Here is a 142,334-nt window from a genome sequence, read left to right on the forward strand (position 1 = left end):
GTCACCTGCTGGTTTACGCAGGCAGTTGAGGGTGGGGGAGAGGGGGCCCCTCCCTCAGTTCCTTCGAGGGGACCTCGAGACAAGCTGGCTGGGCCTGGGCAAAGGGGGCTGAGGGCTCTTTGTTCACCAGTCCTTCAAGGGTTCATAATCCCCAAGTCGGTCAGGGAATCCTTCCCTCCCTTGGGGAGGGAAGGCTCCAGAAATCATGGTGAGGTCTCCATTGGAGGAACTATGTGCTTCCTTCCCAGAGTAGCAGCCTGGCGGCTTCTCCTGAGGGGCTGAGCTGGCCAGAGGGGGAGCTGAAGGGGTTTAAAGATGTTGGGTCTGGCTGATTACTGTATTTCCACACTTTTGTCATTTTCTCAAGAGACATTAAAAAAAAAAAAAAGGAAATTAAAAGGAGCTTGCTCCTTGGAAGAAAAGGTGCGACAAACCTAGACAGCATATTAAAAAGCAGAGACATCGCTTTGCCGACAAGTGTCCATATAGTCAAAGCTATGGGTTTTTTTCCCCCCAGTAGTCATATATGGATGTGAGAGTTTGATCATAAAGAAGGCTGAGCACTGAAGAACTGATGCTTTTGAACTATGGTGTTGGAGAAGAGTCTTGAGAGTCCCTTGGACTGCAAAGAGATCCAACCAGTCCATCCTAAAGGAAATCAGTCCTGAATGTTCATTGGAAGGACTGATGCTGAAGCTGAAACTCCAATACTTTATCCACCTGATGCAAAGAACTGACTCATTGGAAAAGACCCTGATGCTGGGAAAGATTGAGGGCAGGAGGAGAAGGGGACGACAGAGGATGAGATGGTTGGATGGCATCACTGACTCGATGGACATGAGTTTGAGCAAACTCTGGGACATGAAGAATGTGAAGGACAGGGAAGGCTGGAGGGCTGCAGTCCATGGGTCACAAAGACTCAGACATGGCTTAGCGACTGAACAATAAGAGAGGGCAGTAAAGCCTTCAAGTGGCCTTTGGGCGATTTCTGGGTATAAGACTGATGTTGCTTTGGCTTGTAACTCATGCTGAGATTGACTCAGAGGAACCGGGATGGCCTGGCTTGAAGAGAGTTACACTTGATTCCTTCATTTGCTCAGACAACAAATATTTTTTAAACTCCCAGGAAGCATCAGGCCTTGTGCTGGGAATGGGATTCAGCAGTGAGGACAGAATAGAAGCAGTCCTTGCCCTCCTGGGGAGAACAGACACGACTCCAATAGTTATGAATGGAAGGAAATGACAGATCGAAGCACTGCTCCGCCAAGTAGGGTCGGCTAAGAAAACACAAAACTCGGAATGAGGAGTGGTTTTGGGAGCTGGGGCTCTTTGAGGGTGATTATCATTATTTTACACATGGGGAAACTGAGGTACAGAAAGTAAATTGTCCAATGTATACAGTTAGTAAGTAGCAGGGTAGAGATTTGAAACCAGGCTCCCTGGCTTTGGAATCCAGTGTCTTAGTCACTTTTCTCCGTTTGTTTCTGGTGGACTAGGGGCTTTAACGAGGCAGTGATGGGGCGGGCAGACGGAACAGAGCTACGTGGAAAGTGCCTGGCGGTCTGAGGGGTACAGAGCATCCCAGGAGCTGGCTGAGGTCACGTGCAGCTGGCATGAGGGACCATGGCAGGGGAGACACGGGCAGCACCGGATTGCTCAGGGCCTGGTGGGCATGCTAGGGTTTAGATCAGGACCCTGGTAGAATGAGCCCCCCCAGGGCAGGCGCTGTGCCTGTTTTCGTCACCCATGAGCACACAGCTCTGAGCACACTGCCTGGCACGGAGTGGGTGGTGGTGAAAGAATGAACAGCCCCGCCCTGCTTGGCTTCCTCGTCTCACTGTCCATCAGAATCCCCAGGGATCTTATTAAAAATATAAATGCTGCGGCTCCAGCCTGAAAAACCCAGTTTAGCAATTCTTGCTTGGGCCTTTGGATCTGTATTTTCAACAAGTTCCCCGGGTGATTCTGACTTCGCTTGGCAGTCCCCTGGGTACCCCCAGAAGCCAACAGTTCAGCCTGTAATGGGTGGCGTGCAGGGCGCTGCTGACCTGCAGAGACTTGCCGGGGCGCCTGCCTGGAACTCACTGCCTCACACCACAGTCTTCATCTACAGCACTGTGGAGAGGAACCCTCTTGGGAGAGGGTCTTCCAAGGGCCAGCAGTCCTCTCTTCCTTTGGTGATGAAGATCTTAGTTTCCAGACAGAGCCTGGCCAGCGGACCCCCCGAGAACATTGACTTGATCCTTGTTGTATTTCTGGTTTATAAACTCCTACAACCCTCCTGGAAGTCTGCTGAAAATTGGGAGAGTGCGCATGCAAGAGAACAATCAATCAACTAACCAACAATTGGTTAACTCAGAAAAAAGGAACAAGAGAGAAGGGTGGAGACAAGGGGATGTGTGTGTGTGTGTGTGTGTTGCTCAGTTGTGTCCAATTCGTTGTGACCCTACAGACTGTAGCCCACCAGGCTCCTCTGTCCATGGGATTCTCCAGGCAAGAATACTGGAGTGGGTTGCCATTTCCTTCTCCAGGGGATCTCCCTGACCCAGGGACTGAACCCAGGTCTCCTGCATTGCAGGCAGACTCTTTACCATCTGAGCTAGGAGGAAGGTGCAATAGGAGAAGAGTTGGAGACAGATTGAGGATGGAGATGAGAGTGAGGGGAGAGAGGGGGAGGGTCCAGAGAGACCCAGAGAGGGGGAGGGTCCAGACGGGGAGAGGCTGGGGGTGGCGGGTAGAGAACACAGCGGACGGGGATGGGGGTCCTGGGAGGACTGTCTGAGCAGCAGCAGCTCTGGGCCCCTGACAGCCAGGCCGTTATTGGTGGGACTCTGCGGAGGTCGCCAAGCTGAGCGCAGCTCACAGGTGTTGAGGGAGGTTGTGGGAAACCTTCTCCTCACCCCAGCTCACCCCGCCTGCCTCCTGGGGTTCAGGGCTTCAGCTGCTGAGGAAGGGTCCCTTCCCTTCAGCTTCACAGACCTCAGCCAATTCAGGGTGAATTCTCTGCCTAATTGAGCAGGCTTGGCTGGTCCCAAGGGCTCATCTGGATGCAAGGGCCACCGCTTCCTGGTGTCCATCACTCTTTGGCTTCCCTGGTGGCTCAGACGGTAAAGCGTGTGCCTGCAATGCTGGAGACCTGGGTTTGATCCCTGGGTTGGGAAAATCCCCTGGAGAAGGGAATGGCGCCCCACTCTAATATTCTGGCCTGGAGAATTTCAGGGACAGAGGAGCCTGGCAGGCTGCCATCCCTGGGGTTGCAAAGAGTCAGACACGACTGAGCAACCAACAGTGTTAAAAGTGCATGAAACAGGTGAGGCTGGAGGTGACTGGGAAGGGTGCTCACCCCAGGGCCCCCCTTTATTTTATTCAGAACTCAAGACCTGATGTTTGGTGGCCCAGAGGCCCTCTGCGTCAGGACAGACCACTAGGCTATGAGCAGATGGACTGGCAGTCACTGAGGCCAGAGAGAGCCCCCATAGGCGAATGGTGAGGCCTGTCTCCCCAGTTACTAAATGAGGGCGTGGAACCAGAGATCTTATAGCTACTGACATGGAGCACCCACCATGTGTCCAGCTCCTTTTGCACACATTCCAGGGCCCCACCCTGACCTGGCTATACTTACCACCTCAACCAATCCCTGTCTTCACCCACACCAGCCTCATAGACAACAAGCCTGTTGCTTCCTCAGGGCCTTTGCACATGCTGTCCCCTCTGCAGAATGTCTCTGCAGGTCTTGGCATGACCAGCTCCTTCTTGTCATTCGTCCCTTCAGAGAAGCCTTGCATGTCACCCTGCCTCAAGCAGCTTCCCAGTCACATGCCATCACGTCAGCCAGCTTCATTTGTCACCACTGTGTTCTCCCCACCCCCCAGCATGTGCTGACCATTAAGGAGGGGACCTTGTTCTTTTTGGACTCCGGGGTATTCCAACCCCACCCCATGTCTACCTCAGTGCCTGGAGCACATAGACCCTGTGTATCTTCTGAATAAAATGCATGAACGCACGCAGCTCGAGTAGTTGGTATTTGATTTGTGAGATTTTATGTAGGTATCAGGAATACCTACTTTCATCAGCTGTTGCAGGCACGCTAAGTGGACTCACTCGTGTCTGACTTTGTGTGACCCCATGGACTGTTGCCCGCCAGGCTCCTCTGTCCATGGAATTCTCCAGGCAAGAATACTGCAGTGGGTTGCCATGCCCTCCTCCAGGGGATCTTCCCAGCCCAGGGATTGGACCCGCATCTCTTATGCCTTTCGCATTGGTAGGTGGGTTCTTTACCGAAGCGAGATGTTATTGTTAGCGGTCTACACCTGAGGACACTGAGGTTCTGAGTGGTGAGGTCCCACAGCTGAGGCCCGGACCCAGGATTCTGCCTCTAAAGCTCTTAGTCTTTCCTCATCCAAGGCCCTCTTTTGCTGAGCCAGAAGGCGACACCAGCAGTGGGAGGTGGGGGTTATGATTTGTGTTGAGAAGTGGGGAGGTGGTGGCTCAGGCTTAAGTCGGGGCCTCCTGGCCGGTGGCAGTCAGCACCTCCAGGCCTTTGGTGGAGTGAGCTTCCACCTGTTCCCTGTTGTTCAGTCTCGAAGTTGTGTCCCATTCTTTTTGACCCCATGGACTGCAACACACCAGACTCCCTGTCTTTCATTCTCTCCTGGAGTTGGTTCAAACTCATGTCCATTAAATTGATGATGCCATCCAACCATCTCATCCTCTGTCATCCCCTTCTTCTCCTGCCTTCAATCTTTCCCAGCATCAGAGTCTTTTCCAATGAGTCAGCTCTTCACATCTGGTGGCCAAAGTATTGGAGCTTCAGCTTCAGCATATTCAGGGTTGAATCCTTTAGGATGGACTGCTTTGACCTCTTTGCTTTCCAAGGGACTCTCAAGAGTCTTCCCCAACACCACAGTCCGAAAGCATCAATTCTTCAGTGCTTAGCCTTCTTTATGGCCTGTTCCTAGTTCTCACCTTTGGCAACTCTGTGATTCCGGGAGGCTCAGGGCAGGGTTGAGGGGAAGCAGCTGCTGCCTCCTCCTGCTCCTCACTCCTGGAGGTGTCAGGGAGGATGCCCAGCCTGAAGGGGGTGAAAGTGCTTAGGATAGGGCACTGCCCTTCAAAGCCATTTGGGCTTACCTTCCAGCCAGACCCTGCTCCATGTTCCAAATGGGGAGATCTGCTTTCTCCCCAGTGGTTGAAGGTGGCAGGAGGGCTCCTGCCTGCAGGGCACAGGCTCCTTACCTCTGTGGACAGCAGAAAAGTACCATGTGTGCCCCAAGGCTGCAGAAGCGGGCTTCACCAGTCACCCGATGGCTGTCACTGGCACCTTTGAGAACTACTGAGCTGAGGTTTATCATGGTCAAGAGGCACAGTCATGGCCTTCTGAACCACCCAGGTCTGAATTCAAGTCCCAGCTCTACCATTCACTGGCTGTGTGATGTTAAGCAAGTCCCACGACTCTTTGAGCCTCAGTTTCCCCATTGCACAAGGGGCAGTGCTTACCGACATGCCCAGCCAGCAGGAAGTAACTCGAGCGGCATCATTTCCTCGCCATGAGGCCACACTCTCACGTCTGGCCACGCCCGGGCAGTTCCTCCTCTGTGCCTTTGCACAGGCTGTTCTCTGCCCGGGTGCCTTGCCCTGGCTTGCCCGCTGGCAGAGGCCTCATGGCTCTCCACGACGGGCACCTCCTCAGGGAAGCCTTCCCAGACACATTGGTCCAGGCTTTTCTGCTGCCGCCCTCCCCGGTGCTCTGGAGTGGTGGGGTTGTTGGGCTCCGTGTCCTTCAGGACCTGGGCTCTGTTTGGTTGATCTGTGTCCCCAGCGCCCAGCAACAGGACTCAGCACGGAGCAGGAGCAGAAGGAATGTCCTTTTAACAGACAGAGGGAAGAGGAGTGAAAGTAGGGATGAGTCCAGGGAGCTCTGCTCAATGTGATGTGGCAGCCTGGATGGGAGGGGAGTTTAGGGAGAGTGGGCACACGTGTATGTGCGGCTGAGTCCCTTTGCTGTCCACCTGAAACCATCACAACATAATCAGCTATGCTCCAATGTAAAATAAAAAGTTTAAAAAAAATAAAAATAGGAATGAGTGAATGAGCAAAAGAAGGGATGAAGGAAAGAAAGAAGGAGGAAAAGAGGGAAGGGGAAGGGAAGGAAAAGGAGAAGGAAAGACGGGAGGGAAGAAAACAGAAGGAGAAAAGAAGGAGTGAAAGGGGGGAAAGGCAGGTGGGGAGGATGGGTTTCAGGCTCATGTCCCTCGGGGACCCCTTCTTCCCCACCCCGCAGCGCCGACACGTCTCCCCAGCCTGCTCCTGTCTGCCATCAGCAGAGATCTTCAGTCGCCTCCGGCTCCCACAAAATATTCACTGTTCTCTTGCCTGCTCTGCTCTGTCTCTCCCTGCCTCATAGGTGCCAAAAAGCGGTGGAATTATCAGAGGTAAAACACGTCTGTCACCAGGCATGGTGGGTGGGGTGCTGCTCCCGGCTGGTTCATCGGAAGATGCTTATCTGCCCCGGCTCGGGGTGACTCAGGCCCGACTGTGTCTTCCCCAGAGGCCCTGGAGAAAGCGCCAAAGGCTATGAGAAGAGTCCCCAGGGCTGGAGAATTTCTCTGGAGCAGCTGGGTTGGGGAATCCTTGGCCAGGCGGCAGACCCCAGCCCACCAGGCTGGAGACGGCTGGGGAGTGGTCTGGCGGGCAGCAGGAGGCTGGGGGAGTGTTGGACTCAGCTGGGCATCCTGGAGGAACCCTTAGAGCAGCTCCTTGAGCAGGATCTGGGGTGGCTGGCATCTTGGAATGGCCTTGAGCCAGGGGGCAGGGGCAGAATCTCCAAATGGGGCCAGAGATGGAGCCAGGAGAGCATGAGCAAATCCAGACAGCAGCCTGAGCGGCAGAGGCCAAGATTCAGAACGGCCGCGAGGCCTCAGCCAGCCTGGGTCTGGGGCGACGGCCACACGGCACCCAGCTATTTTCCTGTGCACTCACTGCGTGTCCAGTCCCGCGCTAGGTGCCCTAGGGGGTGCTGTCTCATCCCAGCTTCACGCTGGGTGTCATCCCCGTGCATAGAGGTCAAGGAAGTCACTGCTGGAGGGTGTCAGAGTTAGGGTGTGAACCAAGAGCTGTCAAACCCTGTTGTCTCTCGGTCAAGGCCCATTTAAACATGATTTATGGATCTTTCTAGAACATAATAATGCATGCTAGCTGTAGAGATTTGGAAGTAGCGTTCAAGAAATAAAATTTACCCTAAACCAATTTTTTTTTTCTATGCCCTTAAAGAAAATCATACAACACACTCTGCTGGCATCTTATTTTTTCTGCTTAACATTAGAGAGAAAGCAATTTCCTGTGAGTGAAAACTCTCAGTAAGAGTAATTGCCAGTGATAGTCACAATATTCCGGTTGGGGATACGTACCCTAATTTTCTTCACCATTCCCTTCTGCTGTCGTGCGTTAGTTGCTCAGTCATGTCTGACTCTTTGCAACCCCATGGACTGTAGCCCGCCAGGCTCCTCTGTCCATGGAATTCTCCAGGCAAGAATACGGGAGTGGGTTGCCATGCCTTCCTCCAGGGGATCTTCCCAACTCAGAGATTGAACCCACATCTCCTGCATTGCAGGCAGATTCTTTACCATCTAAGCCTCCAGGGAAGTCATTCTCTTACATTTGGACATTTGAATAGACTCTAAGTTTTCTCTGTAGCAAGCATCAGAGTGATGCATTTCTTTGTGTTCAAGCTTTTTTTTCCTATACTTTAAGTGATTTTCTGAGCATAGATTTCTGGAAGAGGGGTTACTGACTCAAAGGATGGACTGCTTTTAGGGCTGGGTTGATGGGAAGAGGACCAAAGCTTCCTAGCAACAGCAGGGAGGTGGTTGTTTTCTGAGAGAGACCAACTCATGAGGGTCGTTGGCTTCCTTTGGACTAATACTATCCTGATCTCTAGTTGAGGAAATTAGAATAGAAACAGGGCTTTAAAATTATTATTATTTTTTGGCCACACTTTGGGGCAGTTGGGACCATAGTTCACCAACCAGGGATGAAACCTGTGTCCCCTGCATTGAAAGGCAGAATATTAACCCCTGGGTCACCTGGGGAATCCCCAAATCAGAGCTTTTGATAATATACTTTGGACTGTTTTTTCACCCTCTCCTGGGAACTGGTCATGCAGTCACTTAGCTATAGGAGGCAGCCAGCAGTTTTATCCAGCTTGGGGATCATCTCACCCAACCCTCCCCACATGCACACAGATAGGCATTTGACAGGTGGGCATCCGAGTCCCGGCCAGGACAGGGAACTCGTCAGAGTCACTTTGCTTGGTGATGACTTTGCTCCTGCCAGAGGTGGGCTTCCTGACTCCCAGTCCATGGCTCTTTCCGCAACGTTAGCTGCTTCTCATCTTAAATTCCAGGTCATATAATTCTATAAGCTGAGCATAGTGAGCACCAATTGCTGGTACCATGGTTACCATGGCAACATTGGCCCTGAATTTCCTCCCAGAGGTGCCCTGGGCTGCAAGAGGCCTAAGACTGGGTGGGGGCTGACCTGGACGGGGCTGGAGTCCACCCCATGCCTTCGAGGATGCTCCAGGGCTGGGCCCTGAGCAGGGACTGTCACCAATAATGCTCCAATTTGGTGCTGATGCTCCGGGTGAGAAGAGAAACAGGATCCGTGTTTTGGGTTTTTTTTTAAGATCGGAAAATGAGCAGCACAGCTGAGTCCTGGAGCCAGCTGAGCCACCTTAGCAGGGAAGAGCTGCTGGAGAGAAAGCATGCCAGGCCCTTTTGAAGTTCCAGGGGGACAGCAAGGGAGCGGCGGTTCCTGGTGGTGGTGGGTGACAGGCAGGCTGGTTTGCTCTGGGGAAACTGTGCAGAAAGTGCCTGGAGAGAGGACTGGGCCCAGAATGGGGCTGGGGGAATGGAGGGGTTCCCAAGACACAGTGCTGAGGTCCGCAGGCTGGGCTAGCCCCAGATCCTGCTTCCCAGGTGCCCGGAAAGGGGGGCTCACCTGGGCTGTGGAGAAGGGAGGTGCTCTCACGGGAGAGCATGGGGGAGAGTGACGGCCTTGGAGGGAGTGGTGGGGGACACCGCACTGGAGCCGAGGGGAGGAGGTCTTTTTCTGCTCCCCTCTTTTCGCCCTTCCATCTCCCTCTAGTCCTCGGTGTGCTCTCTTCCTTCTCTCTCACCCCCGTTCTGTCTCTACTTTCCCCCTCTTTCCTTCTCCTTCACTTCCTCTCTTCTCTTTTTCTTTTTCCTCCAGCCACTCTCCCCATCTCTCCTTTCCCCTACCACTGTTTGCTCAGGCAATCAAAACGTCAGCCCAAAGCCAGCAAAATTGAAAAGGAAACTCTATTGCTAAAATTTTCCAAAGCTAATAGACACGCGCTTCCCAAACTGTGGCCTGTGAACTCCAGGTCCTCAAGATGGGAGATGCCATTCAGAGATGTGGTTAAAGCACCGGCACTGGGGCCTGTCTGCCTCGGTGCCAAACCCTGCTTGGCAGCACACGAGCCATGACCTTGGATAAGTATTTGATCCCTTTGTGCCTGGGTTTCCCTTTCTGGAAAATGGTAACAACAATAACATCTGCTCAATAGGTTGTTGTGAAGAATAAATGCCTTAGAATGCAAAGGTCTTAGAGCAGTGCCTAGCACATAATAAGTGCTGAATGACTCTTAGCTATTCCTATAGGCATTCCATGAGAGAAAGTCTGAGAAACACTGAGCTCCTCTGTAATAACCCATCATCTTGGAAGTCACCAACACACAACAGCACAGGAGAGGCCCCTGGAGCCCTACAGCGAGATCTGTTGGCTTTTGCTTACCTTTGGACTTCTCAGAGTACTCCCCCTTCCTTTTTCGTAAGCACAGAACACCTGTCTCTTAGAACACACCCACTTTTGAAGGTCATAGTCTGAGACATACTAATTTGAGATTAGTCACTGTTTTGAGACCATGGTGACTGAGATAGAGGGAGAAAACACTATCTGAGTCATCCGAGAGATCTGAGGTCACCCCCAGCTTTACCCTGCCAGCCACAGGGCTCAATAAATGTCACAGTGAGGCTCAGAGAGGACAAGTGGGCTGCCCAAGGCCATACAGTTGGCTGGAGGGAGACCCGAGGCTCACACGCAGGACTCCCAGCCCAGGACTCCTCCACTTCTCCCCTCCCTTATTCCTGACTGTCAAGCAGAAGTGTGAGATCCTTTCTAGGGGGAAGAGTGAGTGTTCCTCATCTCTGAGACTGACGTGGTCCCCTCTGCCCCACTTCCATTCTTTTTTCATGCTCTGCAAGTGGCCATAAAGAATACATGCTTTCCTCCCCCCGCCAAGGGAGAGGGAGGAGGTGAGAAATTCCCACTCTTCTCCCTGCTACCAAAGAAAGTATAAGAGCTAAACTTACCACCACCCCGCCCACCCCCAACAGGCAGGGTGACCGGGAACTTCTGGGAGAGCCAATGCGTGTGTCACTGTCCCTGGTGCTGAAATACGGCTGGCACCTGGGTGGGGGTCCTCAACTCCAGACCTGGCTGGAGAATGGCTGTTGCAAAATCCCCCGGGGAGAATCCATCATTATTGTGATTCCCAGGCCTTGCCTCTCACTCACTGAATCAGAATCTCCCGGGGTCAGTGCTCAGCTTCTGTACATTTGAGAATCTTCCATGAGTGTGGTTTCGTACCCCACTTCTTTGGGGAATGTTTGCGTATCCCAATCCTAGCCCACCTCCCCCATGGATCATTGCTTTTCAGTTATATTATCTTCCGATTTTTCTTAATAAATTTGTAATTTTAATGCTCTCAGAGAAAAGCAAATCGTTTTTATATGTTTCATATTAATAGAGCAGATTTTATGGGTATTGGCCATTCAATTACTTTTATAGCAGTGGCAACCATTTTCTACTCTGGAAGTTTGAGGGTGCACACTTCTTCCAGATCCAATACTTGCAGTCCTCTGAACTCCACTCCACTCTTTCCCTCTGCCTCTAGGCCTGGAGATTCAGGGAGCTGGAGTGGCTTTAATTATGTTCGTGTGCTCTCCATCCCCACACTGAACTGCTCCAGGCAGAGATGAGATGCCTTTATTGTGGTATTTACTCTTCTAGATACTTCTCTTTCCCTGTGAGACCCTGAAGAGAAAATTGTCGGTGGAGGAATAGTCACAATGGACATTCTACCAAAACGGATGCCAGCAGGATGGGGCCAGAGAGCTTCACTAGCCTCTGACTGCCCCCTTGGGGAGGAGAGTGGGTTGGACCCTTGTGAGCTGCATTACCCTCTTATTTGATTTCCAGATTCCAGAGCAGCTGGCTTTGAGGTTGTCAGGAGGTACAGAATAGTGATTGCAAGCACAGGCTTTGGTGTCACGTCCAGATTCAAAAGTTGGTTCTGCTTTTTGCTAGCTGTGCCATCTTGGACAAGCTGCTCCTACTTCCTGACCCTCATCTGCCTGGTGTGTGAAATATGGACAGTGCTATCCATGCCTCGACAGGGCTGATGGAGAGATCACATGAGAAAATGGACATCAAAGTGTCATCCTGTAAGTCACCATGGAAAGTCAGAGTTTCAGTCACTCAGTCGTGTCCAACTTTTTGCGACCCTATGGACTATAGCCCGCCAGGCTCCTCTTTCCATGAATTTCTCCAGGCAAGAATACTGGAGTGAGTTGCTATTCCCTTCTTCAGGGGGTCTTCCTGACCCGAGAATCAAACCTGTATCTCCTGCATTGCAGGCAGATTCTTTACCATCTGAGCCCCCAGGGAAGCCCCCCATAAGTTATTATAATCATACAGAGGAATCTGAACCCAGATGATGGCTGAAAACTTAAGGGGGGCATTTATTTGCATTTTATTATGATATTCTTCATGTCTTGCTAACTTCCATTTCTCTCCCCTTTCTCTGGAGACAAAAGTCTAAAGATGAAGTTGAAGGTAGATGTTTGGGGTAGTGGAAGGGCAAGGTTGTGTGTCCAGAGCAGTGTTGCTCATTGTCCCTTCTCAGGCATCTTCTTGAGTTGCCTCCAAAGGGTAATTCAACCCAGAGGAGGAAAGGGAACTGTCCCAGGTATTGGAGGAAGTCGCTGAGTCTTCCCAGGCACCTGGTGTGGAAGCCTTGTGCAAGTGGGGGCCTGGAGCTGCTCAGGTCTTAGGGTTGACCTGGAGGAGCAGAATCAAATCAGCAGTGGGGGGCCCATCCCCACATTGTGCACGTGGCAAAATGACCTGACCCATACAGGCCAGCTGACCTGTCCCAGGCCTCAGTCAGTGGGCCGCAGAACCAATGGAAAGAATCAAGTTTCCTTTCAGTGTGCCACACGGCCTCCTGGGCACAGTGCCACAAGTCCAGCCGCTGCTTCAGTCCAGAGTGAAAAAAGGAAAGATTTGAAGGGCTGTGGGTTAGCTTCTGGGAAGATGGGTTGGTTCTGTGTTGTTCCCGGGGGGAGCAGTAAAAGTTAGGTGTTAGGAACATAGATTTTGGCATCAGACAGGCTGAAATACGAGTTCTGACTCTGCTATTCACCGTTGCTAAGAGCTTGGCCTCCAAGAGGCTGGATTTCTTCACCTGCACAGTGGGGCTAATAGGGAACGCTGCCTCAGTGATGTTGTGAGTCAATTAGCTAGGAGCGATATGGACTTCGCTCCTTTTGCAATTAGTTCTTCTGTTCTTTGTCTCTGCACATGCTAAGATGTTGAATGAGAAAGTGAAGAGCCAGGAACAGCCAAAACTGTATGCAAAATGAAGGTGCAGGCCTCCAGTGATGAAGCTACCTGTGCGACAGTGGGCTCCCCATCACCAGAGGGGAGCAAGCTCCTGCGGTGGGTGCCCCCAAGAGGATTCAGGCATCTGCTGGAGAAACGGACCAGCGCCTCTGTGGTTCCATGATGCCCACTCTCCCCCTTCCCACGTCTCTGGCTCCAGCTCACCGGGGGCCTCTGTTTTCCAAAGCAGCAAGCAGCCTGCATGGTAATTACTTTTGGACTTATTAAGCATAATTATCCCCTAATCGCATACAACCAGTAATTACTGTGGCTGTTACCAGGGGCCTACCCATGCAGTACCGCCCGAAACCCTGGGGTCCAACACCCAGCTGGGGCTTGAGGTGGGGCTGGTGCTGCCTGCCACGGGGCTGGGGGCTCAGCAAAGATGGGGCCGCCGTGTCCCCCACCGGTGCTTCTCCAGCCGAAGATCAGGCTGGTGAGGAAGCCGCTCAGATGTAGCAGCCCCAGGGCTTTCCGTCCAAGTGTCTCCCCAGGCTGCAGTGCCTGCCCAGGCCACCCGGCCTTCACAGGCAGCGCTCCCTCCTCCCGGGACTGTCTCTCCTCTTTTATTCCCCTTCCTTCCCTCCCACCAACTCTACACGGTTCTTGCTTTCCTTCAAATATTTTTGAGTCTCTTTTAGGTACCTGGCCCTTTGCAAGATACTGGAGACATAGCAGTGGGGGAGGGGAAAGGGCCGAATCCATGCTTTCGTGAAGCTGACTTTCTACCTGGGAGGGAGAGAGAGGCCAAGAACAAGATAATTCAGTTACATGGCACATTAGAAGGGGCTGAGTGCTCTGGAGGAATCAAGCAGAGTGTTGAGGACGGGGAGCTGTTCTTTGTGGTGGGGGAGAGAGAAATTCACAGTTCTAATGGAATGGCTGGCCTCATGCAGAATGGGAGATTTGAACAAAGACTTGAAGGCTAAAGCCTTGAAGACCTGCAGGTGATGGCTAATCTCTGATGGTGTGTGGGGAAAGAATTTTCCAGGACGAGGGAAGAGGTAGTGCAAAGATCCTAAGGTAGGAACAAGTTTGGTGTGTCCCAGATACAGAGAGGAGGCCGGGCCGCTAGTGCAGAGGGAGTGAGTGGGGAGAAGTCAGGGAAGAGGTCAGTGCCAGGATGGGGAGTTGGAGGGTTTGAGGTGCTTAGGCCTGGTGTGCCCATGTTAAGGATGTTGACTTTTCCTCCGAATGAAACATTCAAGCAGAGGAGGGGCTTAATTTGACACACACACTCATATACATATTTTAAAAATTTTATTAATTTTTTGATAGCAGCCATTCTGACTGGCGTGAGATGGTACCTCATTGTGGTTTTGATTTGTATTTCTCTAATGAGTGATGTTGAGCATCTTTTCATGTATTTGTTAGTCATATATATGTCTTCTTTGGAGAAATGTCTGTTTAGTTCTTTGGAGGGTGGGATGATCTGAGAGAATAGCATTGAAACATGTATATTACCATATGTGAAATAGATCACCAGTCCAAGTTCGATGCATGAAACAGGGCACTCAAAGCCGGTACCTTGGGACGACCCTGAGGGGTGGGATGGGGAGGGAGGTGGGGGGGGGTTCAGGATGGGGGACACATGTACACCCATGGCTGATTCATGTCAATGTATGGCAAAAACCACCACAATATTATAAAGTAGTTAGCCTCCAATTAAAATAAATTAATAAAAAATTTATTTATTTGGCTGCACTGGGTCTTCGCTGTGGCACGTGAGATCTTTAATTGTGGCAAGCGAACTCTCATTGCAGCTTGTGGAATCTAGCTCCCTGACCAGAGACCCAACCTGGACCCCTGCACTGGGAGCGCGGAATCTTAGCCATTGGACCACTAAGTAAATCCTGTACGTTTATTTTAAAATCTCCATTCTGTCTGCAGAGAGGCTGTTGGGGTTGAGGGAGCCCCACAAGGAGAGATTGTTACAGCAATTGGGTGAGAAACGTTGGGAGTTTGGGCTACAGGGCACCGGGAGCTGGGCGGTGTGGAAAGATTTCAGAACCCTTTTCAAGGTAGAGAGGACAGGATTCCCTGATGGGCTAGATCGGAGGTGGGAGGGAGAGGCAGCCAGAATGACTGCAAGGTTTTTGTCCCAGCAACAGGGAAAGAGGGAGCTGCCCCCACCCACCTGGGGAGAATTTGAGGGCAAAGGGGAGGGAGGGCAGTTTGCCGGACCGGCCATGTGAAGGTCTGGACATCTAAGAGGCAGGTGAGCCAGGGGCTCGGAGGAGACAGGTCTGGCTGGAGTGTGTCCGTGGGAGGCCTTCACCCAGGATGGCAGTTAGCGAGCAAGTGAGGGAGGGTAAGAGGCCCTGGAATTGAGCGCTGGGGGGCCCCAAGGTTGAGCCGTTTGCGGCCAGCAGAGGACTGAGGAGGAGCCATCAGAGGGAGGAGGAGAATCCAAGGGGAGAAGGCGCTCACCTTTCTATCCTGGGGCGCTCGACCCTGCCTGTGACTTCTGTCCTCACTGCCCTTTGCCTGGTTTTTGTCCTTTCCCTCTCCCCGCCCTGCTCAGCCTCTGGGGCGCGGGCGTCCCCTCGCAGCCGCCGGCACGTGCCAATCTCCCCGCGTCTCGTCTGGGAACCGCTCGTGGGCCCCCGCGCCGCGCCTCCTGCCGGCGTAATGCGCTCTAATATTTATTTACATGCCTTTCAGACTATTATTTATTAAGGTATCGCTGCCAACTGTGCGCGGGCTAATTGCTCTTAATGTGCCCCCTCCTGGTTCCCACGGCGACGCCTTTGTGGCGGCGGCGGAGTCAGCGCCGCAGCAGCGGGGAAACAGAGGACCGGCGCGCGGAGGGGGCGGCGGGTGGGCCCCGCGCGGGCGCGGGCGAGGCGCAGAGGGTGCTTAGGGGGCGCGCGTTTGAAGGGCTGGGGACCTGGGGAGCGCGGGGTGGGGGTCCCCGAGCCAGAGCGAGAAAGGCCTGCCTGAGCGCAGTTTGGAGTCTTGGGAGTGCGGTGGGGGTTGCGGGGGACCCAGATGGGGGTTCTTGGAGCAGGTGGGGGATCATGGGATGGAGGCACGGTGCAGAGGGCCCCAGCTGGGGGGTCTTGGAGCAGGTGGGTACTCTGAGCACGAGGCTGGATGGGACTAAGGTTTGGACCGGCTGCGCTTGGACCTTGGAGGCTCACCTGGCTGTGGGCTGACTGACAGACGGCGGGGGCCGCGGGGGCGGCATCGCCTCCCCGCGCCCCACCCGCGTAGGCGGCCGCCTCGCCTCGCCTGGTTCTCCCGACGTCAGCAGCAGCCGCCGAAGCCGGAGGGAGCGGTTTAATTGGCAGGATTTTGGGTTAAGGACAGATGTGGCTTCCCTGGGTCTGGAGGCTGGGCGCGCGGGGGCGGGGGCGGGAGCTGGTCGGAGTGGGGAAGGGGAGCGGGCAGAACGGACTGGGAGAGACCCCGGCTGGGCGCCCCTGGAGAGAGGAGATAAGACAAGGGGAGGCGACGACTGGGAGACAGAGGCAGAGGAAGGGGACAGAAGATACAGCTGGGCCCAAACTGGCGAGCTGGAGGCTGGAGAGGCAGCCAGGAGAGGGGGCTGCCGGCAGCCGGCTTCTGCCCGGGACCACCCCCTCCCTGATCAGCCCAGCTCCACCCCAGGCAGCAGACTTAATGCGGAGGCCAGCTACTTTGAGGACCTTTATTCGTTTAATTTTATTACCGGTACTGTGGGTACTGTGCTTAATCGGGCTTCCCTGGTAGCTTAGCTGGTAAAGAATCTACTTGCAAGGCAGGAGACCTCCGGGTGGATTCCTGGGTCGGGAAGATCCCCTGCAGAAGGGATAGGCTACCCACTCCAGTATTCATGGGCTTCCCTGGTGGCTCAGACAGTGAAGAATCCACCTACAATGCCAGAGACCTGGGTTCGATCTCTGGGTTGGGAAGATCCCCTGAAGGAGGGAGTGGCAACCCACTCCAGTATGCGTGCCTGGAGAGTTCCATGGACAGAGGAGCCGGGCAGGCTACAGTCCATGGGGGTGGTAATATGGTGTTTGCCAACTCTCAGGCCTGATTGGTGTCACCCTGAAACTGTGTCTGCTGGGTGGGAACTGCAGTTTAATAAAGCCCAGGATACTGTGCCCCACCCCCACCCGACCCCAAAGACTGATTTAAAGGGGCGGTGCAGGGATCTCGGGTCCCTCTTCTGAGCTGCAGCGAGCCAAGTGCATTTCCCTCTGTGAACACCGCACAGGTAGGCGTGATGGTTTTCCAGAAGTACACACAGCGTCTCTGAGAGGTGATGTGACTCCCACAGCTAGTGACAAGCAGAGGCTGGATGGAGCGGCCAGCCCAGAAGCTCACGTTTTTTTCCACTACCCAGGGCCAAACCTCTGATTGATGGTGGCTGTAATTTCATCAGGCTTCTGGCCTTGAGGGATGTTGGGGTGGCCGCAGAGCCTTCTGGAACCGAAGCTGGTCGATCTGCCTGGTTGGTGGTTGCGGGAGGCTCTGGGGGGTGCTGTGTACACTGGACATTCCCCAGGTCCCCAGAGCGCGTTTCTCCACGCCTGGACCAGACACGGCCATGCTGGGTGCTGCTGCCTGAATGCTGGGGGCCTTGTGGTCCATGGGGAGGAATCCTCATCCCCAGGAGAGCTGACCCAACCTCACGGGGGCTGAGAGTCCAGGGCGGGGCGGAGGGGGGTGGAATATCCGTACCATCCTTTCATCCTGGAAAGTTCTGGAGTCTGGGATCAGGATGTTAAACTAAGGCCTCAGAGGTGAAGGGAACCTTGGAGCATATCCAGTCCTCTGTCACTGAATGATTGCTGGGAGGTGCAGATGGCCCTGGGGCTTCCCCAGTGACTCAGTGGTTAAAAAATCCACCCGCAGTGCAGGAGATTTAAGAGATGGGAGTTCGATCCCTGGTTTGGGAAGATCCCCTGGAGGAGGGCATGGCAACCTACTCTAGTATTATTTCCTGTGGAGCCTGGCAGGCTATAGTCCATGGGGTCACAGAGGGTCTGACACAACTGAGCTCACACGTGGATGGCCCCTCCCCCATCTTATTTCAGCCTGAGGGATCTGGGTTTTACTACAGAATGGGGCAGGCCGCAAGATTTCTTTCCTGTATTTCCCAGTCTTCTTTCCAGCCCTTGCTCCCCTTCACCCAGTCCTCTCAGCTGCCTAGGACCCGTCCTCACTGGCCTAGGTTTCTAGCTTGCGGGTACTGCCCCTCTGAAATCACCTGTCTCTAGCTCTGACCTACACATACATGTTTTCCCACACCCAACAGGGGCAGATTTTGCAGGATCTGAGTGACTTTAGTCCAGGCTCTGTCCCTCTCTGGGCCTCAGTGTGTCCGTCTGTAAAGTGGGGGTGCTGTGGACATTTGGGGGTTCGTAAGCACCCTTTGCAGCTCTTCCTTCTCAGGACTGACCACCGGAGGAGCAGCTGGGATCTGGGTCCCAGGCCCGGGCCCATCTGCTGCTTCCCGTCCTGGGGTGTAGACAGTGGAGAAAAAATAAGGGCCTCTGAGCCCCAGGAAGCAGCATGAAGAGCAGGGAGAGGCAGGAGCTGTTACCCATCCTGCTCTTGTGTCTTGAGCTTCCTGGCTCCTGGCTGCCTCCTGGTAACAGACAGCAAGAGCTGGGCTATGGTGGCCTTCTAGGGATGGTGTGGGCAAGAGAGGACTCAGTGGTCAAAGGGGTAGTGAGCCTGCAGTCCTGGGACCTGAACTTGGAAGGGCAGTTCTTCATCTAATGCGGAGGAAGTGAAGCACTCTCAAACACTTCCCTCTCCTACTTGGCTGGGTTAGCCTGGCCTTGGGGTAGCCAGCACTCAGTAGACATGGTGGAGTGAATGAATGAATGAATGAGTGTCTTAGAGTAAAGAGACCTGGCCCTAGAGTTGGGCAGACTTGGGTTTGGTCCAGAAACTGGTGGGTGACCTTGAGCAGATTCCTTCGTGTCTCTGAGCCTCGGTTTCCTTATCTATAACATGGAAATGGTACTTCCTAGGGTTGTGAGGAGCGAACAAGATGAGTCAATGGGAAGGTCTTAGAATCAGGTCTTAGAATCCTTCTGACATTTAGGATTCCCCAAATCAGAGCTTCTATTTATTTTCACTAAAGAGAGAATGACTGGGTCGCCCTCTAACCTTGCACTTCAGTCTGCAGTTACTGAGCCTGTAAGATGTTCCAGGCACTGCAGAGGATCTAGGCGTGGCTGAGGCCCCATCTCTGCTCTCAGATTGCTTATAGTCTGCGAAAGGAGACATCTGAACACACAGTCTGGAAATATCCCCTGAGAAGTGCACATAATAGCTGCTACCTGGAGTTCAGAGGGCTGTGGGAGAGGCTGAGTCTGCTCTGGGGTGGGGGAGTGCAGGTCAGGGAAGGCTTCCTGGAGGAGCTGTGCTCCGCACTGAGCTCAGAAGGACTTTGCTTTTGGTAAACCTCCATCATAGGCAGAGAAAACGTGGCGGACATGAATGGCTTGCTTGGGGGACACTCAGAATCCAGCCTTCGCTCTTATGCCACTTTCCCAGGAGGATTCTCTAATTGCGCTTGAATACACAGCACCCTCCCTTCCCTGTTATTCCCTTCCCCCATACGGCTTCATTTTTCTGCCTTACCTTTTGCTCCAGCCTATATTTATTTGATTTTGTGTTTCTTGTGTCTCTTGGCACTAGGACATCAACCCCATGAGCACAGTGCTATGGATTTAATTGAGTCTCCTCCCACCAAAAACATTTTCAGATATTGAATTCCTAACCCCTACTACCTAAAAAATGTGACCATATTTGGAGACGGGCTCTTTACGGAGGTAATCAGGTTAACATGAGGTCATCGTGGTGGGCCCTGATCCGGTATGATGGGTGTCCTTATTCAAAGGGGAAATTTGGAGGCAGGCATGTACACAGGGAGGATGCCGTTTGAGGATGGGGGTCATGCTGCCCCAAGCCGAGGAACTGCCAGATGCCGGGAGAGGGGCCTGGAAGAGATCCTTCCCTCAGCCCTGAGAAGGAGTCAGTGCTGCAGACACCTTGATGTTGGACTTATAGCCTGCGGAGCTGTGGGACAACACTTCTGTTATTTAAGGTCCTTGTCTATACTGCCTTTAGGACAGCCTGAGTTCTTCCCCGACTGTATCCCCAGTCTAGAGTGCTGCTGTTCAGTTGCTCGTTTGTGTCTGACTCTGCAACCCTGTGAACTGCAGCACGCCAGGCCTCCCTGTCCATCACCATCTCCTGGAGCTTACCCAAACTCATGTCCGTTGAGTCGGTGATGCCATCCAACCATCTCATCCTCTGTCGTCCCTTTCTCCTCCTGCCCTCAATCTTTCCCAGCATCAGGGTCTTTTCCAATGAGTCTGCTCTTCACATTGGGGGCTTCCCTAGTGGCTCAGATGGTAGAGAGTCTGCCTGAAGTGTGGGAGACCTGGGTTCGATCCCTGGGTCGGAAAGATCCCCTGGAGAAGGAAATGGCAACTCATTCCAGTATTCTTGCCTGGAAAATCCCATGAATGGTGGAGCCTGGCAGGCTACAGTCCATGGGGTCGCAGAGTCTGACACGACTGAGCGACTTCACTTTCTCCACATCAGGTGGCCAAAGTATTGGTTTTCCAGTTTCAGCCTCAGTCCTCCCAGTGAAATTTGGGATTGATTTCCTTTAGGATTGACTGGTTGATCTCTTTGCAGTCCAAGAGTCTCAAGAGTCTTCTCCAGCACCGCAGCTCAAAAGCACCAGTTCTAGTCCAGAATGGGCTCAGCATTTAGTAACACATAGTTGCTTGTGGCTCTCGAATGAACGAACCTTGCTGGTGACATGCAGTGAGGAGGACCAGGTCCCGGATGACCATGTAGCTGGAGGAGAGGACCTTCAGGACAGGACAGAGGTGCTGGGCAGACCAGGGGCTGGTGGCTCCATCCCTTACAAAGCCCGTCTGCCCGCCTTCTGTTCTGCTTTCCAAAGAGGTGAGCTCTTACCGATCAGATTCCATCTGTCTCTTGCCCAGTGTGCCAAGCTCATGGGACTTGAGGGCAGCTCGGATGCCCCCACCTTGGGGGCGTGGGGGAAGAGAACTGGCCCCGGTCTGCTCACTGTCTGTGAACAGAGTCCCGAAACAGGGGCCATGGGCTACACAGGAGTTGGCTCAGAGAGTGCACCATCCAAGGGCGGAGACAGAGCCCTGTTTGGGCAACACCCTGGTCTGATGGAGGAAATGAGATCTGTGCCCTTGGAGAGCCTCCCACCTGATGTGGGTGCACAGCCCCTGCCCCAGGGGAAGAGATTTTCAAGGACGATGGGGGAGACATACACGCATAGGTGCACTAATAAAGTAGCCCATTAGAAGCTGCTCCCGGGAGGCCTGGAAAGGCGTCCTGAAGGAAGTGGGTTTGCACAGAGTTGGGGTGGACAGGAGGGGGTTCTCCGTGGTGGGGAGGGGGAGGCGTGGGCAGGGCAGGGAGGGACCAGGTTGTCACCTCTCCTTTGCAGTCCCAGGTGAGCTGGTCTGGTGTCTGGACACACGGGTGAATACGTGGCCTGCACAGCCTTTCAGTGGGCTTCTTGGCCATCACGAATCACCCATTTTTAGGAGAGAAAAAAAGACTGTTGGCAGGGGACAGGAATAGCTTCTAAAGCCTCCCTTCATCCCTGCTGCTCCTCTTTTCCCAGATGTCTCCGCAGGCCTGGGGTCTGGAAGGCAGTGCATGCCCACAGCACCCTCTGCTGGACAGCCAGCCTCCTGGTTTCCGGCTCTGGGGGAGAAATTCTGAAGTCAGGTAGGAAGGACAGACAGGCCCTGGGTCCATGTCTGGGAGGATCTTGGGGGCTTGAGAGTAGTGAAGGGAGAGGCTAGTTTGGCTTGGGATGACTGCAGGAGCCATCGGGGTACCTTGTCCCCCAGATCTCGGAGGGGGGCGTTCAGGATCTGGGGTGGCCACCACCCTGGGTATCCAGGACTCCTTCTCCACCCCAGATCATGAGAGAAGATCCCCTCCCAGCAGATCCCCTATGTCTCGTTATATCCCAGGGGACGTGTGTCCCCTTCTTCCTCCAACCTGGCATCTGGGGTGGGTGGACTTTGGGTGGGTGGTCGGGGTGCTTCCAGGAGGGACTGATGGTAGGGGGACTCAGACGGGAATGAGAGCAAGTGTGCTGGATGGAAGAGCAAGAGAGCTTGGCAGAGCCAGGCTGGGACTCAGTGTTTTCTCTCCGTTTCAGGAGAATGGAGCCTAGAGGAGCTCAGGTGGTTTCCCTGGTGGGAACCCCTTGGGGTTTCCCAGGTGGCGCTAGTGGTAAAGAACCCTCTTGCCAATGCAGGAGACATCAGAGACATGGGTTCAATGCTGGGGTTGGGAAGATCCCCTGGAGGAGTGCATGGCAACCCACTGCAGTATTCTTGCCTGGAGAATCCCATGGACAGAGGAGGCCGGCGGGCTACCGTCCATGGGGGCGCAGAGTCAGACACGACTGAAGCAACTTAGCACACAGCACAAGGGAGCTCAGTGCCTTGGAGTGGGACGGAGGGCTTCAGAGGATCAGAGACCACAGGTTCACTTCATTCTCTCCTTCTACAGAGCTCCTGGGGAGACCTTGAGTCCCTGCTTCCCTGCACATGTCTTTCCCTGTGCGAGGGACCAGGAGACCCGTACAGCCATCCCAGAAGGACGCGCGTGTTCACACACACACCTGGCTTTTGCAGGGTGAAGAGGACCAAGCAGCCAACTGCAAGTTTCCTACAAAGGTAGATGGTGCCTGGCTCGTGTTAAGTCAGTGAGGTCTGAAAGGACTGTGCGTCCTCCAGCAGCGTGGAGCTGTGGTGGTGATCAGAGAAAAGGGCTGGTCTGTCTCAGTGAAAGCCATTAACCTGGTTGAGAAATCACCCATGGGGGCTGCCCGTGAACAGTGTTTCGGCTGACCGTTTAAGCTCAGCCTCTTGGCTCCTGGAATTGTTTCCACGAGGGGCTGTTGGCATGCTGCTTCTGGCCCATTGGGAGTTCCTGTTTTAATCAACTGTTCTCCCTGGACTCTGCCAAGCGATGACTGATTTTGAAGAAACGAGGCCAGCTGCTAGAGGACTTCCAAAGGAGCCTCAGTGTCCTGACTTGGGGGTCAGTGTGGGTGGCTTCCCAGGCAACACGGTGGCCCTCTAAGGACCATATTTTGTGGGATCACTGGTGACCGCTGCAAAAAAGCAGAGATGGAAGCAGCTCGGCAGAGAGGCCACAGCAGGTGTCACCAGCACCTCTCAGGGCCAGCACCCTCTCAGCTCCGTTCAGCTCGGCGCACCAGGGCTGAAGCCCTGCCGGCACCTGCCCTTTGCCAGGTGGCTTTCTCTAGCTGCAGAAGTCAGCTCGGCCAGTGCACCCGTGGCTGGCCATGGATGCCGAGGGGTGAAGGTCCCTGGGAGGGACCCTCAAGCAGTGGCCGAGTGGAGCTGGTGCGCCGCCCCCCATTCCATCCCTGTGAGCGCTGAGATGGGCATCCACTCTCCTTCCTAGAGAGTTTGAAACTCAAAGTCCCACATCCTGGGAAGATTCCCACCCCATGCCCAAGTTCCAGGCAACCTAGGGGACAGTTGGTCATCCGAGAGAGAGAACCCAGATCAAGACAAATGTAACTGTACTAAGTGAGGCAGAAAGGTCACTGAACCTAGTTTGAAAGCCAAGCATGAGCTCTGAGAACAAAAGAGGGTCCACACCCAGAGTCATAAGCTGGTTAGTACCAATCCTTCTATGGGTGTCCTCTGTGTTATTATTTTAATTCTTCACGTGCCTAGGAAGTGAAGTGCTTCACGTTCCTGGAAGCACATGAATACACTATTTACAATGAATCCTCATCTCAGACTCTGCATCTGGGGGAACTACAGTGACCAACTTGTCCTGATTTTCCTGGGATTGTCACAGTTTTGAAACTCAAAGTCCCACATCCTGGGAGCCCCGCCCCCCCCGCCCCCCACCAACTCCTAAGTTCCAGGCAACCTGGAGGGACAGTTGGTCACCCAAGAGAGAACCCACATCAAGAGTGATGCAAGCACACTGAGGCGGAAAGACCACTCGATTCTAGTTTGAAAGCCAAGTGTGAGCTTCGAGAACAAAAGAGCAGACTCGAGTATAATTTTTGTCACATCGTCAACAGTTTTTATGAGCTAAAAGCCTTTAAGAGAACAGTAGCCACTGTGTAATATACAAAGAAGCCATTCTGCTGGGAACAGGCACAGGCATACAGCTCCAGGGTGGGATGCACTAACTGTTGGTGGACGTTAGACGCTGGTGTCCAGGATTCCACAGTGTCTACAGAACTGGCTACCAGGCAGAAAGGTGAGACGTGGTCCAAGATCGAGAAGTGTGGGGATATTACAGGTGAGCAGGCAGGGGTGGGGTGGTGCGCGGTAGGCACTTGAGGCTCTGGGGTCGGGGGGACAAGCACCGGCCATGCCACTTGAGCTGAAGCCGTCTGGGCGATTAGTGACTGGACTGCAGTGCACCTGTGTTCAGCCGCAGTGAGACGAGGCGCTTGGCCTTGGGAAGCGGCTGTAGGCTCCAGACAGCTGGCTCCTAGCCAGGGAGATTTGCAGCATGAACAGGAGAAATCCCACTTTGTCAGGTCACCTGGAAGGCAGTGCTGTGGAGAGGCTGGGGGCTGGGTGAACACGTGGGTCAGGGAGCTCCATTGTGGGGGCTGGAGGCCTGGCCGGGAGATGCTGCCAAGTTCCTGACCTTGGGATGGATCTCTGTAGATCAGACTATCCAGCTGCAAAGTGCCGCACCCGCCCCTGCCCTGGTTATTTTTACGCTGGCTCCGCAGAGCGTGGCACAGCTGAGCCATGTGCCCATTTTTTTGTTTTCTCTAGTCCCTGCTAGGTTGGTGGGGGGGGGTGGTAAAAAAAGATCTTCCAAATGCCATAGCAGTGAACACACAACCTACTTCCTGGGGTAGCGGCTGCCTTCTCTTTCCCTCCCCAGGGCACCATAAGGGCGAAGAATGCATTTGTGTCTGGGGACCACCTACATTCCAATATGCAAATATCTTGAGGCTGTATTTGGACCCCACAGTGGAAGTTGCCAGAGTGTCACGAAGGTTCCAGCTAGGCAGGTGAGCTGGGTGGCCGGTCCCCTGGGGTAGGCTGCACTCAGATCTCAGGAGACCCCTCCAAATAAGGGTAGGGACAAAACCTGGGGCAAGTCAGGATTTAGAGGAAACTTCCAGAGGACTTTCCGAAAGCAGGAAGAAAGGAGGAGGAACCTGGCTTTCTCAAACATCTGAGAAGCGGAAGAAAACCCACCAGCAGCTAGTTTGGGAATCAACTCCTCTTTTCATCAGTCACAGTAGCAGAGCACAGTCGGTGACATTGGTTTGGTCCACAGGTAAGGGACAGGTTGGGAAGCATGAGTGCTGGCTGGAAACCGATGCTACTTATCTCCAAGTCCAGAGTAAGTCTGCCTACGTGAGGCGCCCAGTTTTCCTGGGATCTGGAGTTGGTTTCCTCGGATGAGGGGTTCTCAGAGAGAGGGCTCTGCCTCTGTGTGTAGCAGCAGGTTGGGCCCTTGAGGCCGGGACAAGGAGGCCCCAGCTGTTACAGCTGGGGGCTGTTACAGTCAGTTTTACCCACACACACACACACCAATGAAAAAGCAAGTTTAGGGCCGTCTTCAGGGCCGATGGGGCCTGAGGCCACACCCACAGGTGGCAGGACCACAGGGAGGGGGCGTGGCCCGTCAAGACACACCCACCTGGATTGCCAGGAAGTGAGGAAATGTGTGCAGAGGAGACACCCTTCAAATGCTTCTCCCCAACCTCCAAAAAGAACAGGAACACCACACCGCCCCAGTGTGTCTGGCAAACAGCAGGCTCTCAATAAAGGCTTTTTATGGTGACTGCAGCCATGAAATTAAAAGACGCTTGCTCCTTGGAAAAAAAGTTATGATCAACTTAGACAGAATATTAAAAATAGAGACATTACTTTGCCAACAAAGGTCCATCTAGTCAGAACTATGGTTTTTCCAGTAGTCATGTATGGATGTGAGAGTTGGACTATAAAGAAAGCTGAGTGCCGAAGAATTGATGCTTTTGAACTGTGGTGTTGGAGAAGACTCTTGAGAGTCCCATGGACTGCAAGGAGATCCAACCAGTCCATCCTAAAGGAAATCAGTCCTGAATATTCATTGGAAGGACTGATGCTGAAGCTGAAATTCCAATACTTTGGCCACCTGATGCGAAGAACTGACTCATTTGAAAAGACCCTGATGCTGGGAAAGATTGAAGGCGGGAGAAGAAGGGGTCGACAGAGGATGAGATGGTTGGATGGCATCACCGACTTGATGGACATGAGTATGAGCAAGCTCTGGAAGTTGGTGATGGACAGGAAGGCCTGGCATGCTGCAGTCCATGGGGTCGCAAAGAGTCAGACAAGACTGAGCGACTGAACTGAACTGAAAGGCTTTTTGAATGTCAGCGCCTGAAGAACCTGAATGGAGATCTAGCAGCATGTTCCCAACTGAATAACCTGGGGAGAGAGACTCACATCACCTCCTGGAGACGGACGATGCGTATGTATGCATTCATGGGACTGGTTGTCCTGACTTCAGGAAATCTGTTTCCTTAGTGTTTCCCCAGCATATTTGCCTGCTGGACAGATTCTCATGAATGGCTGACTCACCTGTCCACCAAGAAACAGTGCTGGAAATGCTGAGCTAGCGTCACCTCCTCCTCCTGCAAAAGATGAAATGGGGCCCAGAGGAGGTGGGCGACTTGCCGGAAGTCACACAGCACACTACCGGCGGAGTTTAGAATGGCACTTAAATTCCCCGGCTTTCAACTCTGCATTCTTTTGAGCGGTGCCATTAAGCATTTGTATCCTCCTGATTCTTGAGCCAGGCAGGACATAAACGACCTTCTGCATGACCTAGAAAGCAGGGGCCAGGTTAACAAAGAATCCAGATGAGTCCACATCAATCCTGATTACAGGGGCAGTGGTTCATCTACACAAGACCTTTTGTACTATTTACCTAGGGTGCTTCCCTCTTCCTTAGAACTAGTCCCTCTGGTCCTTTGCTTGGCAACCCTGGGGGCAGATTTCTGAGACCCGTGTCCTGTCAATACCACCAGAGTTCTTTAAACAAAGTCTCTTATCCAGATGTCCCCCAAAGCCCTTGGGTTATCTGAAGTCAAGGAGGATCTGTTCCTCTGCACCTTTGGGTGCTGGGTAGGGGAACCGCTCCCTGGAGAAGGGGGTGGTATGCCCACCACCCTGCTGGGCTTCTCAGTTCCTCCTTCGAGGAGTCTTACAGCACTGGTTTCGTACTGGGCAGGTACTGGACCGCCTGAGCCCAGGTCATTGTCTGCACTGAGCTTAGAGACCCAGAAGCAGCCGAACACAGGAAGTTGGACAGCCCAGTCCCAAGCTGGTCATGGTAGAGGGGGAGAGAGGCCTAGAAAGCATGTGGGACTTGTTCAAGGTCACACAGACAAGCACGCCGCGGTCACCATCTCAGAGATGGAGGATCCGGGACTGTTGGAGCAGGAGAAAGCCCCCGCTTCTCAGCTCCGGGGCACCCCGAGAGGGGAAGCCACTTGCCCAAACTAGTGCCAGGCGTTTCAGCTCTCAGCCTGACAGTAGGTCCATTCATGGGGATGGCACGCCCCATCCTGAGCGGACTGCCTTTTCTCCATGTGTGATGGGCGTCCTGCTGACCCTGCCCTCTCTCTCACCCCTTGAAGACCGGGCACTGAGTCTTCTTGGGGCTTCATGAAGGCGTTTGATCCGTGGGGTCCCCCTGAAGGGGACATCTGGCAGAGGCAGGCTTCATGCCAGGGTCCTGGGCCAGAAGGGACCACCTGGTGAGGAGAGATTAAGGCCTTGGGGAGCGGGGTGGGCAAGGGTGTGGACTCAGCCTGGGGTCCCAAGCTGGTGGGCTTCCCAGGTGAGGTCCAGACCCACCCCAAGGGAGTCTGCAGGGCAGAGGTGACCGGGCACCGGCCATGAGGGAATCCTAGGCTGGGACACACCTGTCCCCAACACGGCGGGCCTGAGAGAGGGAAGTCCCCAGGGGCTCTCTGCTTTGACGCTTCAAGAGTCTTTCACTTCATTGACTAAATCACAGCCCCCAGCTGAAGCCACCATCCCCAAATGCACTGCAGCCAAGCATGGGGCTCTGTTGCCAAGAAGGCCCCTTTCTTTCTCTCACCGTGTGCTATGGCAAGAGAAGGCCTCCACTATCCCAGAGTGCAGCCAACACCGGGAGCCTCTCTAGCCCCTCAAGACAAGTGGATAGAGCTTGCATTACATAATTCTGGAAAGTGTATATCAATTACTTAAGGAGTCCTCTCATTTCTCCACTGACTTCTGTGACCATGGCTCTTCTTTTGGGACTGGTTTTGCACAGAATGTGGCTTTATGCTAAACCTCACCTTGCAGGGAGTCTTCCCTAGTCCTCTTTTTGAATAGGAAATCACAATCTGCAAACCAACACTGAAATATAGGAAGGGCTTCCAAGCCAAAATAAAAGTTCCCCAGGTGACTGTCGTAAAGTGCTGGGGAGGATGGTTCTCCAGGCAGTTTGTGGGTGGGATTTAGGGTCCTGGACTGTCACCGTGGAGTCAAGGGCCTGTCCCAGAATGCAACTGGCGGAGGTGGTCTCCCCCTGCCTAGATGCAAGCTTGCAGGTCTGGTTACTTTCAGCTTTGGGGTCTGTTCATCCATCCTTTATCTGGGTCGGGGTGGGGGGTGGTCTGCCCATGTGCTCCTCCTCCAGAGAGAACTGAGATTTAAACTGTATATTTCTCCAACCCCCAGTGGCAGTCAGTTCCGTGGCTCCCCAGAAGTCCAGGCAGAAAGGAATCTGGACATTCTCGAGACCTAGTCCAACTCTCTCACCTCACACATTTCTTTTACGGGTGGGGACACTGAGGCCCAGAAAGGAGGCAGGGGCTGGCCTAAACTCGCACAGGTAGGTGGTAGCAAAGTTGGTGTTGAATTCAGGCCTCTCGATTGCCAGTCTAGGACTCTTTCTAGCAACAGTATATTGGCTATAGTTTTCAAGAGTGCCGCTTACAAGGCCCACAGGGTTCCCCTCACTCTCCCACGCCTCCCCAGCCTCCCCACCGCCCTCCTACACGTAATTCGGGTTATAGCAGAGCATATTGAACTCCAGGTTCTCGTCCCAGTGCCGCAGGAGTACGAACAGCTGGCGGGCGGCAGCCTTGAGTGTGCCCTGCGTGCGGCCCTCAGGTACTTCCTGCTGTTCCAGCCATGAGCTGGCCTTGGCAGCCACCAGCTCCCACTCGACGAAGTAGGAGGCAGAGCTGTGCTCCAGCCACGCCAGTGCCACCACGGTGGCCCACATCTTCCCCATGTGCTCCACCACGGCCCTGGGCTCCTGGCCCGGCCTGCCCTCGGCCAGCGGCTCCTGGGAAAGGCCGTCGCGGGAGGGGTGCAGGGGCGCGGGGCTGGTGCACGGCTGGGGACTGGGGGGCTGGCGGGTGGTGAGTGACACCCGGTGGCAGGTGAAGGGCGAGGTCCACTTGAGCTTCTCCATGGGGACGCGGATGGCCTCACAGAAGGCTTGGTTGAGCAGGAAGGCCCCGGAAGCCAGCTGCAGAGACACCTGTGTGTGTGTGAGGGGAAGCCCCTCAGTGGGCATCACGCTTTTCAGCCCACAGAGCCCCAGGCCACGGCCAAGCCTGGGCACACAAGCACACCCGTTCACCTCTCCCAGCCAGCTCGCCCTGCCCACCCGTGGGATTTGTGGGACCCCCAGACCAGCTGAGCATCGCTGCACCTTATCCCACTGGTGCTCACACTGATGGCTCTTCCAAGTGCAGCTCAACGTCTTCACTCTAAACCTGCCTCTTCTCCTGGGCAGCTGGACCCACCTCAGCCCCTGGGACCATCCACTGTGGTCCAGGCAGCTCACCACCTGCTTCCTCCCTCTGCCTCCACTGGTTTCTGAGTCCCAGTGAGCCCACTCTCTAGTCAGCTCTGCAATCCGCCATCTGCCACTTCACATTATCCCTAACCCTCCTTACCTTCCCTGTCCCCCCACCTCCCCCCATCCTTTCCGTGTCCTGAGGGGTCTCTGCAAGGCATAGGGCACGTCACTCTTTGGAGGCCATCCACTCAGTAGTTTCAATTTTCTTCTGGGATAAATCCAAGCTATAATCCCCAGAGCTCTGGTTTGTGCTTGACTCTTTCCCCTCCCCGCTGTTCTCTAGCCCCCAGGTGCTCTCTCGCCTCTGTAAACTGTCGCCACAACTCCTCGCCCTTTAGGTCTTGGCTTAACCATTCGCATCCTTCCAGAAGCCATGCCTCATGTCTCCCCATCCTCAAGCCTGGAGTTGGTGTCTCCTCCTTCCCTCATTAGTGAGTGAAGTCGCTCAGTCGTGTCCGACTCTTTGCGACCCCATAGACTGTAGCCTACCAGGCTCCTCTGTCCATGGGATTTTTCAGGCAATAGTACTGGAGTGGATTGCCATTTCCTTCTCCAGGGGATCTTCCCAACCCTTCCCTCATTCTCCCCCACCAAACCTGGTGTCTCCCATCACAGCACCTGGCGATCAGAGCTGCCTGGTTCCTTTGAGGTGTCCCCACTGGACACTGAGCGACTGGAGCTCAGAGACAACACTCACCTGGTCCAAGGTCATCTCCCAGGGTCTAGCACCGTGCCTGACTCAACAGACCCTTGTGACTACATGACTCCTGCTCTGTTGTCCGGGGTGTTTGGAGACTCCAAGTGACCGTAAGCACTTGGGTGTTCAGGGGCTGGGACAGGGCAGGGAAGCTCCCACCCTGTCCATCCTTCCAGCACCTTCTTTCCCCAACTTTTCTGAGCCCCAGATGTGGCAAGATCAGGCCCCCTTGCTCCTCAGTTCAGAGACACTCATTCCTGGCTGGGGCTCCTCACCCTGCCCCGCAGGCTGGCGTGTCTGCAGAGCCACTTGCTAAACACAGTACACGTCCCCAGGGTGTTCTTTTCACTTGCTGGTGACTCATTTCAAGGCTTTGTTTTTATGTATTGAAAAACAGACACACACATGGCACCAGTGTGGCCCCTCTGCTGCGTGTGGGACTGAGGCCTGGGGTCTAGGCCACTCACCAGCGGGATGTAGTCGGAGCTCTGGTTCCCCTGGGCTGAGTCTGGAGTCTTGGTCAGCGGTTTGCCCAGGAAGCCCTTGGCTGCTCTTGTCAACAGCCTAGACTTGTTGAGGCTCAGCCTGTGTGGGCAGAACCGAGGAGGAGTGACCACCGCCATCCCGGGGGTGTCCCTGGTCCACCCCCCCCTTCCCAGAGGCCCCTCGACAGCCTCTGAAAGTCCCGGCCAGAAGGGGTCTGACAGATGATCTCCTCCTTGGACAGCGGGGGAAACTGAGGCCCAGGGAGTGTGTCTCCCCAAGGCACTCACTCGAGCAGCAGCTCGAGTGAGGGGCGAGGTAGTACTCTTTTTAGGACCCTCTTTATTTAAAAAAAAAAAAGTTTTTAATTGGAGGATAATTGCTCTACAATGCTGTGCTTGTTTCTGCCACAGGTCAACATGAATTAGCCACAGGTATCCATCTGTCCCCTCCCACGAGAGGGCTTCCCACCTGGTAGCACAAGTGGTAGAGAACCTGCCTGCCAATGCAGGATCGTGAGATGTGGGTTTGATCCCTGGGTGGGGAAGATCCTTTACTGGAGGAAATGGCAACCCACTCCAGTGTTCCTGCCTGGAGAATCCTCATGGACAGGGGAGCCTGGTGGGCGTCAGCTCATGGGGTCGCAAAGAGTCAGACACGACAGAGCGCACGCACACCTCTCTCTTGACCCTCCATCCCATCCCGGGACCCTCTTTTGACACCATGTTCTTGGTCAGCCCAGTGTCAGACAGTCATGTGCCAGCCCTCCCGGGGGGACCTGCACTTGTAAAGAGACCGTGGAGGTGTGGGAAGGGGATGTGGGGCGGGGGAAGGTTTCCGCAGTGTGACACCTGAAGACGATGCTGTCTCTGGGCAAGGGTCCTTCCTGCCACCTTCAAAGTGTTCACATTTGTGCAGCTGTCAGGCTGGGCCTACCTCTGGCCCCCAAGCCAGGGGCAGTGCCCTGAAAATGGATGGCAGTAGAGGGATCCCCCAGTGGAAATCCCCACGTACCTGGATCCAAAGAGAGTGTCTGAGGCCTTCAAGGAAGAAACGGTGTTGGTGGCCAAACCTCGCAGGGGACCTGGAGAGCCATAGAGTGCAAGTTAGGACCTGAGAGATGACCTTGTCCCACTGCTCACCACCCCGCTGGGGAAACAGTCCCAGAGAGGGGCAGGGGGCTTGCCTGTATGCCTACGGATCCAAGCTAATGATGAGGCTGTTTCTGAGCCAGTGGGTGTGGGGAGGGGTGAAAGATGTGGGTTCCTGGGGAAAGAAGCAGCCCTCCAAGTCCCCTTGGCTGGCAGCCCTTGCATTTTCTGGAAGTTTCCCTGTGGGGACAGTGACAGCTGCAGCCCAATCCCCCTCAGCCCCAAGCAGGGACACTGACTTTCTTCTGTGGGCACACTGATAGAAGATTCTGGGCAAAGGGAGGTGGGAGATTGGTCCTTCAGCTGGGAATTGGGATGCCTGATTCCTGGCCTAGCTCTGTCACCAACTTGCCGTGTGACCTTGGGCAAGTCATTTCACCTGCTCTGAATCTCAGTCTCCTTCCTTTAAAGCTTTAATTCCAAATAGGAACAGGAGTCCATCAAGGCTGTATATTGTCACCCTGTTTATTTAATTTATATGCAGAGTACATCATGAGAAACGCTGGACTGGAAGAAGCACAAGCTGGAATCAAGATTGCCTGGAGAAATATCAATAACCTCAGATATGCAGATGACACCACCCTTAGGGCAGAAAGTGAAGAGGAACTAAAAAGCCTCTTGATGAAAGTGAAAGTGGAAAGTGTAAAAGTTGGCTTAAAGCTCAACATTCAGAAAACAAAGATCATGGCATCTGGTTCTATCACTTCATGGTTAATAGATGGGGAAACAGTGTCAGACTTTATTTTTTTGGGCTCCAAAATCACTGCAGATGGTGATTGCAGCCATGAAATTAAAAGACGCTTACTCCTTGGAAGGAAAGTTATGACCAACCTAGATAGCATATTCAAAAGCAGAGACATTACTTTGCCAACAAAGGGTCATCTAGTCAAGGTTATGGTTTTTCCTGTGGTCATGTATGGATGTGAGAGTTGGACTGTGAAGAAAGCTGAGCGCCAAAGAATTGATGCTTTTGAACTGTGGTGTTGGAGAAGACTCTTGAGAGTCCCTTGGACTGCAAGGAGATCCAACCAGTCCATTCTGAAGGAGATCAGCCCTGGGATTTCTTTGGAAGGAATGATGCTAAAGCTGAAACTCCAGTACTTTGGCCACCTCATGCGAAGAGTTGACTCATTGGAAAAGACTCTGATGCTGGGAGGGATTGGGGGCAGGAGGAGAAGGGGACGACAGAGGATGAGATGGCTGGATGGCATCACTGACTCGATGGACGTGAGTCTAAGTGAACTGCGGGAGTTGGTGATGGACAGGGAGGCCTGGTGTGCTGCGGTTCATGGGGTTGCAAAGAGTCAGACACGACTGAGCGACTGATCTGATCTGGTCTGATTATGCATGGAGCTGTTTGGAGACTAAAAGAACCACCAAGGACTTTGTTGGGTTAAGACACTCTCTCGGCCCAAAGATCAATTACTATTTTAACTCAAGGGAGAGCTGGCAGGGACTTTGCTGGTGGTCCAGTGGCTAAGACTCTGCACTCCCAATGCAAGGGGCCCTGGGTTCCATCCTTGGTCGGGGAACTAGATCCCATGGGCCGCAACTAAGTGTTCACATGCTGTGACGATTGAAGATTCCAGGTCCTGCAGCTAAGACCTGGCACAGCCAAATAAGTAAAAAAAATATCAAAATGAAAAACAGGAGCACTGGCAGACTGCGCTCACCTTCAAGAGTAGCGTACTTCTCACGGGCCATGCTCTCACTGAAGGGCGTCAGGGTGCTTTCCTCCACGTCTACAACAGAGGGAGCCAGTGAGGCCTGAGCTACCCGGCCCTCCCCTTCGCACCTCCCAGACCCCCCAGGAGGATGCTGGTCTGAATTCACGGTACCTAGGGGGGCAGGGGGAGAGCAATGTCCAGGTTCCTGTCCCTGCTTGGATGGGTCTTCACCTCCCAGAGACACCACCACGGCTCCACCACAAGAGTTGGACACGTCTGGGTTCAAATCCCAGCCATCCCAATGGATAGCTGTGTGACCCCAGGGAAAGTTACTTCCTTTATAAGCTTCGATTGCAAACCAGGGCTAATAGTACTGCTTGGTGGTGTTGTAAGGATTAGATGAGATAATACACAGATAGTGCTCAGTGCCTGGCCTGTGGTATGTAATCTGCAAAGCTCCGAGCTATGCACTCAGCAGGGTAGTGGGAGCATGTTAGAGGCCTGAACGTGGTGGTTGGAGGTGGTGGTGGGGGGGGGGGGTTGGTTCATGTCAGTTCTCCAGGAGGCACCAGAACGTGGCACTGACTTGTCAGAGGGCTCTGAGCCTCAGTTTCCCCATCTGTAAAATGGGGATAATAATTACACATATGTGTACTGTGGTGATTATTCTTATGATTATTATTTAACAGCTGGAGAGTGATGGGCAATGTACTGTTCAGGAATGATCGAAATTATGGGAAAAACTTCACACACAGAAATGTTATGCTGAGCCTCTGTCTCCCCTCTGAGACTGTTAGCAGCTCTTTGAGGGCAAGAAGCTCTGTCTACTGCTGGGTGCCTGTGTGGGGTGGGGTAAGGTGAGCACAAAAGTGAACCAGTGGCTGAATGACTGAAGCAACCAGAACATGGTGGTTAATCAATCTCATGGGCTCTGGAGCCGACAGGGCTTGTTCGCATCTTGGCTCTACTGTGCCTCTGCTGCGTGCCCTCGTGTAAGCCACTTATCCCCTCTGAGCCTCACTTTCCTCATGTCTTAATGTGGAAAATGAAAGAAACTCTCTCAGATGGGGGTGAAGAGTCATGGATAATGAGAGTAGTGCTGAGCACCTAGAAAACCCTCTGTGAGTGTTAGGCATTCCCTCCTTGGGGAAGGAAAGGGAGGGAAGGGCCTGGGGTACACAAAGAGTTTAGCAGTCATGCACACCGGGTATGAATTAGGAGACAGTTAGAAAAGGAGGGATTTGTGATTTTGATGGGAGTCACGGGCCACCAAGAGCTGAGCTACAGAGGATGGAAAGGGTAGACCAGAAGTTTCTTCTAGACTGGGAGCCCAGCTTGACTCAGGGGTAGAGCAGGTTCCCCTTGGAGGCTCTGAGGAACCAAGGAGTGGGCAAAACTCCTTAATCTCTGAGGAAATGCTCGGATTTTCACCCCCTCTCACACTATTCCTTTTTGAACCCATCAGTGTCCGTGAGTACTTTCTAATCCCTCAGGTACAACAGGGCTGTTGTCTGGGTGTTGGGGCTGGCAGCCAGGTGGGACTCTGATGCCCTTTCCACACGCAGAGGAAGGCAGGAGATGCTCAGGGTACATGAGGGCACGGACGAAGGGGCTGGGATGGGTGCAGCGGTCAGGCTGTCTGTAGCAGGACAGAAAGACACGCAGACTTCCAGGACACAGGCTGTCCTGTGAATGTGAGCAAGGTCGCCAAATGACCAAATCATGGATCTTCAGGGACCCAAGCTTCAGGCACAATGGAATTTGGTGACGGTTGAGACGAAGCTTTGGGGAATCCTAGAGTAAGCAGATGGTGGGACCCGAACAGATGGAGCTGCCTTTTCCCTGGACTTTTAGGTTTCCTGACATTCAGTGCCTGGGAGGACTCGGACGTTGGAAGCAGGGAACAGCCTGGGGTCACTGGACCTTGAAAAGGGAGAGCTGGGGTGTGGTGTGGGCACGTGGGCAGGGAGGCCAGTCTGCTCTCTGGTCCTGGCGGCATACCTGGGCCATGCTCAGCCCCTCTGCCTGTCTCAGGCCTCAGAGAATTCAGGAAGCCTGACCTTGCTCTGGCTCTGGCTCTGTAAGGCCCGGACTGGAGATTCAGAGAGAATCCGTCATGGCTTCGGACATGAGGGTGCAGGAACCCAGAGGCCCAGACTCCAGAACACACTGAGGCAGTTCTTACTTAGATTCTGATATTTGCTGTCCCCTGCAGCTGAGTCTTCTCCGAGCATGGTCTGGGACCGCCCGAATCCAGAAGTGCCCTTCCACTGTCGAGTCAGGACCCGAGAGCTGACCATCCGCAACGCAGCACCTTCACGAGGACGAGGAGAAGGTGGTCAGGTGGGTACAACTGTGCTAGGCTTTTGCCTTGTCCCCAGGGTCTCCCTGGTGGGCCAGATGGGAAAGAATCTGCCTGCAATGTAGGAGACCTGGGCTTGGTCCCTGGGTCGGGAAGATCCCCTGGAGGAGGAAATGGCAACCCTTTCCAGTATTCTTGCCTGGAAAATCCCATGGACAGAGCCTGGCGGGCTACAGTCCACGGGGGTCTCAAAAAGTCAGACATGACTGAGCGACCGACACGTTCAAGGCTGGCAGGAATGGTTCTAGCTTCAGCCTGTCAATTATCTAAAAGGAGGAAGGCATTGCAGAAGGCAAGACTGAGATTTGGAGCCAGAATGACCTCAGCTTGAACCCCAGCCCCATCTCTTACTAGCTGGGTGGAGTGCTGACCACTCTGAGCCTCAGTGTCTTTACCTGGAAAATGGGGATAATAATACTCACCTTGCCAGGTAAGTAGTATTGCTGAGATAATGTTCAGAAAGCACAGTGTTAGTTAGAAAAGGTTGGTTTTCTCAGAAGCACCCCATTTCCCTTCCTCCCAGTCTGCCACCTCAGAAACTGAGGTCCCAGTTTCCGCCTCCCCAGAGCATCACCAGAACGTCCCAGAGCATCACCATCAGAGATGAAGCTACAACACCCAACAGTGCGTTCTGGGGAACTCCGTTCTTGGAGAAAACTAATTTGTAAGTTGTTCCTAAAAGTGAAGAGTTCTACTGAAGAATAAATTTTGAAGATGTTTCATACTGTTAATTGCTCAGTTGTGTCTGACTCTTTGCAACCCCATGGATTGCAGCCCACCATGCTCCTCTGTCCATGGGATTTTCCAGGCAAGAGTATCGGGGTGGGTTGCCATTCCCTTCTCCAGGGGATCTTCCCAACCCAGGGATCAAACTGAGGTCTCCCACATTGGAGGCAGACTTTTCACCATCAGAGCCACTAGGGAAGCTTTATTGACTATGGCAAAGCCTTTGACTGTGTGGATCACAACAAGCTGTGGAAAATTCTTAAAGAGATGGGAATACCAGACCACCTGACCTGCCTCCTGAGAAATCTGTATGCAGGTCAAGAAGCAACAGTTAGTATTGGACATGGAACAATGGACTGGTTCCAAATTGGGAAAGGAGTACGACAAGGCTGCATATTATTACTCTGCTTATTTAACTTCTATGCAAAATGCGAGGCTGGATGAAGCACAAGCTGGAATCAAGATTGAGGGGAGAAATATCAATAACCTCAGATATGCAGATGACACCAACCTTATGGCAGAAAGCAAAAAGGAACAAAAGAGTGTTTTGATGAAAGTGAAAGAGGAGTGAAAAAGCTGGCTTAAAACTCAATATTCAAAAAATGAAGATCATGACATCCAGTCCCATCACTTCATGGCAAATAGAAGGGGAAACAGTGAGAGACTTAATTTTCTTAGGCTCCAAAATCACTGCAGATGGGGATTGCAGCCATGAAATTAAAGGACACTTGCTCCTTGGAAGAAAAGCTATGACCAACCTAGACAGCATATTAAAAAGCAGAGACATTACTTTGCCAACAAAGATCTGTCTAGTCAAAGCTGTGGTTTTTCCAGTAGTCATGTATGAATGTGAGAGTTGGACTATAAAGAAAGCTGAGTGCCAAAGAATTGATGCTTTTAAAGTGTGGTGTTGGAGAAGACTCTTGAGAGTCCTTTGGACTGCAAGAAGATCCAATCAGTCCATCCTAAAGGAAATCAGTCCTGAATATTCATTGGAAGGACTGATGCTGAAGCTGAAGCTCCAATCCTTTGGCCACCTGATGTGAAGAACTGATTCCTTAGAAAAGACTCTGATGCTGGGAAAGATTGAAGGCAGGAGGAGAAGGGGACACTAGAGGATGAGATGGTTGGATGGCATCATCGACTCAATGGACATGAGTTTGAGCAGGCTCTGGGAGTTGGTGATGGACAGGGAAGCCTGGCGTGCTGCAGTCCATGGGAAAGAGTTGGACATGACCGAGTGACTGAACTGAACTCGTCCTGTAGTCCATTCTCTGGGCCTCTTGATGTATACTAGCACCCTAAAGGCTCTGAGAAGTCCTACAGTAAAGAAAGCTTTTGAGCTTTATTTAATCCAGTGGTTGGGAAATGTTTTCCCCCAATCTGGTATTTCCTGTTTTTTTTTTGTGCTGAATGGCCATTAACAGGACATGAAACTGGGGTTCCAGTCTGCTAGAACACACTTTGGGAAGTGTTGATCCAGACCTCAGGGGGCTATGAGACTTCGGTTAAGACACAGGCCTGGTCCCTAAAACTCCCAGACTGTTTTTTCAGCTACAGGGGCTAAAATGATCAGAGACGAGTGGGAGGGGGTGAGCATCATTCAGGGTGACAGTGCCCAGTGGGTGAGAAGGCCAGTGGAGTGACAGCTTGGGCAGCTGGTCAGAATCTGAAATCAGAGGAGGTGAGGCAGAGAGAGGGAGTGGAATAATGAAAATTTTGGTGCCGTAGATTTTTAGAAAGTAGGGCAGAGGGGCAAGAGGAATGAGAAAAGGCGTATTTTATTTCCAAATACAATTCTGTCAAGAGGTCTGCTTTAAAAAGAAAAAGCTGCTGCAAGGGACAGAAAATGAAATTTAGGAAAGAAAAAGTACATAGAGTTTATAAACCTATGAAAAGTTTTCAACAAAGAAGCTAAAGAAATTCCCCAAAGATACTTTCTTCCCCTCTCAGATTGTAGGTTTAGAAAGATAAACAATTTTCAGTGTTGGCGAGAGTGGATAACACAGGATAACCTCTGAAGGCAGGGCTAGTTTGATAGCTTACGTTACAACAATTTAAGATGAGTCAGGACTTCCCTGGTGGTTCAGTGGTTAATCCATGCTTCCACTGTAGGGGGCATGGGTTTGATCCCTGGTTGATGGGCCAAAAGATTTTGTTTTTTTTAAAGGGCCAATCTTTTGATATGCAATCTTAATTCTGAATGTCAATTAACCCTGAGGAGATAACCAGACCATGTACAAAGATGTCCTTTGCAGCATAATTTACAATAATCAAAAGGGGGAACAAACAGACGGTTTAATAATAATAGTGTTAGTCGCGCAGTCGTGTCTGACTGTTTGTGACCCCATGGATGGTAGCCCACCAGGCTCCTCTGTCCATGGAATTCTCCAGGCCAGAATACTGGAGTGGGTTGCCATTCCCTTCTCCAGGGGATCTTCCTGACCCAGGGATCAAACCTGGGGGCTGGTTAAATAGGTTGAGATAAACCTTAAGAGGCAGTGGAGTGGGATCGCAGAGGGTGCAGACTCTGAAACCGGGTCGCTGCGAATTAAAGCCTGACTGCCCTTTGTGCTGCGTGACTGTGGACATGACTCACCCCCTTTGCCTCTGCTTCTGCATCTGTAAAGCGAGGGTAATGGTATCTTCTCTGCAGAGCTGTTTGAGGACTAAATGATTTAATATATATAAAGTGCTTGGAACACTGTCTAATTGGCTGTTATGATGATTGCTCCCTGCCGTGTGCTTAGTCATGTCTGACTCTTTGTGACCCCATGGACTGTAGCCCACGAGGCTCCTCTGTCCATGGAATTTCCCAGGCAAGAATACTGGAGTCGGTGGATCTTCCTGACCCAAGGATTGAACCCCCATCCCTTGCATCTCCTGCATTAGCCAACAGCTTCTTTACCACTGGAATTGTTACTATTAAAATGAACAGTGGAAACATATTTCCCACACCCAGAGTTTGTAAGATATAGCACATATTGATATGATTCAATTCACGCAAAATGATCTATCTTTTGATTTCTCTACATATAGATACTCATAGAAGTCTGGAAGGATGATCACACCAAGGGGGTAATTAGTACTCATTTCGGGATGACTGTCAGTTCCAGTCACTTTTACGTGCTTAATGTCTTCCTATATTTTATTTTTATTTATTTTCCATTGAAGTGTAGTTGGTTTACAATGTTGTGCTAGTTTCGGGTATGCAGCAAAGTGATTCAGTTATACACATTGTATCTATTGCATTTAGGTTATTACGACGTATTGAGTATAGTTCCCTATGCTATACAGTAGGTCCTTACTGTTCACCTATTTTATATACAGTAGTGTGTATCTCTGAGAAGGAAATGGCACCCCACTCCAGTACTCTTGCCTGGAAAATCCCATGGATGGAGGAGCCTGGTAGGCTGCAGTCCATGGGGTTGAAAAGAGTCGGACACGACTGAGCGACTTCACTTTCACTTTTCACTTTCATGCATTGGAGAAGGAAACGGCAACCCGCTCCAGTGTTTTTGCCTGGAGAATCCCAGGGACGGGGGAGCCTGGTGGGCTACCGTCTATGGGGTCGCACAGAGTCAGACACGACTGAAATGACTTAGCATAGCATAGCATAGCATAGTGTGTATCTCTGAGAAGGCAATGGCACCCCACTCCAGTACTCTTGCCTGGAAAATCCCATGGACGGAGGAGCCTGGTAGGCTGCAGTCCATGGGGTCGCTAAGAGTCGGGCACGACTGAGTGACTTCACTTTGACTTTTCACTTTCATGCATTGGAGAAGGAAATGACAACCCGCTCCAGTGTTTTTGCCTGGAAAATCCCATGGACCGAGGAGCCTAATGGGCTGCCTGCGGTCTATGGGGTCGCACAGAGTTGGACACGACTGAAGCGACTTAGCAGCAGCAGCAGCAGCAGCAGCAGCAATGTGTATCTGTTAATCCTCAACTCCTAATTTATCCTTCCCCCACTTCCCTCTTTGATAACCACAAGTTTGTTTTCTCTGTCTGTGGGTCTGTTTCTGTTTTGAAAGTAAGTTCATATGTATCATTTTTTTGTAGATTCTACATATAAGTGACAGCCTATGAAATATTTGCCTTTCTCTGTCTGGCTTACTTCACTTAGTATGATCACCTCGAGGTCCATCTGCATCTTTCAATATTTTAGAATTTTCTACAGTGACACATGCCAAATGGAAATAGGACAATAAAGTCAAATTCATTTAGTAGGAAAAAAGGGAGCAGGATAGTTTCACAGCCCTCTGCAGAACAGTAGGCTGGGGACTCGTGAGCCTCCCACACCCTGGAGGTCAGACCCTCTCTGCCTGGGGCTTTTTCACTTCTAGGCCTTTCTCTGCACCCGTTCCCACCGGTCTAGGCTCCTTTGCACCCCAGACCCCCCTCCGGCCCACTGGGAGGACCCTGCCTCTGCCTTACCGGAGTTGGGGTATCCCACCACGGTGGGCAGGTAACGACTCTTGTTTATGTCCACGGGCACAAAGGCTGTGTACTTGCTGATGACGTTGCAGGCCTTGCTGGTGTGCACGGCATTCACCTGGTAGCGGCGGCTGGACCCTGCAGAGGGAGGAGCCGAGGGCACTGTGTGGACTCGGAAAGTCCTACCTCCACAGGTGCTAAAAGGAGGGCTAGGTCAGTGGCCCCATCTTCAGAATTCAATCAGGCCTTACAATTAAGGGGTTACCAACTTGCCATTCAGATCAGATCAGATCAGTCACTCAGTGGTGTCCGACTCTTTGTGACCCCATGAATCGCAGCACACCAGGCCTCCCTGTCCATCACCAACTCCCGGAGTTCACTCAGACTCACGTCCATCGAGTCAGTGATGCCATCCAGCCATCTCATCCTCTGTCGTCCCCTTCTCCTCCTGTCCCCAATCCCTCCCAGCATCAGAGTCTTTTCCAATGAGACAACTCTTCGCATGAGGTGGCCAAAGTATTGGAGTTTCAGCTTTAGCATCATTCCTTCCAAAGAAATCCCAGGGCTGATCTCCTTCAGAATGGACTTGGTTGGATCTCCTTGCAGTCCAAGGGACTCTCAAGAGTCTTCTCCAACACCACAGTTCAAAAGCATCAATTCTTCGGCGCTCAGCCTTCTTCACAGTCCAACTCTCACATCGATACATGACCACAGGAAAAACCATAGCCTTGACTAGACGGACCTTTGTTGGCAAAGTAATGTCTCTGCTTGCCATTAAGGATGTTAAAAAAATAAACTCTCAAAATTATTAAAAACTCCACCATCATTTCATAAAATAAGGCTATTTTAATGTAAAAGAGGTAAGATAGCTAATAAAAATGACAGTTACTTTCCTTAAATAACTTTAGTGTTATTAAAAAAACCCAAATCTCTGTGTTGGCAGTATTTTCTATTTTCATTTTGCAGCTGTGTGCTGAGAATCTTTCTGCAGGTCTCCTGGCTGCATGGGGACCATAGATCCGCCTCATAGAGACAAACCAGAAAGGGGGAGTGGGGCACACAGGGTCACACAGCAACTTAGGAATGGACCTGAGATCAGGACACAGGATGGCCTGACCCCAAAGTCCAGACTCTTCCTACTGAACAGGTGAGGAGGCTTCTTGGCATGAATGATGGACAAATGTCCTGTAAACCATAAGGAAAAGTGCTCATGGGAAGAAAAAAATAACATATACAAAACTACAAATAATATAAAACAAAAACCATGTAGTATTATTATATAAATAAGGCATAAATTATAACAAACAATAGAACTATTCTCGATGTATATCCGTATCTGTTCTCCAAATATGCTTCATCAAGAGCTCACCGATCACTTTCTTGAAAGTTTGCCCCAGTTCCTGGAGTAAATGAGCCTCCCCACCATCCCTGTTACACAATTGCTTGAATTCCTAAGTTTCTTCTTAATAGCATTAGGACAAATGCACTCAATTAATGGTGTGCAGCCATGAAATTAAAAGACGTTTACTCCTTGAAAGAAAAGTTATGACCAACCTAGATAGCATATTGAAAAGCAGAGATATTACTTTGCCAACAAAGGTCCGTCTAGTTAAGGCGATGGTTTTTCCAGTGGTTATGTATGGATGTGAGAGTTGGACTGTGAAGAAGGCTGAGCGCCGAAGAATTGATGCTTTTGAACTGTGGTGCTGGAGAAGAGTCCCTTGGACTGCAAGGAGATCCAACCAGTCCATTCTGAAGGAGATCAGCCCTGGGATTTCTTTGGAAGGAATGATGCTAAAGCTGAAACTCCAGTACTTTGGCCACCTCATGCGAATAGTTGACTCATTGGAAAAGACTCTGATGCTGGGAGGGATTGGGGGCAGGAGGAGAAGGGGACGACAGAGGATGAGATGGCTGGATGGCATCACTGACTTGATGGACGTGAGTCTGAGTGAACTCCAGGAGTTGGTGATGGACAGGGAGGCCTGGTGTGCTGCGATTCATGGGGTTGCAAAGAGTCGGACACGACTGAGCGACTGAACTGAACTGAACTGATAATTATTTGATTTATATTGGTTGGCCCCCCAGCTAGTCTGTGTCAAGCACTCATAAGTAAGGACGGGGATGACGGTGGTCACTACGCTGTTCAGCCTGACCCCCAGCTGATCCGTACTCAATAAATGGCCTCGAAAGGTGACGGGTGGACCGACTGGACCTAGAGGGTTCTGTGGGAGGAGAGGTGTGGTCCAAGAGGAGCTAGGGAGGTGGAATAGGGTGGTCCTCATGGTACTGTCTCCAGAGTCCTACAGTCCAGTTCAGTTCAGTTCAGTCGCTCAGTCGTGTCCAACTCTTTGCAACTGCATGGACTGCAACATGCCAGGCCTCCCTGTTCATCACCAACTCCTGGAGCTTACTCAAACTCATGTGCATATAGTCAGTGGTGCCATCCAACCATCTCGTCCTCTGTCATCCCCTTCTCCTTCTGCCTTCAATCTTTCCCAGCATCAGGGTCTTTTCCAATGGGTCAGTGCTTCACATCAGGTGGCTAAAGGATTGGAGTTTCAGCTTTAGCATCAGTCCTTTTCAATGAATATTCAGAACTGATTTCCCTTAGGATGGACTGGTTGGATCTTGCAGTCCAAGGGACTCTCAAGAGTTTTCTCCAACACCACGGTTCAAAAGCATCAATTCTTCAGCACTCAACTTTCTTTATGGTCCAAGTTTCACATCCATACATGACTACTGGGAAAACCATAGCTTTGACTTCTGCTGTTGCTGCTGCTAAGTCGCTTCAATCATGTCTGACTCTGTGCCACCCCATAGACGGCAGCCCACCAGGCTCCTCGGTCCCTGGGATTCTCCAGGCAAGAATACTGGAGTAGGTTGCCATTTCCTTCTCCATAGCTTCGACTAGATGGACCTTTGTTGGCAAAGTAATGTCTCTGCTTTTTAATATGCTGTCTAGGTTGGTCATAACTTTTCTTTCAGGGAGCAAGCGTCTTTTTATTTCATGGATGCAGTCACCATCTGCAGTGATTTTGGAGCCCAAGAAAATAAAGTCTGCTACTGTTTCCCCATCTATTTGCCATGAAGTGATGGGACGGGAGGCCATGATCTTAGTTTTCTGAATGTTGAGTTTTAAGCCAACTTTTTCACTCTCCTCTTTCACTTTCATCAAGAGGCTCTTTAGTCCTTCACTTTCTGCCATAAGGGTGGTGTCACCTGCATATCTGAGGTTATTGAGGGACCCATAGCAGGGGGGAAGGAGGGAAGAGAGAACAGGTCACCGGGCAGATCAAGCAGGAGGTGGAGCCCTCGGCTGTGTGTGTCGGTGTGTGTGTGTGTGTGTGTGTGTGTGTGTGTGTGTGTTGGGAGGGGGACAGTGGGGGTCAAGGGATGCAACTGGAGGCAGCGATGGGGAAAGGAGGTGGAGCGCTGGGCGGTGGCAGGGCTGCTGAGAGAAGTAAGGGGTGGGGCCGGGAAACAGGGCGGCCCCTGGGGGAGAGGCAAGGGGCGGGGATTATCGGAGGGGCGGGGCCGCTGTGAGGGGCAGGGCTGTGGTGGGGGGCGGGTGCCACGCGGCTGGGGGGGGGGGGTGGTCCTGTGATGAGGGAGTGGGGCCGCGTGGAGGGGCGGGCCCGCTGCGCTCACCTTGCTCAATCTCACCCTCTCGCTCCGCCAGCTGCTCGAAATCCCGGATGATGGCGCGCGCCGCCAGGTGGTGGAAGGTCTCGCTCCACAGGTCGGGCTCTTGCGCGCCGCCCCTCTCGGGGCCGGGAGGCCCCAGCTCGAAGCTCACTTCCCACTGCAAATGCTGGCTGTCCCGCAGGCCCTTGACCACGGCCTTGCCCAGCACGGGGCCTGGGGTGGCGGGCCTGCTGGGGCTGGCCCGCTCCTCAGACTCGGCCAGGGGCTCCCAGTCGGAGGACGTCTCCGTCGCGAAGGCAGAGGGGTGATGGGACGGCTCTGCGGGCGGAGGAACAAGCAGGCTGAGAGCTGAGCTGCAGGACAGAGGGTCCACTCCCAGGGGACATTACATACCTCCCCGGGATGCAGACACTAGGCAAGGACAGTCCCGCCTCGCTCCTCCCGCCCCAGGGAACCCACAATGTTCCTTAGGAGAACAGGGGTAGCACGGGCTTGTCCCCAAGAGTAGGGCAGACCCCCCTCCCCGGAAGTCAGTACCTGAGGGGGCCAGAGAGTGGGGAGCACTCTGCGGGGAGGACATCTGGGACCCTCGCAGGTAGCCCAAAGACCAGGTTGATTGGGAAGGAGGGGTTGGTGAGGTCCCTGGCAGGGATGGGCCATATCAGACACCGCCCCACCTCCCCCAGGATGGGCTCCAGCTTAGGATTCCTCCATGTCCCCAATCAGATCTTGGACCCTGTGGACACTTACCCAGGTCCCCAGGGCTGCGGCTCTCTGAGGAAGGCTTCAAATTGGACCCAAGATCCAACTCTTTCATGGGGCTCCAGGCCTGGGTCTCCTGGTTGGAGGGCAGGAAGGGCTGGCAGCCTTGGGGCAGCAGAGAGGGCCTGCGGGCCCCTGGACCCCGGAGTTTGGGACCCTGGCTCAGGTCCGGGCCACCGTTCAGCAAGGGCTAAGAACGCAAGAGGAAGAGGAGAAAGCTGAGCTCCTGGTGGTGGGCCCCCTCGCCTCTGCCCCCAGCCACAGCTCTTTCCCTGGCACATCACAGCTCCTCCCTGGGTACTGCCCCCACAGCGCCCAAGGACACGTGACCTGCTCTCCACTACCCATGAGAAACATCGACACAAATAATCCCAAATCGTGGATAAAGTCCAAACCACAGAAAACCATGGGAAAATCATGTACCATGGATAATATTCGAAACCCACTTTTTTTGTTTGTTTGTTTTGTTTTTGGCCGTAAAGTTTAAAACTGTGTGTGTGGTTATAATTATCAACCTTTCCCCTTATGTCTTCCCATTTGTCATGCTAAAAAGTCTTTCCGAATAGGAAAAAAAAATTCTAGAATTTTTGTGATTCTGTTTTTGTTTAAATCTTTGATTCACACAAAAACAAAAATTATTTTGGTGTGAGGAAATAGAAAACAGCCTTTTCTTTGATTTTCCGAATAGTACAAATGTCATCACCGTTTACCGATGACAGTTCATTCATCGAGTCCCTGCAGTTTATCAGTTCTCCATCTCTATCCTAACAAAGCTGTCATGAACATTTGGTTTTATTTCTGGACTTCTGTTTTGTGGATTTAATCTGTCCAATGCTAGTACAAAACACTTCAAAAGGCAAGAAGTCAACTGGGAAATGTATTTGCAGCATGCATGACAAACATCATTTTCAACAAAATGCTTTTATGAGAAAAGTATTATATAAGCCTGTGAAAAAATGCTCAGTCTCAGGAGCATATTCTAAATTGAAATAAGTTATGATTTTTCCATCTATGGATTAGCAAATATTTAAATGTTTGACGACACCCTTGTTGCCAAGGAGGAGACAGGAGTTCTCATGGACTGTTGATGGGCCACTGCGCTGAAGCACTCCTGCGGGAGAACGATTTAGCAATGTGCCATCTGTCAGCATTGAAAATGCACAAGCTCCTTTGACCCAGTGATTCCACTTTTAGGAATTGAATTCTGTGGCAACACACAAGGATGAAAATATCCATGTGCATGTGCTGTATATTTGTTGTGGGACTGTTTGAGAAAGTGAAAATCTGGAAACTTTCTAAAAGGCCATTGATAGGGGATAGTGTATACAACATGGTGGTTGTAGTTCAGTCGCTAAGTTATGCTGGACTCTTGCGACCCCGTGGACTGTAGCCCACCAGGCTCCTCTGTCTGTGAGGTTTCCCAGGCAAGAATACTGGAGTGGGTTGCCATTTCCTCCTCTAGGAAATCTCTCCAACCCAGGGACTGACCCTGAGCCTCCTACATTGCAGGCAGATTCTTTACCACTGAGTCACCTAGAAAGCCAAAATATGTTACGGTACCTCTATGCAGTGGAGCATCACACAACGCTGAAATGAAAGTCGTGGGTTTTTTCCATACCAAGACGCGAAGATATCCAAGATAAAATGTATATTTTAAAAAATTTCAGCTGTTCCATATTTTGATTGTGGAGAGAGTTACATGACTATATGTATTTGTCAAAACTCAGAGAGATGTTCACCAAACAGAGTAATTTTTACTGGATATAAGAAGTGAATTAAAAAGACATTAAAAAAGTAAATTGGAGAGCAGTTTGTATATGTGATTATTCAAAACATATACGTGTGTTGCATATGTGTGTTTTTGAGTGTGTGTAGTATTTTTGGAAGGAAATGGCCCAAACCAAGTGGGCACAAGGCACAAGAGAGGGGTACTTTGACTTTATATTCAACCGAACTGTTTGAGGGTTTTTCTTTATTGAGAACACTAGTATGCAGGTCAGGAAGCAACAGTTAGAACTGGACATGGAACAACAGACTGGTTCCAAATAGGAAAAGGAGTATGTCAAGGCTGTATATTGTCACCCTGCTTATTTAACTTATATGCAGAGTACATCATGAGAAACGCTGGACTGGAAGAAACACAAGCTGGAATCAAGATTGCCGGGAGAAATATCAGTCACCTCAGATATGCAGATGACTCCACCCTTATGGCAGAAAGAGAAGAGGAGCTCAAAAGCCTCTTGATGAAAGTGAAAGTGGAGAGTGAAAAAGTTGGCTTAAAGCTCAACATTCAGAAAACAAAGATCATGGCATTTGGTCCCATCACTTCATGGGAAATAGATGGGGAAACAGTGGAAACAGTGTCAGACTTTATTTTGGGGGGCTCTAAAATCACTGCAGATGGTGACTGCAGCTATGAAATTAAAAGACACTTACTCCTTGGAAGGAAAGTTATGACCAACCTAGATCAGATCAGCTCAGATCAGATCAGATCAGCTCAGATCAGATCAGTCACTCAGTCGTGTCTGACTCTTTGCGACCCCATGAATCGCAGCATGCCAGGCCTCCCTGTCCATCTCCAACTCCCGGAGTTCACTCAGACTCACGTCCATCGAGTCAGTGATGCCATCCAGCCATCTCATCCTCTGTTGTCCCCTTCTCCTCCTGCCCCCAATCCCTCCCAGCATCAGAGTCTTTTCCAATGAGACAACTCTTCGCATGAGGTGGCCAAAGTACTGGAGTTTCAGCTTTAGCATCATTCCTTCCAAAGAAATCCCAGGGCTGATCTCCTTCAGAATGGACTGGTTGGATCTCCTTGCAGTCCAAGGGACTCTCAAGAGTCTTCTCCAACACCACAGTTCAAAAGCATCAATTCTTCGGCACTCAGCCTTCTTCACAGTCCAACTCTCACATCCATACATGACCACAGGAAAAACCATAGCCTTGACTAGACAAAGCAGAGACATTACTTTGCCAACAAAGGTCCGTCTAGTCAAGACTATGGTTTTTCCTGTGGTCATGTATGGATGTGAGAGTTGGACTGTGAAGAAGACTGAGCGCCGAAGAATTGATGCTTTTGAACTGTGGTGTTGGAGAAGACTCTTGAGAGTCCCTTGGACTGCAAGGAGATCCAACCAGTCCATTCTGAAGGAGATCGGCCCTGAGATTTCTTTGGAAGGAATGATGCTAAAGCTGAAACTCCAGTACTTTGGCCACCTCATGCGAAGAGTTGTCTCATTGGAAAAGACTCTGATGCTGGGAGGGATTGGGGGCAGGAGGAGAAGGGGACGACAGAGGATGAGATGGCTGGATGGCATCACTGACTCGATGGACGTGAGTCTCAGTGAACTCCGGGAGTTGGTGATGGACAGGGAGGCCTGGCATGCTGCGATTCATGGGGTCGCGAAGAGTTGGACACGACTGAGCGACTGAACTGAACTGAAGTATGTATTACTTTTGTAATTAAAGAATATTAAATTAGTTAAAAATAAAAGTTGTACCTCTGGGAACATGTACACCTGCCTGGAAGGAGGAGGGTGTAGGGGAACAAAGACACTTGGGTGTAACAGAGAGAAACTGCCCCTTAGTTTTTAGACTAATGGTTAACTACAGAGTCTTTCTCATCTCTATCAAATATTTACTGGAAAGAGGACTGTACTTCCCCAGTAGAGGGGGCTTCTTGGGGGCAGGGGTTAGAGATGGCCTTCCTGTTTCCTCTGGGCCTGAGGTCCTGGGGATGATACAAGGGTCTGGGAGATGAAAGAGACTGGTCCCTTTTAGGATGGCCTCAGTCGGAACTGGTACCCAGACAAGGCTGCTGAGTCCCGGGAGGTCCTTAACCCCTTTATCGCCACCAGAGACTGGGAGTCCCCTCACTCCTGCTCCACGATCACCACCACACTGAAAAACAGAGACTCCTACAGGTTCCACAGCAACAAATAAGTCTAAGACTCAGCCCTTCACCCATCCACAGGCTGCAGGGAGTGTGTACGTGTGTGTGTGTGCATACATATGCATTCGTGTAAGGATACTGGGAATTATCACGTTGTGGAAGAAATCAAGAAGGGGATAGGGAACAGTAAACAAAGATGGGTCAGAAGTGAGCAGGAGAGAAGCCAAACTGTCCAGAGCTCTCACCAAGCAGAACTGTGCGTAAAGGATACCATTTCACCCAACGGTCTCACCACGGGGCATATACCCTGAGAAAACCACAACTTAAAAAGACACATGTACCCCAACCTTCACTGCAACACCATTTGCAATAGCTAGGACATGGAAGCAATCTAGATGTCCATTGACAGATGAATGGATAAAGAACTGTGTTACATATACAAAATGGAATATTACTCAGCTGTAAAGAGGAATACATTTGAGTCAGTTCTAATGAGGTGGATGAACCTAGAGCCTATTATACACAGTGAAGTAAGTCAGAAAGAGAAAAACAAATGTTACATATTAACGTGTGTGTATATGGAATCTAGAAAGATGGTACTGATAAACTTATTTGCAGGGTAGCAATGGAAACGCAGATGTAGAGAACAGACTTGTTGACACAGGCAGGGAAGGAGAGAGAGGGACGAGTGGAGAGAGTAGCCTGGAAACGTACTCACTACCGCATGTCAAATAGAAGCCAGTGGGAATTTGCTGGGTGACTCAGGGAGCTCAAACCAGTGCTCTATGACAGACTAGAGGGGTAGGCTGGGCTGAGAAGTGGGAGAGAGGCTCATGAGGGAGGGACATACGTTTACCTACGGCTGACTCGTGTTGGTGCGCCAGAGAGACAGACACAACATTGCAAAGCAATTGCCCTTCAGTTACAAACAAATGCATTAAAAAAAGAAACCAAAAAATAAAGGACACCTACTGTGTGCCAGGCGCTGCACTAGCTACTTTATCTCTTATCAGCAGATGCTGCAAGAGTCTTCCACCTATGGTTGGCTCCCAGTAAATATCTGTTGGTGACTCTTAGTCCAGTCGTCTGACAAGCTAGTCTCTCCTTTGCAGAGATGAAAAGGTGGGACTCAGAGAGGTTAGGCAACGTCTGTCTGACTCCAAAGTCAGTGTCTTCTAACCACATCGAATGGTTCTTGGCTAAGCACAGAGAAGCACCTTCAGGGACAAGGTGGCAGTGTTTCCATCGCTGGGGAGTGCAGAGAGCTTATGTATATGTGCAGATAGGGGAGGATGGGGTTATTGGGGGGAATGGGAGGATGAAAGGCTACTTTTATGGAACCACAGACTCACAATGACAATGCTATGCAAAGCCCATTTGTAAGAAAATGGGCTGAGGCATACAGATCATAGCAAACATCCATCCGGGTTACCACGGTGTTTCTCAAACCCGGTGATTTTGCTGCCCTGCCCTGGGGACAGTTGGCAGTGTCTGCAGACATGTTTGGTTGTCCCAACCGGGGATGGTAGTGTTACTGGCAACCAGTGGATAGATGCCAAGGAAGCTGCCCAACATTCTACAGTACATAGGACAGCCCCACAACCAAGAGTTACTGCTTCAATAGTGTGGGGGCTGAGGAACCCTAGTCGAGCTGGACACTGGATAATTGGTCCTGCTGTGCCTCTGACTCTGAGATGATCTCTGCCCCAGATGAATGTACAACCCTTGAGGTTTGCAGAGGGTGCAGAAAGGGATGAAGAGGGGAAAGCAAGGGCTTTGCAGGCAAAAGGTCCTGGGTTGCAATCCCCTGACTGGCTGAGTGACCCTAGGTAAGTCACTTTACCTCTGTGACCCTCACTTTCCACACCTGTACAGAGTGGGGGTGGCTAGCTCCTACATTCCCTCCTTTCCAAGGGGTACTGTAAAATCAAATGAGAGTGCAAATGCGGTGCTGTTTGACAACTGGGAAGTTCTATGAGAAGAGAATATGTGATGTCGTTGACCGGTGAGTACCATTATTAGGAAGGTGTCAATTGGAGGTCAGGTAGGTAAAGATTTGGAAACAGGAGGAAGTGACTCATGTTGGTGTAAATTGCAGTCAAGCTCCATCCTTCTGACTGAAGCAGGAGACACAGCTCCTCCCATCTATGGCGAGCCCTAACTCCAAAATTCCCTGCTAGGGTACCTGCAAATCAATCTGCCACCAAGGAGCATCCAGGCTGGTCTGGTTGGTGAGGTCCTGCAGCTTGGTTTTCCGCAGCGGGTATCTCCTGGTAGCCGTTGTGGGGTCACTGGCTATGAGGGTCCTTGGGGTGGGCTTATGGTTGGTGATCTGGTTGGTGCTATATGCCCGCCGTCGCTGGGAGAGGTCTAGACCTGGGCAGGAGTGGTGACAGAGAAGCAAGCTATCAGGGTGGAGAAAAAGAGAGTGGCTTATAGACCCCTTGCCTGCTTGGATGCTTCTTGAGGTTTCTACTGCTTACCTAATGGGTTGGGAAGATCCCCTGGAGAAGGGAAATGCTACCCCTCCTGTATTCTGGCCTAGAGAATTCCATGGACTGTATAGTCAATGGGGTTGCAAAGAGTTGGACACGTCTGAGTGACTTTCATGTTCACTTACCTACTGAAACATAGGCGGGTGTCTCACCTCACCTGGCATCCAAAGCCTTGCCTAACCCAGCTCTAAACTATCTGCCCAGCCACTCTTTCTACTCCTTTTCCAGGCATCTGTGCTCCAAACATACTGGCCGTGTGTGTGTTCTCTAGCCACAACACCTCGACGTCTTAGCTCAGGCAGTCCCTGCTGCCTGGAATCTCCTCTCCCCACTTCTAAGAACTGGTGCCCTCTTTATGTCTTTGCTAATATCCTCTGCCAGATGTCCTTTTCCCTGGGATTCCTACAGTTTGTTAAGCTTTCCTATGGTCCTTGTCACTCTGCTTTCTAACAGAATTAAGGACAATTGTGTCTTTCTCAAAGTCGGAAGGCTTCTGAGGGACAGGTGCCACGTTTGAGCCATCTTTGCTTCCCATTCTGTGCTCAGGACCTAGCCTTAGTAGGTGACCAGTAAATACCCTATGGATGGAAACTAATGCCATAAAGAAGTTTTGGAGGAAGATGGATACAGACTCTTTATCTGTACTGTACCTCTTTCAGGTTCCATGAGCTTAGTTAGCTGAGTTGCTAAAATTCTCCAAGTTTCGGTTTCCTCATTTGTAAAGTGGATGTAATAGCAACCCGCCTCTGCAGCTGCTAACCATTCACTGAGATTGTTAATAAGTACTTAGCACATAGTAGGTACTCAGTAAAAATGTAGCAGTCATGGCTTCCCTGAAGCTGAAGTACAAACAGCAGCCAACTAACCGGGATTGGGGGTGGCGTCTCCGCTGGACGGCTGGGCGTCTTTGGCCTGTCTCGGGTTGAACGGTGCCCCCACGCTCCTGACACAGTCCCCGCTGTCTGGGTTGGGCTCCTCATCCTGTGAGTGGTAGAAGACAGAGCTGCCGGACTCCTGAGAGTGCAGCATGCTGTATCGTCTTCTCTTGTCCTGGAGGGAGGGAGAGAAAAGAGGACTTAGAGTGAAGCTAGGTGTCAAGAAGGACATCCAAAGGGCAGCAAGGGGTGTGAGAGGAGATGGTGGAGGCTCCACCTTTGAAGAACCAGAATAATAGGCAACGGTTTTGCTTGCTCGGGGAATTTAGGCAGACTGCTGTTTAAGGGCGGAGAAGGCAATGGCACCCCACTCCAGTACTCTTGCCTGGAAAATCCCATGGATGGAGGAGCCTGGTAGGCTGCAGTCCACGGGGTCGCTAAGAGTAGGACATCACTGAGCGACTTCCCTTTCACTTTTCACTTTCATGCATTGGAGAAGGCAATGGCAACCCACTCCAGTGTTCTTGCCTGGAGAATCCCAGGGACAGGGGAGCCTGGTGGGCTTTTGTCTATGGGGTTGTACAGAGTCGGACATGACTGAAGCAACTTAGCAGCAGCAGCTGTTTAAGGGATGATGAATGGAAATGGCTTTTCATATCGCTTATGCTGTTAATTGGAGATCAGCCCTGGGATTTCTTTGGAAGGAATGATGCTAAAGCTGAAACTCCAGTACTTTGGCCACCTCATGCGAAGAGTTGTCTCATTGGAAAAGACTCTGATGCTGGGAGGGATTGGGGGCAGGAGGAGAAGGGGACGACAGAGGATGAGATGGCTGGATGGCATCACTGACTCGATGGACGTGAGTCTGAGTGAACTCTGGGAGTTGGTGATGGACAGGGAGGCCTGGTGTGCTGCGATTCATGGGGTCACAAAGAGTCAGACACGACTGAGCGACTGATCTGATCTAATCTGATGCTGTTAATATTTATAATTATATTCTTTGTTAAATTAAAAGTGTAATTCTAAATGTATTGCTGTCTCCAAATAGATGAACAAAAACAGCAGCGTGAACTATCTGCTGCCCTCATTCCATTCCCCACGTTATAAACTATAAAAAATATAAAGGTTTTTGTGGCCACCTTGTATTACAAAATCTGGACCATATTACTTACATTTTGTCAGTAGCTTGAATTTCACACTTAAAACATTTTGGAAATCTTTCATATCAACTACTCTTTTAAACATTTGACTGTACGATACTGTACCACCCCTTATTATAAAGCATTTGCTTTGTGGCCATTTATGTTTTTGCCACCATAAAAAATACTACAATAAATTCTTGGCCATAAATCTATTATATCACTTTTGTTTCTATGTATTTGACTCTTAGGAGGTTTTGCTGGGTTGAATAGTTATATATGTCTAATTTTATTAGTTATTTCTAGAAGGCAATGGCACCCCACTCCAGTATTCTTGCCTGGAAAATCCCATGGATGGAGGAGCCTGGTAGGCTGCAGTCCATGGGGTCGCTAAGAGTCAGACACGACTGAGCGACTTCACTTTCACTTTTCACTTTCATGCATTGGAGAAGGAAATGGCAACCCACTCCAGTGTTTTTGCCTGGAGAATCCCAGGGACGGGGGAGCCTGGTGGGCTGCCATCTCTGGGGTCGCACAGAGTTGGACATGACTGAAGCGACTTAGCAGCAGATTGCCTTTCAGGAGGGTAAGTCATAATCACACTCTTGACCCAACAACTGTTCTAGTAGGAGGAGAAAGCATTGCTCGTCTCATGCGTTAGGACAAAAGAATGGACTTGATAATCCCTGCTAGTAGTAGTAGTCTGGGGATGACCTACTACCTCCCAGGCCTCCAAGAAGGGTCTAGTCTGTGCAAAGTCTTGACCAGCGTTTGGTTTAGCATGTTTTCTCTGCAGTTGAACACCCTACTCTCCAGAATACACTTAATATTACTGACCATGGTTCTTAAGAGATTCCATATCTTTATAACATCTGAAAATTTCAAATGAAATCCTAACTTTTCTTGAAAGATTGGAAATACATTTAACACAAGGTCTACATTCTTCCATGGCAATGCTTTGTTAGACCTGAGTAGGGGCTGACAATTTAGACAGGATGTGTGAATTGATGCTTTTGAGCTGTGGTGTTGGAGAAGACTCTTGAGAGTCTCCTTGGACGGCAAGGAGATCCAACCAGTCCATCCTAAAGGAGATCAGTTCTGAGTGTTCATTGGCAGGACTGATTTTGAAGCTTCGATTTCAATACTTTGTCCACCTGATGTGAAGAGCTCACTCATTTGAAAAGACCCTGATGCTGGGGAAGATTGAAGGCAGGAGGAGAAGGGGACAACAGAGGATGAGATGGTTGGATGGCATCACCGACTCAATGGACATGAGTTTGGGTGAACTCCAGGAGTTGGTGATAGACAGGGAGGCCTGGCGTGCTGTGGTTCTCGGTGTCACAGAGAGTCAGACATGACTGAGCGACTGAACTGAACGGAACTGTGTGATCCAGTTTGCTATATTCCTCACCACCACTCATTTCCTCTCTGTCAGGAATGTCTGCCATCCTTCATGATATTTTCCCCTTCAATTTTTATAACAAGTTCATTTCATTCATTTTATACCTGCCCAGTCCCTCTGGGCATTGAGTTTGTGACTCTGGTTTAAAAAGAAAATAAGATGACAAATCCTTTAAAGGGGAGTTGAGAGACTTACTAAAGAGTAAAGAGGGAAGCTAAGTGAGAAAATAGCTTTTGGGCAATCTTCTACATTTTAGCATTTAGGGTTTCACCTCCTTTGAGAAGCTCCTCGCTTTTATCCCACTTATGCCACCACATACAACAGAATTATCCATGTTAAGAAATAAAACACAAATTCTTCTAAGGATATATGGCTGGATTAGAGTGTTTGGGGGAAGGAAACATAAGTGCTGTTCTGAACTGAATTGTTCATCAAATATACCCATAACCTACTTTGGGTCAATTATGTAAAATGTATGTTCTTGGGCCTTAGCCACTAAGTTTTATTCAGTAGACCTGGGTTGGAGCAAGGGCTCTACATTTTAAACATGTTCCCCAAGTTCTTCAGCTGCAGGGGGCCTAGAGAACCGCAGACTGAGATAGTAGCATTTATCCAAGCAGTGTCACCACTTGACTGAATGCCTATGGCCTAACAACTATACCCCACAGCAGTAAACCCAAATTCAATTGGCTCCTGGCTGCCACAAATAAACAGTCTTTCCAGCCAAGGATGGCCTTGTGGGCAGGGTTCTGGACCCCCACCGACTCCTGGAATTTCTAAAATACTTACAGTTCTAGGATTGGAGATGTATAAAGAGGCATCACAGACAATGCCATACCCCACCAGCCGTTCTCCAGGGAAGAGGGAGCTGGTGCTGACAGGTGAGATCAGGACCTCGGTGGTCTCAGGAAAGACCCACTCCACAGTCACATCACTCAGGACTGGGGCCATAGCCTTCTTCAGGGATTTGACCATCTGTTGGGCAAGGTCAGAACACAGGTTGCAGGGGATGTGTGCGTGGGGATATGCACACGTGAGGAGCATGAAGACCATGTGAGCGTGAGCATGAGGAGGAGTAGCAGACAGGAAGTGACGAGAGACCTTGGGGCGGCCTGTTCAGCGGTGAACATGCATCTGAGCATCTCAGACTCCTAGAATGTCAGAGCTGGAGCAGATCTTTGCTGTCACCTCTAAGCTTAGCATTTTATAAATGAGAAAAACCCAAGACTCAAAGTAGGATTATGATGAGTCAGGGGCATACAGCAAGTTGTGTCAAAACATGGCCCGAATAGTGATTTTGAGCAAGTCAATTTGTCTTCCTGGGCCACAGACCTTCCTGGGCCCCTTTCTGTTAAAGGGAGTTGGTAATTCTCCACTCTCAGTGTAGTTGAGAGGACTACTTGGGATACTGCATTTCAAGTATCTGCCACAAGACAGGTGTTCAATAAATGACAGCTAGTTTAGCACTTAGTGGCTTAGCATCCCCTAGAGTGATTTCCTCAAATGTACTACAAAGGTGGAGAAAAAATAATCTGGGGAGTATGGCAGCTGTAGAGATGCACTTTCAATCTTTCCTTTGAGACAGACTGTGCTCTTTTGCTGTAAGGAATGCAGTTAGATGGCAGTCTCCACATGCAATGCCTCATCTTTCAAACCAAGACCGCACAGCTCCCTGGAAGCCCCGAGGCAACAGATGAGCAGTGCCTGGCCTTTCCACCCAACACAGATGACCTAATGGGCAACTCTTGCTCCAGAGATCCCTGGTGGGTTGGTTAAGACCTTGCCAGACCCGCACTGACGTCTGAGGCTCTCCCTGCTCAATTCTGTTTCCCTCCTTCCCTTTCACAAGTGCTGCATCTGCACATGGACTCAAGAGTTTTCCTTCCTGTTTCCTCTTCCCTTCCACAGATTTTAATCCCTCAAGAAACCTCTTGCTCTTCAGCTTTCTTGTTTCTTGTCCCTGGAGGATATGGACCAACACAGAGACTCTCTAAGGGCTGGATTACTTGTGCCAATTATACAGGACATGGAGAGAAGACTAATGGCCTTGATTTCTTCTGGGCCCTTTAGATTCTTCTGAGCCATCATTTATCATCATCAGGAACACGTCCAGAAAGGACCCCAGACACAACTCATATCCAAGAGGCAGTGATTCCTTTGGCAGCCCCAATCCAACCCACCCAGGATGAATGGAACATATGACCCAGAGGATGGAGACAAGGGCATATAGTGTCCTGCACTAACTCCAGAAATTGCCCACTCTGTGCCTCCACCTGTGATTCTCCCTGAGGTGCAATGTGGCCTAGTGGAGAGCTCAGATTTGGGGTGAAATCCCAGTTCCACCACTGAGTTGCTGTGTGGCCAGTCTGGGCTTCTGAGGTTCCAGCACCAGAAAAGACTGAGGTCCTTCTGCCTACCTTGGGTTGCAGCCGCTCCCCCTCCTCCAGGAACTCAGCACTGCCCTTGGACACAGTTGCCAACCCTTTCACCAGTCTGTGGCAGACGTTGGGTCCAATTCCAAAGCTATAGCACCTGGGAGAGGAGGAGAAAAGAGACTGGTACTTCCCACCCTCTCTGCTATTTTGTCCCCTGATAGGAAAGGGGCAGATCATGAGCTATCTCAGAGCTGGCCCTGGCTTCAGGCAGAGGGTGAGGGAGAAGGAAGAAGGGCATCCATGGACACTCATTCACACATGGACAGCCCATCACCTCCCACCCCAGTGCAGAGCCAAAGCAGGAAGGGCTTCCTCTGTTGAGGCTACTCTTTGGGACCTGGATGCAAGGTCGTGAGCATCTTATCCTTCCTGAACTGTTGTGGGGAAAAGGCAAACTTTGAAGTCAGCCACACCACCAAAAAAGGTCCATCTAGTCCAGGCTATGGTTTTTCCTGTGGTCATATATGGATGTGAGAGCTGGACCATAAAGAAAGCTGAGTGCTGAAGAATTGATGCTTTTGAACTGTGGTGTTGGAGAAGACTCTTGAGAGTCCCTTGGACTGCAAGGAGATCCAACCAGTCCATCCTAAAGGAAATCAGTCCTGAATAATCATTGGAAGGACTGATGTTGAAGCTGAAACTCCAGTACTTTGGTCACCTGATGCGAAGAACTGACTCATTTGAAAAGACCCTGATGCTGAGAAAGATTGAAGGCAGGAGGAAAAGGGGATGACAGAGGATTAGATGGTTGGATGGCAACACAGACTCAGTGGACATGAGTTTGAATAAAGTCTGGGAGATGGTGATGGACAGGGTGGCCTGGCCTGCTGCAGTCCATGGGGTCACAAAGAGTTGGACACGACTGAGCAACTGAACTGAACTGAACTGGACACCACCCTGGAAGCAAAGCACTGGAGGAATGTGGGTCCTTGCTTTTCCTTCTGGCATTTTCCACGTTACCCCAGGTCTGGCATCCCCAGCCCAGGGCAGCCCAGAAAAGCCGAGCCCTAGACCTTCAGCCTGTGCCCACCTGGTGGAGAAGGCGTGGTTTCGCACCAGCTCCAGCACCTTCCCGGTGTTGTTGATGGCGCCGTCTGTGATCAGGAAGAGAAGCCTCGGGCAGCCTCGGAGCACTGGCTGCCGGATGACCCACTTGAGCGGGGAGAGGATGTTGGTGCCACCCATGTCAGCTCGCATTTTCTGGATGCTATCGCAGGCCATGGCCAAGTTCTCCTACAGAGGAAGGTGGAGGGCAGGGAGGTGGTCCCCAGGGCTGTCATGTGGCATGGAGACGCCCAGAACCCGGAGGATGAGTGCTTTGTTGCCCTGAATTTTAGTTCAGCCTCACTAGACTTGACTCCTCTTCCCGGTTTCATCTCTGCCTCACGTGCAGGAGGAACAGGTGGTCATTTTCTGGTGTGAGGTGCCTAATAACACCATCTACCAATGCCCCAGATGCCACCACTCACGATGTATTAACTCGCTGTTGCCCTTTCTTTGTTCCTCTTTAAAAATGTAAACATCCCTGGAAAAGGTAGCACATTAGATCCTGATTGCTCAGCACAGAGGAGGTTTCCTTTTCTGATGAGTGAGGCAGGAGGTGTGGGGGAAAGACCAGTAGTCTAGAAATCTTAAGACTCAAGTCCTGGCTTGACTGTGGCACCAAATTCCTAGGATCCTTTGAGGAAACCATTTCCCTCATCTGGGCTTCAGATCTCCACCCTTGTGGACCAGTACTGCGAGGCACAGTTGGCCAAGGGTTCTGGCACTGGATGGATGCCACTGGGCACGGACAGATTCCTGCTGGATGTTGCATCCTCCTGATCCTGACTCAGGAAGAAGCTCTTCCAACATGCACACTCGGAGCGATGGAATATATCAAAAGTCCTCAAATGCATATGTACCCTTTGAACTAGCAAGACTAGAAATTTATTCCAAGGGAATCATTAAGGATGGATGCAAGGCCTTTGCTGCAAAGATGACTAAATCGAAAAAAATGGGGACGACTTAAATGCTCAACTGGAGGGGCTTAGTTAAATAAGTCACAGTCTGTCTGTGTAGCGAGATACTAGGCAACTATTGAAATTATGTTGCCGATTAATACTCACTGGCATGGACATACGCTCAGGATAGGCTGTTCTGTTAGAGAAATAGGTTATACAGACAGTATGGGAGGTCTAATCCTATCTTTATTGAAAATGTGTGCAAATGCTTAGAACAAGAAGGGATTTATACTAAGCTGTTAATAGCGTTTTTTTTTTTTTCTCTTTTTTTCTGACTAATGATGGGTGATTTTCAAATTTTTCTTTTCAACCATCTCTAGATTTAAAAATCATGGGACAATCAATATATATTGTTTCTGTATTGAAGAAACCCATAAAGAAGTTATTTTTAATTGAAAAGGGGTTCCTATGTCCCTCTTTTCTCATTTCCTACACCTTTTCTCCCCCTTTCTCTCTCCTTCCCTCCCTTCATTTCTTCCTTCCTTTTCCCCTTCTTCCATCCATCCCTTCATCCCTCTGTTCCTTCTTCCCTGTGTCTAGACCTGTATAGGGACACACCCTCCTCCCCCTTCTTTTTGGCCTTGCTGGACAGCTTGTGGGATCTCAGTTCTCCAACCAGGGATGGGACCTGGGCCACAGCACTGAAAACCCAGAATCCTAACCACTAGGTCACCATGGAATCCCCTAGGATACTCCTGTTCTGAACATCCTGCTGGGGCCAAGGTCTTCTTGTTCCAAATTGTGCCTTGTGGTTTGGAAATCTTCAGAAATCTTAAGATTTCTAGACTAGTGGTCTTTCTGCCACACCTCCTGCCTCACTCATCAGAAAAGGAAACCTCCTCTGTGCTGAGCAATCAGGATCTGATGTGCTACCTTTTCCAGGGATGTTTACATTTTTAAAGAGGAACAAAGAAAGGGCAACAGCAAGTTGGCACGTCATGAGTGGTGGCTGTGGAGCTGTGTGGAGCACCACGCTCAGCCCCCTTGCCCACCTATTCACTCCTCTGCCCCTTGCCATTCACGCCTTCACTCAACCTTGCGTGAGTCCATCATTCTTATGAGAGGGAGGCTTCAGCGGGTGGGAGGCCTAAGGTACCCTCTTCCCTGTGCTCCCTCACTGAGCACACCCATACTTTGCCCCACATGTTCCTTATTTTGGGGAGGGGGAGGTCAGCGGATGGCCTGCAAGGGGAGAAACTCCCCTATGGTTCTCTGCTCCTGGCCTCACCAGCTAGGTTCTACACGGGGTTAGGGTCCTCTGAGGGCAGGCCTTGAGGTTACCTCCTTTTTCCTTTTCTTCCCTTGCCTCTGCTCCTCACCACCCAACGCCTCTTCGTCCCAACCATGTCCCCTCCTTACCTCATTGTAGGTCTGACTGGAAGGGAAGAGGGTTTTAAACGTGGATCCAAACCCAATGACATTGAAGAGGCAGGTTGGCACGAGGCTCTTAAGAGCCACCAGCATGGCATCCTAATGGGGAAGGAAGGGACTTTTAGGATTCCAGAAGGGGTTCTTCCTTTGGTCATTACACAGCAGTGTTCTCATACCAGCAGAGAGGCAGCCTCCAAGGGAACCTTTCGCCCTCTGCCTGCACCCGATCACGCTTCCTCCCCCAGAGCAAGAAATTCACTGATGCTGACCAGAGGCTGGGCCAAAGCCATCATCATAAAACTCCTCATCCATGTAGCAAGTCTGATTTCTCAAAGCCATTCTATTATAGTTTGCCAGTTCCATTTCACCTCCTACTGACCCTGAGCGGTAAGGAGAGCCGGAAGTATGCATTCCTTTCCGCCAAAACAAAATTGACATCTAAGGGAGACACATGGCCTGGTCTCGCTGGCCATGGAACAGGCTTCTGTCTGGCTGTCATCCAGGGCCTCATCAGAAACTGCCCCCCACCACTGTCATGAGCTAGGGATACATTTCTTAGGGAGAGTCTCTTTAGCTCATCTGTTGAATGCCCAGAATGTACTTTACATGCATTATCTCACATAATCTTCACAATAATGCTTTGAGGCAGGCACAACATCATCCTCATTTTATTCAAGAGAAAACTGAGGCACAGAGAGGTGGAGTGACTTGTTTGCGAGCATCTGGATTGTAAATTAGTGGAGCCAGGACTCAAATGTGTCACTCTGACTCCAAGCCTGTGAACATTAAAGGGTCTGACCCTATTTGACTAGGCAACACCAGGAGACCTTCATCAAGGTATATTCTAAAAATAATGACGCAGAGAGAAGGTGGTGATGACAAGTGGGAAAATGATGGTATTGATGATGAGGAGGATGTAATGCAATGATCAATGTCAAGCAATCACTATGTGCTAAGCACTTTACATTATCTCTTTTCATCTCTATAATATATATTACAGCATAGTGGTTAAGAGGATACACTTGGAAGTTAAACATATCTGGGTTTCAATCTCACCTTTACTAACCTGACCTTGGGTTAGTTATGTTATTTTTCTGAACTTCAGCATGCCACACAGTAGAATATTCAGTAAATGGTTATTATTACTTACCCTATCAAATACATATTAATAAAAACACCTCTATTTTACAGATAAGGAAACTGAGGAATTGCACTGGGTCATAAAACCTAAGAACAGGGCTGAGGCTTTCAAAGCACAGCACTGAGATCTTCAGTCATGTTGGTTCTGGCTTGGCACAGAACTCGGGAATGAGGGGCTTTTCCCCACCCTCACAGAGTTTATTGATGGCATCCCAGGGATCTCGGCATAGCTTCACAGAAACAAACTGTTATACTCCAAAATCTAGAAGCAAACAGTTGCAAGTAGATCCTGGCAACTTTCACACCATATGGTCTTTCAGGCTCCACAGCCCTGCAGCCCCTCCCCCACCCCGCTTTGTAAATATTAACATCACTGTTCTGTCCCTCTCCTTTTATTACTTGTGTCAATACATCTTGTTTTTCTGCAAAAGAAGTCAATATCTGTTTATTTTTTCATTGGCTGCTAATGGGTATTGCTGCTAGCAGGAGATTCTGCTGATCCATATAGACTGTCTCTGCTCACACCTATTACAATTTTTAAAGCCATGTTTTTGGCAGCAATTGGTAGCTGAAGAAGGAGACCAGCTGCAGGAAATTAAATTGGCTGAACTTTGCCTTTTGGCGTGACTGTTTAGATTTCTATTCTCCCTTATATCCCAAAGCCTAGCTTTTCCTAAAACTTCAACCTAATGGGCCACCTAAAGACTTCAGCAACCCCCAAATGGCCTCATTGTCAATGGGGAAAGGGACATGTGGCTTGAGTAATTTCTGTGACTTTTTCTAACTGGGGCACATTTAGCAGAATGGGTTGTGCCAACACAAAGCCATTTGTGAAAGGATGACCTTGAGCTCCCTGAGCTGAACTGGAAAAGAAAGCATGAGCGACTCCAAGGGGAAAGGGACTGAGACACAAATCAGAGCTAGAGAAAGCTATTGTCAGGGAATTCTGACAATAGGTCTTTAATTCAGGAACTGGATTTCCACTCATCAATAAACTCCATCGAACTGGTAGTAACTGCCTGGAACACCAAGCTAAGAAGGACATACAGATTGAGACCAGGCTCAGCATTGAAAAAAATGTCATGGTCAATTATATTTTTATTTTTAAATGAAACAGAGATTAATATTCTTTAATGATAAAAGGTATAATTCACAAAGAAGATGGACATCATAAACCGTTAGACATCATGGTCAATTATTGATGTCTGTCTGGACTTGGGAGAGGGGAATGGAATGATGTGTGACATATGCTTGCCCTCCCTGAATGAATCCTCCCTTCTCATCGAGAATAAATAAAGCCCAGAGTTGAGAATCAACTTGTCCAAAACCACATAGCAAGTCTGTGGCAGAAGTGACCCTGCAACCCAGGCATTGCTTTTCCCACAGAGCTATGAAGCAAGAATAATAATCAGAGAAGAGAGGTTTTCTTAGTGGAAGAGTCTGTATAATCCCCTGCCAGCAAGGTAAGGAAAATGAGCACCAAGTCAAGATCCAGAAGGCTTAGGTTCTTGAACCAGCTCTGTGATGTTGGGAAGAACACTTAGCCTTCTGTGAACTCAATTTCTTTACTTGGAAAATGGTGGGGAAAGGGGATTAAATGCTCTCTAAGTGATGTTTTAGGTATGTGATCCCATGATACTCTAGAGTAACTGAAGAGATGTCTTACAAATTGGTACAGCTGTGGAATGGAATACACATGGCCACACAGGCCTGCCGTGTGCTTCAGCACTCTAGCACTGTGGACAGCTCCCCACCTTGCTGCTTGCCTTTGATGGTGGGCAGGGGTAGTCCTGCACCTGAGTGTCAAGAGGCCTCAAACAGGAACTTGGATCTGATGTATGACTGCTCTGTCATACTTCAAGAGCAAACCCAGTCATGGCAAGGCCGAGGAGACAGCTGCCATCATGGATCCCACTTAACCCCATCCCTCCCTGCTGGTCCTGTTGCCCTGGAAACAAGAGGTTGCTCCAAGGACAAGCTAGGGGGAGGGATAAACTTTCAGGCAACAGCAGAGCCCTCTCCTTGGTCACTCACCCCTTGCTCTCTTGAACTGTAATCCTTTACCCAGTTCAGTAAACAGTGACCAAGGGCTCTTTATGCACAAACACAGAGCTAGACCCTATGGGGAGAGAGAGACGAGGAAGATCTGCTCTTTCCCCTCAATAAGGGAATAATTCCAGAGAAGGAGGCAGACATCTGCACAACTGAAAACACACAGAAGAGTTGGGTAATGCCATAATTGAGGTGAATGATCTTCTGAAGGAGCCGGGCTGCTTCTGGATGTGTGTGTGTGGGGTTATTCTTCTTTCACCTGCTCTCCTTCGGAACTCCCAAGGCATCAAGACCACACTCCCAGGAGCGCTGGGTTAACAGGGCTATGCACCTCACTGGACTGTGAGCTTCTGGGTTTTTTGTTTGGTTTGGCCATGCCACATGCTGTGTAGGGTCTTTGTTCTCCAACCAGGGATTGAAACCCAAATCCTCGGCACTGAAAGCATGAAGTCCTGACCACTGGACCACCAGGGAGTTCCCCACTGTGAGCTCCTTGAGGGCAGAACTGTATTTACAACCTGCCCTCTTTCCAGACAGTAAAGAATCTTCCTGCAGTGCAGGAGACCTGGGTTCCATCCCTGGGTCAGGAAGATCCCCTGGAGAAGGGAATGGCTACCCACTCTGGTATTCTTGCCTGGAGAATTCCATGGACAGAGGAGCCTGGTGAGCTACAGTCTGTGAGGTTGCCTGGACATGACAGAGCAATTAACACTTTCACTCTTTCTGGATTTCCAAGCATCGGGGCTTTGCACATATTAGGCATTTGAAAAAAAGAGAAAAGATGAATCAAATCATTTCACTGGATTTGACACATTCCTTGATGGCAGGGGCCATATCTAATGAATCTCTGATGTCACATGGTAGAAACAGACAGACAGGGGTTTAATTTTAGACCACAACCTTGGGTACATTACCGAAACCCTCAGGATGGGTTTTCCCATTTGGAAAACGGGGACAACTGGACCAGCCTCACAGGATTACTGTCCGGATTAAACACCAAGCTGTGCACTAAGTGGCTGCACAGAGCCTGACTCATAGCAGGTCCTCAGCCAATGCTAATTTCCTTCCTCTCTGCTCTACATCCCTCTCCACTGAGTACTTAGTGAAGCGTTTTAGCCAGAGCAGGCACACAACAGAGCTGTGGAGAATTCCAAGGGGAGTTGCTGATGACTTCATTCCTTGAAAATGGACAGCAGTTAACCTCCGCTCATATCACTGAGCAGAGAGATCTCTGTCTAAACTGATACAAAAGAAATTGCTCGTCATGTCTCTTAGCCAGAGATAGTCACTTAAGGAAGTGGCTCAGGTGTGGAAGGAGAAAGTGCTGAGAAGCTGGTTACCCTGGAACCCTAGATCCTGGGGGTGGGGTCCTCGTAAATGTACCTTGACACATTGGATGTTGGTCCCATTCATACTGCCACTCCTGTCGACAAGGAAGATAAACTCTCCACGGGTCTTCCTCAGGTTCGGCTGGACTGATTGGAGGTCGGGGCAGAAATTGAGCATGATGACAGAATGGTGGGGGATGTCCTTGTGAAGGCGTTTCCGGATGATTTCTGTCTGGAGGAGAAAGGAAAACTCTCACTTGAGCATTCAAGGGGCCCAGAGCTGGGGGCTCACCCTGGTGGCCCCCATCACTCTCCAAGTTTGATCAGAATCCCACTCATCCTCTGCGTATAAGACTTCCAGGTTGACCCTACCTGGCTCTTCTGCTAGATGTTCACAGGTTGCAATAGCAACAGGGACTTTGGAGGCGGGAAGACCCGGGTTTGAATCTCAGCTATCACTGTCCAGTCGTGTGATGTTGGGTCAGTCCCTCCTCAGGGTCTGTTGCTTCTTTGGAAAATGGGACAGATAAAGTCCATTTCTCAGGGTGGTTCTGAGGATGAACTGGGCTGGCCTGCAGATGGGAAGGCCCCGACACGCGTGCAGGCCCTCAGCTGAGTAGCCGTTTCTTTCCCTTTCACATCCAGGGATAAGCCACTCTCGGGCTCACCTTGGCTTCTCTGGTTTACCGATTCTCTCCCTCTGATAAACTTCCTACTCACGCTTCAAGTTTTACCTCTTTGGAAATCCTGCCCCCATCTTACATGAACTTAATTACCTAGTTTTCTTGCCCATGAAATGAGGACAAGAGTACATACATACTTCACTGAGTTGTATGGCCTAAATGCAACACTTGTAGGGCACTGCTCAGCAGAGTAATTGTTGCTGAACAGCAACCATCGCTGCTCTTGCTATTTGCCGCAGGGACCCAGGCATTTCTCACACTGTGAGTTTTTTGCTCATCTCTCTGTCTCCCCTCTAATTTGGGGGCTACTTGAAGGCAGACCATGCTTGAGTCTCTTGCATCTCCAGGGCTCCACATAAAGCTTGGTATAAAGATGGGCTCAGGAAACATTAAAGGAAGGATACCACCACAATTCTGTATCTTTTCATGGATCCTCTTAGCTGGCCTTGTCATGCTGCTACTGAACTGTCTTTGACTCTTGCAGTCATCTCTGCACCAAATCTCATTTTCTCCATCCTCACCGCCACCCTCCCTCACCACCCCATCTTTCTCTGTCTCTGACTGTCTCTGTGTGTACACGTCTTTCTTTGTCTATTTCTCAGTCTGTCTGGGTCCCTTCCTCAGTTCAATAGATGACATCATCACCTGCCCATCGGGTTAAAGCAAAGATCCAGGAGTCGTCCTTGACCCCTCCCTCTTCCTCATTCTGTGTATCTACTCCCTCAATAGAGAACCGCCAGTTCTGTAGCTCAAATACCTTCTGAACGTGTCCTCTTCCCTGTCCCCACTGTAAACACCCAACTTGGGCTTCCCTGGTGGCTCAGATGGTAAAGAATCCACCTGCAATGCAGGAGACTTGGGTCTGATTCCTGAGTTGGGAAGATCCCCTGGAGAAGGGAATGGTAACCCACTCCAGTATTCTTGCCTGGAAAATCCCATGGAGAGAGGAGCCTGGTGGGCTGCAGTTCATGGAGTTGCATAGAGTCAGACATGACTGAGGGACTAATACTTTCACGTCACTTTCTTTTTTTCAGGACCTTTGCCTGGACCTGTGCAGTAGCCCCTTCCTGGCCTCTTTCCTTTTCTCTCCCTGTGATCTGTTCCATACAGAGCAGGCAGTGTGATCATTCCTGTTACTCTCATGCTTAAGCAACAGCGTCCTCTCATTCCCGCACCAGGGCTCATGAAGCCCCTTATGGATTGACCCCTGCCTGCCTGTCCACCTCGTGTTTGCCCCACATTTCAGGCCACAGGGGGCACATTTCTGTCTTCCAAGCACATCACCATTGTTCTGCCTCCAGTTCTTTGTACCTCCTCCCAGGGTTTCACAACCCACCAGGTCTCGTTTTGAGATAAGCTTCCTCCAATATTTGGCTTCAGCACCCAGGCCTCATCACTCATCCTGTCACTCTGTTTCAGGTCTTTCACAGACCCTGGTCCTTGCGTAACTGATCTTGCTCGTATGTTTGCTTCTTGTCTGTTTCCCTGGGCTAGAATGTAAGCACCAGGAGGAAAGGATGTGACATTTTCAGTCCTCCCAGTGCCTAGAACAGAGCCTGATGCCTAACAGGGCACTTACTGTTTGCTGAATGAATAAATGAGAAGATGAGTCTCGTGGGTTTTTCTGTCTGCAACTGACCTATGTACATCATTTAAAAAAAATTTTCAGTCTGTCTCTCTTTCGTCTCTGCTTCTCTCTGCATCTCCATCTGTGTCTCCCTCTGTGTCATTTGCCCCCACTTTGTTAAATCACAGTTTTTGACAGCTCAGCCCACCCAGCTCTCCCTGGCTGATGCTTCTGGGTGCTCACCTCCCTCCCTGGTGAGGGATCAGGTCCTCCCTCCCACAGCGAGGTCCTTAGCCAAAAGCTACTGCCCAACAGAGCTCTCTAGATGACAGAGCCCAAGGCAGCAATGGCCACGTCAGTGACAGGAGCCTGATTTTCGCCTCTCGGAGGGTTGGGGTGGGGGCCTCGGGCTCAGGATTCTCTGATGTCTCCTTGAGCTGCCATTATCCAATTACAATAAACTCATCACTTCTTAGCAGCTTCGGGTTGATGGCTGTCATCCCTGAAGCTCATGAGAATACAGGGTATTTTCATAACCAACCCAAGGTGGCAAATTAATTCTCATTTGCTCCGGCGGTCCCAGAGCTAATTGATTTAAGGCTTGGCAGGCGGGCAGGCAGGGAGGCTCACTGCTGATCCCCCCTGCCTGCACGCTGCAGTTCTCGGAGCCCAGTGGCACCCCGGCATTGCCACCCCTACTCTGAGAACCTGGCTCCAGCCTCTTCTCCCAACTGACTCATCTGGGGGCACCTCTGGGAGGGCAGATGTTTCCAGCAGGGTCTCCAAGGTGGGGGTGGGCACTGAGCCATCTGTACCTTCCCTGAGCCATCCCCTACCTCCCTCCAAGTAGGGGCCTTCGGTGGGATCTCTACCAAAGGGAAGGATATCAGCTGTAGGTTTTCTCTGCATTCCTGTCTGTTCCTCTCCACTGTCCTCTGTCCGTCAGACCAGCAGGGGCCAGAGAGGCCCTTAAATTCAGCACAACCTCCCCACATGAGCGGGGTGATGTCCTTAGCCTCAGTGTCACGAAAGCCAACTCCCTTTTCCCAGCTCACCAGTTATTGTGGGTGCTAAGCTGCAGTTTTATCACCTAAAAAGGGAGATGATAGAAAGCAGTGTGCCCTGATTCTTGAGCCTACCTTGGCACTCAGGACCCAGGGCGGTGTGCGGTGACACCAGCAGGAGGGAGACTGTGGGGGTGGCTTGTGGCTGAGGCTCAGCATCCTCTTACCCCCCCCTTCCCCACCCCCAGCCCCTGCTGAGGACCCCCTTATCCTTGAACTTCATGGGGGAGGGGCAGGCTGAGGGAGAGGGTTTCTCTGGCTTCCCTGGCTCTGCCTTTATTCTTTACCTAATAGCAAGCAATGACCCAAAAGGAAGGCAAATCAAGAGACCCATTCAGCAGGTGGGTAAAGGGAGACCCAGAAGTACAGATGGAGCCTGGAGGGCACCCAGCCGTAGGGCCGTTGGTGCCTTTTGGGGGAAGACTATCCTGAAGAAGACCAAGGTCATTTCTGCCACCAGCCTAAAATTTTTCTAGCTTAGGCACCTTGAAGGGCTTCCCTGATAGCTCATCGGTAAAGAATCTGCCTGCAATGCAGGAGACCCCGGTTCAATTCCTGGGTCAGGAAGATCCTCTGGAGAAGGGATAGACTACCCACTCCAGTATTCTTGGGCTTCCCTGGTGGCTCAGCTGGTAAAGAATCCACCTGCCATGCGGGAGACCTGGGTTCCACCCTTGGGTTGGGAAGATCCCCTGGGGAAGGGAAAGGCTACCCATTCCAGTATTCTGGCTTGGAGAATCCCATGGACTGTACAATCCAAGGGGTCGCAAAGAGTTGAACACGACTGAGCGACTTACATGCTTTCAGGCACCTGGATGGCACTGGGAGCAGGTGACCTGGCAGGAGGTGGGATTGTCAGCTTGCTGTGTGACCTCAGGCGAGTCACCTCCACCTCTGCCCTGAGGCTCAGGCTTCTCCCTGGCCCGGCGCAGACCCGGTGCCCAGAGCCACCCCAGTTCTGCCACTGCTGACGCTGCTCAGCCACCCTCACCTTTCGCTCTGCCCTGCTGTCCTTCTTCATCCCTTTGATGAAATCTGCTCTTCCCTTCAGGTGCTGGTCAAACTCCCCCAGGGTCATGTCCCCTTTCTCCATCAGGACATGTGGCAGGTGGGGCTCTGTAGAGATGAGACAGTACTGTCCGAGCGTGAAGGCAACGTAGGGGACCTTGGTTGAGGGGTGGATCTTCGCTGTGGGGGGACTCCCAGTTGGAAGAGGGGGATGGGAACCCTGGACGCTTGAGGCATGTGGGGCCATGAAGACTCCTTAGCTGGGAGTCAGGAGAGTGCATGACTCGACTTTACCCATCTGTAAAACGGGAGTGATCCTGGGCTCCAATCTTTTTGCATCTTGACATTCTAACAATTCTTAAAGAGATAAAAGAGTTGCTCCCTGGGGGTAAAGAACTGTTGGGGTCTCACCAAGCAAGCTTAGGTGTTCAGCTGGCCTGAGAGCAAAGTGCAGCAATGGGTGGATGAGACAGTGGGGCCTCAGGAGCTGAAATGGGGCAGGAGACACTCAACTCTGCTAATCAGAGCCACGTTTACACGGAAGCCAGTAGTTGGTCTCCTCTCCTCTGCCACATAGCCTACCCTCTCCCTGGCTATGGGGTGGGCAAGGGGCAGTCTGTGTGCCCTGGGATCAGCACCTCCTCCCTCCCACCAGCAGCCCCGGGGGCCCCCGCTGGTGCACAGTACCGCTGGGGTGGATGAGGATCTCCACGGGCCGGTCGAAGGTGTGCCTGTTGGCCAGGGTGACGATGATGCTCTCGGCCGAGCTTGCGGAAGGGGCGGCATCAGCTCGGATCTCATGGGTGGGACTCTCTACCCCTGAGTGGCGCAGAAAGATGGGATAGGTTCAGGGGTCCCCAGAGAGAGAGGGCCTTGGTGGGGGGACCCGGAGACCCAGGCCGGAGGTGACTGCCACTCCAGCCCCATCAGGGGCTCCTGGCCTGCCGGGGTGCAAAACTGTGGACAGCCCTTCTCAGTCTTCCCATCTGTAAAATGGGAGCTTAGCTAGACAGGGTCGGATAACCTCTCCTGCCCTGACCCCGGGACCCAGTGGGGGTTAAAGGGGTGGCTTCCTCTCAGGCCACAGAGACAAAAGGAGCTTCACGCTCCATCGGAGGGCACTCCATAAACGCCTCTCGTGCTGAATGTCGGCTTGCTCTGGGAGAACTTACTCATGGACCGAAACCACATTCTTTTAAAACCTTGACTGGGAGGGGGAGGGGAACCATCAGAACAGTGGTGCCTGACTCTGGCTCCCAGTTAGAATCACCTGGGAGCTTTTCAATGTTTCTGGTGTCCAGGGCTCTCACCCCCAGACCAGTGTCATCATCAGAAGCTCTAGGGTGGGATCTAGGTGGCTGGATTTGGAAAGGTACCCCACTGAGAGGACCCCCACCTCCACCCCAGGGGAGGACCCGAGAAGCATCTCTGTGGCTGTGGCCTCCTGGAGAGGACCTTGGACCTCCGACCTCGGACTTTGGACTGCTAGGCCCATGTGGACATTTCCCCAGGGAAGCCATGGCGGGGAGGGGAGCGGACAGTCTTGAAATCTGTCCTTGGGAAAGAGTCCTGTTGGGTGGCAGGTTGGCTGCAGGCTGTCATCCACCTGGGCCGGCCAGCTTTCCCTCCTTCCCTTCCTCTCCCCACCCCGGGACCTGGAATCTTCGTTCCAGCCCCATCAGGGTCTAGGCAGCTCCGCTCACCTGCGAGCAGGCAGGGCCCACGAATCTCCAGCTGGAAGTTGAACTCGTATTCCATGGGGTTGGACACGTCGGTGTCCAGTAGAGTCGACAGGCACAGTCTGTTCCAGGAGTCCAGGCTGCCAAAGCAGTGCTTGTCTCTGCTGGGAAAGGGGCCGGGAGGAGGGGAGGGGGGAGGAGACTCAGCAAGATGGGAGCACTGGCCTCAGTTCCCACACTCGCACTGGGCAGAGCGTACATCCTCACCTGGGTCTCTCGGACTCAGCCATGGGACAGTTTACATAGCATCACATCACATCTGGAATCCCTGCTCTGTCTCTGTGAGCTGGGGACCCCTGCCTGAGCCACTCCTCCTCTGAGTCTCGGTTTTCTCGTTGAATAGGGATCATGGCAACACAGCTGTCTCTCGTGAGTGCTTAGCAGAGTCATCTGCTGCTCAATCGTCTCTGGCCCTCTGTCTGTTGTCCCCACCTGGGCTCTCATCCCGCTCTATTTCCCTCCCCTCCACAGCCTTGGCCTCTGAGGTTTTTGTTCTGAATATGCACAGAGCGTTGTAAGGCACCATGACATTTGGTTGAAAAGATGGCACTGTGTTAGGAATCTCATTCAGCAGCTTCCCTTTTTTTTCACCCAATGCTGCATTTTAAAGGTCTGAAAACCAAAGTCTTTGCTGCTGCTGTGATTCAGCTTGTTTCCATGATGGCTCATCGGTAAAGAATTTGACTGCCAATTCAGGAGACTCGGTTTGATCCCTGGGTGGGGAAGATCCCCTGGAGGAGGAAACGGCAACCCACTCTAGTATTCTTGCCTGGGAAATCCCATGGACACAGGAGTCTGGCAGGCTACACTTCACAGGGTCGCAAAAAGTCGGATGTGACTTAGCGACTAAATAACAGCAACAATGGTCCGACTTGAGGGCCTGTGACATTGTCCTGGTTTCTTCCTGCCTCCACCTCCCGGCGTCCACAGGCCACCCCCATGAAGACCCTCATCTGTGTTCCCTTTTTGAACGTATGAAAGGATTTCTCTGGGATCCCTGGGTCAAAGGGCACACATCAAATTCCGCCAGACTGCACTGCAAGGTGTCTGGGCCAGTGTTCACTTCCACCGGCAGTGAACCAGAGTTTCCCTCCTCACCCTCACTAACATTTGGTATGGTCTGTTTTTCTTACTTTTTCTCATGTCACTCTATCTAAGCCACTTTTTCATCGGAATTTGATGCAGGCAGGTGTCTGCATCCCCTGCAGTCCCAAGGGTGCCTCTGTTAACTCTTTCCAGCTGGAATGGGCAGGAATCAAAAATTTATCAGGGCCACCTCAGGGGAGCTGTGTACTCCCAAGCCTCTTGTTCCTTGATCCACCGAGGTCTGAATGTCCTCAGCTCTGCTAGTCCTGCCTCTCAAATGTACCAGGCTTGCATTTACCAAGTGTTTTGCATTTACAAATGCACGATGGCAGCATTTACACAGCTGACACACGAGCTGGTGCTCCCTGGCCTGACCCTGGATGGTGCCAGCAGCTTCTCTGTTGTGCCAGCAAGTGTCCTCACTCTAGATTTCGAGGCCCTCCATGATCTGACTCCAGCACTCCTCTCCTGTTTGCTATGTTCATACGAGCCTTCCTGCTGCTCTTCAAACACACCAAGCCTGGCACTGCCTCAGGGCCTTTGCACTTCCTGCCTGCTCTACTCCCGGCTCAGGATGTTCTTCCTCCAGATGATTTCCATGGCTTGCTCCCTTCATTCAGATCAGGCCTCAGATGTTGCCTCAGTTCAGCTCAGTTGCTCAGTTGTGTCCGACTCTTTGTGACCCCATGGACTGCAGCACGCCAGGCCTCCCTGTCCATCACTAACTCCTGGAGCTTACTCAAACTCATGTCCATCAAATCAGTGATGCCATCCAACCATGTCATCTTCAGTCGCCCCCTTCTCCTCCTGCCCTCCATCTTTCCCAGCATCAGTCTTTTCAATGAGTCAACTCTTCGCATGAGGTGGCCAAAGTACTGGAGTTTCAGCTTTAGCATCATTCCCTCCAGAGAACACCCAGGACTGATCTTTAGAATGGACTGGTTGGATCTCCTTGCAGTCCAAGGGACTCTCAGGAGTCTTTAACACCACAGCTCAGAAGCATCAGTTCTTTGGCGCTCAGTGTTGGGGGCCAGAGTGAGGTACTCCACCCGTGGCAAAGGTCATGAGGAAGGAGGCTCGACATACGCAAAGGCGGGATCGAGCCTCAGGAGTCCCCCTGGAAATCCTCGAGCATCTACCCTCATAACCAGAGCCTGCCTACTTTACTACTTTGTGCTCTCACCTACATCTCTGACTTTATGAGTGGCTGTCCCCCACCACCTCTTTCAGAGAAGGAGTTAACCTAGAGCTCCAGTTAATAAAAACTCCTGGGCGTGACAAGAGTGTTTTAACCTACAAACTCCTCTGAAGGTTCTCTGGCCTGCCTGACAGGCTTGTCCGGCCACATGTGATTGCTCACAGCCTCCCAACCATGAGAGGCACGAGATGCTTTAAACGTTCTAAAAACAGGTTCCTTAGAAAAGTTAGAAAACTATTAGTATAAGTATAATGGGCTGATTAGAAATTGTATTGGTGAAGGGTTTTTCATTTGTTGAGCCAATGTTTGTTGCTAAGTCTCCATATCCCCTGCCCTTACACACATTAATGAATATATAGAAGAAATAAGTATTAACCTTTGATATTAATCATGTTAGACCTTAGGCTAAGTAAACTCTTTCCTTAACTAAACCCCACTACACCCTCACCCTATAGGAATGTAACTTTATTTGGGTGGCGTCTGTTTTAAGAATAATCACCCCTGGAGAAATAAGTGTCCTGGTTGACTAACCGCTGTCACAAGGAGAGGGTCATAAATTGTCAGCAGGCCCCCCTGGCCAGAAGATGATGTAACACCCCTAAGACCTCTGTATACATTTGTATGAAGCACCTGACTTTGATAAAAGTCAGGACTGCTGACCCCATGTGACTTTTGCATAACATCTCAGTGTATAAAAGTAGACCATGGAAAATAAAGAATTGGGGTCAGTTCCTTGAAAGACTGGTCTCCCCATGTCGCTCTCTCTCTCACTCTGGCTGAGTCTCCATCTGGAGCGCGGAACCTGCCATGCTTACTAATTATGCCTGGGCTTCTAAGATCCGACCGGGGAGGCCTCAGTGTCTCCTCTCCTTCGGGAGAACGGAAGGACGCCTGCGGCCTCCGTAAGTGGTGCAAACTTCTTGTCTTCAAGTTTTATTGGTCTCCCGCGTAAACCAAGCTACTCAGCCTCTTTTCTCCACTGAATTTTCCTACTGAGCTATCCTCATTCTATTACTCGTTACATCTCTAATTAATGTCTAATTGAAGCTATTGTATCCTGATCCTCGCCGACGCCATCCCCGCTTTGAATACCCTGGATCAGCTGGGGCTGGACCCCGGCAGCTCAGCTTTCATTGTGGTCCGAGTCTCAGATGGTGCCTAAGCCTCGTCTCTTCTAATGAGCACCTGCCGCATCCTGTCCCTCTCCAGCCTCAGTAGTGTTTATCTCCATAGACCTCATCACCTAATGTCTGACATATCTATGAGCCTGTTTCTTTATTGTCTGCCGTCTTCATTAGCATGCTAGCTCCTTAAAGGCAGGGACCTTGCCGCTCTGGTTTACTGCTGTATTCCCAGCACCCAAAACAGTGCCCGGCCCATGTGTGTGCTTGGTCCTGGCCCACAGTAAGTGTTTAATCTGTGGAATGACTGAGGAGTGCCCTCCAGGCTGGCCCCTTATGGGAGGCTGCAGTAACCCCTCCTCGCCAGCCTGGCCATCAGTTCAGTTCAGTCACTCCATCGTATCCGACTCTTTGCGACCCCATGGACTGTAGCACGCCAGGCCTCCCTGTCCATCACTAACTCTTGGAGCTTACCCAAACTCATGTCCATTGAGTCAGTGATGCCATCCAACCATCTCATCCTCTGTCATCCCCTTCTCCTTCTCCCCTTTCCCAGCCTAGTCACAGATCATCCCTTTAACCTGCAGTGTCCAGGAGACTATTGACATGGCCCTCTGTGATCCAGTGGGCACGTGCCTCCAGCTGTCCCCAGAGCCCTACAGAGTATGTGTATGAAGCTCCTGGATATGGACAGTGTTTATATCTTCCCGTATTTCAACTTGACTCAAAGATTCAGAACGAGAGTAGGGGAGGGGGAGTTAAGGAGTTTGTTGTTTAGTCACTAAATCATGTCTGATTCTTTGCGACCCCAGGGACTGTAACCCACCAGGCTCCTCTGTCCATGGGATTTCCCAGGCAAGAATACTGGAGTGGGTTGCCATTTCCTTCTTCAGGGGATCTTCTGACCCAAGGATTGAACCCGCATCTCCTGCATTGGCAGGCGGGTTCTTTACTGCTGAGCCACCAGGGGAGACCAAATGATAAGATGCATCAAAAGGTACCTCCCATATGCAGCAGGCTTCTTAAACCGGGCTTCCTCTCTCCCTGTGGAGGAGACGCTAGTCCCCTGGGTCCACGGTGGGGAAATAGGAGGATCCCTGATCTCAGCTGCAGGTGCCTCAGGCTGTGACCCCCTTTGCCCTCCTCCCTACCCCTGGGGAGAGTATAGAGAAACTGTGCTGCAATGTCCTACCCGACCCTGTTGAAAACCCTTGTTAATGGCTCCTTATTGCTCTGGGGAGCAATCCAGAGTTGGCCAGGGCCGCAGGGTGTCCTGTATGTCTGCAGCCTCATCTCATGTCACCTGTGCTTCCGGTCCTCTGGGGCCCCGTCCTTGCTGCCTCAGGGCCTTTGCCCCTGCCGTTCCCACCTATAGGAACGTTTCTCCCTGTGCCTTATCTGTCTGCCTCCTGGCTCAGCCCTCAGCTGAAATATCACTCCTCAGAGAAGACTGACCTGGCCCCTGGACCTCCCAGGGGTTGGGTCCCTCTTTTATATTCTTAGCCAATGAACGTCTCTTCCATTGCACTTTCACGTAATTAATTATGCATGCAAGTTCACAAACAGTTCACCTTAGCCGTGTTATTGGCTGGATAATGATCTCTTCCACCAAGTTCCGGAAAGTTCCGGAACCGTGTGCGTTTGTTCCCTCTGTGTTCCTGACACCCACCCCAGTGACTAGACACAGTGTGTGCTAAGCCGTGTCAGTCGTGTCTGACGCTCTGTGACCCCATGGACTGTAGCCCGCCAGTCTCCTCTGTCAGTGGGACTCTCCAAGCGAGAATACTGGAATGGGTTGCCATTTCCTTCTCCACTAGCACATAGTAGGTGCTCCAAAAATGCCTCTTGGGTGCATTAAAGTATCAAGCCTGGATATTCTGATCCCAACTCCAATACTTCTGATCAGTACCAACATCAGCCATTTCAGGGAGATTCTTTGACAGTCTTCAAGAGGTGGCAGCTACAGAGCTTAGCATCACCGCCTATCCTTCATCTTCCCCCACACCCTGACCCCCCACTCCATGACCCTGGCCTTGTCTGGCAGGGGCTCCTCACCTGTGGACCTGCTGGCTGGGGGCGCCGGTGCTCTCCGTGCAGAACTGGGGCACGGTCGGGGCGCAGACAGCGGGCAGCTGGACCTGCACAGCCCCACTGGGCAGCGTCGGGAGCTCCGAGGAGGTGCTGATGAACACGAAGACATTCTCCATTGGGGCGATGGTCCCCAGGTTGACCACAAAGAGGATCCGCTCCAAATCCTCGTCCAGAGCCACCTTTCCTGGTTGGCAGGAAGGAGGGATAATGGAACGTTTGCAGAATGGTTCCTACATGCCAGGCCTGGAGTCAGGGGCCGTGAGCTGCTTCTCTCTCATCCCCTCTAAGCTTGCTGTGTGTTGGGTTAGAGGAGCTTGTGCGCTGATGGGAAAACTGAGGCTTAGCGTGGGGGCGCAATGAGTTCAAGTTATTCAACAAATAACTAATTTCTTGAACCAGGACCTGAACCTATGTGGGTCTGACGCCAGGCCTGTGTACTTTACACTGTGCCCTGCCAGGAGTGGGAGGCTGGGACCCATTCACCCCTGATGGAGGGTCACATCTCCATCTTCAGACTCTATGTCCCCCTAGGATTTACACTGGAGCGTCTCACCTCTCTCAGAATCTGTGCTGTTTCTTTTCATCAGAAAGGCCCATCCCTCATTATTTCTTAGCCCATCTTATCCACCCACCCAGCCCCTCCACGAAAACCTCCCTGGTCCCAATGTGGCCCCTTCTTTTCCCCCTCTGATATGATCTGGACCGTTTTTGGCATGGCCACGTTCAACTTCCTATCGTAGTCACTCCCTGGCATGCCCTAGCTGTTCTTCCAGGCTGGGATAAATCCTAAACTCTTGGGGGGCAACTTTGCATCTTACATAGCATGGGTGTTCAAAGATTCTTGAACATCAATGATCAGGTGAACAAACTTCATTTCCATCACAGATCCAATGGTGAGAATCTTTTATATCATATGATCCTTGGTCTGGACTCAAGCCTTGGCTCTGCCACTAATATGCTCTGTGGCCTTGGGCTGGGCACTCCCGCTCTGAGCCTCAGTATCGTCCATAGCAGGAACCCACAGCCGTTGTGTGAGTAGTGACTCTGCACCAGTGACAGGGATGAGCGTTCTGCACGCTCTTTGTGAGATTTCGATGGATTATTAGTTACATTTTACAAAGCAAGTCTTCATTTCTTATCTAAGCTTGCAAGCGACAGGACTGGAAGTCAAATCCTGGTATGACTCATTCTACAACCTCTGAGCTTAAATGATAATATGCTTTTCTGGTGTTTAGAGATGTCTTAAATACCCTTCAGTTGCCTCCTTTGACCCTTACCACTCTTCCCAAGTGAGAGGAGAAACAATTGCCTGTTTTACAGACAGTAAGGTGAAGTTCAGAGAGGTTAATTATTGGGCCACGGTCGCACAGGATTCCCGACTCTTAGTACAGTGCTCTCTCTACCTGATCCCACTGCTCCCCTTTCGGTCTGCATGAGACGTCAGCCTCGCCCAGGTCCCGCCACAGCCCCTCCAGCCCTCTTACCTGTGACAGTCGCAGCTCGAATGCCGGTGGCCTCAAAGTGGCCACCCTCTATTTTGGCTTTGTCCTTGATCTGTACCGTCACGACACGGTCCCCAATGACCGCCTCAAAGCCGATCACCGTGGTGTGCTCGTCCAGGGGGTACACGAAGAGACCTGGCGGAGCAGGGCCCGGGGTCACGGGGTGACCCAGCGCCGCTCGGCGTGCCCGCCCCCCGGATGGAACTAGAGCCCCTGGTCTGCCGTTTGAGCACACCATGGCGCTCACTGCCACTTAGAGGGCTCCCGAGGGGACTCGGGCTGGCTGCCCCCCGATAGGATGCGTAGAGTGGCAGGCTCCGCGTCAGCGGCGGGTTAGTAAAGGGACCGCTGCTCCCCTGTCCCAGCCATCTCTTACTCTATGCCATGCTGCAAGCTCACCACGACCACCCAGCACTCTGCCCACCTCCCCACCCTCGCGGCCCCAGGGAGTAGAAAAGAGAATGAAGAGACCGAACCTCTAAAACAGGCAGCCTCATCCACCCGCTTCAGGGAGGAACTGCACTCACCGCGGGGCAGGTGCCAAGATTCGCCCCCCGGTGGCCCTGGCCTGGGGCTGGTCTCGGCTGAGTCTTTGGGAGAAGGGGGCGTTCATGCCTATGTGGACCCTGAGCCTCTGAGAAACGTCCTGACCACCTTCTCCCCAGAGCATCTGCCTCCTCCTTCCTCCCAGGTTTTAGATTCCCCCATCCTCCTGGCTCCACTGGTGTGGCCAGGGTTTCTGATTTTTCAAGAGAGAGCGGCAATCTGGATTTCTATGTGAGCTGTTGTGTGGGTCTAACGAGACACTCCTGTGCGGTGGATTATCACCCGTGGTGCCCAGGAGCTGGTCTTTGGAGGAAGAGGACTAGGGTTCTAATCTGAGCCCTGCCCTCTGCCCCAGTCTGGTGACATTCAGCATCTCGAAACCTCAGAGCCCTGTCTGAAAACGGGGATGATAGAGTCAAACTCAGGGTCATTGTGAAAATGGGAGGAAGAGCCACCATTCACTAAGCTCCACCCCCCATAGTGTGCGTCCTACATTTTTATGTCTCAGGGCAGCGCTTCTCAGACTTTAAGAAAACACGAGTCACCTGGGGGAGGGGGGCGGGTCTGGTTAAAATGCAGATTCTGATTTAGTAGTTCTGGGGCAGGCCGAGATTCTGCGTTCCTAACCAGCCCTGGGTGATGCCGATGGCTGGGGGAGCACACTCGGAGGACCGAGGTCCTATCTCATTTAATCAGCCCACTAACCCAGGGGCAGCACAGTGGCAGGACCATGGCGAGCTCTCCATAAATCCCAGTTTCCCATCCCTCTGAGCCTCAGTCTCCTCATCTATAAAATGGGGGCACTGGTTTTTCCACACATGGAAAGCTAAAGGACTGTCTTAAAGCTGTTCAAGTAATACAGTCTCTTTGGTTCCCCGTCAGTCTCACATTAAGCTGTCCTCTGTAGGCTTCCTGAAACAGAGGGACAGGATCTTTGTTCTGCCTGCAAGATTTCTGTGGGGAGGAAAGTTTCCCTTGTAGGTTTCTTTTGGGAACTCAAAGGATTTCAGACACTCAGGTCAGGTTGGAGGGTGGGTGCCCCAAGAGGTGAAGTTTGGGAGTTAGGAGGCCCCCATCACTGTGAATGAGAAGGGATGCAAAGCATAACTATCCTTTATACAGGACCTTCCTGGCCAGGCTTCTGGTAACTCCCTTCCTTACATGCAAAGACTAGAGCACAATTTACAAACAGCCCTTGCAGGGGAACGTCGGTGCACACTCCTGACTTCCGAACACTGATGATTCACATTCGCAGACTGTTTTCCATTCCACGCTGCCCTTCCTCACGCATTACCTCATCTGCTTTTCCCTCAAACCCTGGCATCCAGAGAGACACAGGAGCATCCTGACATCGAGGAGGACTGCGGCTTCCCCAAGGTCACGGGGACGAGAGCTATGCTTAGCACTGGGAGCTCCGGGCCTCCAGTGAGTCCACACACCTCTCCTCCTGTGAGACTCCCTGGGGGATGTGGAGGACTGACTATCTGACTGGTGGGCATGATCTGTGGACATCAATAGGGCTGGGACAGGGCTGGGGCAGAGCCCAAAGCTGGCTTCAAATCCTGACATGACTTGCCCCCAGCTTTAAGACCTGTTGGGCAGAAATGGTATTCCTACTTTGCAGGTGGGTAAACCGAGGCTCAGAAAGGTGACGTGACTTGTCTGATGTCAGCTGGCTGATGCATGTCAGGACGGGGGATTAAGCATGCCCGTGGCCCTGGGGAAGCCCCCGCAGGGACCCTTACCCTGGAAGGGCTGGGCTTCCAGGTTTCCATAGGTGAGGGAGGCGGTGAGCCCCAGAGCGTAGCCGCTGACGAAGGAGGTGACGTCGGACGCGGTGAGGGGCAGGGCCGCCCCTGTGATCTGGTTCAGCAGACCCGGCATCTCGCGGGCTACTCGGCCTTCAGGACCTGCAAGAGGTGGCAAGGCAAGAAGTGGGGAGAGGCCCCCCGCGCCACCATGCCGCCCTGCTCAGTTATCCCCCTTCAGCCTCCACAGGCAAGCAGAGCCTCATTCTCTCCATTTCCCCCCAACCACTTCCCACAGTGATGCTGGACCACCCCTTGGAAGAAAAGGCGTGATTATGCCCTCTGTTTTCACCTCCCAGTAGAGGAAATGAGGCCTGCAGTCACGAGGCCTTGCTGGATTCACGTTGTGGGTCTCCCACTTCCACCTCATCCCTCAGATATGACCTGTGTGCTCTCAAACCTTTGTCCTTGCCACACTCTACCTGGAAGGCTCAGTCCATGAGCCAAAATAAACGAGCCACGTCCCACTGCCCTTAGGTGTCAACTCAGGGCTCCCTTTGCAGGGAAGCCAGTCCACCGTGCCAGGCTTCTCACAGAGCATAGCTTCTCTCCTTCCAGCAGTCTGTCAGGATTCATCCTGTCTCCATGAGATTACGTTATTCACGTCTATCCTCCCCTTTAGGAGAAGGAAATGGCAACCCACTCCAGGATTCTTGCCTGGAAAATCCTGTGGACAGAGGAGCCTGGGGGCCACAGTCCACAGGGCCGCAAAGAGTCGGCCACACTGAGGGACCAAGCAGCAGAAGCATCATCCCCTTTGGAGAGTGCGCTCCTGGTCTCTTGGTGCTTTGCATGGCATCCTAAGTGCTGACTGAATAAGTAAAAGCGTGGTTGGGAACTTCCCTGGCGGTCCAGGGGTTAAGAATCTGCCTGCCAATACCGGGGACACAGGTTCGATCTCTGGGCCAGGAAGATCCCACGTGCTGGGGAACAACCAGGCCCACGGGCCACAGCTACTGATGCCCACCTGCTCAACAGCTTGTGCTCCACCACTAGAGAAGCCGCCGCAGTGAGAAGCCCCTGCAAACTGCACCAAAGAGGAACCCCGCCCTCGCTGCAGCTGGAGAAAGCCCGTGTGCAGCAAAGAAGACCCAGCACAGCCAGAAACAACAAAAAGATGACTGTGATCACGCCAACACCAGTGACTGCCGAGCGCATTTCAGGGCAGGTGCCGATTCTCTGAGGTTCCTGAGACCCTCCCAAGCAATCACCTGCCTTCGAGAGGTGGGGGAAGGAATGGGAAGAGAAGCCGACCAAAGGTTGCGGATACAAACTTGAGGCCCTTTTTGGGTCTTCTTCTGGGTGATGGCTGCGGAAGCCGCAGTGGGCTGGTAGCCTGTTGCCGTTTATTTGCAAGGCTGTTCTGTGACTGCTGATGACCCTGTCTTTTCTCTGAGAAGGGAACTCTGTGCTTTTCCATCCTCCTTGTGTTCCCAAGCAAGGATCCTCAGGTGCTCCCACCCTCTCTGCCGGCCCAGGAGTATTGATTTAATTATGTGGCTCCAGCCCAGACAGCTCTCAGCCCCCCGGCATATCTGCAGCATGCTGACTGACAGCAGGAGGCAGATAAGGAGCCAGGAGAGAGGGCTGGATTCCCAGCCGCCTTCTCCCGGGAGTTCTGTCTCAAAGCCCAGGGCAAAGCCAGGGGCAGAACCAGATGGTGGGGCTCCTTTCCTGAGAGAATCACCTCCCTGGCCCTCCACACTCCTTCCCTCCACCTCCTCTTCCTGGTTCCCTCCTGTCCAGAAGGTTGGCAAGCCAGCCCCCAGATGTGTGGGGAACTTGAACTTCAGCTTGGGTTCATCCTGGGGTTGGGGGTGGGCTTCCCCGATGGCTCCGTGAGTAAAGAATCAGCCTGCAATGCAGGAGACACAGGAGACTTGGGTTCAGTCCCTGGGTCGGGAAGATCCCCTGGAGGAGGAAAAGGCAACCCACTCCAGTATTCTTGCCTGGAGAATCCCATCAGAGGAGCTGGCGGCCTACAGTCCATGGGGTCACAAAGCATTGGACTCGACTGGGAGACAAAGCACGCATGCATGGGGTGGAGTTTTGCCAAGGGTGCCCCAACCAGCCCAGTCATGCCACACCGCCCTGTGCCCACCCAGTTTCCTGGGGCCACTCTCCCCCAGGGAGTGGGGCTTGGGTGACGGATGTCGCTAATGCAGGCAGACTCACTGAGCGCTGATTGTTTCCCGTTTGCCCTCTTGGAAAGAATGCACTTGAAATTCTGCGGGGTCTACTTCATGCGTCATCTTTATCAATTCCTCCAGCACTGATAGGAATCTACTGTATTCTGGGTCCTGAATTAGCCACTGGGGATGCAAAGATAAGACATGGCTCCATCCTTAAGGAACTTACAATCCTCAGTTAGAGGGGACGAGGAGTGGGGGAAGTAATAGTAATAGTATCAGTGGCTGGAATTTGTTGAAAATTGAAACTGTGCCAGGCACACCTATTATCTCATCTAATTCTCACAACCTTATAAAGTGCATTGCTTTGCAAGTGAGGACATCAAGGTCCCAAAGAGGTGTGTTTGTTTTTTGCACAAGAGTTTGGGGCCCCCCAAGGACATATGGGTGCCAGGGATGCGTGGGTGGGACTTTCTCCTGGAGGACCCCAGGGGCATCCCTGCAAGAGATGCGGACCAGCGCCAGGAACGCTGAGCATCATCCCTCCAACCATCCCAGCCTGGGGCTCCGGTGGGCATCACCCAGGAGACACCTCATGGGGAGGAAGGCACCAGCGTCCCCTGGACAGTGTGAGAAGCCAGGCTCGACTTCAGGAGCAGAGCGGTGTGAATTGGTCCAGAGAGTGACAGGGGCTGATCTCAGTGGGTCAGCGTGTAGCCAGGCCTTTACCCTCCTCGTCTTCTTCCTGATTGGCCAGAGCACCTGTCTTTCCCCAAACTGCTGGGATGCAGGATCTGGAAAATGGGCTGGTGAGGTGAGAGGGAAGGGAAAAGGGGATGAATGGACTGGCAGAAGGAATGGGAGGGGCTCCTGGACCTTAGAGGAGCCATGAAGAGAGCAGCGGGTGCAGAGAGGGTAACAAAGAGGATTTCTAAGCGAGGAGCCACTTTAATCCCTGGCTATTCATTCCCTCTTTTATAAAACCAGGTGAGGACTTCCCTGGTGAACCTGTGGTTAAGACTCCGTGTTTCCAATGCAGGGGGTGTGGGTTTGATTCCTGGTTGGGGAAGTTCCCTGTGCTGTGCAGCACAGCCACACACACACAAAGGAAAAACAACAACAACAAATCCCAGGTGAGTGGAAGGGCCAATAGGTCCTATTTCCCTGGCACTGAAGGTTAAACCGAGTAAGCATAAAGTACCCAGCACAGTGCCTGGCACGTAGCAGGGACTCAATAAATACTTGTAAAGTGAAATGAACGAATGAATGCGGGCAGTCTCCCAGGGACGCTAACCTTTAGTGCTCATCTGCGTGCTGGGCAGACGGTGGAGAACAAGGCAGGTGAGGGATATGAACTAACAGAGGCTACAGATCCCAAATACAGCTGCAAGCCAACAGATTCAAAACCCAACTCCTTGTCTCTGTCACAGCTGCCTCCGGCTTGTCCCGCAGTGATGTCCACTCCCAGTAAAGCCGCCAGAGCAGTCCTTAGAAGCCATGGATCCAGTCATGTGGTCCCAGAGTTCGCCGCCCTGCCAGCTCTCCACGCCCCTGGAGACCCCCGATCCAGGCCCCGCACCGGTTTCCTCTCTGGTTTCCCCACTGGTGACTCTGCTTGGCTCTTCCCCCACTGGAGAGCTTTCCAGCTGGGTGTTTCCACTTCTAGGGATGCTTTTCCCCTAGCTCCCTCCCTCCTTCAAGTCTTTGCTCAAAGGACGGCTTCTTCTTAATCCTGGGTTTAAACTTGTAACCTGTTCCCCTAGCTTCACTTCCAAACCCTCATCCTGCTGTCTTATTTTCCCCAAAGCACATATTACTAACATACTCCATGTAAAGCATTTATTATGTTTATTGCTTATCGTCCGTCTCCCCGCACGAGGGCGAATCCTGGGGCCTGTGTTTCTCACCGATACTTCCCGAGCGCCTTGAGGAGTGCTTGTGCTGTTAGTAGGTGGTGAATAAATAGTGTCGAATGAATCAATCGATACGTATGGTCACAGGGCAAAGCCGGCCATTTCCGAGTTTCCCATTTTTCCAGGGGACGGAGAGATATCCCCTGACCACCAGGTCCAGGGCAGCTCTTCAGGGAAAATGTTGGAATTAAATCCATCGTTTAGGCTTCCCTCCCAGAGCTTATCAGTCAGGGGCCCAGATACACCCTCCCAGCCAGCACGGCGGTCCCGCCCGTCTTTGAACAGACCATCCACCCAACTGCAGAGGGTGCTCTGTTGTCCTGCCCTTGAACCAACCCCCGGCCAGCTTCTCCCTCTTCTAACCGCCCACCACTTGGCGGCCGGCAGGCTCCTTGACAGGCTGTCTGTGTCCTTGTCCGAGGACCTGCTTCCCTCCTTCCAGCAGGGGCTGCTTATTTCTTGCACCCCCCAGGTTGGGAGGCTGACATCTCTCGGCTACATCCCACCCGCTCTGTGTTGCTTGCCATCCTCAAGGCTCCAACCACGCCCTCCTTTTAGCAAACACTTGGCCCCAGGCTCCTGGCTTCCCTGCTCCCCAACCCCTGCCATCACCCAAGGGGACTTCAGCTGCTGTGGGAACTGTGCATGCAGCGTCTTGGGGTTTTATCCTCCAAATCCCACATCTCAGGAGCCTCTGCTGCCACTCCAGCTCAGCCTCCCATTGCCATGCAGTCCTTGAACTTGAGGCACAGCCCGTGGTCACTCCATCTCCAGAACCTGAGTCACTTGGCACTTTTAAGAGCAGCTTCTCAACACGTCCCAGCTCTCTCTTATTTGTTTTTTTCCTTTGCAGTCATCACCCTCGGATAGACTGTATCTTCTGCTTCTGTATTTGTTTAATGCGTCTCCCCAACTCTCTAGATGATGTATAACCTCCAGTGAGGGCAAGAATTTTTAGCTTGTTTCTTGGCTCTGTCTGCCACCCAAAGAATATTATGGGGTATAGTAGATATTCAATAAATATTTGTCAAGTAGCTGAAGTATCATTGCGAGTGCTTTATGTATACTGCTTGGCAAAAAAATTCATTCGAGTTTTTCTGTATGAAAACTTGAATGAACTTTCTGGTCAACCCAATACAATGAGGGCAGCACCCCACAGAGAGCGGGCTATAGTCCATCAGATCAGTTGCTCAGTCGTGTCCGACTCTTTGCGACCCCATGAATCGCAGCACGCCAGGCCTCCCTGTCCATCACCAACTCCCGGAGTTCACTCAGACTCACATCCATTGAGTCGGTGATGCCATCCAGCCATCTCATCCTCTGTCATCCCCTCTCCTCCTGCCCCTAATCCCTCCCAGCATCAGAGTCTTTTCCAATGAGTCAACTCTTTGCATGAGGTGGCCAGTGTACTGGAGTTTCAGCTTCAGCATCATTTCTTCCAAAGAACACAGTCACCAAGAGTTGGTTGGACATGACTGGGAGGCTAAAACACCACCACCAGTTCAGAAGCAGGTACTCTTACCATCCATGTGCTACAGATCGAAAACACCGAAGCTCAGAGAGGTGAGGCAACTTCCTTAAGCCCACCCAACCTTGGGCTGGGCGTTAACCAAAGCAGAAGGACCAGAGCCCAGGTCCTTAACTGTGAGGCTACCCTGCCTCCTGCAGGAAGCGTCTCCCTGAGTCTTGGCACTTCTGCCCACATCCTCCTGACATCCTCTGCTCTCTACCCCCATGGGGGCAGCAGCTTCAGTGTTCTCTCCTGGAGCATCTCTACCAGCTCCTACCTGCTCCTTCAACCTCCAGGCTGATTTCCTCCTAGTCCCCTCTGCCATCTCATAGGTACACATGCAAGTGTGAACACACACACACACACAGGCACACACGCGCCTTCCCTTTCCCTTGAGCTTCGCGGCTCCCCGTTGTGTCTGTCCTGCAGGTTAAACTCCCTGAGCAGCACTCAAGGCTCCTCCCCACCAGCTCCCTGCCGCCACCCGAGTCAGCTCCTGTTACGTCCTGCGTGTTCCCTTTGCTCCAAACACACTGACCTTCTCACCGTGCCCTTCCTGCACTGGAGCCTTTTCCGGCAATGATCGTGACCTTCCTCTCTGCCTTTCAGAGTCCTCTTCACCACTCAAGACCCACTTCCCCTGTCACCTCCTCCCCAAAGCCTTCCCTGACAACCCAGCCCATCAGACATGCCCTCCTCGGGGTCTCCACAGTCTCTGGGCATTGTCTGCCACCTCACACATCGTGGAGCTCTGTAAGTACCCATCTGCAATGGCTTGTCTCCTCCTGAGGGTCGTGGGCACAGGAAGAACAGGGGTGCCCCTCCCCTTTCCTGCGCCCCAGCTCCCTGCAGAGGAAGGGTCTGAAATGGAATCATCTCCTAGGGTCATCAAGTGCTTTGCGATCATCGCTAATGCTCACACACACCCTCACATTACAGGTAGGGAAGCTGAGGGTTAGGGATCTGGAAGCCAGGACCACATGGCTGGTGAGGGGTCAGGATGGCTGAGATAGGAAGCAGCCTTCCTTGAAAGCCTGTACTTCAGGATTTCCCTGGTGGTCCAGTGGCTGAAACACCATGCTCCCAATGCAGGCGCCTGGGTGCGATCCTGGTCAGGGAACTAGATTCCACGTGCCTCAACCAAGAGTTCAAAAGCGAAAGTCAATATATTAGTTGCTCAGTCGTGTCCAAATCGTTGTGACCCTGTGGACTGTGGCCCTCCTCTGTCCACATGATTCTCCCGGCAAGAACACTGGAGTGGGTAGCCATTCTCTTCTCCAGGGGATCTTCCTCATCCAGGGATCAAACCCAGGGCTCCTGTCTTGCAGGCAGATTCTTTAATCTGAGCCACCTGGGAAGCCCTGAGTTTGCACACTGCAACAAAAGGTCCTGAATGCCGCAATGAAGATTAAAAATCCTGCCTGCCGCAAGTAAGACCCATCACAGCTAAATAATTCAGTAAATATTAAAAAAAAGTGCACCTGTGCTTTCCCTTCCCCAGCTGCTTCACGGTCTATGCTGAGCACAAGGAAGGGGAAAGGAAGGAGGGAGGGAGGGGGAGAAGGAGTGAAGTCCAGGACTCCGGTGAGCTAGGGTTGTGAGTGCCAGGGACCCTGGGCTTCCTCTGCTCTGATGCCTCTCAAGATGCAGCCGGGACCCCAATTGGATCGTGAGCCCCACTAGCAGCCCCCCCCACCTCCAGGTTGTCCTGGAACAGCCTGGGGTGCAGGGTTCTAGGCAGAGCGCAGAGGCTGGCTGACAGATGACTGCAGCGGTGTGACTTGATTCAGATGCGATGTGAGAAGGCTGCGTGGGGAAGGAGCTGGGAAAAGATGCTGGGCCCCGCCTGGCCTCAGTCGTGATGATGGCCTGCACTGGGTTCCTGGGTCAAGAAGTGGCTGCATGCCTTCCCTGCCAGGGGGCATTGACTTTCTTCAGTTTCAGAAAGAAATTGGAAAGCAAGACGCTTGTGGGGCCGCAGCGAGGTCCCAGGAGCTAACTTACTGCCTGGGGATAGAGTCCCTGGACAGCTACTTCTGGGCAACCTTGGACCAGTTACTCAACTGTGCCCTGCCAAGGACCTCCTGTGTAACCTCAAGCAAGTGACTTAACAGTTTGGTGCCTTAGTGTCTACATCTGTAAAACGGGCCCATGCCGGTTCCCCTGCCCCACTCCTAGGAGACTGGGATGATAAAGGAGAGAATGCCTATCAAGTGAATGGGTGCGAGCAGGCAGGTCCTGGTGGGGCTGGGGGCTTCTCCTGTCTCCCCTCCTCCATCAGCCCTCCCCGAGGGGCCACTTCCTGACCCCTGGGCAGACCGCTCCCCTGGAAATGTCCTTCCGTCTCTGCCCGAGTGCTCATCTCAGTAACTCCTCTGCTTCTGCCCTTGGAGCTGTTCAGTTCAGTTCAGTCGCTCAGTCGTGTCCGACTCCTTGTGACCCCATGGACCGCAGCACTCCAGGCCTCCCTGTCCATCACCAACTCCCGGAGTTACTCAAACTCATGTCCATTGAGTTGGTGATAGCATCCAACCATCTCATCCTCTATTGTCCCCTTCTCCTCCCACCTTCAATCTTTCCCAGCATCACAGTCTTTTCAAATGAGTCAGCTCTTCCCATCAAGTGGCCAAAGTATTGGAGTTTCAGCTTCAGCATCAGTCCTTAAAGGGAGGCCTCCTCCCTCCACCTGGAAAGTCATTCTGGAGGCCTCTCACCCCTCACCCCAGTCAGATCGCCTCCAGATTATGTCCACAGAGTTGGAGGCCCCCAGCCGAGGGGCCTCAGCCAGACCTAGGAGAGGTGCAGATGGTGAGCTGGCCCACTCACCTTGGGCTCGGGGGTACGCCTCCTCTGCCCTGCGGTCGACACCTCTTGGAAGTCCATGCCATAATGCCCTCACTCAGGGTCTGTCCCCCAAGGACCCCCACACCCACTGACCAACACTGACACTCCCATCAAAGTGGGGGCAGAATTGATGGGTTCCTAGGATCCGATCTGATTGTTCTAAGCTTCTAGAATTCTGGGGCTCTCAAATTCTGGTCCCACTTCATCTAAACCTCCCACCATGGGTTCATATCCCCCCAGTGTGGGTAAACAAATTGGTGCTTCTGGCATCCCCTCTCCCCACCTTATTCACCCCACGCTCCAACCAGTTAAGACCCCTTGAATTCGTCCAAATGAGCCAGACTTTTCCAGCTTCCATATCTCTTCTGAGGCTGCCAGTTTCTGCCAGGAATGCCATCCCCACGCCAACCGCCTCCTCTAGAGGAGATCTGACTCATCCTTTAAGACCCAGCTCAAATACCACCACCTCCATGAAGCCTTCTCGGGGGTCCTGTGCTGAACAGAACTACCCCACTCCCACCCCCAGCGCAGTCAGCCCCTGTCGCATCAGCCATCTCATTATCCGTGTGCTGCGTGTCCTTTCAGCCAATGCGTGTGGGACACGGTGTGGGCCTGGGCAGGCAAGGGCTGCACCCCCAGGCAGAGACGCCACCCTCCTGAGCAGGGAGGTGGTCAGCTCCTAGAACTCAGGGCAGGCACTCTCTCTCCCCATCGTGCATCTGGCACATAAACTGCTCGACAAGGAACTCAGGGAAGCGAACAGCAAGCGCTCCGTTTGTGGACTCAGTGCATGAGTGGGTGAGTGAATGGCTAGGGGCGATGAGCGAGGGGTGGGAAGAGGCCTTGGCGATGGGAGGAATCCCTCTATCTCAGCCCAGCGCCGGGAGGATTCCATCCCAAACACAGCTGCAGTCCCATTGTGGGAGAGGGCCCGGGGGACGGTCGGGTCACTTGGGTCAGAGCGGCGCTCGGTGTGCCTGTGCGGCCCGAGGGACCTGGAGTGCTGCCAGGACGGGCATCCAGGGCGGCCAGCCGTGCATGTGGCCGAGGCCTGAGCCGCCCACACCTTGGGAGACTTCCAGCTAAGAGGCTGCGTCCAGACCTGCTGGAGGAGGGAGAAAGGGGCATATTCGGATCTTAAACCTCCAGGTTCGTGAGTGCCAGTGGGTAGAGTTACTGATGAGAATACTGATGAGAATCTTTGCCGTGTGACATTCAGGAGAAGTAAAAGTGGAGGTATGAGTCACTCGGTCCTGTCTGACGCTCTGTGACCCCGTGGACTGCAGCCCACCAGGCTCCTCTGTCCATGGGATTTTGCAGACAAGGATACCCTAGTGGGTTGCCATTTCCTTCTCCAGAGGATCTTCCCAACCCAGGAATCGAACCCAGATCTCCTGCATTGCAGGCAGACGCTTTACCTTCTGAGCCACCAGGGAAGCCCACAAGGATACCCGAGCAGGTTGCTATTTTCTCATCCATGGGATCATCCTGACTTAGGGATCAAACCCGCATCTCCTGTGTCTCCTGCATTGGCAGGTGGGTTCCTTACCACTGAGCCACCAGCCAGGGATGCCCACTGTGAGGGTTACAAGCAAGTTCTTGCTCACCCCAGTGTCTTGTTCTCCATGAATGCTGATGACCGCTTTCATGTCCTTCTTCCATTGGGATTTCCTCCTAGTCTTACTTTTCCCCCAAACTCAGACTGCTTCTGGGCACCTATGTTTTTTGGCATTTCCCATTTAAAGGAGTACGTCAAGGCTGTATATTGTCACCCTGCTTATTTAACTTCTATGCAGAGTACATCATGAGAAATGCTGGTCTGGAGGAAGCACAAGCTGGAATCAAGATTGCCAGGAGAAATATCCATAACCTCAGATATGCAGATGACACCACCCTTATGGCAGAAAGTAAAGAAGAGCCTCTTGATGAAAGTGGAAGAGGAGAGTGGAAAAGTTGGCTTAAAGCTCAACATTCAGAAAACGAAGATCATGCCATCCAGTCCCATCACTTCATGGCAAATAGATGGGGAAACAGTGGCTGACTTTACTTTTCTGGGCTCCAAAATCACTGCAGATGGTGATTGCAACCATGAAATTAAAAGACGCTTACTCCTTGGAAGGAAAGTTATGACCAACCTAGACAGCATATTAAAAAGCAGAGACATTACTTTGTCAACAAAGGTGCTTCTAGTCAAGGCTATGGTTTTTCCAGTGGTCATGTATGGATGTGACAGTTAGACTATGAAGAAAGCTGAGCGCTGAAGAATTGATGCTTTTGAACTGTGGTGTTGGAGAAGACCCTTGAGAGTCCCTTGGACTGCACGGAGATCCAACCAGTCCATCCTAAAGGAGATCAGTCCTGGGTGTTCATTGGTAGGACTGATGCTGAAGCTGAAACTCCAACCCTTTGTCCACCTGATGGGAAAAGCTGACTCATTTGAAAAGACCCTGATGCTGGGAAAGATTGAGGGCAGGAAGAGAAGGGGACGACAGAGGATGAGATGGTTGGATGGCATCACAGACTCAGTTGACATGGGTTTGGGTGGACTCCAGGAGTTTGACAGGTAGGCCTGGTGTGCTGTGGTTCATGGGGTCAAAAAGAGTTGGACAAGACTGAGTGACTGAACTGAACAGTTGTGGCCATGGCCACCCCTAGCCCCCATCCCTGCCATTCAGCCACCAGACCCCCTTTCCCAAGGCACCCAGTCAAGGTGTGGACTGAAGAATATATTCATTGCCTCAGTTTCCCTTTGAGGTCCAAGGCCGGTTGATGCCAAGCTGTGAGGCTGCAACTTCACACATGAGAGAGGCTGTGTAGACTGAGGCCACTGGACAGGTCAAGGCTCCCAGGCCTGAGTGCCAGCTCTGCCAACCGCTCCACATGGGCCCTGGACTGGGACCCTGCTGTCACACATACAGCCTGTGCCCACGTCTCAGCTCTGGCACCACAGGTGGCTGCTGGCTTAGTGTCTGTCTTTGTCCAGCACCCCTGAGGGTGGACGCCTTGAGGGTAGGGACCAAAGTTGTCTGGTTCCTTGTTCTATCCCCTAGCATGCACAGCAGTGGCTGCAACAGTTATTCAAAAAAGAATAAAGATACTAAAGATACTGAGCAATGAAGACCTACCAGGCATCGTTCTAAATACTTCTCATGAATTAGCTTAGGTAACCCTCCGGACAACTCTGTAAAGTAAGGCACGGATATTATCCCCATTTTGCAGATGAGAAAACTGAGGCCCAGAGTGGTTAGATCCCTTGTCCAAGGTGATATATTTATAAGTGGAGCTGGAATTAGGACTCTAGCTTCAGAGATCGATGTCTTAACCATAAGGCTGCATCATTCCCTCGATATTTTGCAGAAGGAAATAAGAAGTCACTTTCCAACTCCACCCAAGTCTTGGCATCTTCATTTAACATCACAAAGAGATGGGCCTGGCGAATGAATCCCGTACCCCTTTCCCAAATTGACAGTCCATGGTTCTCTCTAGAAAGAAGAGAGTTCTCTGCTTTTTTAAGGCAGCTGAAGCCTGGGCATTGGTCCCTCACTTGAAGATTCCTTTTTTAAGGGGGCCATACGTCTAACTTCCCTGGTGGCTCAGATGGTAAAGCATCTGCCTACAATGCAGGAGACCCAGGTTCAATCCCTAGGTCAGGAAGATCTCCTGGAGAAGGAAATGGCAACCCGCTCCAGTATCCTTGCCTGGAAAATCCTGTGGATGGAGGAGCCTTGTAGGCTACAGTCCATGGGGTCTCAGAGTCGGACACGAGTGAGCGACTTCACTTTCACTTTCATGTCTGACTGTTGAGTACCTGCCCAGAGGCAGTCCTGAGTGTTTCTGCCCAACCTGGGGGCATATCTCATTTAATCCCCATAAAGACCCTATGGGGACTTCCCAGTGGTCCAGTGGTTAAGAATTGGCCTTCCAGTGCAGGGGACACAGAATTGATCCCTTGTCAGGAAACTGAGATCCCACGTGTGGCAGAGCTACTAAGCCCGGGCATTGCAAATAGAGAAAGCTCCCACACCGCCGCAACAAGCACCCAACACAGCCAAAACAATAATAATTAAAAAAGACCCTATGAGGAAGATCAGCTTCACTTCACAGCAGAGGAAACCAAAACACAGAGAGGTGAAGTAAGTCTCAAGGCCACACAGCAAGTCATGGTAGAGTCAGGATTTGAATCCAAGCAGTCTGGTTCCAAAACCTGGGTTGCCCATGGAGTCTCCCTGCGGTCTGCTGGTCAGGTCCACGTGCCAAGGCCCAGTCAGTGCCCCCCAGGGACCCTGCTTGCTCTGACTCGGTGCCTGCGATCCTTTGGCTCAGATTGGGGCAAAACCCATAGGTCCCACGTCCCACTGGCTCCTGCCCCTCTGACGTTCCTTCCAGCAGTAGGGGGCAGAGATGGGAGTGGGGATGGGCACATCTTTCCCCACGCTTCAGGCACAGATGCTGGATCCGCCCCTCGGCTCTCTTCCTGCAGCATCAGCACCATTGAAGTGACTCCCACAGGAAGTCATCTGAACCAAGAGGTGAATGGACCATAGAGGATGCAGGCAGCAGCCTCGAAATGGATCTCAAGGGGCAGCTTACTTGCAGGAGAACCTTGGAAGAGGTCTGCGGTGTCTTTTTTTTGTTAGGACTCCATGTGGTAAAGTGCCAGCTGACAGTTGGCAGGGAGTGGGGAGCCAGTTGAATGATCTGGATATTCCCGACCCTTGTAGCAAGCTGTCCCTGGGTCAAGCACTATGCTAAGTAATTCATGTCGATTACCACACTGATTCCTCCTAACCCTATATTATTATTATTTTTTTTTAAACAGATGATCCGAGTGAAGCTGAAACTCCAATACTTTGGCCACCTGATGCAAAGAACTGACTCATTGGAAAAGACCCTGATGCTGAGAAAGATTGAAGGCTAGAGGAGAAGGGGATGACAGAGGATGAGATGGTCGGATGGCATCACCGAGTCAACGGACATGAGTTTGAGTAGACTCCGGGAGTTGGTGATGGACAGGGAGGCCTAGCATGCCACAGTCCATGGAGTCACAAAGAGTTGGATACGACTGAGCGACTGAACTGAACTGAACTGAGTGAACCTAAGAGAGGTTAAAAAACTTGCCCAAAGTCACAGAGCTAGTAAGTGGTACGTCTGGGACTTGAACTGGCAGTCTCACTCCAGTGCCTCGGCATTTACTATACTGTTGGAGCTAAATCCACAGAAGCAAGAGAAAAGCCTTCCTGATGTAGAGTGGGGCTGTCAGCAACAGAGATGAAACCAACCAGAGGCAAGTGAGTAGGAGACCCCAGCCTGAGGGTCAAGAGCTCAGGCTCTGCAGTCCCAACAGAGTTGGGTTGGAAGCCTGCCTCTGACTTATATCTCTGAGTCACATGGACAAGTGACTTCACCTCTCTGAGCCTCAGGTTTCTGATCTGTAAAACGGGTACATTAGAGGCCTACCTCCTGGCATCGTTATGACAAAACGAAGTGATGTGCCAAGCACAGTACCTGGCCAGGAGTAAGGGGTCCTCAAGTCTGGACAGTGTGTCTGATTCAGCAAGAGGGTGTCAGGGGCCAAGCTAAAGGTGTGTGAACAAAACAGGGCTGAGTGTTAAAGGTGAGTGGGCAGCTTTGGCCTGTGTTGGGGAAGATGGGATGAGGAACAAAGTAGGTCAAGGCCAGACCTCCCAATAGGCTTGTGAGGAATCTCTTAGAAAGGGGATGTATTAGGAAAGGCTTCAAGGTCCAAAGAATTGAAAGGACAGAAGTAAACGTAGTGAGGGTTTCCCATCCCTGACCAGCTCATCCTCTCAACTCCACCAGTGAGCCTTAGAAGAATGATTAAGAGTATCCACACCTCATAGGAAGCAATGTATAATCAAAGCGTGTTCACGTCCATAAATTAATTGGAGCTTTCTAAATAGGGGCAAAATAAATTCTTATCCCCATTTAAAGGATCAGGAGCCTGATGCTAGGAAAGATTGAGGGCAGGAGGAGAAGGGGATGACAGGATGAGATGGTTGGATGGCATCACTGACTCGATGAACATAAGTTTGAGCAAGCTCCGGGAGTTGGTGGTGGACAGGGAGGCCTGGCGTGCTGCAGTCCATGGGATTGCAAAGAGTCAGACACGACTGAGCGACTGAGCTGAACTGAACTGAAGGATCAGGAGACTGAGGCTCAAAGGGAAAGTAACACAACAGAATTGGAGTTCCTGTAGCACAGCCTCCTCTATGCTGTGGACTGAATGTGTCCCCTTTAAGTTCATATTTTGAAGCCTTGATGCCCAGTGGGATTGTGTTTGGAGGTGGGGCCTCCCAGGGATAACTAGATTTTGATGAGGTCATGATTATGGAGCCCCATGATGGGTTCTGTGGGGTGCAGGAGGGCCGAGAGGAACTACTCCACGTTCAAGGTCAGGAGGGGTGGTCGTGAGGAGATACCCCTCGTCCAAGGTAAGCACCAGCGGCTGCGCTTTGCTGGAGCAGCAATGAAGAGATATCCCATGACCAAGGTAAGAGAAACCCAAGTAAGACGGTAGGTGTTGCAAGAGGCATCAGGGGGCAGACACACAAACCATAATCACAGAAAACTAGTCAATCTAATCACACTAGGACCACAGCCTTGTCTAACTCAATGAAACTAAGCCATGCCCGTGGGGCCACCCAAGACGGGCAGGTCATGGTGGAGAGGTCTGACAGAATGTGGTCCACTGGAGAAGAGAATGGCAAACCACTTCAGTATTCTTGCCTTGAGAACCCCATGAACAGTATGAAAAGGCAAAATGATAGGATACTGAAAGAGGAACTCCCCAGGTCCGTAGGTGCCCATTATGCTACTGGAGATCAGTGGAGAAATAACTCCAGAAAGAATGAAGGGATGGAGCCAAAGCAAAAACAATACCCAGTTGTGGATGGGACTGGTGATAGAAGCAAGGTCTGATGCTGTAAAGAGCAATATTGCATAGGAACCTGGAATGTTAGTTCATGAATCAAGGCAAATTGGAAGTGGTCAAACAGGAGATGGCAAGAGTGAACGTTGACATTCTAGGAATCAGCAAACTAAAATGGGCTGAAATGGGTGAATTTAACTCAGATGACCATTAAACCTACTACTGTGGGCAGGAATCCCTTAGAAGAAATGGAGTAGCCATCATGGTCAACAAAAGAGTCTGAAATGCAGCACTTGGATGCAATCTCAAAAATGACAGAATGATCTCTGTTCATTTCCAAGGCAAACCATTCAATATCACAGTAATCCAAGTCTATGCCCCAACCAGTAATGCTGAGGAAGCTGAAGTTGAATGGTTTTATGAAGACCTACAAGACCTTTTAGAACTAACACCCAAAAAAGATGTCCTTTTCATTATAGGGAACTGGAATGCAAAAGTAGGAAGTCAAGAAACACCTAGGGTAACAGGCAAATTTGGCCTTGGAATACGAAATGAAGCAGGGCAAAGGCTAATAGAGTTTTGCCAAGAGAATGCACTGGTCATAGCAAACACCCTCTTCCAACAACACAAGAGAAGACTCTACACATGGACATCACCAGATGATCAACACTGAAATCAGATTAATTATATTCTTTGCAGCCAAATATGGAGGAGCTCTATAGAGTCAGCAAAAACAAGACTGGGAGCTGACTGTGGCTCAGATCATGAACTCCTTATTGCCAAATTCAGACTTAAATTGAAGACAGTAGGGAAAACCACTAGACCATTCAGGTATGACCTAAATAAAATTCCTTATGATTATAAAGTGGAAGTGAGAAATAGATTTAAGGGACTAGATCTGATAGACAGAGTGCCTGATGAACTATGGACGGAGGTTTGTGACATTGTACAGGAGACAGGGATCAAGACCATCCCCATGGAAAAGAAATGCAAAAAAGCAAAATGGCTGTCTGGGGAGGGCTTACAAATAGCTGTGAAAAGAAGAGAAGCGAAAAGCAAAGGAGAAAAGGAAAGATATAAGCATCTGAATGCAGAGTTCCAAAGAATAACAAGGAGTGATAAGAAAGCCTTCAGCGATCAATGCAAAGAAATAGAGGAAAACAACAGAATGGGAAAGACTAGAGATCTCTTCAAGAAAATTAGAGATACCAAGGAAACATTTCATGCAAAGATGGCTCAATAAAGGACAGAAATGGTAGAGACCTAACAGAAGCAGAAGATATTAAGAAGAGGTGGCAAGACTACACAGAAGAACTGTATAAAAAAGATCTTCACGACCAAGATAATCATGATGGTGTGATCACTCACCTAGAGCCAGATATCTTGGAATATGAAGTCAAGTGGGCCTTAGAAAGCATCACTACGAACAAAGCTAGTGGAGGTGATGGAATTCCAATTGAGCTATTTCAAATCCTTAAAAATGATGCTGTGAAAGTGTTGCACTCAATATGCCAGCAAATTTGGAAAACTCAGCAGTGGCCACAGGACTGGAAAAGGTCAGTTTTCATTCCAATCCCAAAGAAAGGCAATGCCAAATGAATGCTCAAACTACTGCACAATTGCACTCATCTCACACGCCAGTAAAGTAAGTCTCAAAATTCTCCAAGCCAGGCTTCAGCAATATGTGAACTGTGAACTTCCAGGTGTTCAAGCTGGTTTTAGAAAAAGCAGAGGAACCAGAGATCAAATTGCCAACATCTGCTGGATCATGGAAAAAGCAAGAGAGTTCCAGAAAAAACATCTATTTCTGCTTTATTGACTATGCCAAAGCCTTTGATTGTGTGGATCACAACAAACTGTGGAAAGTTCTGAAAGAGATGGAATACCAGAGCACCTGACCTGCCTCTTGAGAAACCTATATGCAGTCAGGAGGCAACAGTTAGAACTGGACATGGAACAACAGACTGGTTCCAAATAGGAAAAGGAGTACGTCAAGGCTGTATATTGTCACCCTGCTTATTTAACTTCTATACAGAGTACATCATGAGAAACGCTGGGCTGGAAGAAGCACAAGCTGGAATCAAGATTGCCTGGAGAAATATCAATAAACTCAGATATTCAGATGACACCACCCTTATGGCAGAGAGTGAAGAGGAACTAAAGAGCCTCTTGATGAAAGTGAAAGGGGAGAGTGAAAAAGTTGGCTTAAAGCTCAACATTCAGAAAACGAAGATCATGACATCTGGTCCCATCACTTCATGGGAAATAGATGGGGAAACAGTGGAAACAGTGTCAGACTTTAATTTTAGGGGCTCCAAAATCACTGCAGATGGTGATTGCAACCAGGAAATTAAAAGATGCTTACTCCTTGGAAGGAAAGTTATGACCAACCTAGATAACATATTAAAAAGCAGAGACATTAGTTTGCCAACAAAGGTCCATCTAGTCAAGGCTATGGTTTTTCCAGCGGTCATGTATGGATGTGAGAGTTGGACTGTGAAGAAAGCTGAGCACCGAAGAATTGATGCTTTTGAACTGTGGTGTTGGAGAAGACTCTTGAGAGTTCCTTGGACTGCAGGAGATTCAACCAGTCCATTCTGAAGGAGATCAGTCCTGGGTGTTCTTTGGAAGAAATGATGTTAAATTGAAACTCCAATCATTTGGCCACCTCATGTGAAGAGTTGACTCACTGGAAAAGACTTTGATGCTGGGAGGGATTGGGGGCAGGAGGAGAAGGGGACAACAGAGGATGAGATGGCTGGATGGCATCACCAACTCGATCGACATGAGTTTGGGTGAACTCCGGGAGTTGGTGACAGACAGGGAGGCCTGGTGTGCCGCAATTCGTGGGGTTGCAAAGAGTCAGGCACAACTGAGCGACTAAACTGACTGATGATGTGTTTATACAAGAAGAGGAAGAAACCAGAGCTGTCTTTCTCCACCTTGCGAGGAAACAGCAAGAAGGCACCCAGCTGTCTGTAAAGCAGTAAGTATTTCTCCCTCAAGAACTTGACCTTGCTGGCCCCCTGATCTCAGACTTCTGGCCTCCAAAACTATGTGAAGTAAATTGTTTAAGTCACTCAGTTGACAGTATTTTTGTTACAGCGGCACAGGCTAAGACGGTGTTAAAACCAACCTACTGCTTCACTCAGCTGGGGCTTGAGAGTTGCAGAAGCCAGCTCCACTGGCCACAGGTATTCAGATCTGCTGATCAGAGTTAGTGACCAGGGCTGGGGGTGAAGATGCTCAAAGGGATCCAGCCCAAGATCACCTTTTCTCTTCCCCCAATTTGCTGTTAACATCCTCCCAAAGGCTCTGCTGCCCCCCCCTCGGGGAAACCAGAGCGTGTCCTTCGTGTTGTTGGGCAGGTCTTTCTCATCCCCCTCCTCTGGACACAAGGCACATTACACTTCTCCGCCCCTCTCAAGGTGTGGTTGTGTGTCTTGTGTGGCCAATGAACAGAGTGGAGGTGAAGTGGGTCACTTCCAGGTGGAAGCTGTAATAGCCAGTGTGCAATTGGCCAGATCTTATTCCCTGCTATGGTGATCACAGAGACACGTGTCCGCAAGGAGCCTCTGTTATCCTGGACCTAAAAGTGAGAGCGTGCACGACCCCCAGATGTGTGGCTCAAGCCAGAATGAAAACACTGCTGCTTGTTACTGCACCATCACCTCATCTACTAGCGAGTCAGTCCATGGATGGGTCTCTGAGTAATTATGGTCCCAAGGACAGAAGCCACACTACTGAGCAGAGAGTAAGAGGTGGGGAAAGGGGAGATTGGCCGGTGAGTCCGCTAGAATACAAGCTCCAGGAAGGCAGAGTCTTGCATATTTTGTAGACGGTTGTGTGCCCAGTACCTGGCAATCAACAGATACTCATTATATGTTAAATAAATGAAAGAATACCCTAAGGCGAGGCAGGCAACGCAGAAGCAAAAGACTTGAGCAAAGTGCATGGCCCTTGCAGGGATAGTCATTCACTCATTCATTGGTAAACTTTACAAATACTAAACACTGACCACAAAAGATCTCTAAATCTCCCCAAGAATTTGACCAGAAAGAGGCCAAGTTAATCCACTTAAGACACGGTAGAAAATGTCATAGGAAATGGTGGAAAAAAGTTTTCAACATGGATTTCATTTTAAGAAATGAAACTAAAAATATAAAAATAAAATCTTGAATTAGTAAAATAAGATTGCAAGTGTAACCGCATGCTAAAATTTTCAATGATCATGGGAATTTCCTGGTGGTCCAGTTCTTAAGACTCTGCCCTTACACTGCAGGGACACAAGTTTGAGCCCTAGTCAGGGAACTAAGATTTCACAAACCATGTGGCCAAAAAAAAAAAAAAAAAAATTTACAAAGAATAAAACAAGTGTGGTTGGGGCAGTAACATTTTTGAACGTTATATGCTAGAATGATGTGACTTTTTTTCATTTCATATTTCACTGTCTCAGCAGAGTGCTTGACGTTGCCTATCATAAACTCAGTGTGACCAATTTTCTCTTGTGTTATTAACTGGCCTACCCCTGTCAACTTCTCATTTGTCTATGAATTTGGGTGGGATTAAAAGACTCCTACAAGGGGCTTCCCTTGTAGCTCAGTCAGTAAAGACTCTGCCTGCAGTGCAGGAGACCTGGGTTTGATTCTGGGGTCAGGAAGATCCCCTGGAGAAGGAAACGGCAACCCGCTCCAGTATCCTTGTCTGGAGAATCTCGTGGACAGAGGAGCCTGGTGGGCTGCAGTCCATGGGGTCACAAAGAGTTGGGCACGACTGAGCGACTAACACTTACTTAAAAGAGTCCTCCATCTTCCGCTTTGATTGGAGTCATTAAAACCCACAACTTTCACAGGACGGCAGTTTCACCATGCAATGTGTGGCATTGTATGGTCAGCTGCTGACCCCACCCACCAACCAAAGAGGGTCTGGCGGACATAGATGTTACGTGATGGGCAGGGACAATGCTGGCGAGGAGAGACCGTCACACAGGGACTACAACGCAAGTGGCTGTTACATTAACGTTCTTCTGTTATGACTTTTTGGGTAACTTACAGCCTCACATTTGTGGGGTCTCAGATGGTGACTACTCAGATCCCTGCAAAGGGTCTACACACGCATCAGGAAGACCCCTCCTCCAGGCTTCTTTTGTGTCTGTGCTGGAGAATCCCCTGCAGCTGCCATCCCGACTCTGCACCTCACTGTCTCCAGAGGGGCACCCATGGAAGGAACCACTCGGCCGATGCCCTGCGTCCTGGAGTTTGACCCCTAGTATGGTTAGAGGAGAGGGGAGAAGAATCCAGCGAAGGGTTTTCAAACTGGGGACTGGAATCCCCCTCCCCTCCCCACCCAGATCTTGGTGAGGATTAGAGCTGTGAAATTTCAACTCCTCGGAGCAAAGAAATGGAGGCAACTGAGCACCTGAGCCTGAACTCACTCCCCGAGGTCCAGACCTGATCACCATGCTCTCTGCTCCTTCAACAGTCTGAACTGCATGTCGGATCCAGCCTCCCTGATGGTCACCCCCAGCTGCCTCTGAAGCCTGGTCTGGTGTCATTCCTCCACTCTTGCCCTCTGTCCCTGACAAGATAGAATATATGCCCCCCACAACCTCATGTCCTTGCCATGTTCTTCCCTCAACTCAGAGCACGCTTGAGCTGTCTACATGTTTCTAAACCTGCTGATCCTTCTGACCCTTTCAAGTCCCACCTCCTCCCTGAAGCCTCCCCCGATGCTGTATCTGGGGGTGATTGCTCCCCGCTCTGAGCCCCTGGGACGCAGGTTGGCTCAGCCACATCCTGCTGTGATCATCGCCATCGGCAGAGTGGTCCTAACATCTCTTCTGAAGAAGCAAGAGGGCCTGTGCCTGTTGCTTCCTCTCTGGGCACCCAGCACCTACTCAGGAGCTGTCTGCGGGATGTGCCCACCTCCTCACTTCATTCCTGCTGAAATGTCTCTGCCGTCTGCTATGTGACCTCCAACCAAGCTCTTGGACGTCTCCAAGGCTCAGTTTCATCATCTGTAAAATGAGAATGAAATAAAACCCCACAGGGAAGATGCCCGGTACGGAGACATCACAGACGGGGAGGACCCTCTGTACTGGCCCTCTTCCTCCAGCTGCTTCTCTGTTTCTCTGGGAGGTCATCGCTCAGGGCCAGGACTAAAGTGAGGCAAGGGACTGGTCAGTGGAGGCAAAAATTCCTCAGGGTCCAGCCTCTGGCCTTCTCCTTTCTTCTCTCTCAAAGTGGCTGACTCCTGCCCTGCTCCAAGCTGTGAGCAGATGGCTCCCACCTGCCTGTCTCCACTCGGCCTTAAGCTCTGGGCTTCAGGTTCTTACAAGCCTCCTCGGGGTCTCCTCATGGCTAGCTCGAAGAGACCTCAAACTGAAGAAGTCATGTCATGGGCACTGCTTTGTCTCATCCCGGATAACGGATGCATCTTGCTCTCCACAATTGAGACTGCAGTGCCCAGCAAAGAGCCTGGTGTAAAGCGGGCCCCCAGTGATGAAGGGTTTTCATTCCTTTCCCTCTTTGCACCCTAGGTGGTTCTCTTCATGCCGACTGATTTACTTAAAATGAGCCGACCAAGACTCCTGCTCCTCCCAGCTCTGCCTGTCCTCACACCTCCCGCCACGTGTGAATGCTCCCCTGCCTCTCTTCATTCACCCATGTATCCACATCCCCCCACCATTTCCTTCAGGTCCCCACCTGAATGTCACCTCCTCCAGGAAGCCTTCTCAGCTCCACACGGAACACCCCGAGTCCCAGCCCCCTTTCTTAGAGGGTCTCATGGGCCAGCCATTCTGCTGGCTAAGTAACCCCAGAGAACACAGGTTAGGGAAAGGATCCAGCTGGATTTTCATCAGGCAGTGCCCCATGGACACATGCTTTTCAAGAAGTTTGAAAGTGAAAGTCGCTCAGTCGTGTCCGACTCTTTGCGACCCCATGGACTGTCCACGGAATTCTCCAGGCCAGAATACTGGAGTGGGTAGCCTTTCCCTTCTCCAGGATATCTTCCCAACCCAGGAATAGATCTGGGGTCTCCTGCCTTGCAGGCAGATTGTTTACCAATTGAGCTACCAGGGAAGCCCTTAAGGAGTTTAACATGGGGTGAAAAGATTTGCGCATCTCTGGTGACTTGGAGCCGTATTTTGTCTGCTGATCCCACTGGACTGTTCCCCAGGCCCTGAGGGAAGTCTGTGGACTTCTCATGTCTGGTGACCCTCTGCTTGGCCTGGCCCAAGCCACCTTCCCAGTGTCGCTGAACTGGGAACGTCCATGAGACCACAAACAACCTAAGTCAGCTTGGCCACGGGTTACTCGGGTCATGTAGTTGGAGGGGTTTGGCCAGGGCGTGCTAAGAGAGACCTGCTCACCCAGGAGAGAGGACAATTTGAACCTGAGCAGGAACCCGAGGCCAGGATCCTGGAGGGGCAGGGTGCCTCCCCCGGGTGCCTCTTTCGCTGTCCCCATTCCCTTAGAGGTGCCCTTTCCCCCAGAAAAGCATCAGCATCTTCTATCAGGTGAGGGGAGGCCAGCGAGCAAGCGAGTCCCGCTCAGGGAGGGAAATGCTGCTCTTGCCTCCAGGCCAGGACCACCAGCAGCACCCACCCTCCAGGCAACAAACCCATGGCCAATGGCTGGAGTCCCTTAGGCAGCTATCTGGCTGGGATTTGGGGCTGGTTTCCTAGACCTGGAGTTGCCTAAGGCTGGGGAGGGAGCATCCCTGTCCCCCTAAGCCCAGGACCCTTGGCCTGTCTCACGTCAAAAGAGCAGTGGGGTGTGCAGGCCAGCCATCAGGGCACAGTGCCGCCTCCCCAGTGCCCGGGATCACCACCTGTGGGGGCGGTGGGGAGGCTTTGGTTGGAATCAGGGGAAGCTCTGTCCCTGCGAAGGGATACTGACTGAGACTGGGTGACAAGTACTGCCTGCAGCCAACCTGTCAGGTCTTGGGAATCCTGGAAGACAGCCTCTGGGTCAAGTTCAGTCCACAGCTGCCTGCACGTGTGCATGTGCGGGCACGCGCACATACACACACACACACACAGATACACCCCACACTGTCCCTGCACACCAGCAGACACAGGGATCCCACACACGTGCCCCTCAACACACGCACCATGCCCCCACCTTACCAACCCCTGAGGCTCCCTCCCTACCCTTCACACCTTCTAGGGACGCACAGCCCCCCCACAGGTGTCTAGAGCAGACATTCTGCGGGCACCACGCCCCCCCCCCCCCCCCGCGCCCCACTCCCGCCCCCGTCCCTCTACACCCCCCCCCCACCCGCCCCCCCGCGCTCAGGTCCCCTCCCCTACAGCCAGGCCCCCTCCCCCAATTCCAGCTAAGCGAGGGAGCCTCGGGTGGCTTCTGCCCTCCACCCTCGGGCAGGACGTCAGGATTCATCCAGCGCCCCTGAGCCTCTGCCCAGATCCCAGCGGCCGGGGAATCCAGGGAAGAGGAGAGGAGGAAGGACGCTTAACCCGCTCTTAAATCTTCAAAAAAAAAAAAAAAGGAAAAGACAGGAAGGAAGGGGAGCAGGAAGAGAGACAGGAAGGTGCCTGCGGCTCTGGGAGGAGAGGTGGGGAGGGTCTAGCATCCCCCCTCCCCCGCCCCCACTCCGGGGCCCACCGAGCCTGGGTCTGAGCCGCGGGGCGGGCGGGGCCAAGGGAGCCTCGGGCTCGGGCTGTTGGCAACGCTGCTGGAGATGCGGGAGATGTTATGACGGGACTTCCAGCCCCGGCTTGACGTGTTGGCAGACGCCACTGCTGCGCGAGGGTGCCAGGCTCCCCTCCCCTCCCCCAGCCTGCCGCGGACCCCTGCTCCCTCCCAGAACCCCACTTACCTGGCAGGAGCCTGGGGTTTCCGGGCTCTGAGAAGGGCTCTCGGATCAGCTAGCGGCTGGCTTTGGGGACAGTCACACGCCCGGTACCCGGAGGGCAGCGGGCACAAGCCCAGCAGCCAGGGGAGGACAGCCCGCAGAGCTCCTGATGGCCCCAGGGCCCTGGAGACTGGGGGCGGGGGTGGGGGGGCGGGCAGGAGACGGTGGAACAGGTGTCAGGGCGGGTGGGCGGGGGAAGAGGGCGAAGAAACACATAGGGGGTGGGAGAAGGTGAGATTCATCCACAGGATAAGAAAAAGAGAACTAATCACACACACACACACCCGGAGCGCTCCAGAAAGAGAGGGGGAGTGGAGGAGGGGGGGAGGAAAGGGGAGGGGACCTGGCAGCAACATGTGGTCCGGTAAGCTCTCACTTCTATCGCTGGAGCATCCTGAGCCCTGTGTCCGGCGGGTCCATCCCACTAGTGCCCGCACACAATGTACACACGCTGATGTAGGCACACGCTCACACACACGCACACACTGGGGACAGCCCAGCGGCCCCGTCCTCGTCCTCACACAAACAGGGCCAGCCCTTACCTCACCCCCGAAGCAACAGGTGGCTGGGTAAACGCTCCCTGTTGTCCGCAGCCCCAGCCGCTGCCTCTCGGAGCCCAGAGCTGCTGGAGGGGCACCCAGGGCAGGGCTCCGGTGCCGAGCCCAGTGCCCGTGGCCCTGGCAGCGGCTTGATTGATGCCCACATGCAGTGGCTGTTTGGTGGCCTGCAGGAAGCAGGGCTGTTTGTTTTGTCAGAGCGTAACCATGACAATCACCCCATGCGCACCGCTGGTGCGGCTCCCCCTCGCCCTCTCCCTCCCCCCTTCTCGGGAGCACAGGAGAAGGCCGAGGCCACTTAGCAGCCTCTGCTAATTCCTGCTGGGACTGATGGAAAGGGCCTGGCCAGCAGTCACAGGCCTGCGGGCAGCCCCTCCCTGGGGAACAGGGCTGCCTCGGGTCAGCACTTGACGGGGCCTGTCTGGGCCCTGGGGGGCCCTCTGCCCGAGATCAGAGCCAGGCTGGCCTCATCTGTATCTCCTTGACCCCCAGCAAGTGTCCCCCAGCATTCTAGGACCGAGTGATAGACCCTGACCATTTGTTTCCATGCTCTGCCCCTGCCCTGCTGTGGCCACGATCAGCCAAGCAGATGGCTCTGGTCATCTTGCTGACCACAGGCACGTTATTGCCGAGACCTTTGGCCGTGCCCATCCAGCCTTAGAGTCCTGAGATGTTACCTCCTACCTCTGGTCATGCCAAAGCCACAAAGGAAGCATCTAGGCTTTCAGGTAAATTCTAGGAGGCATCAGACTGAAGACCTGAGCTCTGAGTACAAAGTTGGGTGGCCCAGTGAGTCAGAGGCTTATGATCAACGACAGCAGATCTGGAAGCCAAGAGGTCTGCTAGCTGGGGTTGTGAAGCCTAGCTTTGGAGTCTGGAGTTAGGTACAGGATGACACTAAACAATCAAAAACCTATGTTGTTGTTGTTCAGTCGCTCGGTCATGTCTGACTCTTTGTGACCCCATGGACTGCAGCACGCCAGGCTTCCTGTCCTTCACCCTCTGCTGGAGTTGGCTCACACTTATGAACATTGAGTCGATGATGCCGTGCAAACCGTCTCATCCTCTGTCGTCCCCTTCTCCTTCTGTTCTCATAGAGAAACAGCAGATCAGAGAGGTCTGGAGTGATTTAACCCAAGGCTGCACAGCTAGGAGGTGGCGGAATAGGAATTCAAATTTCTGCCTGTCAGATGCCAACGCCTGGGAACCCCCCCATCACACCCCAAAGGCCTTTTATAGCTCTCACTGTGTGCCAGGCCCTGGCAAGCAAGGCCTGAAAGAGGTGCATGCTGCTGTTCTGCACGAAACCCTGGGAGAAAGATGCTGTGATCTTCATTTCAGAATGATTGACATAATCACATTACTATATTTAAAATAGATAACCAACAAGAGCCTATTGCATAGCCACAGAACTCTGCTCAATATCCTGTAATCATCTACATGGAAAAAGAATTTTTAAAAAGAATAGATGTATGTATGTGTATAACAATCACTTTTCTGTACATCTGAAACTAACACAACATTGTGTATCAACCACAGTCCAATATAAAACAAAGATTTTTAAAAATGAGCTCGGAGAGGCGAAGCAGTTTGCCCAAGGCCACAGAACAAGTAAAAGAGATGAAATTCAAGGCCAGGTCTGTCTGATTCCATCTTTCCACCCTGTCTCCTTCACTACACATCCAGGGCAGAGGACCCATCCCTTTTCTGAACTCTGCCTAAGGAGAGAGACATCTGAGGATGGAATGGGGCCAGTGGTGGGCGCAGTGGGGTAGAAAGGTCTGAAGGGAGCAGAGACACAGAGTTGGATGCAGGAGCTCCCTGCTAGTGTGACACGCGATCTTAGCCAGGAGTCTGATAGTCAGTGATTCCACCACTAAGAAGTCATGTCTTAGGATCCTCAAGTGCTCTGAGTCCCATCAGACGTTCACTGAATGTCTGCCTGAAACCCTGGTAGACATCTGTGTAGGTGTCAGCCAGCTGAGAGCGTAGCCCCAGCAAGAGAATTCTGGAGAAGAGTTTGGAGGGAGCAATTCTGTGTGTGTGGTGTGTTGGGGGGTAGGTATTGCTGGGCAGAGGGCATGGAGAAGGGGCAGAGAGGACAGGAAGCTAGCTTGTAGGCAAACAAACTTCTCCAAGTTGGTTGTTTTGCCTGGGTCACCTCTGAATGCCTGCTGGGGTGTAAGATCGGTCCTGAGTAGAAAATGATGGTTTTGGGAATGGAATGCTGCCTTCGTCAAAATGGAGACTCACCATGATTCACTTCAGTTTGAAACTGAAATTTGAAACCCATGATGAGCTAGGCTTTGGGTTCAGGGCTTAAAGAACAGAGTGATGAGCAAGACTCAGATTGCAGCAGCTTGGTCAGGTGGGACGAGGCACAAGCAATCCCAACCAGCTTTTGTTCCACTCAACCGTCCCCTAAAGCCTTTCCACACACACCATCTGTTTCATCCCACCATCGCTGGTGCAGTAGGCAGGATCAGCCTTGCCCTAGACAGCCTGGGAGACTGAGGCGGAGAAGTGATAGCACTGGTACCTGCAGTGGCTTTGAGCCAATTTTCGGCTCAAAGAGTCCCAGTTTCCTGGAGGTTAGGTACTGGGCTCACAGAGCATCAGTTCAGTTCAGTCGCTCAGTCGTGTCCGACTCTCTGTGACCCCATGGACTGCGGCACACCAGGCCTCCCTGTCCATCACCAACTCCCAGAGCTTACTCAAACTCAGGTCCATTGACTTGGTGATGCCATCTGACCATCTCATCCTCTGTCATCCCCTTCTCCTCCCACTTTCACTCTTTGCCAGCATCAGGGTCTTTTCCAGTGAGTCAGTTCTTCACATCAGGTGACCAAAGGATTGGAGTTTCAGCTTCAGCATCAGTCCTTCCAATGAATATTCAGGACTGATTTCCTTTAGGATGGACTGGTGGGATCTCCTCGCAGTCCAGGGGACTCTCAAGAATCTTGTCCAACACCACAGTTCAAAAGCATCAATTCTTTGGCGCTCAGCTTTCCTTATACTCCAACTCTCACATCCATACATGACTACTGGAAAAAGAATTCCAAGCCTCCCTACTCCTGAGGTTCCCAAAGTCCAATTCTCAGCCCCTACATAGTTCAAAGTCTCTGTTCTCCTACCATTCAGGTTCCATATTCTCTGGCCATCCTTTCCCCTCAGCCTTCCCCAGCCTAGAGTTTGCATTTTGGGATTAAAGTTCTCTGGGAATCAAGGTCAGCCAGGTTGAGTGACTCCATGAGAGGTGGTGGGAGACAGAAGATCTTGGATGTGCCCTAGGAGGTAGAGAAGGAGGCCAGCTTGGAGTTACTCTCTGGAGCTGCCTCTGCTTGAAACCTTCAAGACTTTACCCATTGCATTGGTTTCCCAGCACCTGCTGACCCAGGGATTGAACCTGCATCTCTTGGGTTGACGAGTGGATTATTCACCACTGCACCACCTGGCTGAGTAATATGTGGTTAAATGTGGACTCTGGGGTTGGATTGCCTGGGCTGAAGCCCTGACTCTGTCATTCCCTGGCTCTCTGCCCCTCAGTTTCCCACTGTAAAATAGAGATGACTTGAAGTGTCATTATGATAATTAAATGAGCAAATATTTGCAAAGCACTTAAGATAGCGGGACACTTAGTAAGCATTGTATGAGTGTCTGTTAAACATTAAATGTCTGCTAAAAGACTCTGATGCTGGAGGGATTGCAGGAGAAAGGGACGACAGAGGATGAGATGGCTGGATGGCATCACCGACTCGATGGACGTGAGTCTGAGTGAACTCCAGGAGTTGGTGATAGACAGGGAGGCCTGGCGTGCTGCGATTCATGGGGTTGCAAAGAGTCAGACACGACTGAGCGACTGAACTGAACTGAACTAAACTGAAACCAATGTTACTGTTTTATAGGTGTGAAAACTAAGATCCTTGGGCTTTCCTGGTGGTTCAGCAGTAAAGAACCCGTCTGCCAATGCAGGAGACACAGGTTCGATCCCTGGGCTGGGAAGGTCCCCTGGAGAAGGAAATGGCAATGCAGTCCAGTACTCTTGCCTGGGAAATCTCGTGGACAGAGGAGGCTGCAGGCGGGCTGTCATTCATGGGGGTGCAGAGAGTCAGACATGACTTAGCAACTAAACAACGACAAACTAGGATCCAGAAGAGGGAAATGACACCCCTCAGGTTCCCCAGGGTACAGGCCACTTCTGCTTCTTTCCTGTAGAGTCACTCTCAGGGGAGAGTAACTCTTCCTCGCATTTGCTGTGCAATTGGAGGAAGCAGGTGGATGGCCTGGAGGGGCAGCCGGAGAGGAGGGCAAGAGTGCAAAGGGGAAGGGAGGATCCCAGTGAGATGGAGAGCAGCAGCAGCAGATTTCACCTGCCCCAAACACAGACCTCTTTTCCTACCCGCCCCTCTGTTTGCAGGATTGGAGTGGTTGTGCGACGATTTCTGCCCACACAGAGGAAAACAAGGCTCCAGAATGTGTAATCAACACAGTCTGAGTGAGAAGGGATGCCAGTCCTCCAGGAGGTAAGCAGTAGAGGAGTGCTCAGGGCAGGGCTGGCAGAAAGATCAGAGAAAGTCTGGATGGGTTATGAGGCTGAGGGTTGGTTCTTCCCCTGGAACATTCTGTGCAGGGTGGGCAGGCTGCAAAGACGTTGCATCTGATACAATCCCTGTCTCACACTTAATTCTTGATGCAGCTTTGAGGTCTAGAGGGCAACAAGTCCAAGCTTTGGAGACTGACATGGGTCCCATTCTTGGCAAAAGAATTTATGAATGTTCTTCCTCTCCTCCCAGGCTTTGTAGTGGACAGGAAACAGCTTGAATGACCCAGTTCCTCACCTTCCCTTGAATCCTTGCTTTGTGCCATGTGACTTGGCAATTCGTCCTCCAAAAAGATGGAATATAGCTCCCATCCCTTCATCTTGGGCTCAGCTCCTTGACTTACCCAATGGGATATTGGTGGATATAACATAACTAACGGCTTACAAAAGTCTTGCCTGGTTAGGCTTGTTCTTTTGTGCCTTGACCTCATTGCCATGTGATGAGCGTGCCCGTTGGTGCCAGGAGGGGGATGAGGAACCCACAGAGCAGGACCAAACTGCTCCGAGCAAGCCCAGCTGATATCACCCAACGGCAGATGCATGCACAAGTCCAGTCAAGCCTGATCAAGCCTGGGCAAGATCAGCCAGCTCTCAGTTGATCTGGGATCAATGGTTTTTTAAGTCACTGAGTTTGGAGTGGTTGGGTTTGCAGCATTTTCTGACAGGAGTTGATTGATAAGCCACCTCTTGTAGATTTCCTCTTCCTGATGTCTTTGGAACACACCCCTGCTCTCCATCCCACTTGCCTCAGTACCGGCCTCCTCACAGACTTGGGCTCCCTGTCTTGAGTGTCCTGTGCTCCCCTCCATCCCCTGGCTGCAGCCAGGTCTCTGTGATATCTGATGGGGGCTGTCCCTACCTGTTATCCCCTTTCTCCACCCAGCCTGAGACCCTTCAGTGACTCTGCCATGGCTTCTTAGTAAAAAGTTCCCCTTCTTGCCTTAGCATTCAAGGCTCTTTATGATCTTTCCCTTTTTCTGGCCCTGCTCCTGCCCAGTCCCCATGTGAACTTTTCCTCCAGCCACGTAGAACTGCTGTGGTTCCCTGAACCTCAAGTTGCTTCATACCTTTGGGGTTTTTAGCCAGTGTCGATCCCTCCATCTGGTGGATGAGTTTTCCCTTCATCTAGCTGTTTTCCACTTTTCCTGAAAAGGAGAGCTGAAGCACCCTTGGAAGGCACCTCCTTGAGAAAGTCTAACCATCCCAGTTAGATAATCTGCCTGAGGGGCCTCAGTTCCCATGCTGGGCACGGTTGGTGCTCAATTAATATCACATTGGAGGAATGCATGAATGGGGAAATGAATGAATAAGCCCTTCTCAGGGGCAGTATCATGTCTAACAGATACCTGTATTTCCAGCATCTAATGATCAACCTGACACATAGCAGGGCTTCATGAATATTTGTTGAATAAGTGAGTAAACAAGCACATGACCCTACATGTGTGTGTCCCAAAGAGTCACATATGCTTCTCCCCGCCTCCCCAGAGAAGATGGCAGTGGGTGAGGGGGCCTTGGCATCCGTCATTGTGGGGGCAAGTGTGGCGGGAATCATCTCCTCTGAGTCTGGCCAAGAAGAGTTACTTTGTGTGTAGAGAGTTTAAAAGCAATAAAGGTAAAATCAGTTTGCATTTAATTATCACTATGCATTGGAACGGAGAAGGCAATGGCACCCCACTCTAGTACTTTGGCCTGGAAGATCCCATGGACGGAGAAGCCTGGTAGGCTGCAGTCCATGGGGTACCTAGGAGTTGGACACGACTGAGCGACTTCACTTTCACTTTTCACTTTCATGCATTGGAGAAGGAAATGGCAACCCACTCCAGTGTTGTTGCCTGGAGAATCCCAGGGACGGGGAAGCCTAGTGGGCTGCCATCTATGGGGTCGCACAGAGTCGGACACGACTGAAGCAACTTAAGAGCATGCATTGGAAAGTTCAATGTCGTGATCAAAAGGTCCTCCCACACTGAGCAGACCCTTCCATCTGCCTCCGCCTTGATGTCCTGCCATGGGGAAGATACCCTCCCTTTATCCCTGGTGCTCTCATCCCCACGAGAGTCTGCCGCATCAGAGGATGTCCTTGGAGAGAGGGGGCAGTTGTGTCTCTGGTGAGCCCAGCCTGGGTTTTCACGAAGGCTGACAGTCTTGGTGCAATGCTCTCTAGTTCTGGTCAGATGCCAGGAAGCCACTGGCAGCATCAGGGGGCACATAGGTGGCAGGTGGCAAAAATAGGATTGGTACCCAGGTCTGCATGCCTCCAGAGCCTGTCATCTTCACCTCCCCGGGGTCCTGTCTCCAGCTGGCCCTCAGGCTTGCTCTCTTCCTACTGCTATGGCTGACACCCTTGGGTTTGGCTGAGGACCCAGCATTTGCTGAGGGTGGGACTGGGTCAGCCTGGACACTGCCCTCCTCACCTTTGGCAGCCAGAACTTTGAGGCAGAGGCCAGCCCTGGCCATGGGGACCAGTCTTTAGTCACTTGGCACTCGCCCAATCATGGTACCTGTTACTGGTCTCCTGGAAGACTGGCTGTGAGCTTGGTCCCATCACTTGCTATTTTGGGGGACCATTTCCCCTTTCTGAGGCTTGATTCTCCTATCTCTAAAGTAGAGATGGTAATTTTTGTTTCCCCCAGTGAATGGCAGCCCTCTCCATCCTCACCTTCCCGCACCCTTCCCACTCCACTCCTCCCCCCAGCGCCATGCAACCAGCTACCTGGACTTTTTTTCCAGCTCTGCAGCCACTGTCATTACTAAACCACCCTCGTCTTCCTCCAGGTTGCCTTCAACAGACTTCAGGCTCCTGCTTTCCCTCAGCATCCCCCTCATGCCAGTCTACTCTCCACTCAGCAGCCAGAGTGAACCTTGAAAGCACTAAACTTGATCTCAAGACACCCTGATGAAACCAGCAAATGTTTCCCATTGCTCTCAGAATGGAGACACAATTCCTCTTTACCTCTGACAACAAGGACCACCACGTCTGGTCCCTGGCGATTTTCCCACTTCATTTCCACTCTGCAGCCCCAGAAAGATCAGATTCCTTGCAAGTCCTCACAGTCTCTGAGCTACTCCTGACCCATGTTTTGTCCAAGCTGTTCCCCTTTCCCAGGCCATTCTTCCCTCCTTTCTTAGTTAACATCTCTACTTCTTCTGATGTCAGTTCAAGCATCACTTCCTCAGGGGACCCTCAAGATCAAATTTTCCAGTTACAGGCTCTCGTTGCCCCAAGTACCTGTCCATTGTAGACTTTTTAGAACCTGTCACAGCTGTAACTTAGCATTTAATTATGGGAGAACCGAGTGCATGTCTTTCTTCCCTGCAATACAAGCCCAGTGAAGGCCGATACCTTATCTCTTTGGGCAACCGTATCTTCCATGCCTAGTGTAGTGCCTGGCACAGAATAGGCACCTAGTAAATAAGCTTCGCTGAACAAGTGAAATAAAAACATTAGAAGGAAAGATTTTTGTCAAAAATGTAAATCCTAGGTACCAATTTGGGAGTATTCCTCTACCCACTGTACAGATAAGGAAACTGACAGAAAAGCGAAGGGACTTAATCCTGTCTCCTGGCTTAGCAGTAGAGCCAGGACTGGAACCCAGACATAGCTCCCAACACAGGGAGGGGTTTGACTCCTGCCTGCTGAGCTCAGGTGGCTTCTGCCTCCATCTCTGGTGCTTACTGCCTGCACCTTGCTGCCTCTCCAGGAGCTGGGCTGCCTGGAGTTTGCAGATGCTTCTGGGCGGGGGACAGTTAGTGCTGGCGGGAGATGTCTGCTCTGCCATCAGGGTCTTATTTCTTATTCATGATCTGTTACCGTACAAGGAGCTTAGCTGCAAACAAACAGGCAGACACAGCTCCTTGCTTCAAAGCCATCCTGGGGGCAGGAACAGAGCCTGGTCTGGCCAGGGTCCCCAGGGTGTAGTTGAGTGGGCCAGGAAGAGGCGCGGGCTGGGCTCGATGCGGATGGCACGGAACAGGTGGCTACTTGAGAGCCAGTGGAAGGCAACGAGGGAGGGCCACATCTCTGGAGCGATCGTCTTGCAGCGACCTTCCAGCTCTTTAAAAATAGACACACAGCAAAGAGGGGGAAGAGGCAAACAAAGAAAATAAATTCTTTCAAGTGTGGTCAGAAGCACTTTTTTATGTTGCTTGCCGTCTCATCTCTCATGCTTTCTTCCCCCTGGGAAATGAGGATAATGCATTTCTGGTGCCTGAAATCTACAGGCCAGCCTGGGACCCTGAGTGAGCCTGCGGAAGCCTGCAATGAACCTGGCCCTGTGGCAGGGGCTTTCAGTTTCACGTAATCCTCAGAATAGCCCTGGGAAGCTTTTTGTGGCTCTTCTGTTTGGATTCAACAAATATTTGAGCATCTTTTCGGGGCCCCAGGGCCTCCATAGTGAATCCCTGCTGTCATGAGTCCCACATTCTACGTCCCTGAAACCATGAGAGAGTTGATGCTATAAAGGGAAGAGTTTGAGTGATGGGACACAGAGTCATCAGGGTAGGGGGTGGTGTGTTGGATTGGGAAGTCAGGGGAGGCTTCTCGGAAGAGTTGATATCTGAGCTGAAGCCTGAAGGATGAGGAGGAATCCAGCTGTTGAAAGAACCGGGTTGCAGAGGAGCAGTCAGTGATAGAGCAGCAGGTGCAAAGGATGGGAAAGGTTATCAAGGACCCAAGGAAGAGAGGAGATGAGACAGGCTGGAGCAAAGTGAGAGGGACCCACGCAAAGGAGAGGGAAGCTGAGAGGTGACGAGGACCAGTGGGGTTGGAATTTTACTCTGAAAGCAACGGACCATCCCTGCAAGGCTACAAGAAGATATGCTTCTGTCTACTTTTATGAGATTGACCTAGGCACTGTGTAATGAATGGATTCAAAGCTGAGAGAGGGTCAGCGGGAAGCTATGGTGGTAACAGAAGTCCAAGATGGCAGCAGCCAGTGGTGGGGACAGAGGTGATGGGAAGCAGGGCATGGCTGGGTGTGGGAGTCCAGGGAGAGGGAAGAGTCAAGGGCGCTTCCTAGGTTATGGGTTTGTGCAATAGATGGTGATGGTGCCATTCACAGCGGTAGGAAAGGTGCAGGGAGAACCAGGCAGGAGTTGGCATCGGTGGGAATCTAGATTTTGTTTTGAATATAAAGGTTTCAGGGCAAATCATGTAACCAGGCAGAGTTTATGGTTGGATGTATGAGTTTGGAGCTCAGATAACACTCGGCGGAAGATAAGATTTAGGAGGCACAAAGTTGTAGATGGTACAACCCAGCAGGACCCTTCATGGACTGAGCTGGTTAATGGCCAGTTGCAAGTTCCGTGATGGCGGGGACCATGCCTGTCTTTGTCTCTGCTTTCTGCTCCCTCCCCACTACAAACTAGCATTACGGAAGACTGAAAGGTGAATACGCTGAAAAAGCAAAGGTGTGATCCTGTTTTATAAGAGACCGTTCAGAAGCAAACACAGCTTCAAAAGCACAGAACAGAAAAGCTGCAGGATCAGTTTGGAATCCAGGGCCATTCAGATGAGCCAGGGTCAGCAATTGCCTTAGCCTCACAGAGCCTGCCCTGCTGGGTGGTCCAAACTAAGAGGCTAAGTGCACTTGTGAGGCAAACATTTGAAGAACTCGAGAACAAGCAACTTCTAAGCCTTTTGGAAAGATCTGCTGTGTGCTCAGGGGGTTTGTGCACCGTTCGTTTTGCTTTCCTGAGCACGTCTGTGTCTTTGCTACTGCACTTGTCTTATTGCCCTGCAGGCCTTTACACCGGAGACACCCTTACATCCTCCGACCCAACACCCTCTCTGTCCGCAAAACCAAAAGCTTCACAAGGGTAGAGGGCTTTATCTGATTGATTTCATAACCTCAGAGGCTGGCTGGGTGCTGGGCACGTGACAGACGACAGATAACCAATACTCACAATAGCTCAGTGGGGTTATTGAATAAATGAATTCTTAGCTATTTATTGAAGCAAATTCCTTAAGGATCTCTCTTAGGTGATACTTTCTAAAATTACTATGTAGGATCCAATGGCAACAGAATATATTGAGGGTTTTAAAACGTATTATGTGGTAGCTGTGTGATCTGGAATAAGTCTCTGAGCCTCTCTGGGTTTTGGTTTCTTCTAAACAGCCTAGAAAGGGTTGGCAACATCTGTAGCATGCACGAGTTTATACGTGTTCATTAAAAAGCAGAGACATTACTTTGCCAACAAAGGTCCCTCTAGTCAAGGGTATGGTTTTTCCAGTAGTCATGTATGGATGTGAGAGTTGGACTGTAAAGAAAGCTGAGCACTGAAGAATTGATGCTTTTGAAGTGTGGTGTTGGAGAAGACTTGAGAGTCTCTTGGACTGCAAGGAGATCCAACCAGTCCATCCTAAAGGAAGTTAGTCCTGAGTATTCATTGGAAGGACCGATGTTGAAGCTGAAACTCCAATACTTTGGCCGCCTAATGCGAAAAACTGACTCATTTGAAAAGGCCCTGATGTTGGGAAAGATTGAAGGCAGGAGGAGAAGGGGACGACAGAGGATGAGATGGTTGGATGGCATCACCGACTCGATGGACATGAGTTTGAGTCAAGTCTGGGAGTTGGTGATGGACAGGGAGGCCTGATATGCTGCAGTCCATGGGGACGCAGAGTCAGACACGACTGAGTGACTGAACTGAATTGATTTGGGTGGCGAGGGGGGTCCTGGCTGAGTGAAGGCTAAGGCAGGGTACTTAGGGTACCTCTTCTTGGGGAAGGCAGACTGAGCTTTGAGTCAAGGCCCAAGGTTAGAAGTAGAAAGAGGTAGAAAGATCGGTAAAGTGCCTGGTGGAGAAAAATGCTGAGACAAAGACTATATGTTATTTTTACAGTAAAAATTAATCAAGGGACTTCCCTGGTGGTCCAATGGTTATAAATACTCCTTCCAAGGCAGGGGACGTGGATTTGATTTTCTGTTGCGGAAGTAAAGTTCCACATGCTGCAGGGCAACTAAGTCAGCTAGCAAACATGAGCCCCTGCTCTCCAGAGCCCACGCGTGCTGCACAGCCAAAATTAAAAAAAAATCAGGATATCCATGGACATCAGCAAGCATAGCTGATTCTCCCTCCAAAATATCCCTCAAGTCCACCCACCTCTCCCCCTCCCCCTCTGACCCTCCAGTCCTTCTCCCCCCCCAACCCCCTCCCCTGGCCATTCCCCCAGACTCTGCAGCAGTCTCCTCACTGCTCTCTGCCTCCTTTCTTGCTTTGCGAAACAGGATGACATTTTAAAAATATAAATTAACTCACATCCCTGCCTTGCTTAGAACCCTCTGGGGATTGCATCATGCTCAAAATAAAATCCAAACGCCTCACTTTGGTCTTGAATGACCTGGCCCAGCCTCCATCTCTAATCTCACCCCCACCTCTCTCTCTTCAGCGGGAGTCCCACCCGTTTCTCCTCTTCTCAACTCCTCAGGCCCAGCCTTCAGGCCTCACCCCACCGTGTTCCCTCTGCCTGGAATGCTCCATCCCTCACTTTGGGCAGGATGGCTCTCAGGTCTCAGCATAAATGTCACCTCCTCAGAGAGGTCCTCCGTGACTACCTGATCCCAAAATACAACCTCCAATGAGTTTATATCATTGAATGGCATCCTTTAGTAGCTCTCCTTGCAATTTTTTGTCTGTTCATGTGTTTATCATCAGCTGCTAGACCATGAACTACACAAAGAACAAATACCATGCCACATTTATTCCCCAGTGAATCTTCTGGCACATAGCAGATGCTCAGTAAATGGTCCTTACATGAATAAATCCTCCCCAGTTGGAACGGACCCCAGCATGGCTCCAACACAGTGAAGACAGAGGGAGGAGGAAGGCCATTTGGGTATCTTGAGGCGTCAGTGTGGGGCCCACAGGACCACAGTGCTCTCGAGGGCAGCGTTTCAAGCACGCACAGAAACTGCATCCAGCCCTCGGGCGACCACAAATGGTCTTGCATGGAGTGTGCTGGACTACGCCTTCCCCGAGACTTCCAGAAACACTTAAGGGAAGGCACTCTGTGGGGTTCTGAGGTCCCACCCAGTCGGTGGCGCTCCACGCCTGTGGGTTTTGTATATTTCTGTTGATGACACTTGTTAGTTGCTCCCCTTCTTGATGGCCCTTGGCTCTCCGTGGTAAATTCAGCGCCATCTGGATTTATTAATTGCATCTGTATTCCAACCCAAGGTGCATCCTCTAACAGGGAGTCAAGCTGAGCATGCCCTTTGAAAGTTGGCTCTTCCAGAGGCCAAGGGCCTTCACAAAACAAAATGACTTATTTCTGGGAAAAGGCATAAGCAGAATCGTCTCTCACAACTTGTGCATCGTTCCTGTCTTCTGCAGGTATTCACTGGCCAGTGTAACATAAGCAAAAAGCATGAATTTAAACTGGCTTCTGCAGGAAGTTTCTGGCCTATGCTGAACCTGCTATTTCAAGGTGAAAAAGGAGGGCGTGATGCTTAAGAACCAAAAGATACCCATTCACCTATTTAGCTCCTGGATGCCCCAGACATCCCCAAGGTGAGTGCCTGTCTGCTCCAGTTCCTGAATCCCTGCTATGGAATCAGATGGAACAGCTCACGTTGGCAAAGGTACCCAGGGTCCAGGTCCAGCTAGGAGCGTGGTCCAGATAAAACAATTTCTAGTCTTCCTCCTTATCAAGAAGCATTTCTCTTTTTTTTTAAGTTTATTTTATTGAAGTATAGTTCATTTACAATGTTGTGTTATTCTCCTGGATGGCAAAGTGATTCAGATATATATACCAGATACATAAATTCTTTTCCATACTCTTTTCCATTATGGTTTATTACAAGATGTGTGTGTGTGTATGTGTGTGTGTGTGTGTGTGTGTGTATGTGTGTGTGTGTGTATGTGTGTGTGTGTTAGTTGCTCAGTCGTGTCCAACTCTTTGCAACGCCGTAGACTGTAGCCCACCAGGCTCCTCTGTCCATGGGATTCTCTGGGCAAGAATACTGGAGCGGGTTGCCAGTTCCTCCTCCAGGGGATCTTCCCGATCCAGGGATCCAACCCGAGTCTCCCACAGCGCAGGCAGCTTCTTTATCATCTGAGCCACCAGGGACGCCCTATATTGAATTTATTTCTAGTCCCCTGTGCTATACAGCAAGACCTTATTTTTTAGCCACTTTATGTACAATAGTTTGCATCTGCCAATCTCAGACTTCCATCCATGCTTCTCCCACTCCTGCTCCCTGGCAAGCACGGGTCTATTCTCTATGTATAGGAATCATAGATAAGTTCATCCGTGTCATACTTTAGAGTCCACATATAAGTAGCATTTTGTCTTCCTCTTTCTGGCTTACTTCACTTAGTATGATAGTCTCTAGGTCCACGCACGTTGCTGAAACTGGCATGACTTTGTTCTTTTCTTGACTGACTAATATTCCCGTGTGTGTGTGTGTGTGTGTGTGTGTGAGAGAGAGAGAGAGAGAGAGAGACCTTCTTTACCCTTTCACCTGTCAATGGACGTTCAGGTTGCTTCCACGTCTTGGCTACAGTGAATGGTGATGCTATGAACATATGGGGCGCGTGCATCTTTTTGAATGGTACTTTTGTCTGGATATATGCCCAGGAGTGGGATTGCTGGATGATATGGCAACTCTATTTTTAGTTTTTTGAAGAATTTCCATACTGTTCTTCATAGTGGCTGCACCAACTTGCATCCCCACCAACAGTGTCAGAGCACTCCCTTTTCTCAAGGAGCACTTCTGTTTGGGGTGGGAAGGGGCTTGAGGCAGAGGCTAGAGGCGCCCCCAGGGGTCTTCTATGTCCCGCGGGGCTAGCGGCTACTACTGTTCCTTCTCAGCTTCATTTGTGAGAATTCACAAACTCATTCCATGATGGGACTTGGGCAAATTACGTGGCTCTCTGGACCTGGAAATCCCTTTCTGGAAGTAGGAGCAGTGATCCCTGCCCCACAGGTGGTGGTGAAGACAGGTGAGATCAGGTAGACCAAGGGCTCCCAGTCAAGGACTCCCCCTACCTTGGTCTCAACCCCTGTATCAGAATCAGGACCTTGGCAGGTCGCTCTAACAGGCTGCCAGCCCAGTTCACTGAGTAGCCACCTGAGAGCGCATCACACGTCTCGACAGCGTCCTGTTTACAGAGTCCAAGGTGACGCTAACGAAGACAGCTGTGATTTAGTGTGCGCTCTCTGTGTCCCAGGGAACTTCCGTCTCTCAGCAGACCTGGTCCTCACAATAGCCCTGCAAGGTAAGTCTTATTACCATCCCTGCTTTGTAAGTGAGGATGCAGGGACTCAGAGAAGTGGAGACATTTAGGAGGCAGAGCCAAGACTTGAAGCCAGGATGCTCACCTGTTTCCTCAGCGCCATGCTGGCTCTCTCTCCCCTGCACGAGAACTTTTCATGACCTTCTCCCTCATCTTGCCCCAATCTTATTTATTTTTAATTGAAAGGAAATTGCTTCACAATATTGTGTTGGCCTCTGCCATGCTTCAACACGAAGCAGCCACAGGTTTACACGTGTCCCCTCTGTCTTAAGCCTCCCTCCTGCCCACTCCTCCTTCCTGCCCCTCTGGGTTGTTGCAGAGCCCTGGTTTGAGCTCACTGGGTCGTACAGCAGATCCCCACTGGCTATCCATTTCACACGTGGTAGTGCATATGCTTCCACGTTTCTCTCTCCATTCGTCCTGCCCTCCCCTTCCTCCATCACCTGCTTTAATGGTGACTCCTCTTCCCCACCTAGGAGCCTTGTGCTCACCATGACAATCACACCACAGACATGTGGTCAGGCCTCTAGGTGGGACTGATTGATCCATGGCTCCCCTGAACTCTCAGAGACAACTGGTTGCCGTGATGCATCTCTGGCCAGCTTGAACGTGGCTTTTCTCCCTCAAAGACTTTGTCTCTTTCAGGCTGGACCCTGGGCTTAGTCCCCAGAGAACAGAGAAGCCTGATTTGGCATCCCCAAAGAGCAGTCCAGGGTCTCCTGGGAGCTAGGCGTTGCCATGGCATCTACCTTAGCTTCCCTGAGGCTGGGCTCAGCCGGCAAGGTCCAGCTAAAGCATCTCATCATGCCAGGCTGGTGGCCACGTTGCCAAGGGAATGTCAGCTTCTGAGCGGCTCCGGGGCTGTGGACCCTGGGGAGGAGGAGCAGGGAGCAGGGACAGGATTCAGGAGGACAGCTCCCTCCTCGGGCTGGCTCTCTGCTCCTGAATGGTCCCTGCCTGTGGATGTCTCCCTGAGAGCCCGGCATGGTGCTGGTGGACAGCGCACGCTCATTCCCTCACTCCTTGGCTCAGCCCATGTTCACTGAGCACGCTCTGTGCCGACTACTGGGGGTGCACAGAGGGAGTGAACACACACACAGGGCTGACCCTTGTGGAGCTTATATGTTAGTGGAAAAGGGAGCTACTCATGATTGTGAAAGAACAGCTGGGACAAAGGCCACCAAGACAGTGACGTGGTGCTTGCCCGACATAGGAGAATTTAACCGAACCCTGGAGGTCAGGAAGTCTACTTGAGTTGAGACCTGAATAGGTGTTAACCTGGAGGAGGAGGAAGATGGGGAGTGGAGGCAGAGAACAGGGAGGGCCTGCAGACCGGGCTGAAGACTCTGGCTTTAACCTCCAGGGCAATAAGACGCCGTCAAGAAGCCTTAAAGCAGGGGGTGGTGCAATCTGATCCACTATGAAATTATCACATAGCTGCCGATGAAGATTTGGAAGGATGGCTCCAAGCAGACATGGTGAGATCAGAGGTCATGAAAAAAGTGCTCAAGAAATATTTTGAACTTGTTTTCCAAATCTGTCACCTGTCTCCCTTCCCCACCACCACCACCTGGGTTCAAGCATCTTGATTGCGTTCATGCAGCTCTAACCAACCCCACCCGTGCCCTCCACTGTCTCCCACCTGTTACTCAACTTGCTGCAGGGAGTGCAAAATTTCCATTCAGATTTCTAAATCCAGCTGTGCCCTGTAGAGACTCCGTGGTGGCTCTCTGTGTCTTCCTTCCTTCAGCCTGATATATGTGGGGGATGTCTTTCGTTGTAGTAATATTCCCTACCCTCCCAAAGCTTCCCTCAGCTTCTGGAACATTGTTGTTTTTGTTCAGTAGCTGAGTCGTGTCCAACTCTTTGCAGCCCCATGGACTGCAGCACACCCAGCTTCCCTGTTCTTCACTATCTCCCGGAGTTTGCTCAAATTCATATCCATTGCATCTGGAACACAGGGTGACTTTTATCCCCAGGCAGACTCTCTGCCTGGAATGTCATTTCCTCCTTCCAGTCTGTAGCATCTCTGCCTCATCCTTCAAGAGAGTCCAAGAGGTCCCAGCCCACTATCTTTCCTGTACCTCTGTCCAGATTCTGATTTATTTCCATGCTGCTTCTTTAGGTTAATGGGAGAACAGATGTCTTGGAGCATCACCTAGATCAGGCTCTCAAAAGTATATACATTCATTTAATCCTGGAAACAATTGTTATGTAAAGAAACCATTGTTATTTACACTTTTAAAGATGAGAAAACCAAGCCTCAAAGAAGGGAAAGAAATCACCCAAGGATATACTGCAAGTAAGGAGAAGAATTGGGGGTCTGTCTGCAGTCTGGGATGAAGGTGGGGAAGGCATCATTTGGCCTCCTGGTGTTCACTGCAGTAGGGAAGGGAAGGAATTGGGAAATGATGCAACTAAATGAAGATAAATCTTGTCTCCCTCTGTATCTGTTCCCTGCTTGAGGTCCCTCTGTCTCAGACATTATTAATACTGGTGTCTTATGTTATAAACATTTGCCTTGGAAACAAACAGAGATCATTCTGTCATTTTTGAGATTGTATCCAAGTACTGCATTTCAGACCCTCTTGTTGACTATGATGGCTACTCCATTTCTTCTAAGGGATTCTGGCCTGCAGTAGTAGATATACTCTTGAGAGTCCCTTGGACTGCAAGGGGATCCAACCAGTCCATTCTGAAGGAGATCAGCCCTGGGATCTCTTTGGAAGGAATGATGCTGAAGCTGAAACTCCAGTACTTTGGCCACCTCATGTGAAGAGTTGACTCATTGGAAAAGACTCTGATGCTGGGAGGGATTGGGGGCAGGAGGAGGAGGGGACAACAGAGGATGAGATGGCTGGATGGTATCATTGACTCAATAGACGTTGAGTCTCAGTGAACTCCAGGAGTTGGTGATGGACAGGGAGGCCTGGTGTGCTGCAATTCATGGGATCGCAAAGAGTCGGACACAACTGAGCGACTGATCTGATCTGATCTAATCTGATTTGACCACTCCCAATTTTCCTTGATTCATGGAGCTAACATTCCAGGTACCTATGCAATATTGCTCTTTACAACATTGGATTTTACTTCCATCACCAGCCATCCACAACTGGATGTTGTTTTTGCTTTGGCTCCATCCCTTCATTCTTTCTGGAGTTATTTCTCCACTGATCTCCAGTAGCATATTGGGCACCTACCGACCTGGGGAGTTCCTCTTTCAGTGTCCTACCTTTTTGCCTTTTCATACTGTTCATGGGGTTCTCAAGGCAAGAACACTGAAGTGGTTTGCCATTCCCTTCTCCAGTGGACCACGTTTTGTCAGAACTCTCCACCATGACCTGTCCATCTGGGGTGGCCCTACACGGCATGGCTCATAGTTTCACTTAGACAAGGCTGTGGTCCATGTGATCAGTTTGGTTAGTTTTCTGTGGTTGTGGTTTTCAGTCTGTCTGTCCTCTGATGGAGAAGGATAAGAAGCTTATGGAAGCTTCCTGATGGGAGAGACTGACTGAGGGGGGAACTGGGTCTTGTTCTCATGGGCATAAAAACATGCACACACACACAAAATAACGTGAACAAGTGTACTGCACATGCGTATGTGTCTGGTTCTATGTAGACTACTTGGTCAGCATTATCTCAGTGAAAACTTTCCAAGAACCGGAAAAGGAGGTGCCATCATTATGCCCTCCCCTGGAGGGGAAACTGAGGCCCATGCCCTCATCCACAGGAAGAGAGTCTGGACTGGGCTGGCCCCCAAGCCCACAGTCCCTCCCTCTATGAAATACACTTTGCACATCCACAAGGAATGATTTACCCTGGGTCTCAAGGTCATTAGGAGCTTAACCACTTCTGTGGTCCTCCTAGCTTTTCCCAGAGCCTGAACCCCACTGCTTTTTCAGCCTCAGATCTTCTTGAGCTTCTGGAATTCTGCAGCCAGAAAGACGCGATCTTGATTTCAGTTGACAGCACTCCATATATGCCTCCATGCATCTATCCAGCCAGTTTCATTAGCATCTGCCATTGCCATGCCCTCACATGTGCAGGAACTCTGCAGATTGGAGAGCCTGGCCCTGAAGGAACTCATGGGCCAGTGCTGTGCCCTGCCCACCGAAGCTGTCAGTGGCATTGCAGAGGCCAGTTGGAAAATCTAATTTCTGAAAGGACCCGGTGATTATCGAAGGTTGGCAGCCTGAAGGCTTGCCCAGAAAATCCTTACTTTTCCCACCGCCACTGAAGTCTGGGGCAGATGCTGCAAATCAATGGGAAAGGAATGAGCTCAGCTGTGGCTTCTCCCTCAGGAGCATCAATGATGAAGAAGCATCTTGCGGAGTCTCGGCAATGTTGTCATGGTTGGATTTCCCCTGCCTGGGCCGCTTGCGGAGGTTTTTCTTCGGGCAGATTGTCACTGCTTCTCCATCCGCACCAGCTCAGGAGGCATCTCTCAACATCTTGCTCTCTCTGTTGACGTTCCTGCCAGTGGGGTGCTGTACGGCAAGCTCTGCCCTCCTAAAGAAGCTGCTGTAACAGCTCGCATTTTTTCCATGTGTTCTATATGCCAGACTCTTTGCAGGTGACGCTACAGCTACAGTGTGTACCCCCTCCACGATCCTGTAACGTAGCAGGTGTTGTCCCCATTCTACCGATGAAAACACTGAGGCTCATCGAGGGAGGGCGCCTGGGTCAAGACCAGACGGCCAGGCAGTGGAGGGCTGGGCCAGGAGCCCTCGTCCCTCTGATGCATGCCTATGTTGAGTGTATTGGTTCATGGCCAGGTAGCCCTGCCCGCAGGGTAAGCACTAGACAAAACCGTGAGGTTTTCTAAATTTTTGATCCCTTTGCTTTGGGGGATTAAGGAGGTCTGAGTACCTCAGAGAAGCCCAGGGAGGGGAAATGAGTGTCCACTAGATACAGTTCTCAGCTTCCATGAAGATAGTATCTAAAAGCTGGGGATGTGGAATCCATTTGTGTAGGTAAGATGGGGGTTGGATTTCCAGATGGACCCACAAAATCCCATTTGACCCTTAACTATTTGGAGGATTACTAGTCGTATTTCAGCTTCACCCAAATGACACTTAATCAACCCTGTTGCTGCAAGAAGGCACGTCCCAATATCTCACTCATGATACCAGCAACGTGTTTCAATGTCCATCCCCGAGCGACAGCCTCAGAGCTCCACCAAAAGGGCAAGTATGTGTGCTAAGTCACTTCAGTTGTGTCCGACTCTGCGGCTGTATGGACTGTAGCCTGCCAGGTTCCTCTGTCCATGGGATTCTCCAGGTAAGAATACTGGAGTGGGTTGCCATTTCCTTCTCTAGGGGATCTTCCCGACCCAGGGATGGAACCTATGTCTCTTATGTCTCCTGCATTGGCAGGCGGGTTCTTTACCACTAGTGCCACCACAAGGATGGGGCTTAATTCCTTTATCTATAAAGGAAAGACCCCTCTGGGCACTGGTGAACATGCCACATCTGTTTAAGATATGGACTAACACACAGCAGGTTCTTAGTACAAGCTGACTGAAAAAAAAAAAAAAAAGGCAGAAAGTGGGGCGGGGGCAGTGGGGAAGGTGGGCGGGAGGGGCTGTAAGAAATCAGGAAGGGAAAGACAATGGGCAGACGGGAAAACAATTGCTTTGGTCATTGTGCAGGTGTTTGGGGATGAAGGGCAGATGCTGCAGGTAAGTCAGCCAGACACGCCTGAGCTAAACTTGGCCTCCACCTACACAATGTTGCTTCTGGCTGGCTGGCCTGTCTCAAAGACAGAGCTCTTCAGTGGCAGGGAAGATGGTCCTGGCTGCCCTCCGTAGGGACACTGCCCTGTTAGACACAGCTCCCACAGGTCCTGGCTGCCAGTGCAGGGCTGTGAGGCTGGCTCTCGTACCTTGCAAATGACTCCTTCCCATCCTGGTGCCCATTTGCCCTTTCCTGACGGAAGAGACTTTGTCTGGCAGAGAAGCATCACTGGGTGTTGCCATGGTGATGACTGTGATATCACTCGGGAGTAAATCAGATTGCAAGTCTCACAGTGGAACCGTTCTACATCGGGAGGGTTGTAAGAAACGAGGAAGGGGTTGATATGTCAAGGGGTCTGCACTAGAAACGGGATTGCTGGATCACATGGCGACTCTACTTTTAGTTTTATAGATAACTTCTAGACTGTTCTCCATGGTGGCTGCTCCAGTTTACATTCCCACCAACGGTTCAGAAGGGTTCCCTCTCTCCCTTCGGAGAGTCTTCCAACGCTCTCCCTGCTTTGTCACCTGAGATGAGGCTCATCGGTTCGTTCATTCATGCAAGTCATTTCTTGAGCACCTACACTGTATCAAGCACCAAGCTAGCTTCTGGGGATGGAACCGCAGATACGAGAACGTGGTCCCTGTGTGGCTGCACAGTTTAAAGTCTAGTGGGAGGCGCAGGCACATAAGAAATTGTACCATAATGTTTAGAGGAGGCAGCCCTTCTGAACCGTTGGTGGGAATGTAAATTGGTGCAGCCACTATGGAGAACAGTATGAAAGCTCTTATAAAACTAAAAATAGACTTGCCATATGATCCAGCAATCCCATTGCTAGGCATATATCCAGACAAAACTAATTCAAAAAGGTGCACACATCCTTATCTTCATAGCAACACTGTTTACAATAACCAAGACATGGAGACAACCTAATGTCCGTTGACAGATGAATGGATAAAGAAAATGTGGTACATACACACATTGGAACATTACTCAACCATAAAAAGTGAAATAATGCCTTTTGCAGCCACATGGATGCAGGCGGTGCTAGTGGTAAAGAATCTGCCTGTCAATGCAGGAGATGCAAGAGACATCGCTCTTGGGTGTTCGCTCCCTGGGTGGGGAAGATGCCTTGGAGTAGGAAGTAGCAACCCCTCCGGTATTCTTGCCTGGAAAATCCCATGGACAGATGAACCTGGTAGGCTACAGTCCATAGGGTTGCACAGAGTAGGACACGACTGAGCACACACACACACACACACACTCACACTTCCCAGCCACAAGGATAGAACTCAAGAGAACTTACTAAGAGAAGTGAGAAGGAGAAAGAGACACCGTATGATATCTCTTAAATGTGGAATCTCAAATATGGCAGAAACGAACCTGTCTACAAAAACAGCAACAGACTCACAGGCATAGAGAACAGCTTTGTGATTGCTGAAGAGGGGGATGGTGGGTAAGGAGGGTTGGATTGGAAGTTTGGGACTAGCAGATGAAAACTACTATATATCGAATGGATAAACAGCAAGGTCTTACCGTATAGCACAGGGACCTATATTCAATATCCTGTAATGAACCCTAAAGGAAAAGAAAGAGAAATCACACCATAATTATCGCTACCATTGTGATTCATGCTGTGAAGGAACATACCGGGAACGTACTAGTTTGCTTAGGCTCCCATAACAAAGTATGGCACATACCAGCCATACCATCACAGGTTAGGGTGGCTTAAACAACAGGAATTTATTTTCTCAATTCTGGAGGCTAGAAGTCCCAGATCAAGGTGTTGGACAGGGGTTGGTTTCGTCTTTGGTCCCTCCTTGGCTTGTAGTTGGCTGTATTCTCTCTGTGTCTTAAATAGCTTTCCTTCTACACTTTTCTTATAAGGACACCAATCATGTTGGATTAGGGCTCAGCCTTCCCATCTCCTGTGAGCAATAAGAAGCCACCAGTGGGCTGTAAACAGAAGAGCACCTTAATCAGCAAGTTCTTGTGAAAGATGGTTCTTCCAACGATTTGGGAAGGATGCCCATTACAGAGGCTATAAGAGTAGCTTAGGTGGACTGTTATTTGCCTCCAAATCTTTCTCCCTTCCTGGCCCTTGTCATGGTTTCCTTTCTATGGAAGGAACACACATTTCTCCCCTATCGTCTTGGGCCTTAACTATATAATTTGCTTTAACTAATAGAGTGTTCGCAGATGTAATGCAAACAAGGGCTTTACAAGCAGCTGCACGGTTTGGCTTCTACTCTTATTCATCACCTGCCTTGAGAAGAGAATGCCCTGGGTAGCTACCGGTCCATGAAGAATAACGAAACCTAGAGAGGAAACCAGAACTGACCTGTCGCCTAAAGAAGTGGTCTCCCAAACGACCCATACACCTATCCTCAAGAAATGTAGTGGAAAGTCATCGGGATTTGGAGGGGGTTGTTTGTTATGTGGCATTATCATACCAACATCTAACAAATAGACTAAGCAGGAGATGGGGTTGACTTGAATTAAGGTGATGGCAATAGGTCTGGCAGAAGTGGGCAGGTTCTAGATGTATTTTGTAGTTGACAACATATCAGTGGCATTTACAGGGCTGGACAATGGGAGTTAGATTTCAACATGTGAATTTTGAGGGGATGCTATTCAATCCATAAGATGTAGCAGGTACTGGGAACAAAAAGTTGTATTGCCTCTTAAGATTTAGATGGAGAAGTCATAGAGCCTCATACCCACTGCATTTGATTTATTAGTGACATCAAGTCACATGGCCAGCTCAGATTCAAGGCGACGGGAGAAGCAGATTCCACATCTTGGTGGGAGGAGTTGCAGAGCCACACCTACAAAAGGGCACGCAGATAGGAGGGACCATGTGTCTATTGTTGGAAGCAAGCATCCCAGAGGCTTTGAGGATGAGTGAGTAGGAAACTTTAGAATTCTTCCTGGTCCCCACCAAACGACTTGGCAGTTATCTGGGGACAGAAACATTTGAAAACCAACATATCCCCAGGAAATTCTCTTCTCACTCCTCTTCTCAGTCTAGCTAGTTATTTGAGGATATCCATTCTGGAATGATTTCATTTTACAGCTCGATAATGACAGAATTGCTTTGAGTGTGAAAATGATGAAGCCCTCAACATCCAGAGGCAATGGGCTGATGACACGGGAAGCTTGTGTTTTGCTCGCCCATCCCATCCCTTCCCATCCTTCCTTCTTATGATAAGTAAACTCTGGTGCTCCTTTTGTGAGCTCCACCTCCTCCACCAGAGGCAGGAGTGTTTGGACTGTCAATCAAGGTGTCCTGCTCATCACCTAGCAGAGAGGTGGACCCAGGACCCAGGGCTGCTCCCAGAATTTGCGTCTAAAGAGAAGTCATGTGAAGACAGGGTGAATATGATTCACCCACGGGGCCTGGCTGGGATTATGGTTTGGTTTCCTGCTCGCTGGATTTTTGGTTTCTTGTTCTTCCTGAGACTTGGTTTGTGTGTTTATTCCAATTTTCCCTTTGATTTGTAAGCTTTCCCACATCTTCCCAAAGCTCTTCATTGCATTGCTTAAGTGAGCCAGTGGATTTCTTCTTTTTAAATTAATTTTTATTGGAGTATAGCTGCTTTGACAAACCTAGATAGTGTATTAAAAAGCAGAGCTATCACTTTGCCAACAAAGGTCCATATAGTCAAAGCTATGGTTTTTCAAGTAGTCATATACGGTTGTGAGAGTTGGACCATAAAGAAGACAAACACAGAAGAATTGATGCTTCTGATTTGTGTTGCTGGAGAAGACTCTTGAAAGTCCCTTGGACTGTAAGGAGATCAAAACAGTCAGTCCTAAAGAAAATCAACCGTGAATATTCACTGAAAGGACTGACGCTGAAGCTGAAACTCCAATACTATGGCCACCTGATGTGAAGAGCGGACTCTTTGGAAAAGACCCCAATGCTGGGAAAGATTGAAGGCAGGAAGAGAAGGGGACAACAGAGGGTGAGATGCTTGGATGGCATCATCAACTTAATGGACATGAGTTTGAGCAAACCCCGGGAGATAGTAAAGGACAGGGAAGCCTGGTGGGCTGCAGTCCGTGGGGTCGCAAAGAGTCAGACACGATTGGGCAATTGAACAGTAACAAATACAAACAGCAAATTTTATTTTTAGTTGTTGTGTGTTTACTTCTATGGACATCAATATGAGTAGTGAGCACCTCATGGCTGAAACTTTGTGGCTATTATTTTTTATGTGCTTGGATGCTCAGTCGTGTTCAACTCTTTGTGACCCCCCTGGACTGAAACCCTCCAGGCTCCTCTGCCCATGGAATCTTCCAGGCAAGAATACTTGAGTGGGGTGCCATTTCCTACTCCAGGGGATCTTTCCAACTGAAGGATGGAACCTGTGTCTCCTACATTGGGTGGCAGACTTTTTACCACTGAGCCACCAGGGGAGTCCTGGATAGATGGTAAAGGATTCGGCAATCATCAGACAAGTGCAGCTTTAGACACAGGGCTTACCAAGGAGGCATCAGAAAGAGGGTTGTGGACAGTGGGGGAAGCAGGGCAAAGGGAAGCAAGGCCAGGTGGGCTGGACCTGGGGCCAGGAGGGTCAGAGATCCCTGCAGAACATTCCACCTCAGGAGTGGTGAGGCAGTGTCTGAAGCTCCCTCCAAGCAGGGCTCTGTGGACTGGATCCCTGTCTGCCTTGCCATGTCCTAAGCCTGGTGCCTGCTCTGCTTTGGGAAGATGAACTCAAGCCCCACCTCCGGGGATGAGCTGTGCTGTGACCACAGGGGCAGGCGAGGGCGGCCTCCGTCTCTTCTCCCCTGCCTTGGAGTCGATCCCTTGCTAAATTCTTTCAAGTCGGGAAGTGGCAGAAGCCACAGGTCTGGGGGATTAGACAGGGCTGAACTTAAACCCTGGCCCTGAGGAGTCACCAGCTTTGAGACCTTAGCTCAGTCCCCTCCTACTCTGAGCCTCAGTTCCTCATCTGTAAAATGGGAGTGATAAAATTTTGGGGAAAATGTGTTCCTCATCTAATTTCCCCGGAGATTTGGAATGGCAGCAGACAGGGACAATAATGGCCAGTGACTCATGCAGCTGCAGAGAGAACAGATGCGTGTTCTGCAAGGGCACCCAGCGCGGGGCTCTGTGAATACACGCTGCTTTACTCGCTCAGATGAGGCCCCACGAAACCTACCCCCAGCCCCTTGTGGGAGGGAGGGAGGAAGTGGCCGGGGAGGGCTGGCCCTCTCCAAGAGTCTCCCTAACTCAAACACAGCTGCTTCTGGGAGCCAGGCTTTGTTCTGGGAGGCGGGGTGCGTTTCTGCCTGTCTTCCCATTTCGCTTTCTCTCCCGTGTGTCTCAGTTAGTGGGTTTAAAATCAGAGAGATCCGTTCCAGGAATCTCAGCTCTATCACCAAACAGCCTGGTGACTTTCATCTCTATGGGCCTCTGTTTCCTCATCTATAAAACGGGAATGAGAATAATGGCTTCTTATGGATTCTTACAAGGAATAAATAGGTTGGAGAATGTGAAAGGGTCCCAGAGGGCTCCCAGAACATAGCAGGTGCCCTGACACTCTGTGGCTTTCCTTTCTGGCAGGAACTCAGCATCTCATGCTCCAAAAACCCATTCCACGACCTCAGTCCCTCTCGGGGAGGAGTCCAGGTCCACGCCCTCCCCTCTCTCTGTGTCTCTCTGCTATGGCTCCTGCACGAGGTGATGGAGGATGGGAAGCTACTGTGTCCGTGTGTCCAGGGCGCTGGCTGGGAGTGGAGCTGGGGCATGAGCAGCCGGCTGAGGGACAGCAGCCTGGGGAGAGGGCCTTTGTGTTGGCGAGTGCACACAGTCAGGACTGACAAGGCTCAGGGTTCCCTCTCCATACAGGCCTATTAGCTGAGTCACTGCATTCCTCTTAATAAACTCTGATGAGCAGCGTTTAAGCAGGGCGCTGGCCCCAGGTGAGTGGGTGGGAAGGTAGGGATGGGCCACAAAGAGCAGCGACAACAGCCATTCCTTACTGAGTGCTCAGCGTGATTATTCTTTTTATTTCCACTTTATTTTTTTATTGAAGTATAGTTGATTTACAGTGTTGCATAAATTACAGCAAAGTAATGCAGTTATACATAAATATACGTTCTTTCCGCTCCAGTATTCTTGCCTGCAGAATCCCCATGGAGAGAGAAGCCTGGTGGGCTACGGTCCGTGGTGTCTCAGAAAGTTGGACATGACTGAGCAACCGAGCACGTACCTTCTTTTTTATCTTCTTTCCATTGTGGTTTGTTACCAGATATTGAATGTGGCTCCCTGTGCTATACAGTAGGATCTTGTTGTTTATCCATTCTATATATAATAGCTTGCATCTGGTAACCCCGGCCTCCCAGTCCCTCCCTCCCCAGCCCCTTGGAAACCACAAATCCATTCTCCATGTCTGTGTTTTTCTGTTTCACAGATAAATTCGTTAGTGCCATATTTTAGATTCTATGTATAAGTGATATAATACATTTGTCTTTCTCTTCTGACTTGCTTCTCTTAGTATGATCATCTCTAGGTCCATTCATGTGGCTGGTTCTTTTCGTGGCTGAGTAATATTCCATTGTATATACACACTGCACCTTTAGCTACGCATGCGTTGACGGATATTTAGGTCATTTCCATGTCTTGGCTCCAGTGAATAGCACTGCTGTGAACACAGGGATGCCTGTATCTTTTTGAATTACGGTTTTGTCTGGATATGTGCCTAGGAGTGGACTTGCTGGATTATACAGCATGGTTATTCCAAGAGCTTTATGTATGCTCCTTTATTTAATCGTGATCTTTGCTCTTTAAGAGTTTATACTAATATTAATAATGCTTATAACTACCATTATTTAGTCCTTACTCTGCTCCAGGCTTCCCTGATAGCTCAGTTGGTAAAGAATCTGCCTGGAATGCTGGAGACCCCGGTTCGATTCCTGGGTTGGGAAAATCTGCTGGAGAAGGGAAAGGCTACCCATTCCAGTATTCTTGTGCTTTCCTGGTGGCTCAGCTGGTAAAGAATCAGCAGGTAAAGAATCTGCCTGCAATGCGGGAGACCTGAGTTGGATCCCTGGGATCAAACCAGTCAATTGTAAAGGAAATCAGCCCTGAATATTCACTGGAAGAACTGCTGGAGAAGGGATAGGCTACCCACTGCAGTATTCTTGGGCTTCCCTTGTGGCTCAGATAGTAAAGAATCCACCTGCAATGTGGGAGACCTGGGTTGGATCCCTGGGTTGGGAAAATCCCCTGGAGAAGGGAAAGGCTACCCACTCCAGTATTCTGGCCTGAAGAATTCCATGGACTGTGTAGTCCATGGGGTGGCAAAGAGTCAGACACAACTGAGTGACCTTCATTTTCACTGCTCCAGGAGCTTCCCTGGCAGCTCAACTGGTTAAGGATCCACCTGCAATGCAGGAGACCCTGGTTGGATACCTGGGTTGGGAAGATCAGCTGGAGAAGTAATAGGCTACCCACTCCAGTATTCTTGGGCTTCCCTGGTGGCTCAGCTGCTAAAGAATCTGCCTGCAATGTGGGTGACCTGGGTTCAATACCTGGGATCAAACCAGTCAATTGTAAAGGAAATCAGCTCTGAATATTCATTGGAAGAACAGATGCTGAAGCTGAAGCTCCAATACTTTGGCCACCTGATGCGAAGCACTGACTCATTGGAAAAGACCCTAATGCTGGGAAAGATTGAAGGTAGGAGGAGAAGAGGGCAACAGAGGATAAGATGGTTGGATGGCATCACTGACTTGATGGACATGAGTTTGAGCAAGCTCCAGGAGTTGGTGATGGACAGGAAAGCCTGGTGTGCTGCAGTCTACGGGGTCGCAAAGAGTCAGACACGACTGAGCGCCTGAACTGAACTGACTGACCCTGCTCCAGGCACTGGGCTAAGCGTTTTCCACACATGTTCTCAGTTATTCCCTTGCTGCCCTATAAGCCAGGTAACTTTACTCTGCCCATTTTACAGATGAGGGAACTGAGACTCCAGTAAATTCCTGGGCTAAGTCGGAGCGTCTCATGTGTTAGCATGCATGTAAAACAGCTGACGATCCTATTCAATCCCAGAAGGTCTGGGTTGGGGCCTGAGTTCTGCATTTCTAACAGGCCCCTGGTGATGTTGGTGCTACTCATTTGGGGACCATGCTGGAGGTGGGAGGTCCTAGATCACCCAGCTGAAGGAAGACCCATTCGGAACTGAGGATGCCCCATCACATGGTTAAATCAAGTGTGGGACCAACTTTGAAAAACACTGTAATGATAGTAAAAAGAGAACATATGAAAGGGCATGGGAGGAAAAGGCCATTTCTGATTGGAGGGTTGAAGGAAGGCTGCCTGGAGGAGGTGGTCTGAGTAGGGCCACAGAGATGGAAGGGAAGGGGCATCTCAGGTTCAGGGAACCCATGAATAAGACCATGGAGAAGGAAAAGGGTGGATGTGTTTGGGGGATACGATTGCTGAAGCGTAGGGTATGTTATGGAGTGAATTATATCCCCCCAAATTTGTATATTGAAGCCCTAACCCCTAGTATTTCAGAATGTGACTTTGTGTTCAAATAGGGTCGGTGTAGATGCTAACATGTCAAGATAAAAGAGGTGGTATTGGAGTAGAGTGGACCTCTAATCCCAGAGGACCAGAGTCCTTGCAAAAAGGGGAGATGTGGACACAGAGACATGTGATCGCCAAGGCGCTTCCAGACTCCTGAGAGGTGCCTGGAACAGACCCTCCCCGAGCTCATTCCGAGGGAATGCGATGCTCCCCGAGCTCATTCCGAGGGAATGCGATGCTCCCCGAGCTCATTCCGAGGGAATGCGATGCTGCCGGCACTTGATCTCGGCTTCGCACCTCCAGAGCTGTGAGACGATACATTTCTGTTGTTTAAACTGCTCAGGATGTGGCATTTTGTTGCGGCAGTCCTAACAGGGTGTCTGTTGGGTGCCTGGCATGTGTATGTTGGCAGATGGCCTTGAGGGAGAAAAACGCTCTTTGGTGCCTGGAAATAGCACTTTTAGCCCCAAGAAGGTACCTTGTTAGAGGGAAAATCAGTAAAAGAACGGCTAGCTCATTCGAAAGGAGCCCCGTTCCCTGCCTGGGACCTGCATGAAAGCAGATGTAAATGAGACATCTTTCTGCTTCTAGAGAAAAATAAACCCAGCGCTAAGGCAGACATCAAAGATTTCTAAGAACTGATTCAAGTTTCTCTCCTTATGTGAGAAGGTCATAGAGAAGAAGATGGGACAAGAACTACCAGATGTTGAGTCCTGCTCGGGGTCAAAGACTGTCCTGGACACTCTCCGTGCTTTAATTTCATCCCACCGCACTCTTAGAAGGAAGGTCTTGTTATCCTCATTTCACAGAAGATGAGGCTGAGGGTCAGAGAGTTTAGGTCACTTGCTTGAGGACCCGCAGATAAGAAACAGCACGACAGACATTGCAATCCAGTGGTCTAATTTCTCCCATCCTTTCTACCACAGGAGAACACATCATGATGGGAAAAGTGACCCAGAGCCAGGCCACCATTCATGGACGGGAATGAACCCAAGACCAGGAGGCTGGCAAAGAGATCTGCCTGCAGAATTCTTCCCACGTGAGAGAACACCCCCTTTATTGTTTGAGCTACTTTTAGTCGGGCCGTATGTTTGCCACTGAAAGCATCCGAGCAGAATCGGCTGTGTAACATAGGCCAGGTCTTGAGATACATCCCCAGGGACGCATGCCAAGAGGAGCTAATAAACAGTGCCCCTGCGTCCGCACCCAAATTCTGGTCCAACTGAGAAAGAAGAGCAAGAGAAAGGCAGATGGAGCCCCCAGCGTCACCTTTACTAAAGATAAAGTGGCGGCTGCAGAGCGCGGCTCTCTCTGCGGGGAAGTGGGCTGCCTTCTGCTGCAGCCAGAATGGGCAGGCTCGCCCACCCGGCTGTGGGCAGCCTGGGGCCGCGGCGGGGACTGGGAGAGCCAAGCAGAACCTGGCTCCTCATGGGCAGCTCACTCCCGAGGGAGAGCGGGGAGGAACGTGCTGGGCTCCTCTTGCCAGTTCCTTACCCCAGACTCACCTACGAGCTAGGTCACTCTGCGGGGAGGGCATGTGACGGGGAAGAACCATCAGAGAATCTTGAGAGCGTCGCTTCTAGAGGATTCATGGAGAATGAGAAAGATATTTTTTTTTCTGGAAATATAAAATTAAAAGAAAGAAAAAGTAAGAGACAAAGCGGAGTGATTATTGTGTGTTAGTAACACATAATAATCTATTATAGATAATTTTTGGTTACAAAAATGGGAAAAGTCTTACACTCGTGCAGTCTATGTTTGAGCACAGACAGGCATGGAAGTGTATACAGCCAGGTTTCCCTGAGGGGTGTGGGTCGAGGAAGCAGGGAATGGTGGTGAAGTGTGTTTGAAGGGGTGGAGGCACTGAGGCTCACGGTTCTTGCCCGCTAGGAGCTGCCGGTCCTGTGGGGAAGCTCAGATGACCTTCTGGATCCCATCCAGAACATGAGGTAGAGCAGATGACCTTCTGGATCCCATCCAGAACATGAGGTAGAGTTGTGGGTTCAAGCTGGTATCGGACTGTGCAGACTGCTCACGGGAGATGGAAGCAGAGGAGGGCGCACAGAGGAGATGAACACGGACTAGGAGGCCAAGCGTGCAGACCTGAGGTTCTCAGAGTGGCCCCCAGGCCAGCAGCATCCACACCGCCCTGTGGTAAGTGCCCTCGTGTCTGGCTACAGTGAGCCTCCTAGTGGCTGCTCCTCTCTGTGGCCCCAGTTCTGGCCCTTTGCCCCTGTCCTTCCAGGTCTGGGATGGTAGTAGCTTTTTTTTTTTCTTTTTTAATGTGCAGGGTCTTAGCTGCGGCGCTCAGGAGCCTCCATCTTCGTTACAGCATGTGGAGGTCTAGTTTCCCAACCAGGGGTGGACCCCGGGCCCCCTGCACTGGGAGCTGAGTCTCAGCCACTGGACCAGGGAAGTCCCCTGGAATAGTAGTAGCCTTCTGCTCTGTGGTCCCTTACCATCCTTCATGGTTTTCCTTAACCCTGCCCACATCTCATAAACATAGTCTCTTCATTACAGTTTCTTCCTGGTATGAATGAATGAATTCCATTCAACTCTTGAGTGAGATCCTTGATGATACAGACACCAGCATCAATAATGGTTAGCATTTATGGGGTGCTTTCCTATGTGTGACTTTTTTTCCAAGAGTGTTACATGCTTTAACTCATTTAACCCTCCATGTATGGTAGGTGTTGTTTGGCCTTATTCTTGAATGAATGCTTGTCACCTTTGGCCTGTGAACTTTGGTGGCGTTAGTGGTAAAGAACCCACCTGCCAGGGCAGCGGACATGAGATGCAGGTTCGAAGCGTGGGTTGGGAAGATCCCCCGGAGGAGGGCATGGCAACCTACTCCAGTATTCTTGCCTGGACAATCTCAGGGACAGGGCAGCCTGGCGGGCTATAGTCCATGGGGTCACACAGAGTCAGACACGACTGAAGTGACTTAGCACGCAGGCATGCATGAACTTCAGTCTTGGCTTCAGATGAAAGAAACAGAGCCAGACATCAAACGGAAGCTCCTGGGATGGTATATGACTTTTCTGGCCATGCTGATGGAAACTGATGTTGCAGAGGCCTGGTGACAGTCAGTGACAGCCTCGTGGTGGGGGTTATTTCCGCTCCCCACCCAAGCTCGCTGAGTGCTGGAACTGTTTCCTAGGCTGCCGGGTCCTCCAAGCGTCCAGCGCAGGCTGAGAGGCTGGCAGCGGATGCTCCCTGAGCTCCTATAGACTGATTGATTGGCTGCTACTGTGTGGCTGAATGAGTAGATGCTTTCAGAGCAGCTGCTGCCGGGGGGAAAATTCCAAGTGCAAAATATTATTATTAATTGTCACGATTGCTCATTCGGCTGCAGGCACTGTGTCTGCTTAGAAGAAAGAGATAAGGCATCCCTGCCAAAGTAAAAGGACTGATTAATGCTGGTGGATTTTGTCCTCTGAGAGGAGGCTATAGACTGTTATGATTTTCTTTTCCATGACTTCTAGACCAAATTAAAAAAAAAACCCAAAACATCTGGATTTTGAGGCCTGGCTAGGCCCAAGGCTGTTTGACCTTGGGTGGATTACTTAACCTCTCTGCCTAGCGTCTTCATTGATTAAATTGAGAAGTTAGGACTAGGTGCTAAGAGCTCTTCTAGGGACTTTCCTGGTCATCCGGTGGTTAAAGATTGTGATTCCAGTGCAGGGGGTACAGGTTCGATCCCTGGTCAGGAAACTAAGATCTCACATCATGAGTGGCCAATATTAAAAAGATATATTAAGAAATCTTTTGAAAAATCTATTAAAAAGTAAGCTTAACAAAATAAGATGCCTTCTAGCAGTCCCCCCAAAATGCTGGGCAATGCAACATCGAGGCCTGCTGATCGACTCTGTGTTTGTCCATCCTTTGTCCTAATGAAAGTGAAGCCGCTCAGTCGTGTCTGACTCTTTGCGACCCCGTGCACTGTAGCTGGCCCAGCTCCTCCATCCATGGGATTTTCTAGGCAAGAATACTGGAGTGGGTTGCCATTTCCTTCTCCAGGGGATCTTCCCAGCCCAGGGATCAAACCTGGGTCCCCCACATTGTGAGCAGACCCCTTACTGTCTGAGCCACCAGGGAAGTCTTGTCCTAATGGGGCAACCTTAAATGCTATGTCTCTTGTCTCCTGGGTCCCTTAGGATGTGAAAGTCAAATGTATTTTCCCTCTGTTGCTGAGAGCCATGGGCATAGTGGGGAAGGAAGCAGACACAGAGTCCCGTCTTCCTTCTCCTCCCTCTTCCTCCTCCTCCTCCTCTGCCTCCATCATGGTCACAACGGGATCAAGAACAAGAAGGGCAACCGCTACCCCCAGCTGGTACTGCTGGAGGCTTTACACCACGCCCAATCACTGTTATCAGTGCTCCAAAGAAATGAATCCTTTCAGTCCTCCTAACACCTCCAGAGGGATGTGCGTTATTACCCTTTACTGATGAGGAAATGGAAACACAAGGAAACACAAAAGTTTCAACCCACTTCTCTGAGGTCACACAGCTGGAAGTGAGAGCTGGAAGGAGGCCATCTAGCCCCCTGCATCTCAACCTGACTCCACCTGAGAATCCCAGGGGAGCTTGAAAAATACTGAGTTCCATTCAAAGATTCTGACTGTACCTTGGTTTGGGGTGCAGCTGGGTGTCTGGGTTTTTTAATTTTCCCCCCCATGATTCTGACATGTGGCAAAATTTGAGAACCACTAATTTCACCTAACTACCTATTTCACAGGTGAGGGAATTGACCCTCGAAGTAGGGAGGTGGGTTTACCTGAGCTTCTCCAGCATGCGTGGCACTGGCGCACAGCCCTTAGGGATGAGCGCCAAGGAAGGGGTGCTGAAGCTTGAGGAGGTGCTTCTCCTCTTCATGGCCCCCTCACAGCCCAGCATCTCTGAATCTCCCCCAGGTAGCACTGGGACTGGTCTTCACTATGCCCCCCATGCCTCTGCCAAAACTGGCATCAGTCAAGCCTTGAGGCAGCCAGGGACCCCAAGGATGGGGCTGACGAGAGGAGATCAGGGATGGAGGCCTTGCTGGGTCAGCCCTGGGGACCTGATTATCCTTCACCTTGGCCTGAGCTTGGTTCTCATCTTCCCCCAGCACATGATTTCCTGAGCTGAGACCTCATAGGTTTGAACTGGTGGAGATCAACAGTGTCTGTTCAGTCGTGAGCACTGACGCTGAGCACATTGGCCCGAGGCAGAAACAGCCTGGGGGCTTGGACTAAACAGACTTCTAACAGCAACTTCCTAAGAAGTGCTTCCTATGGGCCAGGCACTATGAGTATTATTCCCTTTGAGCCTAACAAATAAAAGTGGTAAATCCTATGAATCCTGTGTTTTCACTGTGGAAACAGCAGCCTAGAAGGATATGTCAACTGGTAAATGACAGGATTGAAATTTGAATCCAGGTGACCTGTGCTGTCAGCCGAAATGCCACCTCTTCCAGGAAGTCTTCCCTGAACATCAAGACAGGGTAGAATAGATCTTTGTATTATGCTCCAGCATTCACTAGCGCTACTAATCTCCCTTAATTATTAAGTATTCATCAGTGCTGTTATTCAATGAGGCTCTGTCTCTCCCACTAGACTGTAAGTTCCTTGGGACGAGGGCATGTTTTTGCTCAATCCTCGCCTCCATATCCTTCCCTCATTTCCTCAGTTCTCCCACAGTGGCAGACCAGTTGCTCAAAAAATGTTGAAAGAAAGAAAAAATAAATGGTCCAACTGATCCCAAAGTCAGTGTTTATACCCATCCCACAGTCTGACAGATTTCCCCCAAGTTTACATCAACTAGTGGGCAGTGGTCTCCAAAATTAGCGTCTTCTAAGAAGGGAGGGTGCTCCAGAGCAGAAAGGCCTGGGGTCCTTGTCGTACTAAGGATACGGGGAATCGCTGAGAATTTTGTACCCGAGAAGAAAAAGGATTCCATCACAGCTGTGCCCTCATGCAGCCAGCATTGCTGGTCCAGAGGGGGCCAAGGGGCCTGGGCTGGGCAGGAACAGATATGGCCATTTGGTTGCAGCATCAGAATTCACTAAACATGTGCCAGGATATAACCTGTAGAATTGCATTTAGCCATATGTTGCAGAATCCTGGCTTCCCACCTACCAATGCAGGAGACATAAGAGACGTGGGTTTGATCCCTGAGTCGGGAAGATCCCCTGTAGGAGGGCATGGCAACCCACTCCAGTATTCTTGCCTGGAGAATCCCATGGACCCAGCAGCCTGGTGGGCTATAGTTCACAGGATCGCAAAGAGTCGGACACGACTGAAACGACTTAGCACAGAACAACAGAATCCCAGCCGATAGATCAAACAAACTGGGCTTTGATTTTTACATCTGACAACCAGTCCTAACAAGTAAAGTCCCAGGCTGTCGCAGCTGTTCAAGGAAGTCCTTGATGACTCAAGATCCTTCCAGACGCTCGCTAAGCTTTCCCCAGTGTGATTTTTTTTTCATCTTCTTTGTCACAGGATGGTTGCTCCACCTCATGGTGTAGAGTCTGAAGTTCCAGGTGGGAAGAGAGGATAAGGGCAGTTGAAAGTGAAAGGCCAAAGGCCAAAGGCCAACAGTCACCTGGGACCCTTTATCAGGAAAGCAACGGCTTTTTCTAGAAAACCATCCAGTAGAATTTGACTTGGATCTCATTGGTCCAAGCCAAGTCACATGGCACCTGAGCTTCAAAGGAAATCAAGCCTGGGGAGGTGAATGCTTTTCAAAAATTGGGATTCTGTTAGAAAGAAAGATGGGAAAATGAGTAGGTCCTTGGTAATGCCTGCCAGACAGGCTTTGTGTTAGGCACACAGAATATGAGGATGAGGGACACAGCCCCCTCTTACCGTGGGACATATTTCCTGGGAGAGGAGCCAGACACAAAAATCACCTCTCACCGTATGATGTGTATATCATTAGAAGAGTGGTGAGGGCAGAGAAAAGAGACAGTAGGTAGATGACCTGGGAAAGCTGGGGTAGGTATCACGAAGATGAAGTTTTGCCATTTGGGAGAGATGACAGGGGGGTATAGCAAACTCTAGGAGATAGTGGAGGACAGAGGAGCCTGGCGTTCTGCAGTCCCCGGGGTTGCAAAGAGCTGGACATGACTTAGCGACTGAAAAATAACAATAATTTGTCATTTAAATAACGTGAGCATCTGATCTTTCAAAAGCTGGTCGCAAACTCCCTGTTAACTCCAGCCCTTGGGATGACTCCATTCTGAATACTTCAGATTCACATGTAACTAGCTCTGTCTTTTATTCTTTAGATTGGGTCTGGGAGGGTTTGGCAGATAAACAATGAGAGCCTAACCATTCGAAACCAGATTCCGATCTATCTTTCAGCCTCAGCTCTTGGGTTTGCTGTATTCTGCAGGCTCCAGAGCC

The 142,334-nt window shown here is 51.0% G+C and overlaps 1 protein-coding gene and 1 long non-coding RNA gene across 5 annotated transcripts; one reads left to right on the forward strand and one right to left on the reverse strand.

Moving 5' to 3' along the window:
* Window positions 1-20,397: 20,397 nt before the first annotated feature.
* LOC113879835 lies at window positions 20,398-24,579 on the forward strand. The gene is made up of 3 exons (XR_003507480.1): window positions 20,398-20,673; window positions 21,377-21,483; window positions 22,282-24,579. It is a non-coding gene; the product is annotated as an uncharacterized LOC113879835 (long non-coding RNA).
* Window positions 24,580-26,069: 1,490 nt separating this feature from the next.
* On the reverse strand, window positions 26,070-106,003 carry VWA5B1 (von Willebrand factor A domain containing 5B1). 4 transcript variants are annotated; one of them, XM_027521637.1, is made up of 22 exons: window positions 105,817-106,003; window positions 81,050-81,214; window positions 78,741-78,893; window positions 77,221-77,440; window positions 71,725-71,864; window positions 70,709-70,840; window positions 70,005-70,129; window positions 65,755-65,931; window positions 61,168-61,278; window positions 58,836-59,038; window positions 57,788-57,902; window positions 56,160-56,345; window positions 52,821-52,935; window positions 51,645-51,835; window positions 45,556-45,757; window positions 44,809-45,123; window positions 41,158-41,295; window positions 35,818-35,946; window positions 33,639-33,707; window positions 31,829-31,898; window positions 30,799-30,916; window positions 26,070-29,310 (listed from the first exon to the last, which is right to left on the reverse strand). In XM_027521637.1, exons 2-22 carry the CDS (start codon window positions 81,186-81,188, stop codon window positions 28,816-28,818), a joined length of 3,543 nt encoding a protein of 1,180 aa, XP_027377438.1. In that variant the 5' UTR covers window positions 81,189-81,214; window positions 105,817-106,003; the 3' UTR covers window positions 26,070-28,815. The 4 variants fall into 4 exon arrangements, with proteins under 4 accessions (XP_027377438.1, XP_027377425.1, XP_027377432.1 ...); XM_027521624.1 differs by having other exon boundaries at window positions 52,821-53,004; XM_027521631.1 differs by lacking the exon at window positions 105,817-106,003 and adding an exon at window positions 105,239-105,396 and having other exon boundaries at window positions 52,821-53,004.
* Window positions 106,004-142,334: the final 36,331 nt, after the last annotated feature.

Source organism: Bos indicus x Bos taurus, chromosome 2, assembly GCF_003369695.1.
Source record: "Bos indicus x Bos taurus breed Angus x Brahman F1 hybrid chromosome 2, Bos_hybrid_MaternalHap_v2.0, whole genome shotgun sequence".
Taxonomy (NCBI): domain Eukaryota; kingdom Metazoa; phylum Chordata; class Mammalia; order Artiodactyla; family Bovidae; genus Bos; species Bos indicus x Bos taurus.

Excerpts from the sequence above, each read along its gene's own strand:
- VWA5B1 (XM_027521624.1), bottom strand. The coding sequence starts at position 81,188 with ATGCCGGGTCTGCTGAACCAGATCACAGGGGCGGCCCTGCCCCTCACC. Across the intron at positions 70,841-71,724 it reads TGGGCCCTGCCTGCTCGCAG|GGGTAGAGAGTCCCACCCAT; the intron begins GTGAGCGGAGCT and ends TGCGCCACTCAG. Across the intron at positions 51,836-52,820 it reads AGACGCCACCCCCAATCCCG|GTCTAGACCTCTCCCAGCGA; the intron begins GTTAGTTGGCTG and ends ACTCCTGCCCAG.